General features: G+C 45.6%; 1 protein-coding gene and 2 non-coding genes across 3 annotated transcripts; 2 read left to right on the top strand and 1 right to left on the bottom strand.

Annotated features, from left to right (window-relative positions):
- The first annotated feature begins 1,104 nt into the window (after nt 1–1,104).
- LOC114815928 lies at nt 1,105–1,242 on the top strand. Its single transcript, XR_003763726.1, has one exon. It is a non-coding gene; the product is annotated as a small nucleolar RNA SNORA7 (small nucleolar RNA).
- A 35,852-nt stretch (nt 1,243–37,094) lies between these two features.
- Nucleotides 37,095–37,232, top strand: LOC114816943. The gene has a single exon (XR_003764757.1). It is a non-coding gene; the product is annotated as a small nucleolar RNA SNORA7 (small nucleolar RNA).
- A 28,735-nt stretch (nt 37,233–65,967) lies between these two features.
- C1H14orf132 (chromosome 1 C14orf132 homolog) lies at nt 65,968–120,105 on the bottom strand. The gene is made up of 2 exons (XM_029069171.1): nt 120,048–120,105; nt 65,968–66,697 (listed from the first exon to the last, which is right to left on the bottom strand). Exons 1-2 carry the CDS (start codon nt 120,072–120,074, stop codon nt 66,473–66,475), a joined length of 252 nt encoding a protein of 83 aa, XP_028925004.1. The 5' UTR covers nt 120,075–120,105; the 3' UTR covers nt 65,968–66,472.
- Nucleotides 120,106–144,179: the final 24,074 nt, after the last annotated feature.

Below are 144,179 nucleotides of genomic sequence, written 5' to 3'. Positions count from 1 at the left end.
TGAATTGTACCTTCCAAGCACTTAGTGCAGTGCTCTGCACTCAGTAAGCACTCAATAAATACGATTGAATGAATGAATGAAATAGAAACTCCTTACTGTCAGTTCTAAAACACTCTATCATCTTGCCCCCTCCTACCTTACTTTCTGATTCCTATCTCAACCTAGCCCGTACACTTCACTCCTATAGTGCCAACCTATTCAATGTACCTCGATCTCATCTATCTCACCGCCAACCACTTTCCCATGTCCTGCCTCTGGCCTGAAACACCCTCCCTCTTCAAATCTGACAGACGATCACTCTACCCACCTCCAAAACTTTCATGAAAGCCCATCTCCTCCAAGTGGCCTTCCCTGACTAAGCCCTCATTTCCTCTTCTTCCACTCCCTTCTGTGTCTCCCTTGCGCTTGGATCTGCACGCTTTATTCACCCTCCCACCCCAGGCCTACAAGTACTTTTGCACAAGTTCTAATTTAATTTATATTAATATCTGTCTCCCCCTCTAAAGTATAAGCTCACTGTGAACAGGGAACATGTCTAGCAACTCTATTATATTGTACTCTCCCAAGCACTATGCTCTACACATAGTAAGTGCTCAATAAATACAGTTGATTAACTGATTATAGTGTATCTACTCCAATGCTTAACTTGGCACCTAGTACACATACCTCAGTCGTTATTATTACACTTCAAACAATTAGACAATCACACCGCTTAATTCTGTAGACTGTTTTGAGGGTGCTGGACAAATAAAGAGAATGCCACAGGACCAGTGAATATGTTGTCATAGTAACATTTCCTCTGTTTCCTCTCGCTCCTGAATTGTTGATTATTTGCCAGCAAGAGCTCTGTGAAGATATTTCCCATTACTTGTGTAACTTGTTTTTCCCCAGGGACAAGGAAACACCAGCTGAGCACTAGTGGTTTTATCCGAATGAGCATCATTAAAGAAGAAAGCCTCACGCTGATGGGATTTCAAACTGAAAACACCTCTGTAGGGGTTAACTCCAGAGTCCAAGAGCATCCAGGAAGAAAAGGGTCAACTCTCTGGGAATTTGAAGAGAAGTTTCAGTTTTGCAAAATATTTTTACATCTATCTTTGCACTTCCCTCTCAGGGTTGCACCTGGAAGGTTTCCAGTATTCTACCAGTCTCAGCTATGGGAGGGAGGGTCAAGCAGAGGCATAGCCATTCCATTCCTAGTTTGGGCAGAGGCTAGCGAGTGGAAGGCAATCTGCTAAAGTCAAAACTGACTACGCAGCAGCGGCATGGGAGAGAGTAGTGGGGGGAGACTCAAATTTACTGTATGGAAGGAGGTAATGGTAAACCACTTCCCTATTTTTTACCAAGAAAACTCTACGGATACGCTACCAGAAGGATTGCAGATGGAGAGGGAAGCGTTCTGGGAGAGATGTGTCCGTGGTGTCGCTATGGGTCGGAAATGACTCGACGGCATAAGACGAGACTTTGCACTCGGTTCTTTCGAAACAGAGGGAAACACATGTCACTATCCCCATTTTCCAAATGAGGGATTTGAGGCTCAGAGAGGTTAGGGGACTTACCCAGTCCCCGAATTAGGATTAGAACTCTGGTCTCTTGATGCCTAGAATTATTCTTTCCAGTAAGCCACACTTGCTGTGTAGATTAGTGGTTTAGTAGAGAACCACGGTTTCCTACTACAATCCAGCTCACAAGCTTTGCTCCTCTAATGCCAACCTGCTCACTGTACCTCGATCTCATCTATCTTGTCACTGACCTCTCACCCACATCCTGCCTCTGGCCTGGAATATCCTCCCTCGTTTTTTTTATTTTAATGGTATTTAAGTGCTTTCTGTGCCAGGCACTGTACTAAGTGCTGGGGTAGATGTGAGAAGCAGCTTGGCATAGTGGATCATGGTCCTGGAATTCGGAAGGTGTTCTAATCTTGGCTCCACTACTTGTCTGCTGTGTGACTGAGGTCAAGTCACTTCACTTCTCTGTGCCTCAGTTACCTCATCTGTAAAGAATGGAGATAAAGAATGTGAGCCCACTGTGGGACAGGGACTGACTCCAACTCAATTTGCTTGTATCTACCCCAACGCTTAGTACAGGGTCTGGCACATAGTAAGTGCTTAACAAATACCAACATTATTATTATAATAATTATAAAAAATATAGTAATTATAATAATAATGTTGGTATTTGTTAAGCACTTACTATGTGCAGAGCACTGTTCTAAGCGCTGGGGTAGACACAGGGAAATCAGGTTGTCCCACGTGGGGCTCACAGTCTTAATCCCCATTTTACAGATGAGGGAACTGAGGCACAGAGAAGTTAAGTGACTTGCCCACAGTCACACAGCTGACAAGTGGCAGAGCTGGGATTCGAACTCATGACCCCTCACTCCAAAGCCCGTGCTCTTTTCCACTGAGCCACGCTGCTTCTCTATTCTATTCTACTCTATTCTATTCTCTATTCTACTATTATATAAGTGAAAATGCCCCACAAGGGGCTCACAGTCTTAATCTCCATTTTACAGATGAGGCAACTGAGTTCCAAATAAGTTAAATGACTTGCCCAAGATCAGACAGTAAACAAGTGGTGGAGCTAAAATTTGAACTCGGGTCTTTCTAACTTCCAAGACTGTGTTCTATCCGCTAGGCCATGCTACTTCATATCTGACAGACGATCACTCTCCCCACCTTCAAAGCCTTATTTAAAAGAAAATCTCCATCGGAAGGCCTTCCCTGATGAGGCCCTAATTTCCACTTCTCCCACTCCCTTGTGCGTTACCCTTGTACTTGGATTTACACCCTTTATTCTCACCTCCCTCAGCCCCACAGCCCTTATGTAGATGTTTCATAATTTATTTATTTAATTGTATTAATGCCTGTTTTCCCCTCTAGATGGTAAGCACATTCTGGGCAGGGAAAATGTCTATCAACTCTATTATAGTGTACTCTCCCAGTTGCTTTGTTCGGTGCTCTGCACACAGTAAGTGCTCAATAAATACTATTGATTCTGGTTGAAGGGCTCAGCAGGACAAACTCCCAGGTCTTGAATTCCTCTTCAGTCCTAGAAAAGAAAGCAGCTATCTAGAGGACAATTGATGGGCTGTTCTCGGTCCTGCTGCTGGGCCTCTGGTTTGAACTTGGAAATAGGGCCATAGTGACAGCTGTAGAACACACGTCCAGACCTGCAGTTAATCAAATTCCATAGCGCAGATCCAGTGAAAGTAGGCCCGCAGAAAATTTCAGAGCACTAGGAAGTGACTGCAATTCAGTATCCTCAGTTCCCTCCTCCTCCGTCCTCCCACAGTCCTCTTACCTCCTCCTTCTCCTCTTCCTCCTTCCCCTCCCACCCCTCCTTCCTCCTCTCCTTTCTTATCTCTTTCCTCCTTCCCCCTACCCCCTCCTCATTCCTCTCCCTCCTCCTCTCCCCCCCAACCCTTTCCTGCTCTCCCTCCCCCTCCCCTTCTCCTCCTCCACCTTCTTCCCATCACCCCTTCCTCCCTCTGGCCATGCTGCTGTCAACATCACTGAGGATGAAATGCCCTCTCCCACCATCCCGGCACGAAGTGGGACTGTACCCAATCTCACCAGAAACCATTTAATGGCAGTTCCAAAACCTCCCCGTGACCACCCCAGATTGGGATTGTGTGACCTAAAGTGGAAACCCTAACCCCCACCAGATGTGGCTTCTGAGTCGTGATGGTCTGGTGGACCTGGGGACTGGAGTTGCGTCAGTCCTGTGGTGAAGAAGAGGAGGAAGGCATAAACAGACCTCCTAGGCCAGCCAAGAACTGTGGTCCAGCAGGCGAACCGGTATATCCCAAAATCTAATGAGAGGGGATGGAACGGAGTAGCGGAGGCTTCTCTGGGAACATCTGTGCTTTTGCAGTACAGGAAATACAGCAAACCTTCACTAGGAACCAGGCGGGGGGATTTCCAGTCTGAAGGCCCTTTTTTCCAGCACAGTCCATGAGTCCTGAGGCTAAAACTGACTCATAAGGTCTAGGATGGAGTCATCCTTTTAATAATGATAACAACAACAACATTTGTTAAGCACTTACTGTGTACCAAACACTGTAAGAAGTGTGAAGCAGATACAAGACAATCAGGTCCCACATGGGACTCACAGTCTAAAGGAGAGGGAGCACAGCTAGTGAATCTCCATTTTGCCGATTAGAAAACAGAGGAACGGAGAAGTTAAGTGACTTGCCCAAGGTCATACAGTAGACAAGTAGTGGAGCCAGGATTAGAACCCATATCCTCTGACTCCCAGGCCCGTGCTCTTTCCACTAGGCCACGCTGCTTTCCTTTCTCTCACAAAACCACTTAATTCTGCTGTGTGAGCTTTTGCAAGGCACAAAATTCCTAATCGGCAAAATGCGCATTAAATACCTGTTCTCTTTCCTCCTTACAATATGAACCCCATTTTTGAAAATTATTATTTATAGCTTTGGTTAACCCCTTACAATGTACCAAACACTGTACTAAGTACTGGGATAGATAAGAGCCAATCAGATTGGACAGAGTTCCTGTCCCACAGGGGGTTCACAGTTTTAATCAACCATTTTAAAGAAAAGGTAACTGAGGCGCAGAGAAGTTAAGTAGTTTGCCCAAGGCCACACACAGCAGATAAGTGATTCTGCCTCCCAGGCCCGTGCTCTTACCCACTAGGCCACACTGCTTCCCTGCCTCCATAAAGAGGAACAGGGACTGTATCTGATGCTCATATTGTATCTACTTAATGCAATGCTTAGAACATAGTAAGCACTTAACAAATATCATTTTTTTTTAAAAAAAAAAAGTCTTTCCCAGTATACTCTGTCCATGTTCAAATCTTAACTAAAATCTCATTTTATCCAACAAGTCTTCCCCAATTAACTCTCAATACTCTTAGGCATAGCAATCCAATAGCCATTTCTAGCACTTATATTTATTTATACCCTGCCTCATCACTTTTGAATGTATGTACAGGAAATCATTCTGATTACTACTTTTGTAAGTAGTTTCTGGTTTCCTTCCCCCCACCTGCCCAACCTCCCCCACCACCTCCCCTACCTCCAGTCCCTAGATGGTTAGCTTCTGGGGGGCAGGGAACATATCTGAGGCTCCTGTGTTACTTTCCCAAGTGCTCAGTAATTCATTCAATCATATTTATTGAGTGCTTACTATGTGCAGGGTACTGTACTAAGCACTTAACACTGTACTAAGCGCTTGCACCCATTAGGAACTCGATAAATGTCATCACTATGACAAGTCAACAACAATAACTACTGCCACTATTCATTTATTCATTCAGTCTTATTTATTGTCAGCTGTGTGACTGTGGGCAAGTCACTTAACTTCTCTATGCCTCAGTTCCTTCATCTGTAAAATGGGGATGAAGACTGTGAGCCTCATGTGGGACAACGTGATTACCCTGTATCTACCCCAGTGCTTAGAACAGTGCTCGGCACATAGAAAGCACTTAACAAATACCAACATTATTAGTAGTAGTAGTATTGAGTCCTTACTGTGTGCAGAGCACTGTACTAAACGTTTGGGAGAATACGCTATAACAATAAGCAAATTCCCTGCCCACAAGGAATTACTTGAAGTCAAGAAGTTACTTCTATTAATACTAAGAAATGATGATGCCAGGTTAAATCCAATCCTTAGTCGTGCCTTGCTGTCAAATTCGGAAGGCAGCACAGACCTTGCGAGAGTGTTCAGATGGATTTAGATTTTTATTGTAAACGTGGATTGGCATCGTGTCTCGAAAAGTATCGAAAAGCCGAGCACAAAACGGTACAAATGAACACGCCCGTCTCTGTTTTCATGTTGAATGTCATTCTCTGGAAACCGTGCTTGGCACTGACCAAAGTGTCATGATGTCATTTTATCCCTGCTAAGTTTCTCAATTTTTCTCATGCAAGCTGCAGCAAAGACCACCTTTTCACAAGGATCTGGCAACTCAAGACTAATGTACTAAATTTCAGCAACTTGCGTCATCCTTGACCCATGAGGAGGATTATAATATTTTAAATCAAACTGATCTTCCCCTAGCTGAAGAGAGCTTCATTAAAGCGAACGGGAACACTTTTCCCTAGCACTTATCTTGTTCATGTACTGCCATCTGCCTCTCCCTGGAAGCAGTTTGGAGTTAAATTGGAGGAAAATGTTTCTGCTCTTCCTAAAATTCCTAGGAATCAGTCACTGTCTACACAAGCCGGGTGACTGAGGCGTTGATAATTCCCTGGGAAATTCTGGAAACAAAAAGTAGGGAAAACTGAGGAGTCGATTCCCTAAGAATTTCTGGGGGAAAAAAAAAGTAGGGAAGACTAGAGAGAAGGCCCCTGAATGATTTAGATTAGCCAACTGTGGGTAGAAACATATCTATCAGGTCTTTCCTGATTAATCACCCATCTCCCCCCTCTAGATTGTAAGTTCGTTGTGGGCAGGGGACGTGTCTACCAACTCTGTGGTGTTGTACTCTCCTAAATGCTTAGTACAGTGCTCTGCACAGTCAGTGCTCAAAAATTTCCAGTGATTGATTTTCGGTCACTCTCATCTTCCTCCACAGAGTTTCCACAATCCTTAGAGGGGGTGTGTGTGTAGGTGGGTGGTGTGTGTGCTTATTTGTGTTTGTTTGTGTTTGTGTATGTGCGTGTCTACCATATGAGTCATTTATGCCACTGCACAGAACCACCCTCTTAATTACAGCACAATTCCCTCTTTATGGAGGCAGAGATCACGGAAGTCGCTTGGGGCTAATCTGACCCAACTGTGGTTGAGATGGCTCAGATGGAAAAGCAGGGAGTTACCAAATTTGCTTGTGGGTTCTGAGTGGTCAGGGTGAAAAAAGAGAACTGTACGTAGAACATGGACCTGGGAATCAGAAAGACCTGGAATCTAATCCCAGCTGTGCTATTTTTCTGGGTGTCCTTAGGCAAGTCACTTCACTTTTCTAGGTCTCAGTTGACTCAACTGTAAAATGGGATTTAAGACTGTGAGCCCCATGTGGAGCATGAACTGCATCCAATCTGATTGGCTTGATCTTCCCCAGCACTTAGTACAGCAGCTGGCATATAATAAGCACTTAACAAATGCCATTTTAAAAAACAAAACTGTGATCGGGGTTGTTACCAAGCTGCACATTTTACCAGTAATTGAGTAAAATCAATCTATCAATTCATGGCATTTACTGAGTGCTTGCCTCAATGAACTACACTAAGTTTAAGACTGGGAAATCACTGATACACGAAGGTATTTTCTTTCCGAATCTTGGATCTGAAAGCATGAAGTTTCAAGGAGGACTATGTTAGAATTGAAATGTTTTTTTCCCACCCAGATGTTTTCATTATTTCAGACCAGCTGGTCTCTAAAATGTTCATTCAAAATACTTGTTTCCCCTACTCCCTTCTGTGTCACTCTTGCAGTTGGATTTCTACTCTTTATCCACCCTACCCTCAGCTTGCAGCACTTATGTACATATCCGTCATTTATTTTAATGTCTGTCTCCTCCTCTAGACTCTAAGCTCCTTGTGGGCAGAAAACATATCTACCAAATCTTTTTATATTGTACTCTTCCAAGTGCTTAGTACAGTGCTCTGCACACAGTAAGAGCTCAATAAATACAATTGATGGATTGACTGTAGGTAGGTCTGCCTGCCCCTTACCACTTTGCTAGTGGCAAACTCATAACAGCCCCTCTTCCAGAATTATTCATTTCTATTAATGCCTACCTCCCCCTCTAGACTGTAAGTTCTCTGTGGGCCGGGAACTTGTCTACCCAACTCTGTTACATTGTACTTTTCCAAGTACTTAGTACAGTGCTCTGCACATAGTAAGAGCTCAATAAATACCACTGATTACTTGCTCTTAGTAGGCAGGGAATGTGTCTGTTTATTGTTATGTGGTACTCTCCCAAGTACTTAGTACAGTATTTTGCACACAATAAGTGTTCAAGAAATACAAGTGAATGAACTGATTGATTGTTTTTTCTGCCTCACAGTTCCAGTCCTTTCGGGAAACTGCTGTATTAGCTTCTGGACTCGATTCTTGCAAATAGAAAATTAAAGAATTCTTGGTGGTCTGGCAGCCTGGCCTCTTTTGGTGTACAACCTGAAATGAACTTTTGTATTTCCCCCTATTCAGCACAAGGCTTAGCACCTAGAAATGTCTTAACGATTACCACTCAGCTTTTCTTATAAACATAAGAGTAACATCTATATTAAATTTCAGTTTCCCCTCTAATTGCTATATTTGTTACTATATATCATGCATGGGGTAAAGCTCTAGGGTAGACACAATGCAATCCAAGTTCCTATCCCATTTTACAGAGGAAACTGAGGCCCAGAGATGTCAAGTGATTTGCCGAAAGTCACTCAGCAGGGAAATGGCAGAATCCAGGTCTTCTGACTTCCTCCTTAGTAAGCTAGTGGCTAGAGCATGGGCTTGGGAGTCTGAAGGACATGGGTTCTAATTCTGGCTCCCCAACTTCTCAGCTGTGTGACCTTGGGCAAGTCACTTCTTTGTGCCTCAGTTACCTCATCTGTAAAATAGGGATTAAGATTGTGAGCCCTCTGTGAGACAGGGACTGTGTCCAACTGACTTGCTTGTATCCAACCCAACACTTGGTACAGTGCCTGATAAATCGTAAGCACTTAACAAATTCCACAATTATTATTTTCAGTAGAGTCCCATCCTTTTTTATGGTACTTGTTAAATACTATTGTGCCAAGCACTGTACTAGATGCTGGGGTAGAGATACAAGATAATCAGTGGGACCCAGTCCCTGTCCCACATGGGATTCACAGTCTAAGTGGGAGGGAGAACAGGTATTGAATCCCCATTTTACAGATGAAGAAACTGAGGCACGGAGAAGTTAAGTGAATTACAGTCCTCTATACATAGGAAGTGCTCAGTGAATACCACTGATGACTTACCCAAGGTCACACAGTTGACAAGTGGAGGAGCCAGGTTTAGAACCCAGGAACTCTAAATCCCAGGTTTGGGCTCTTTCTGGTAGGTGAAGTCCTCCCATAACTATAGCCTTCCCCACCTTCCTCCCCCCTCTCCCCCTCCGCCCCATTCCCCCTTCCGGAAAACCTCCCATCAGTAAGCAGAACCCCGCTCTAGATCACTGTAACCCTTCCTGTTCGGATGTAGAAATTGCCTCTGCATCACTGACGATCTGAAAATGACAAGAGAGGGAAAAGTCCGTCCACTAAAGTATCATGATGAAAGTCATTAAAACATGTGGGAAGTTACGGAAGTATTGGGAAACCATCAGATGGATGAATCCTACCCCCTGCCATCGCTGCCAAAAACCCTTGGCCGGGAAGAGACAGAGATCCAGAGGAAAGCCAGGAGAGACTGGAATAACATGGCAGGGGGCAGGGGGGGAGGGGGGCAGAAGGGCATAGGGGACAGTGGGGAGACGGAGAAGGGGGAAGATGGTGCAGCAAGAGTGAAGGGGGAGACACCAGCAGAGAGCAGTCAGGCTTATTTGGCAGTTGTTCAGGCTCTTCCTGGATCTCCTTGGATGGACGGAGCTCTGAAAGTTTGAGAACGTATTCACGTTTTGGGGCTCGCTCAATAATCTTAATTGAGCACTCACTTTGTGTGGAGGGCTGTACTGAGCACTTGGGAGAGAACAATAGAGTAAGTAGATATGATTCCTATCCTCAAGGAGCTTAGAGTCTGGCAGGGGAGACTGGCACTAAGATGAATTACAGGGAGTGAGGGGAAGAGACAGAGTTTAGAGATACGTAACTAAGTACTACTAGGGAAAGGGGCCCAAGGTTAAGGGGTAAGGTTAGGGAAGGATGAGTATCACAGTGTTTAGAGAATGAGGACTGAAGTGGCTGTTATGCAGTAGCAGATGGGGATAATCATCATCATCAATGGTATTTACTGAATGCTTACTGTGTGCAGAGCATTGTACTAAGCATACGGGAAAGTACAACACAACAGAGTTGGTAGACACGTCCCTTGCCCACAACGAACTTACAATCTAGAGGGGGAGATGGGCGATTAATCAGGAAGGACCTCCAGTTGGAAATATGATTTCATGAGGACTTTGAAGATAGGCAAGAACAGTGGCCTGCCGTATTCATTCATTCATTCAATAGTATTTATCGAGCGCTTACTATGTGCAGGGCACTGTTCTAAGCGCTTGCCGTATGTGAAGGAGTAGAGAGTCCCAGGCAGGAGGAAGGACCCGAGGAAAACATTAGTTCTGAGAGAGGTGAGATGGAGGCACCGATTTTTCGTAAGCCTTTTGAGATGATTGGATTTCGATTGGCTTTATGTTCAACGACTCGCTCCAGATCCCTCGAAAAGAGGCCGGCTTGAAAGGGGGAGGGAATATGGGTGACTGAAAATGGGAGGGGGTGCTCTGGCCCATTTTCCCAAGTCGGTCACAGTGGCAGAGCCATGAATTCCTGGGTCCAGGAAGCTGCCCGATTAAAACTGCCCTCTTCTGGAACTTGTGAGACCAACTAGTAAGCTCACTGTGGGCAGGGACTATGTCTATTCATTGTTGTACTCTCCCAAGCACTTAGTACAGTGCTTTGCACAGAGTTAGCGCTCAATAAATAAGATTGAATGAATGAACAAAAATGGTTTACTGGGGACTTTGTGCCAATGACCCCACACAGCCTGGTGTCTGAGTCAGTTTTCTTTGTTAGAGCCAACTTAGTCTTGTTTACACGTTCAAAGCCAACGAATCCCATCACTAATATTTACAGGGAGCTCAGTGGGTCTGATGCTCCATATGGAAACAGACCTAGAAAATTTATTGACAATCAGAACCTTTCTGACTCCTCGCCGACCTCGGTTTCAAAACTTCACTGAATCCTACCCAAAGTGTTTAGAGAAGAAGAGGTATTAAAGCCATTTTGGGTCAGGGTTTTATAGCCTCTGAGCCACTGTGTTTAAAAGACAGCAAAGGGGTTAGAGGAGGGAATTATTAAGGGACGGGGTTATTTATTAACTTGTTTCTCCGTGGAAGGATCGGAGAGGAGGCAGCTGTTGGTAATCACGATTATCATCAGTATACATGGACTGCTTACGCTGAGCAGGGCACTGTAATAAATGGTTGGGAGTATTCAACGGAACTGGAAGATGCCATCTACGTCCTTATGAAGAAGGGGTCGGGAGCTTCCACTGGGTGCCCCCTCCCCGATTCTGCTCCTGGTATTTTAGGGGTGGCGGGGTTGCCTGAAACACAGCACCCTCACCCCCAATCGCCTTTCCCAGCCAACAGGGTGCTAGATATCTCTGATTAAAAATAATAATAATAACGGTATTTAAGCGCTTACTATGTGTCAGGCATTGTTCTAAGCCCTGGGGTAGATTCAAGCTAATCAGGTCAGTCCCGGTCCCACATGGGGATTGCAGTCTTAATCCCCGTAACTGAGGCCCAGAGAAGTGAAGTGAATTGCCTAAGGGCACATAGCAGACAAGGCAGGGAGCCGGGATTAGAACCCGGCTCCTTCTGACTCCCAGGTCTATGCTCCATCCATTAGGCCAGGCCGCTTCACAGGGCCACTCCACGGAACCGTGTGTAGTGGCTGTTGGGGAGTTTCAACAGCAGGGTGGAGGCTACGGTGTCAGTGGCAAGAGGACTAGCAGCTTGTAGCAGAGCCCACCTCTGGCCGGTTACCCTTGGGGGTGAATAAGTGAGGCGCCTGTACATGGTAAGTGGCAGCAATCGGAATGGGATATTGGTGACCTTACAGGGGGCACCTTCCACGTGTGGGGCCGGGGCTCGGTAATTTTTCCCATCAGCCCAGGAAACCTTGGTTTCAGAGGAGCTGCATGTCCTAGTGGGAAGAGCACAGCTCCGGGAGTCAGAGAACCTGGATTCTAATTCCACTATACCACTTGCCTGCTGGATGACCTTGGGCAAGGCACTTAACTTCTCTGGCCCTCAGTTTCCTCACCTGTAAAATGAGAATTAAATACCAGTTCTTCCCTCTCCCAAAGAGTGGAGGCCCCATGTGGGACAGGGACTGTGTCTGACATGATTTTCTTGTTTTCCATAGTACAGTCCTTGGCACCCAGTAAGCACTTTACAAATACCACAATTATCGGTAGTGCCAAGAAACATCTTGCCTTCTGGGTTTTATATTTATCTCAATTTTAAGCTAATTCCTACCCACTTTCTTCATTTAGTTACAGCATTCATTAAGTTCTTACTATATTTCAAACACTGCAGGGAGAACATTTCCTGTCCACAGTGAGCTTACAGCCTAGAGAGGGAGACAGACATTAATATAAATAAATAAAATTACAGATACGTACATAAGTATTGTGGGGATAGGAGAGGGGATGAATAAAGAGAGCAAATCAGAGTGATGCAGAAGGGAGTGGAAGAAGAGGAAAAGAGGGCTTAGTTAGGGAGGACTTCTTGGAGGAGATGCATCTTCAATAAGGTTTTGAATGAGGGGAGAGTAATTGACTGTGGGATAGGAAGAGGGAGGGCATTCTAGGACGGAGGCAGGACATGGATGAGAGGTAGGCGGTGAGAAAGACAATGGAGCTCAGTCTTCTCAAGCTGTTTGCCTCCAGTGAGGAATCCCTTTCCTGACTTCCACAACCCAGGATGATCACTCTGCTTCTGTTATCTTCCAACCCTCCGCAACCCTCCTGCCTGCTTGGAGACTGAGCTCCTTAATAATGTTGGTATTTGTTAAGCGCTTACTATGTGCAGAGCCCTGCTCTAAGCGCTGGAGTAGATACAGGGTGATCAGGTTGTCCCAAGGGGGGCTCACAGTTTGAATCCCCATTTTACAGATGAGGGAACTGAGGCTCAGAGAAGTTAAGTGACTTGCCCACAGTCACACAGCTGACAAGTGACAGAGCCGGGATTCGAACCCCTGACCTCTGACTTCCAAGCCCGGGCTCTTTCCACTGAGCCACACTGGGCCCGGATCACGGCTAACAACTCTATTGTACTGTACTTTTCCAAGCTCTTCGTACAGTGCTCTGCACACAGTAAGCGCTCAGTTAATATAATCGGTTGATTGCTAAATTGTGTTCTGCTCTCTCTGCTTAAGTTGCTCCCTCTCAGCTGGCCACGTGACCTCACCGAGTCACTTGTGGTACAACAATTCTCTCACTGCTGCTTTCAGTCTTATAGACTTAAATTTTAAGTGTTCCTTTCTTATTTCCCTTATTTAAAACCCCATTTTTCAATGGGTCTTTCCTGGAGAGAGCCTTTCCTGAAGACTCACTTCTCACAGGCCCCATTCGATCTTAAACCCTCCTTGAATCCCTTCGGACTTTAGACTGTGAACCCGTCTTTGCGCAGGGATTTTCTCTATCTGTTGCCAAATTGTACGTTCCAAGCGCTTAGTACAGTGGTCTGCACATACTAAGCGCTCAATAAATACTATTGAATGAATGAATGGCAGTTCTGAGTCGCTCACCACTTTCTGAACACGATGCCTACCTCCCCGGGCTCTTGTGATCCATCCCTCATCTGAACTAAGCCAGGAGGTTCTTAGGAACACAGACTTCTTTCACCCTAAATCTATTTCTACTCCTTCAACCCCATCCTTTCCTGGAACTTACGCCTTATTTTTCAAAATCAATCAAAGGAATTTATTAAACGCTTACTGTATGCAGAGCACTGTGCTAAGTGCTTGGGAGATTGCAGTCCAATAGAGTTGGTAGACACATTCCTGACTATGAGAAGCTTAGAGTCTAGAGGGGGAGACAGACAATCAAATAAATTATGGATAAGTACATGAATGTTGTGGGGCTGAGTGGGGTGAATATCAAATGCTTCAAAACTCCAGGGATTTTTCTCTGCTTCAATCCCTAAAATTCTCTTCCCAAGATTTTGCTTCCACAACCCTCCAATTACCGGCTTTCAGGGACTGTGTAGAGAACTCTGCATTTCCATCTGTCCCCTGACTCTGGGAGCACAGAGGAACAGATCTTTAAACTCAGATGCTGCCCCTACCAGTAATTTATTTTAATGTCTGTCTCCCCTGCTGGATTGTCAACTCCTTCAGGGCAGGAGTTGTGTCTATTGGCCCTATTGTACTCTCCCACAGGGTAGTACGGTGCTCTCCAATAAATGGAATTGATTGATTCTGAGCGGGTATTTGGTGGGATGGATGGTCGGCATCCAGAGTAGGGGATGATTTAGGAAAACTTGGTCTCTCTTTTACTTAGCTGCTACCTGCATTGTGAGATGTACGGTCTTGGTCCTCTTCCACCTCGCTCAGTCTACGTGCGACTACATTAGGGTGGCCCCTGAAGAGGCGTGTGATATAATAATAATAATAGTATTTAAGTGCTTACTATGTGCCAGGCACTGTACTAAGTGCTGGGATAGATACAGAGTAACTGGGTTGGACACAATCCCTGTCCCAAATGAGGTTCAAAGTCTTGATCCCCATTTTACAGATGAGGTAACTAAGGCACAGAGAAGTGAAAACTACTTGCCCAAGGTCACACAGCAGACATGTGTCAGAACTAGGACTAGAACCCAGTTCCTTCCCACTCTCAGGCCCATGCTCTATCCAATAGGCCCCAGTGCTTCTCTGTGATATCATACAGGATATTGTGTGATGCATGATATCACACGCATCAACTCAGAGCAAGCAGCCTGGGGCTTCCGGCTAAAGGGGGCAGAGTAAATATAGGAGGGTGGGGGCGGAGGTAACCCAAACCTTCCTCCCTTTCCTTCTCTCCCCATCTGCTGGCTCCATCCGCTTTTTCTGACACTGCCTCTCCCCTTTGACCTTATCCCCATCCCTGTGACACTGCCTCTCCCCTTTGACCTTATCCCCATCTCTGTGACACTGCCTCTCCCCTTTGACCTTATCCCCATCCCTGTCCTCTGAGAACTGCTTCTCCCGCTGTTGTAATTCTAGGCAGTGATGGATTTTAAAACAACAGAAACAGGGCCCAGGGATTTGAAAGGCAAGAAATAATTATGTGAATTTTGTTTTGACTTGAAGTGATTATCTACCTCAATTTTGGGTTTGGTTTTTTTTGCGGCCTCTCATAATCTAATGGGACTGCACTAATGGAATTTTGACTCTTTCTTACCTGTAATGCACATGGTTGATTTTATTAGCAATTCAGTAACTTGGAAACATTCGATTAGGCCAAAGACTGTTCTTATATGATGTAGGAATATACTTAGGCTGGGAAGATAGTTTTGCATGTGAAAAGATGTAATTTTTCTCCTTGACACCACGTATACTAGAGCAGAGATTAATTTTTTTTGTGATTCGATGTCATTTATATTAATGGAGTTAATTTAGAAATTTTGGATGTAAGATCCTATCTTCAAAGTAGAAAGATGAATGGTTTCTAATTAAGACACCAAGACCACTCTTATCCAAGTATCTACCCAGCCAACAGAAACCTAGTTTTGAGTTGCAGTTTTTGGCAGCATGGCCTAGTAGATAGAGCACAGGTCTGGGAGTCAGAAGAACCTATGTTCTAATCCCAGTGCCACCACTTGTCTGCTTTGCGACCTTGGGCAAATCAATTCACTTCACTTCTTTGTAAAATGGAGATTAAGACTGTGAGCCCCAATTGACTTGTACCCACTCCAATGTTTAGTGCAATGCCTGTCACATAGTAAGCACTTAAAATGTTATTGTTATTATTATTGTTGTTATTACTATTTTGGAATGCTTTGGCACTACATTCCACCCAGATGAAGGAAATTCTCCATGCCGCTTCCTTCTCCGTGACCAAACTGATGATGCTTGATTCAACAGTGTACCTCCTCTTCCTTCTCCTCCTGCTCCTCCTCCTGCTTCTCTTTACCTTCTTCCCCCTCTTGCTCCTCTTTACCTTCCTTCTCCTCCTTCTCCTCCTTTGCCTCTTTCTCATCCTTTCTTCTCCTTCTCCTATTCCTCATCTCTCTCCTTCCCTCTCCCTCTCCCCTTCATTCTTGCCTTCCCCTTCCCCCCTCCTCCTTCATCTTTTCTTCCCCTCCACTCTTCCTTTCCTCCCCTCTTTCTCTTCCTCCTTCTCATCCTTCTCTCTTTCTTCCTCTTCCTTTCCTTTTTCCTCTTCCTCTTCTTCCCATTCCCCTTCTTCTTCTCCTTCTCCCCATCATCAACCTCACCTCCATCCACTTCACCATCCACTGGATTCATTCAGCACACATAGTGTGAAGAACCCAGAATTAAGTGCTTAGAGAATGTACAGAAGAAATGCCAGACATGCTGTAGCTTTTGGATTTACCTTCTAACAATAATAATAATTACACTTGTAGGGAAGCCAATAGATAAAATAATAGAGAATAGATGAAAATAACACACATGAATGAATAAATCAATCAATAATAAAACACTTTTGGAGGGCTGAGCTCATGCAATCCCGCCCCCAAAACAGAAAGCAATTAGGCGCACACAGAGAGCTACTCCTCAAACCCTGGGGATGTTAAGACAAGCCGTCTCCCTCCTTAGCCTACTAGCCCAAGAATCTGAGAGGCCACCGGGGCAGTCAGTCAATCAATCAAATGTATTTATTGGTGCTAACTGTGTGCAGAGCACTGTACTAAGCACTTGGGAGAGTACAGTACAACAATATAACAGACACGGACTGAGCTGATTGAATGAATGGGCATTCCCTGCCCATGACGAGCTTACAGTCTAGAGGGGGAGACAGACATTAATATGAATAAATATATTACAGATGTGTACATAAGTGCTGTGGGGCTGGGGTGGGGGATGAATAAAGGGAGCAAGTCAGGGTGACACAAAGGGGAGTGGGAGAAGAGGAAAGGAGGACTTAGTGAAGGCCTCTTGGAGGAGATGTGCCTTCAATAAAGTTTTGAAATGGGGAGAGTCACTGGGCATTTAACCGACTTTGGCATCATTCCAAGGAAATGGCCAAAATGAATTTGTTCGCCTATCAGCACAGACATTTCAAGCATCAATCAATCAAGGGTATTTGTCGAGCATGTGCTGGGTGAAGAGCATTGTACTAAGCATTTGGGAGAGTACATTTCAACAGAGTTGGCAGACACATTCCCTGACCAAAACAAGGTTGCCATCTGGAGATGAACTTATGATACAGAATCCCTGCATACAGGGTACATTTCTAATAGACTGTTGAGGAGCTATGAGTCAGAAACAATTAAAATTGTTTTCAGAGTATACACACATGTATTTATTCAAACATTAATTATATAAAGGCTGTAAAAGCATTTAACTATTTGGGAAGATGAAGACTTTTCAAAGACAAGGGTGATTGTTCTAATTTGTTAGGGGTTGTTTATGGTATTGTTAAGTGCTTTCCATATGCCTGGCGCTGTTGCAAGCACTGGGATAGATACAAGGTAATTAGGTTGGACAAGATCCATTCATTCATTCATTCAATCATATTTACTGAGCACTTAATGTGTGCAGAGCACTGTACTAAGTGCTTGGAAAGTACGATACAGCAATAAAAAGAGACAATCCCTGCCCACAACGGGCATACATGTCCCACATGGGGCTCACAGTCTTAATGTCCATTTTACAATTGAGGTAACTGAGACACAGAGAAGTGAAGTGGCATGCCCAAGGTCACCCAGCAGACAAATGGCAGATCTGAGATTAGAACCCAGGTCCTCCTGACTCCCAAGCCCATCCTCTGCTTTCCAAAATTAGTCTTGTGAACTTGAAAAATAGGAAGTTCCAAATGGTGTCCTTGGACACAAGCAAATGGCTTAATTGGATGGATTTCAGATCTCTGGATTCCTACTGAGACTGAAATGGTGAAATTCACCATTTCAGTGGATTTGCGGATGTCTGGGACATTAATCTTGAAGAAGATATGGTTTAGTATGAACTGAATGAGAGGAGGAATTTTCACAGTGTTCATTCTCAATATCATATTTCAAAACTCCAGTGGCCAGGAAATTGCATAGTAAAACTATTTATTTTTAATTAAGGAGGGTTTTTTTTTTCTCGAAAACCTATTCTCAAATTAACAATGACTTTTCTGAAAAAGGGATTCACAGGGAGCTATGTCCTAGGGGTCTGAAACTAAGTACTCCCCCCAAATATGAATCATGTCTCTGCTCTGCCCCAGAAAATGTCATGACAGTGGCCTTCTGGACATTGTTAACAAAGAAGTTTGCATAATGACACGAAGCTTCCAGGAACCCTCTGGACTGGTTTGGGAATGGCTGCTCTCTAAGTCCCCACTCTCTTAGGCTTACTGAATTACTAAATTACTGGATCCATAAGAGAGAAGAAAGAGGGAGGAGAGAGCAAGATACAGAGAAAGACAGAAAGACACAGGAGCTACTCGGAGAGAGATACATAGGGAGATTCTTAGAGATTCTCAGGGAGAGAGAAAGAGAGAGCGAGAGAGTCATAGAGAAAAGAGAGATATAAAGAGAAACAGATGCTCGGAGAGAGAATGGGAGAAGAGATGCATAAAGACAGAGGGGAGGAAAAAGTTCATTTCTGGGTCCCCTTCTGTTTTTCATCTCCAACTACTCCCTTGGAGAACTTATTTGCTCCCATGGCTTCAACTTCCATCTTTAAGTGGATGATACCCAAATCTCTATCTCTAGCCCTGTCCTCTCTCCATCTCTGCCATCTTGCATTTCCTCTTGCCTTCAAGGCATCTCTACTTGGATATCTTATCACCTCAAACTTAACATGTTCAAAACAGAATTCCTTATCTTCCCACCCAAACCCTGTCCTCTCCCTGACTTTCCTATCACTGTGGAGAGCACCACCATCATTTGTATCTCACAAGCCCATAACCTTGGCATTATCCTTGACTCCTCTCATTCAACCCACATATTTAGTCCATCACTAAATCCTGTCATTTCAACCTTCACAACATCGCTAAAATCCACCCTTTCCTCTCCATCCAAAATGCTACCACATTAATGCAATCACTTATCCTACCAGGGCTTGATTACTGTATCAGCCTCCTTGCTGCCCTCCCAACCTTCTGTCTCCACACTCCAGTCCATACTTCACTCTGCTGTCAGGATTACTACAGAAATTTTCGGGACCTGTTTCTCCACTCTTCAAGAAACTCCAGTGGTTGCCCACCCACCTCCGCATCAAACAAAAACTCCACGTCATTGACTTCGAAGTACTCAATTACCTGGCACCCTCCTATCTCATCTTGCTAATCTCCTACTACAACCCAACCCACATACTTCACTCTAACTAATGCTAACCTTCTTTCTCACTGTACTTTCTCGCCGCCAACCCCTCACCCACATCCTGCCTCTGGACTGGAACGCCTTCCCTACTCAAATATAACAGACAATTATTCTCCCCCTGTTCAAAGCCTTATTGAAGGTGCATCTCCTCCAAGAGGCCTTCCTTGACTAAGTCCTCTTTCCTCTTCTCCCACTCCCTTCTACGTCGCCCTTGCTCTCTTTATTCATCTCCCTTCTCAGCCCCACAGCACTGAAGTACATTCCTGAAATTTATTTATTTATATTAATGTCTGTCCCCCTATAGACTGAAAGCTCACCGTGGGCAGGGAATGTGTCTGTTTATTGTTACATTGTTCTCTACCAAACGTTTAGTACAGTGTTTAGTACAGCATTTATTCAATCAATAAATGCGATAGAATGAATGAATGAAGATAGGGGAAGAGAGAGTGAGAGAGAAAAACGGAAAGTCACAGAGAAAGAGAGATAAAGAGACAAAGAATTGTTCACAGAGAGAAAGGGAGGAGAGATGCACAGAGAGGCTGGGGGAGAGAGTGAGAAACGGAGATGTTCGAAGAGAGAGGGAGAATCAGAGTGTCTCAAGAGACACAGAGAGAGAAAGAGACACAGAGAGAGGGGGTGAGAGAGGAAAGAGAAGGAGATGGAGAATGAGATAGAGAGAAATATAAATACACAGAGAAAGCACCTGAGTAAGCACAAAAACACAGAGAAAGAGAGGAAGAGAGAGTGAGATGCGGAGAAATACGAACACAGAGAGAGTGTCAGAGAAATTATCAATGGAAAATGTTAAGCTTTGATGATTCATTACAAATTTATTTTCTGCCTGTTAGAAAATACTGTCAAAAATCAGGAAAGATAGAGGCCCCATGCATTAACAGATTTGGATTTGCCTAGTGCTTTGCTCTAATCCCCAATTCTGGAGTTGATGGTTACCCCTTTGGGAGGGTACTGAACGTTTAGGGTACACATACCATTCCCCAGGAGTCTGAACGAGACCCTTGCCAAGTCCCACACCTGTAACAGAGAGTGATTCCAGTCACAGACCACAGATCCCAGTTTAATCACATGTGAAATCAGAGGCTTGACAAGTTGCAAGACTGTGAGTGAAAAAGCAAGAACCTGGGAATCAGAGGACTTCAATCAGTGAATCGATCCATGGTATTTATTGAGTATTTACTGTGTACAGAGCACCATTTTAAGCACTTGTGAGAATACAATATAACAGATTTAGTAGACGTGTCCTCCTGTCACAAGAAGCTTATAGTCTAGAGGCAGAGGCGGACATTAAAATAAATTAAGGATATGCATGGAAGTTTGTAAGGTTGTGAGCTCCTTGTGGCACAGGGACTGTGTCCCCCCTGCTTATCTTGAATCCACACCAGTGTTTAGTTCATTGCTTGGCACAGAGTAAGCAGTTAACCAACACCATAATTATTAAGTAACAAGGTAACAATAGCAAGAACAAAACCTTTGAAAGGCCACTAGCTTGCTGTGCCATCTCAGGCAAACCACTTCACCTCTCTGTTTCTTCCATTTCTTCCCTGTCATAACTTAGTTCCCATCAAAGATAAGGGCACCGCAACTTTTCCTTCAGAGTTAAGGAAAGGAGACCTCATAAAAGCATGAATAGTAATTGTCCTATACATTTCTTTATGGTATTTCCTAAGTGTTTACTACATGCCAGGCACCATACTAAGCCCTGGAGTAGATACGAGATAATTAGGTTGGACACAGTCCATGTTCCACATGGGACTCACTGTCTTAATTCCAATTTTGCAGATGAGGTAAATGAGGCACAGAGAAGTGAAGTGACTTGCCCAAGGTCATACAGCAGACAAATGACAGAGCTAGGCTTAGAACCGAGATCCTCTCACTCGGAGGCACATGCTCTTTCCACTAGTTTACACCACTTCTCCATAAATGCTAAATGATAGCGAGTCAAGAAGTCTAAATAGGATAAAGTACGGGCAACAGAAGAGCAGTTGCATTTCTCCAGCTGTTAGTGCCTTGCTTTTGCCTTCTAGTTATGTATCAAAAAGGAGTGTGGCTTCCTCTCTTGCAATAGTGGTTAAAAATAATGGGATACCTTTGTTTTCTATGTACTATTCAATAGTATTTATTGAGCTTTTACTATGTGCAGAGCACTGTAAATATATGTGTTTTGTAATCTAAAACTAGACCTGCTCAATAACAGGAAAAGATGCTTGACAGGTTTGGAGCTTTTGTAGTAGTCCAGAAATTTCCCCACTTCCCCTTTCAAAGTCTTACTGAAGGCCCATCTCCTCCTAGAGGCCTTCCCGGACTAAGCCCTCCTTTCCTCTTCTCCCGCTCCCTTCTGCGTCACCCTGACTTGCTCCCTTTATTCATTCCCCCTCCCAGCCCCACAGCACTTATGCACACATCTCTTATTTATTTATTTCTATTAATGTGTGTCTCCCCCGCTCTAGACTGTAAGCTCATTGTAGGCAGGGAATGTGACCGTTTATTGTTATATTGTACTCTCCCTAACGCTGGATGCTTCTTGTCTCCAAAACATCCTGGAAGGTGGGATGGACAGGATATAGGGATGGATTGAATATGTAGGTTGAATGAGAGAGGAATCGGGGATCATGCACTTACTATGCTCCAGGCACTGTAGTAATGCCCTGAGCATAGTAAGCACTCACTAAATATGACTAACAGAAAGTGGCAAATTGAAACCTTTGCCCACATTTCCCTAGTACTACATTTACTAGCCACAAAGAGCATATTGGGCCTTCTTTAATTTCCTCCACCTTCCCACTCACTATACCCTTGGAAGACAGAGAATTCTGTTTTCTCTAGCTTCTGAAATTCCTCATTTCCAGCTGCCTACTGTACTGTTAATGTGACTTTGGTGCAGCCATGACCTGTTCAGAGCCAGTGGCCTCGATTGGCAGACCCAGGAGAAGGAAAATTAAGGTGATTCTGGCCCTTACCTGAACCTGGTTCTTCCTATATTGTGAAGCAGTGTAGCCTAGTGGAAAGAGCACTGGTCTGAGCATCAAAGGATCTGGCTCCCCCACTTTTTTTTTTAAATGGTATTTATTAAGCAATTACTATGTGCTAGGCATCATAGTTCCTATTCCACACAATCATATTTATTGAGCGCTTACTGTGTGCAGAGCACTGTACTAAGCATTTGGGAGAGTTCAGTATAACAGAATTAGCAGCGACATTCCCTGCCCACAGACGAGCTTACAGCCTAGAGCGGGAGACAGACACTAATATAAATAAATAAAATTACACATACGTACTCAAGTGCTAGGGAGTTGGGATGGGGGATGAGTAAAGAGAGCAAGTCAGGGTGATGCAGAAGGGAGAGGAAGACAGGGAATAGAGGGCTTAGTCAGGGTAGTGGGGGAGGGAGAACAGGTATGAATTCCCCATTTTACAGATGAGGAAACTGAAGCACAGAGAATTCAAGTGACTTGCCCAAGGTCACGCAATAGGCAAGTAATAATAATGTTGGTATTTGTTAAGCGCTTACTATGTGCCAAGCACTGTTCTAAGCGCTGGGGTACATACAAGGAAATCAGGGTGTCCCATGTAGGGCTCACAGTCTTCATCCCCCTTTTACAGATGAGGTAACTGAGGCACAGAAAAGTTCAGTGACTTGCCCAAGGTCACACAGCTGACAAGCAGCAGAGCCGGTATTAGAACACATGACCTCTGACTCCCAAGCCCGGGCTATTTCCACTGAGCCACACTGCAGCAGAGATTAGATTAGATTAGATCCCTGATCCTGTAACTCCTAAACCTGAGCTTTTTTCCACTCAGCCACATTGCTTCCTCGCTTGTCTGCTGTGTAACCTTGAGCAAGTCACTTAATTTCTCTGTGCCTCAGGTACGTCACCTATAAAATGGGAACCAAGATAGTGAGCACAGGTGGGACATGGACTGTGTCTAACCAGACTACCTTGTATCTGACCCAGGGAATAGCACAGTGCCCGACATAGGGTAAGTGCTTAATAAATACTATGGATAAAAAAACCCACCACATTGTATTGTCTCCGAATCAGCGAAAAGGTGGGAAGAAACAGCAGATCATCTTGGTTAGAGCCATCAGGAATCAGGTGTCTGGCTTAGAATAGGGTCTTGGGAGATCATAACACCAAAAGGCAAATGCATCAGTGCAGCCAAGGGCCACCTTTATAGGCACACACTGTCGAAGGAATTGTCAGTCTCCCATTGTGTCTTGCCAGGTGCACATGTATCTCCAGCTCTTCTTATACCACTTATAATAATAACAATAATAATAATAATAACAGTGATGGTATTTGTGAAGCATTTACTATGTGCCAAGCACTGCTTTAAGTTCTGGGGTAGATACAAGCTAATCAGGTTGGACACAGTCTCTGTCCCATATGAGGCTCGTAGTCTTAATCCCCATTTTACAGATGAGGTAACTGAGGCTCAGAGAAATGAAATGACTTGCCCAGGGTCACACAGCAGACAAGTAGGAGAGCCGGGATAAGGACCCAGGTCGTTTTGACTCCCAGGTCCATCTCTATACTCTAGGCCATGCTGCTCTTCTTTTAACACTCTTCCATGACTGTGCTTTTGAAGTTTAATGCTGCTCTTTCTTGCAGCATTCTTTCACTTTGAAATAATACTTCAGTCTGCCTTGATTCAAACACTTCCCTTCTCTCTCTGAAGTATTTTGACTGACTTGAATTATAGCCTATTTCAATATAGCATTCATGATAACTATTTAATAGAAATAATGACAATTTCTAGGATTTGAACACAAGACAACTTTTAGGCTGAAGAGACGAGAAAAATAACACTTTGAAAATTTAGTACTGCATTTATCTATAAGTGTCCTGCTTTCCTGTTCTGGCCTGTTAACTAAGCAGAAGAAAAATACAGGGTCTCTTTTGCTAGATATTTATGTTGCCACTGAGCTGGGAAGTAGTGGGAAAGGAGTGAGGATAAGTAGGGGGAGAGAACTGATTTGAGTGCCCCTAAACTGTTGGTGAGGAGTTTCTGCTTAATAATAATGTTGGTATTTGTTAAGCACTTACTATGTGCAGAGCACTGTTCTAAGCACTGGGGTAGATACAGGGTAATCAGGTTGTCCCACGTGAAGCTCACAGTCTTAATCCCCATTTTCCAGATGAGGTAACTGAGGCACCGAGAAGTGAAGTGACTGCAGAGACGGATGGGCAACCCCTGGAGTGCATCCTAATGGAAAAAAACATGGGCCTGGGTTCTAAACCTGGTTCTGCCACTTGTCTGCCGTGTGACCTTGGAGAAGTCACTTAACTTCTCTGTGCTTCTGTTACCTCATTTGTAAAGTGGAGATTAAGACTATAGGCCTTATATTGGACAAGGTCCGTGTCAGACCTGATTAGCTTGTCTGTACCGAAGTGCTTAGTACAATGTCTCACATAGTAAGCGCTTAACAAATATTATTTTTAAAATTTGGAGGTTTTTGAGGTGTACACACAATGATTTTTAAGAAAAATGATCCAGGCAATGGAGTGTAGTGTGAACTGGAGAGGGGAGAGGTTGGAAGGAGAGAGAGCAGGGAAGTCAGCGAGGGGGCTGATGCAGTAGTCAAGATGGGATGTGAAAAGTGCTTGGATCACCATGGTGATTGGTGGGGTGGACGATCTGTGGGCATATGAGGCTGAAATGGCCAAGTGGATCCCCCAATCCCAAACAAATTATATACACACACATCAAATGTGCCCATGGAGTGCTGCTGGGTTCGCTGTTTGCAATGATAGGTGCTGTTTTAACTTTTGCTTCTTTATCTCACTGTTAAATTAAACCTTCCCCTCAAAAACTGCTTCTCCTTTCTGGTTCATATACTCCAGAAAGGACTAGGTAGCTCATGCCATTTTTGTACTCATATGATTTCTGCTCCCTGACCCCTGCATTTGTGAAGCTGTGGTCACCCTGCCTGAAATTCCCGAGAAAGACCAGTTTGTGTCTTATCCTTCTTTGATGGTTCTCAGAGTGCCTTGATGGCTCAGTGGAAAGAGCACGGGCTTTGGAGTCAGAGGTCATGGGTCGAATCCCGGCTCTGCCACTTGTCAGCTGTGTGACTGTGGGCAAGTCACTTCACTTCTCTGTGCCTCAGTTACCTCATCTGTAAAATGGGGATTAAGACTGTGAGCCCCACGTGGGACAACCTGATTCCCCTGTGTCTACCCCAGCACTTAGAACAGTGCTCTGCACATAGTAAGCGCTTAACAAACGCCAACTGAGTGGCAGTTCAACAGATACAAAGGTGATGAAGCAACGGGGATTGATTTGCCTTTGGCCTATCAGAAATATAATTGAATCTGGTGCCACAATCTACAGCAGCTAAAATAACCCTTCCTCCAATTACATTATTGTGCTCATTGCTTACTTTGTCCTGTCTTCCTGTTCCCATGTGTTAATAATAATAATAATAATAATAACAATAACTGTGGTATTTGTTAAGCACTTACTATGTGTTGGGCACTGTACTAACTGTACAGTACTGTACTTGGGGTTCATACAAGCAAATAATAATAATAATAATGTTGGTATTTGTTAAGCGCTTACTATGGGCAGAGCACTGTTCTAAGCACTGGGGTAGATACAGGGTAATCAGGTAGTCTCACGTGAGGCTCACCGTCTTCATCCCCATTTTACAGATGAGGGAACTGAGGCACAGAGAAGTTAAGTGACTTGCCCAAGGTCACACAGCTGCCAAGTGACAGAGCCGGGATTCGAACCCATGACCTCTGACTCCCAAGCCCGGGCTCTTTCCACTGAGCCACGCTGCTTCCCTCAGGTTGCACACAGTCTCTGTCCCACCTGGAGCTCACAATCCCAATCCCCATTTTACAGGTGAGGTAAATGAGGCCAGAGAGGTGAAGTAACTTGCCCAAGTCACACAGAAGACAAGGTGGCAGAGTCAGGATTAGAACCCATGAGCTTTGGAAAAGGAAAAGTGTAGAGTTTTGTTCTTGATTTTTTTTTTCTTGTTTCCTAGAAGAACGTGGAATAGAGTCCTCAGAATCCTTACTAAGGAAATCAGCTTTGGAAATGGCTTAAAAAATGTATCTCAGTGTATCTCCCTTTTTATCCCTTAAAAAAGGGATCTCAGTGATGGCTGGGCTGCTGCAATTATAAAATTCAATGAATTAATGACTCAGTCAATCAGTGTATTCATTCATTCCTGCTTACTGTGTGCAGATCACTGTACTAAGCTTTTTGAGAGAGTATAATATAATTTCCCTGACCATGCCAACCTTACAGTCTAGAGCGGGAGACAAACATTAATATAAATGAATAAGTAACCTATCTTGTATAATTTAAAGATATGCACATATGTATAATTTAAAGATAAAGTGCTATGGGATTGGAGGTAGGGTGGATATCAAATGTCACTGGACAGATAGATTGATTTACTGGGCTAAAGATTTTATCTGGAGTTGCAGAACCATTTCCTCTCAGCAAGAACGAGTTGAAACAGGAATCTCAACATGACTCAGACTTGCAATTAAGAGTCCGTGTAGGCCAAGAGGGTCTTAAACTGAGCAAAATTCCCTCTCTCATCAATATTTTAAAACTTAATTGGGTGCTTGCATTTCAATTATGCTGGGAAGATAATACCAGTCGCAGTGTTCTAGGCTGGGAAATGACTTTGAAAGCGGTTCCAAGCTCCTCCTCTCTGCCCTCATAGGAAGAAAGATGAGAAGATGAGTTGGATGAATTAATTACTGCAGGAGGACTCTTAGCACTAACTAGAGGTGGCTTCCCATTCAAACTTCCAGACACTCTCCCTCTCAGTCAGGGCCATATTTGGGTCCCGATAGGCCCTGGGACAGTTGAAAAGAGATGGATTTCCACCCTCCGTTCCCCAAGACCCAGCGAAAAGTACACGCAATCCAATATTTTCTTCAGTACTCACCTACCCACTCTGATCTAGATTGGTGTTTTCCCCTCAAGATCTTCAGAATCGCTACCCTAAATGGCTCCTACATGATTGAGGGTGGTGCTGTGGGTGCCTGGGGGGTTCCTAAGGGTGCTTGCAATGACTGGGGGGTCACTGCCCCTTTATCCCTTATTGCCAAAGCCTACAGCCACTCAATGGAGGTTTCTGTTTCCTGCATTTCCTACATTCCTGTTTCCCCCACTTAGACTGTTAGCTCCTTGAGGATAGGGATCACGTCTTCCAACTCAGTCTCTCCCAAGGGCTTAGTACAGTGCTCTGCACACAATCAGCACTCAAAAGATACTATCGATTGATTGATTGATCACATTAGGAGGCTAAGCTACCTTTGACCCTCAAAATCTACACAGACCTTGAAGAGTTATTCAATCCAGCCCCCTTCCTCCTAGAAGAACTTTGCTCAAACCATCCCAGGCCCACGCTTGCCTTTCCTTATTCTTTAGCACACGCACATCTCTACGGATGTCCTACTGACACCTCAAACTTAACATATTCAAAATAGATGTGACAGAACTTCTCATCTTCCCACCCAAACCCAGTCCCTCTCTGATGTTTCTATCACTGTCGACAGCACCGCCCTCCTCCCGGTCTCACAAGCCCATATAAGCTTGGCGTTATCCTCAGCTCAACTGTCTTATTCAACCCACACATTCAATCTGTCCCCAAATCCTGTTGGTTCTCTAAAATCTTGCCTGCTCCTCTCCAACTTAACTGCTACCATATAGAATGAAGCACTCCTCATTTCCTGCCTTGACTACTCTATCAGCCTCCTTGCTGATCTCCCTGCCTTCAGTCCCCTCTTCCCTCTCTGTTGCCCAGATCGTTTCATTTTTCTGAAAAACTGATCAGTCCATGTTTCCTTACTCCTCACTAACCTCCAGTGGTTGCCCATCCACCTCTGCATCAAACAGAAACTCTTTACCATCAGCTTTAAGACACTGGATCAGCTCTCTTCCTCTTACCTAACCTGATGGAGCTACAGTCTGTACCTGGATCTTATCTATCCTAACACTAACCTCATGCCCACAATCTCACTCTGGCCTGAAACTCTCTCCCCCTTCATATCCAACATTCTCCTCACCTTCAAAACCCGGTTATATTGTACTCTCCCAAGTGTTTAGTACAGTGCTCTGCACGCAGTAAGCAGTCAGTAAATATGATTGATTGATTGATTGATTGACTGATTGATAAAAATGATGAAAATTGGGTGGCCCTCAAGCCTATTAGCTCTTCGACTGAAAAATCAAAAAGTCCACGCTGCCTTTTGACCCTCACACTTCCAATTTTAAGGTAGTGTTTATGACAGTTTAGTTCTAAGGTAGGTTTCAGGTTATCAATCAGTCAATCAGTTAATGGTGTTCACTGATCACTTACTGTGTGCAAAGCCCTTACTAAATGCTTGGGAAAGTACAATACAGTAGAATTGGTAGGAACAAAATCCCCGCCCACAAGGAGCTAACAGTCTAGAGCAGGAGACAGACATGAAAATAAATTATGGACAGGGGAGAGGGAGAAAATAAGGATAGGTACATAGTTGCCATGGGAATTAGGGCAGAGTTCAAGTGCTTGTAAAAGGTGTTTCCTCTTTGTTTCCTAATCCTTAGATATTTTGTTTTGTTTTTCACGTTCCACAAAATTAGCTTCTACCCTGGCAAGAGAAAAATCTCCTTATTGTCCAGATAGATGAGAAGAGGTATTGTGATCAGACCAGCGGAAGAAAAGTCACAGTTCTTTATCCTTCTACTCCAGAAAAACAGAAGTCAAATATAGTGTAATGTTGAACGTTGATTTATTAGAGTGATTAGTGCCTAAAGCTGTTTACTCCCAAGCAACTGTCTGCAACTAAAAAGACTAGAAAACTAAATGGTGACTCCAGGCCCTAAAATTTGATTACAGAGAGGGTAAAACCTGGGACACTATTTGATTATGGTTAAGATTAAGGCTGATGTTAAACCTGAGGAGAAGGAGGAGAAAGGTTAGGTATTTTTCTGTGAGAGAGAACAGTGGGGTTCATTTGGCTTAAAGCAAAGTTTTAAAATCAGCTCCATAATCTCCTTATGATAGTAAGTAGTCATTCCCATATGAATGACTACCCTGGGCTCTGTATAAGGAAAATTAGAGCTTGTTCAGACTCCTGAGGATTGGCTTCCTTCCTTGCCCTCAGGCTCCAGGGAGCTGCCAATTTTCAGGGCTTTGATTATAATAAAAAGGATAATAATAATAATAATTATCATACCACATCGTATGCTTGAAAGCTTTCCTTCTAGATAGTGAAAGACACGTTCAGAAGTTTGGAAGCAGCATGCATTCAAATACCGTAATTACGGAGAAGCGTCGTAGCTTAGTGGATAGAGCGGGGGGCCTGGGAGTCAGAAGGTCATAGGTTCTAATCCTGGATTCAACACACGTCTGCTGTGTGACCTAGGGCAAGTCACTTCACTGCTCTGGGCCTCAGTTACTTCATCTGGAAAATGGACATTAAGATTCTGAGCCTCTGTTGGATAGATACTGTGTTCAATCTAACTACCTTGTACCTATCTCACTGCTTAGAAAAGTGCTGGGAATATAGTAAGCACTTAGCAAGTACAATAATAATAGTCACTTGTCTGCTGCGCGACCTTGGATAAGTCACTTAACTTCTCTGTGCTTCAGTTACCTCATCTGGGAAATCTCCCACTTTACATCCCCCAACTCTCTCCTTCTCTTCTCTTTCGAAAGAGATTCTGCTTCTCTTTTGGATACTGTTCTGAAGAGTGAAGTCATCTGGGAAATACCTGCATCCCAGTGGGTCTTCAGACCAAAATGGAGATATAGATATCTTCTCCTATATATATTTCCTATATCCTATACATGTTGCTTCGTTTATAGGATGAGGGTAAACTATATATATAGGAAAAGACCAGAGGAGAACACAAAGGCCATTATACTGTTTTCACAGCCCTTTCCAAAGACATCCTCTAGACTGTAAGTTCACTGTAGGCAGGAAACGCCGTCTACCAACTCGTATTGTATTCTCCCAAGTGGTTAGTACAGTGCTTTGCATATAGTAAGTGCTCAGTAAGTACCATTGATTGATTAATTGATTGATTTGACACCATCGAAACCAGGGTTTCTTGGCTATCCTGAGAAATTCAACTAGATCTGTAGGCTGACAATCCTACATCCACGTCTCTGCATGTAGGACTGTTCTTTGTTCCAGTGTTGCCTTGGTTATTCACAGTGCTTGGCTCCTCTTTGTTTCTCAGCTGGAGGAAGAAATAAAGACAAGTACTAAGTACTACAGGGAATTTCCGGTACTTAAGTGCTTAGGTGGTGTGAACATGCTGATGTGGGGAGTTGGGGGATGTAAAGTGGGGTGATTGGAAATTAATGAGGAGATGGATTTCAGAAGGGCTCTGAAGATGGTGAGAGCAGGCCTCTGCTGTGTATCAAGTAGGAGGGAGTTTCAGGCGTGGCTGAGCAAGAGGCTGGTGGTAGGAGAGAGAGAGATGAGAATAGGTGTAGCTTGAGAGGAGCAAGCTGAGGTGAAGTGGGAAAAGCGAGTGGATAGAAAAGAATGGATAAAGGAGAAAGGGATAATAATAATAATAACTGTGGTATTTAAGTGCTTACTATGTGTCAGGCACTGTACTAAGCGCTGGGGTGGATACAAGCAAATCAATTCATTGCCCTTTTATTTTGTTAATGAAATGTACATCGCCTTGATTCTATTTAGTGGCCATTGTTTTTAGGAGATGTTCTTCCCCTCGACTCTATTTATTGCCATCGTTCTTGTCTGTCCGTCTCCCCCGATTAGACTGTGAGCCCGTCAAACGGCAGGGACTGTCTCTATCTGTTGCCGACTTGTTCATTCCAAGCGCTTAGTACAGTGCTCTGCACATAGTAAGCGCTCAATAAATACTATTGAATGAATGAATGAATTTGTACACAGTTCCTGTCCCATGTGGGGCTCATATTCTCAATCCCCATTTTACAGATGAGATAACTGAGGCACAGAGAAATAAAGTGATTTGCCTGAGGTCACACAGCAGACAAGTGGCAGGGTCAGGATTAGAACCCAGGTCCTTCTGACTCCTAGGCTTGTGGTCTATCCACTAGGCCAAGCTGCTTCTCAAATGATTAATACGGTTGTATGGCTAAATGTAAAAGCTTAAGTCACCATCCAAAAAGTGACCCAAACTCCAAAGGGTCAATGTCTGCGTCGCAGAACTCATGACCAGGTCGGCAAGAGAGGTAGAGATAGAAAAGACTAAATTGAATGCAATCTGCTGCGGGATGAGAAAAACAAAAGGAAAGTCACTAAATGCATGCAAGGCAGCAGGAGGTACCTAAGGAATAATAACGACTGTGGTATTTGTTAATATTTGTTAAGTGCTGGGGTAACAATTTATAAGCAGCGTGCCTCCGTGGAAAGAGCACCGGCTTGGGAGTCAGAGGTCATGGGTTGATAATCCTGGCTTTGCCACTTGTCAGCTGTGTGACTTTGGGCAAATCTCTTAACTTCTCTGTGCCTCAGTTACCTCATCTGTAAAATGGGGATTAAGACTGTAAACCCCACGTGGGACAAGCTGATCACCTCTTATCCCCCCTCAGCTCGTAGAACAGTGCTTCGCACATAGTAAGTGCTTAACAAATGCCATCCATGGTTATCATTGTTATAATAATGGTATTTGTTCTGTGGTTAATGTGTGCCAAGCACTGTACTAAGCACTGGGGTAGAAGCAAGATAATCAGGTCCCACATGGGGCTCACAGTCTAAGTAGGAGGGAGAACAGGGATTGTGTCCCCATTTTGCAGATGAGGGAACTGAGGCACAGAAAAGTTAAGTGACTCGCCCAAGATTGAACAGCAGGTACATGGTGGTGCCGGGGTTAGAACCCAGGTCCTCTATACTCCCAGACCCGTGCTCTTTTTACTAGGCCATGCAGATTCTGGGCCATATTGGAGTGGATACAGTAAAATCAGCAAGACACAGTTCCTGTCCCACAAGGAACCTTGAGAAGGAAATGAATGCCAAAACAAGTAATTCATGATAGGTTGGCCACTATTCTTCAATATGAGGCTTTTGTTATCTGAATGCTGACAGTGAAGACGGGGCTTTTTAACCCCCTGGAGAACAAACAGCAGTGAGCTTTATATCTGTAATTTATTTTAATGTCCGTCACCCCATTGAGAATGAAAACCTGTGGGCAGGGGACAGTTCTACTAACTCTATTGTATTGTACTCTCCCAAGCACTTAGTGTACTGCTCTGCACAGAGTAAGCACTCAATAAATGATTGATCGATCGATTGATTGATGTCTGAGAAGGGTCTCCACTCTGTTTCATTCTCATCTTAGTTTCTTTCACCAGTAGGCTTGCCGTGGCTGAGACTAGAGTGAGCCTTCAGAGAGGAGACCACATATCTTTTCTGGTCCAACACCCCCAGCAAGAAATCGGACCCCTCCCCCTACCAACCTCACGAGGAGCTAGCTGGAGAGAAAGCCTCTAGACATTTTCTTTATAGTATTTCATTCAATAGTATTTATTAATAATAATAATAATGTTGGTATTTGTTAAGCGCTTACTATGTGCCGAGCACTGTTCTAAGCGCTGGGGTAGACATAGGGGAATCAGGTTGTCCCACGTGGGGCTCACAGTCTTCATCCCCATTTTACAGATGAGGGAACTGAGGCACAGAGAAGTTAAGTGACTTGCCCACAGTCACACAGCCAACAAGTGGCAGAGCTGGGATTTGAACTCATGAGCCCTGATTCCAAAGCTCATGCTCTTTCCACTGAGCGCTTATTATGTGCAGGGCACTGTACTAAGCTCTTGGAATGTACAAATCGGCAACAGATAGAGACCATCCCTGCCCATTGACGGGCTTACGGTCTAATCGGGGGAGACAGACAAAAACAATAGCAATAAATAGAATCAAGGGGAAATAAATAGAATCAAGGGGAAATTGTTAACTGTTCTAAGAGCTGGGGTAGGTACAAGCTAATTAGGTCAGAAGGAGTCTCTGCCTCACATGGATCTCACAGTCTACGTAAGAGAGAGAACGGGTATTTAATCCCCGTTTTACCGTTGAGGAAACTGAGGCACAGAGAAGTTAAGTGGCTTCTCCAAGGTCACACAAAAAGTGATTAACAGAACTGGGATTAGAACTCAGATCCTGGGACTCCCAGGCCCGTGCTCTTTTCGCTAGGCCACACTGCTTCTCAATAGTATCACTGTAATAGTATAATAAGTAGTTTTGAGTGAAGAGCGATTATTTCAACTGACTGTGTGCTTTGTGTTTGACATTACTTAAATAGAACTGTCAAAGCCTGGTCCTCAACATCCAGAATTCATTCCACCCTTGGTTGTGTAGAAAGCAATCTAATCTACCAACATTCATTGTCTGCGGGAAGGGCATCGGGGCTAATTTAGTTTTCAATCTCTAATTTTTTATGATATTTATTAAGCACTTTCTATGTGCCTCGTGCTGTACTAAGCACTGATCCAAGTTAATCAGGTTTGACACAGTCCTTCTCCCACATAAGGTTCACAGTATTAATTCCCATTTTACAGATGAGATAATTTAGGCACATAGAAGTTAAGTAACTAGCCCAAGGTCATATAGCCAAAAAGTGACAGAGTCCTTCCCACTCTGAAGCCTCTGCTGTATCTACTAGGACACCCTGCTTCTTAAATTGGAAATAACATATCCTATTTAATCTCTTCGCTCTTTCACCCGCTTGGAAGGGAAGATCTAATTGAATTCCAGACCTTTGGGGGTATAAACTACACTGTGGGCTGGTAAAATTGTCCCAATTCCAAGATGAAAACCTGCAATGACCAAATCTGCACCGAGCAAAACTGACTGGAAATTGAAAACACACTCAGTGGTGGCAACTTCGTTCGAAATCAGTGAAAAGGAGATTTTGCAACTAGCTTTTTAGGCTGCAAGGAACCATACCCTGATAATAATGTTGGTATTTGTTAAGCGCTTACTACGTGCAGAGCACTGTTCTAAGCGCTGGGAGAGATACAGGGTCATCAGGTTGATCCCCGTGAGGCTCACAGTCTTCATCTCCATTTTACAGATGAGGGAACTGAGGCACAGAGAAGTGAAGTGACTCGCCCACAGTCACACAGCTGACAAGGGGCAGAGTGGCATTCGAACCCATGACCTCTGACTCCCAAGCCCAGGCTCTTTCCACTGAGCCACGCTGTTTCTCTATGAAACAAACTCCACTGTCTTCCACCCTCAAAGCATTGTGGCCTAATGGAAGGAGCAGCGGCCTGGAAGCTTGTTCTAATCGTAGCTCCGCCACTTGTCTGCTGTGTACCTTTGGGCATGTCACTTGACCTTTCTGTTCCTCAGTCTCCTCATCTGTGAAATGGGGGTTCAATATCTGTTCTTCCTCCCTCTTAGACTGTAAGCCTCATCTGGGGGCAGGACTGACCCGTTTATCTTGTAAGGATAAACAAGTACTTGGTACTTAGTAGAGTACTTGGCATATAAGAAGCCTTTGACAGAGTCCGCTACTGTTTATTATTGCTGCAGGGCTTTTTCAGTCAGACTGTGCTCTCAAGTGTGGCTTCTGACTGAGCTTGGAGTCTGACTGAGGGTTACTCTCAACTCTGTCAACTCCGAAAGCTGAAAAATCTTCAATAAATGCCATTAATTGATTTATTTATTATTGGCATTCCCCTCACCTCCTACACCATTGGAAAATGACCTCATTTAATCCGATTCATTCATTCAACTGTATTTATGGCATGCTTACTGGGTGCAGAGCACTATGCTAAGTGCTTAGGAGAGTACCATATAACAATAAACAGACACGTTCCCTGCCCGACTTGTTTGCAGTGTTTTTCCATATTCAGAGGGAACTGTTTTGGCGCTCTGAGACTCTAAATCCAAAATCTTTCAGAATCTGTTGTTAAAACTAGGATAATCGGTATCAGACTGAGCACCGGGGCTGGCCGGTCCTTAGGAAAAAAGGAAAGTGCTCTGCCTCCAATTTGTCTTTTGCTCCTGTCTGGTAAGAATTTGTCAAGAGTAAATGCATTCCCCGAGGGCCTCTGCGGGACCTCCAGTGAGAACAGGAGGAGGGAGAGAGCCTTGATTTGTTAGAAGGTTTAGGGGTTTAATGAGTACACAGTCTGCTATTTTTTTCTGCTGGGAGCAATTTCTCCTCCCTGCTGTTTCGCCATTTAGCTCCTGCAGTGTTGGTCCTTTCACATTCTTCCTGACCCTTCATGGCGCCTGGCTGAGTGACTACTGACCTTTTCTTCCTCTCCAAATCTTCAGTTTCTCTCCAGTTTCACTATCAGCTTTACTTTCTTTCCATCCCTCTCTTTTCCTCCCTCCCTTTTTTTCTCTCCCTCCCTAAATCTTCCTTTCCTCCTTCCCTATCTTTCCCTTTCTTCCTCCTTCCCTCTCTCTCTCTCTCCCTCCCCATCTCTTTCTTCCTCTCTCTCTCTCTTCATTTCTCTCCTACACCTCTCTGCCTTCCAGAGCTCAGGGCAGAAGCTGGATTGGTGCAAGGAAAAGGTCCAAGGGGAAGGAAGCCCCATCCAAGTCAGTACTGTCAGACTAGGCACTTACATGAAATCCACTGTCAGACTCGGCAAGTGAGCCCGTCTTCTAGACTGTGAGCCCCTTGTTGGGTAGGGATTGTCTCTATCTGTTGTCGAATTGTACTTTCCAAGCGCTTAGTACAGTCCTCTGCACACAGTAAGCGCTCAGTAAATGTGATTGAATGAAAGAAATCCAAAAGACAGGCAAGGAAACTGACCCTAGGTGAGTGCAAACTCCTCAGATAGCAGACTATATATAGTGCCACCCAAATGAAGAGGAAAGCTCTCAGTGCAAAAGTCCTCTAGACTGTAAGCTCACTGTGGGCAGGGAATGTGTCTGTTAATATTGCTACATTGTATTCTCCCAAGCACTTAGTACAGTGCTTTGTACACAGTAAGCACTCAATAAATATGATTGACTAAGGTGATGCCAAGGAGCTGAGCTGCTACATCTCAGGGAGGATGAGGCCTGGGGAAAAGGAAAGTTAGTGATAAAAAGCCTCCTGCACTAGGTGGGATTTCAGAAGGGTTTTAAAGAGAAGGGAGAACTCTGGATCAGCTGACTTGAAGGGGGAGGAAACTTTAAGTAGGAGGTAGGGATTGACACAGGGGTTGGAAGGTTCCCGGCTGGGCTTAAGTGCCACTTTTCTAGTAAATATCCCTGTTATGAATAGCAATAAGCAACTCTGAAATTTCCAACCAGCCTTTAATGGGTGGACAAAGTGGTCCTGCTTTAAAAGAACAGTCTACTAATTCCATGGGAGTTTTGGACCCAGTGTGTGTGTTTGTATGCGCATTTGCATTCTCAGGCAGGCTCCAAGATAGGTTCCTCAAAAGCGAGAACGAAAGGTGAGGTACTTTTTCCCATTATCTTACATATGGGATCCATTCCAGAACCTCTGGAAAAATATGAAATTCATGATAAAATACTACTACTAATAATGATAGTTTTTTGCCATGTGCTTACTCTGTCTCTCCTATGAATCGACACCTTATCATGGCAGGAGGGTTTGCGTACACTGATGAAGTTTAGAGTTATGCCAAATAGAGTTACCCATATTGGAAAGGTCTAAGCCAAAGCGTCAAAGTCAATTCACCTGTGTTGAGCAGCAGCGGCATGGGAAAGAGTCATAGGTGGATGATCGAGTGATCAAAATTGTTGACCAAAGACAGTGGCATAGACTCCAGTTTTTACTGCTAAAAACTACCAAGAACTACCAAGAAAAGTCTATGGGTCCACATACCCAGAACGACCTCATGACAGAAGATGGGACATTCTGAAGAAGGTGTGTCCGTGAAGTCGCTATAGGTTGGAAACAACCTGATGGCATTTGAAGGGGAAGAAGCTTACTCTGTGCCAAGATCTGGACTAAGTGCTGGGGTAGATACAAGATCATCAGGTCCCCAGTGGAACTTACAGTCTAAGTAGGAAGGCGGACCCCTCTCAGAGTCGCACCTGGAGAGCTTCCAGTACTCTACCAGTCTCGGTTACGGGAGGGAGAGTCGAGCAGAGGCATACTCATTCCATTCCTAGCTTGGCCAGTGGCTAGCGAGCGGAAGGCAATCTGCTACAAGGCAAAACTCACCCACGCTGGGCAGCAGCGGCATGGGAGAGAGTCGAGGGTGGAGACTCGAGTTTACTGCGCAGGAGGAGGCAATGGCGAAGCACTTCCTTATTTTTACCAAGAAAACTCTATGGGTACACTTCCAGAACTATTGCAGTTGGAGAGTGGGGCGTTCTGGAAGAGATAATAATAATAATAATTATGGTATTTGTTAAGGGCTTACTATGTGCGGAGCACTGTTCTAAGCACTGGGGTAGATTCAGGGTAGTCAGACTGTCCCATGTGGGGCTCACACTTTTTTATCCCCATTTTTACAGATGAGGTAACTGAGGCACAGAGAAGTCAAGTAACTTGCCCAAGGTCACACAGCAGACAAATGGCGGAGCCGGGATTAGAACCCAAGACTTCTGACTCCCGAGTCCAGGCTCTTTCCACTTAGCCACGCTGCTTTTCTCACAAGGGAGAGATGTGTCCATGGTGTCGCTATGGGTTGGAAATGACTTGACAGCATGAGACAAGACAAAGAGGGAAGACAATATTGAATCTCCATTGTGCAGATGAAGGATCTAAGGCAGAGAGAAGTAAAATAACTTGCCCAGGGTCATACAGCAGGCAAGTGGCATGGTCAGGATTAGAACCCATTTCCATGCTCTTTCCACTACCCCATGCTGTTTCTCTCACTTGCAATACTCTAACATTAAGCATCATTAAACTATATTTTATTACCTATTCAAGTAATTAAGAGCATAGCATCACAACATTAAACTGGAGTTTTAATGTGATTATCAATCTTTGCAGGAGACTAGAGAAGTAAAAGCTTGATCTGGTGACATGGGAGTGAATTTCAACTTTTGTCAAAAATTGGAACAATTTAAGTTAAAGAACAGCTCTCTTTTCTTCATGAAGCACCTTGTAGAAGGCTAAATCCTTCTGAATATCTCCGCCCACCTTTGAGCTCAATCAAATGTATTTGAGTATCTCTTCTATTTGTTGAACATCTAGGTTCTAATCCCCATGCTACCATTTGCCTACTGCGTGACCTTGAGAACCATGACCTAATGAAAAAGCACAGTCCTGGAAGTCAGAGGAACTAGGTTTAATCCCAGTTTGGCCACTTGCAATTATGAATTGTTATTACTGTGTGCAGAACTCTGAACTAAGTACTTGGTTAGACTGTAAACTTGTCTCTGGACTGTAAGCTCATGTGGGCAGGGAATGTGTCCATTACATTTATAGTAAGTGCTCAATAAATATGATCGAATGAATGAATTGGGAAAGGACAAAATTAGTCGATACATCCCTGTCTCCCCCGATTAGACTGTAAGCCCATCAATGGGCAGGGACTGTCTCTGTTGCCGATTTGTACATCCCAAGTGCTTTAGTGCAGTGCTCTGCACATAGTAAGCGCTCAATAAATACTATTGAATGAATTAATTTTACAAGATAGTTTTATCATGGCAGTCATCTTTTAAAGTTCAGCTGCCTTTTTGAAAAGGAATGCAGGCCATTTTAATCCAACAATCTCAGCTGGTGGTTGAGCTAAGATTCTAGACAGCCGCAGCCATGGCAACTTCCTCCTCTTCCACCTGGATCCAGAAAGAGGGTTTTGCTGCTTCAACCCAAAGCAGCACAGAATCAGAGGGAAGAAGAGGGGCAGAAGTTTTAAGCAGAATTAGTCAACTTCTTCTACCTCATCGTTCATTCTGGGCTGTTTTTGGCAAAGCAGTGAAACTGGTTTCCAGATTTCTTGAGGGGAAGAAGGCAGCGGTTGGGAGAGTGGTTGAATGAGAGCTAGTACAGTGCTCTGTACACACGAGGCACTCAATAAATACCATGGGTTGATTGAATAGTAATAATTATGGTATTTTTTAAGTGCTTACTATGTGCCAAGCACTGTTCTAAGCACTTGGGTAGATACCGGGTAATCAGGTTGTCCCTTGTGGGGGCTTACTCTTTTAATCTCCATTTTACAGATGAGGTAACTGAGGCACAGAGAAGTTAAGTGACTTGTCCACAGTCACACAGCAGACAGGTTGGGCAGCTGGGTTTAGAACCAATGTCCTCTGACTCCCAAGCCCGGGCTCTTTCCAGTACACCATGCTGCTTCTCTACTGAATAACAGATTCTCTAAGATACTTTCAGTTTAAGTGAAGAAGGTGATATCATTACTTTGTTCTAGGAGGGGCAGTCAAGTGGCTTAATGAGAGTTTCTCTGTTTCAGCTGGAAACAGCAGAGAACCAGGGCAGGAGAGCCGGGCTGGACTAATTCTTCCTAAACTCTCTGCCCCTGGGATGAACCCCAGCTAAACTAGAGAAATTGAGCTTCCTGTCTGTGTTCGGGATGCGCAGGGGAGGATGAGCTTGGAGTGGGGGTGGAAAGGGGCAAGGAGAAATAGTGTAGCCTGATGATTAGACTATGGACCTGGTAGTCAGAGGAGTCAGTTGCTTGCAATGTGAATTTGGATGAGTTATTTGACTTCCCTGGCCCTTAGTTTCCTCATCTGTAAAATGGGGATGCAAAATCTGGGGATTCCATACTGAGTCTGTGAGCCCCATTAGGACAGGAACTGTGTAAGACCTAATTATCCTATAGCTGTTATGGTGCTCGGAACAATCCTTAGTACATAGCAAGCACTTTAAAAATACCCACAAGTATCATAATTATTAGTGAGGGATTCAAATTCCCACTAGTGAATGGTCATAATATTGGATTGGGTGATTGGTTGGGCTTCTCCAATAACTAGTAGATGGTGTATCTGTAGAGACCTCCTCAGACTGAGCTCCCCTTCTCCCTCTACCGTCCCCCTTCACCTCTCCGCATCTAAACCCTCTTTTCCCCCCATTTCCTCCTGCTCCTCCCCCTCTCCCTTCCCCTCCCCTCAGCACTGTCCTCGTCCGCTCAACTGTATATATTTTCATCACCCTATTTATTTTGTTAATGAAATGTACATCGCCTTGATTCTATTTATTTGCTATTGTTTTAATGAGATGTTCATCCCCTCGATTCTATTTATTGCTATTGTTCTTTGTCTGTCTGTCTCCCCCGATTAGACCGTGAGCCCGTCAAAGGGCAGGGACTGTCTCTATCGGATATCGATTTGTTCATTCCAAGTGCTTAGTACAGTGCTCTGCACATAGTAAGCGCTCAATAAATATTATTGAATTTGCCTATTGTGGGCTTTGGACATCCAGTATATGTCTGTAAAGAAATATCCAAGAGAAGCAGTGTGGTACAGTGGAAAGAGCGCGGGCTTGGGAGTCAGAGTTCATGGGTTTGAATCCCGGCTCTGCCACTTGCCAGCTGTGTGACTTTGGGCAAGTCACTTAACTTCTCTGTGCCTCAGTTACCCCATCTGTAAAATGGGGATTAAAACTGTGAGCCCCACGTGGGACAACCTGATTACCTTGTATCCCCCAGCGCTTAGAACAGTGCTTGGCACATAGTAAGCGCTTAACAAATACCACCATTTTTTATTAGAGAAGCAACATTGCCTAGAGGATAGAGCAGGGGCCTGGGAGTCAGAAAGTCCTGCGTTTTAATCCCGGCTCCCCCACTTGTCTACTGTGTGTCCCTGGGTACGTCACTTGGCTTCTCTGTGCCTCAGTTGCTTCGTTTGTAGAAAGGGGGTGAAGACTGCGAGCCCCAGCTGAAACATGGACTGTGTCCAATCTGATTCTTTTGTATCTACCCCAGCGCTTAGTACATTGTTAGTGCTTAACATATACCAGCGTGGCGCAGTGGAAAGAGCATGGGCTTTGGAGTCAGGGCTCATGAGTTCAAATCCCAGCTCTGCCACTTGTCGGCTGTGTGACTGTGGGCAAGTCACTTCACTTCTCTGGGCCTCAGTTCCCTCATCTGTAAAATGGGGATTAAGTGTGAGCCCCACGTGGGACAACCTGATTCCCCTGTGTTTACCCCAGCGCTTAGAACAGTGCTCGGCACATAGTAAGCGCTTAACAAATACCAACATTATTAAATACCATTAAAAAAAGGGAAATGTTTGCATGAGTGTTTTGCTGCCACCTAGTGTCTGCACTGACTCCTCACCAGAAGTTCATTTTGCACCTGAGTGTCCATCACAGCCACCTAATTTGCATGTTAGACTTGAGTTGGGTTTTTTGTGGGGATTTATGAATAATAATGATGTTGGTATTTGTTTAGCGCTTACTATGTGCAGGGCACTGTTCTAAGCGCTGGGATAGACACAGGGGAATCAGGTTGTCCCACGTGGGGCTCACAGTGTTCATCCCCATTTTACAGATGAGGGAACTGAGGCACAGAGAAGTTAAGTAATAATGTTGGTATTTGTTAAGCGCTTACTATGTGCAGAGCACTGTTCTAAGCGCTGGGGTAGACGGGGAAGCAGCGTGGCTGGGGAAGCAGCGTGGCTCACTGGAAAGAGCCTGGGCTTCGGAGTAAGAGGTCATGAGTTTGACTCCCGGCTCTGCCACTTCTCAGCTGTGTGACTGTGGGCAAGTCACTTAACTTCTCTGTGCCTCAGTTACCTCATCTGTAAAATGGGGATTAACTGTGAGCCTCATGTGGGACAACCTGATGACCCTGTATCTACCCCAGCGCTTAGAACAGTGCTCTGTACATAGTAAGCGCTTAACAAATACCAACATTATTATTATTATTACTGGGTAATCAGGTTGTCCCACGTGAGGCTCACAGTCTTCATCCCCATTTTACAGATGAGGTAACTGAGGCACCGAGGAGTTAAGTGACTTGCCCACAGTCACACAACTGACAAGTGGCAGAGCTGAGATTCAAACCCATGACTTCTGACTCCCAAGCCCGGGCTCTTGCCACTGAGCCACGCTGCTTCTCTAAGCACCTACTATATGCCAGGCACTGTACTAAACCCCGGGGTAGATACAAGCTAATCAGGTTGGACACAGTCCAGGTCCCACATGGGGTTCAGACTTAATCTCCATTTTACAGATGAGGTAACTGAGGCACAGAGAAGTGAAGTGACTTTACCAGAGTCGTACAGAAGGCAGGTGGCAGGGTCAGGATTAGAACTCGGTCCTTCTGACCCCAGGCCTGTGCTCCAGCCACTAGGCAACACTGTTCCTCTTTTTTTATGGTATCTGTTCAGCGTTTATGATGTGCCAGGCACGGTACGAAGCACTAGGGAATATACAAGGTAATGGGTTGGACACAGGCCCTTTCCCACACAGGACTCGCAGTCTTAACCACCCTTTTATGAGATAACTCAGACCCAAAGAAGTGAAGTGACTTGCCCAAGATCTCACAGCAGACAAGTGGCAGAGTTGGAATTAGAGCCCAGTTCATTCTGACTTCTGGGCCCAATTATTGTGAGCTCACTGTGGGGAGGGAATGTGTCTGTTGTTATAGCGTACTCTCCCAAGTGCTTGTTACAGTGCTTTGCACACAGCAAGCGCTCAATAAATACGACTGAATGAATTGGAGGCCCAGCCAAGTAAAAACACATCCACCGAATCTGCACGCTAGACTTGCGTCACGCAGCAGAAGCGGTATTAGAAGCCAGGTCCTTTTGGGGGCCAGTAATTCTCGGTGGAAGCCCAGCCAGGTAAAAACCACTCCAAAAATTGTCCCCCAGATTTACAGAAAGTGAAGGAGACGCCTATAGTGCGGGAGGAAAAAAAAATGAGCCGGTCACTATAAACTGACAGGTGCTTGGCCATTACCCAGGAGGTGGGTGTGGTTTCTTTGGGTAGCCCATGTTTTGGAGCTTGCAGGTGTGTTCAATTTGGGGGAGAAACAGTGATTAACTCACACCACCTGTGGTGTGTTCTGATGGCATTTCTTTGGGGAGTTAGGGCAAGTCCACCTTTCTGGCTGGAGGTGATTTCTTCAGTTGGGATCCAGGGCCTTGAGGAAAGCTGCGCTTCAACTACTCCTCTCCCGAAGGTAAGTGAAACCCTTAGTTGTTTGGGTAAATTGTTTGAAGAACCAGGGTGGTTGTATGAATATTCTTATAATAACCTCCTCTCAGAGTTGTAATCTGATGTGTCTGTTGGGGATTTTCAACTAGCCCCTGAATCCCAGGATTCTCAGTGGGGGTGAAAACCAAGTGGAAGGAGAATGGGAAGTAAGGTGGTGTAGTGGATAAATGATAATAATGATGTTGGTATTTGTTAAGTGCTTACTATGTGCAGAACACCGTTCTAAGCACTGGGATATACAGGGTAATCCGGTTGTCCCACGTGAGACTCACAGTCTTAATCCCCATTTTACAGAGGAGGGAACTGAGGCACAGAGAAGTGAAGTGACTTGCCCACAGTCACCCAGCTGACAAGTGGCAGAGCCGGGATTTGAGCCCACGACCTCTGACTCCTAAGCCCGGGCTCTTTCCACTGAGCCACGCTGCTCCTCGACGATGGTATTTGTTAAGCGCTTACTATGTGCCAAGCACTGTTCTAAACTCTAGAAGCACAGGGAGTCTGGGGACCTGCGTTCTAATCCTGACTCTGCCACTTGCCTGCTCTGTAACCTTGGGCAAATCACGTAACTTCTCTGTGCCTCTGTTTCCTCATCTACAAAATGGTGTTTCAACGCCTGGTCTCTCTCCTACTTGACTGTGAGCCCCATGATAGAGGACTGAATCTGGCACGATTAACTTGTCTACTCCAGAGCTTAGGACAGTGTTTGACACATAAGAAGCATTTAACAAATACTATAAAAAATTTCCCAGTCTAGGCCTTTCCTGTCGAGAGGGTAATGACCCACCTGTGTCATATTCAACACCCTTTTGTTTCCTAAGCTAAGACTTCACTCTCTTTAGGGTCATCTGTGAATGGAGTTGAAAATGGAGTTGAAGCTTAAGTAGTGATATTTTCTGAGAGAGTTCATTGCTGGCTGGTGAATTTACCACCTTGAGGCCTGTCTCTGTTTTTTGAGACTGTTTCTTAAGTGTTCGGGGTCTCCATAAAATCTCAATGAGCAGTCCCTCTCCCAGTTGCTGATATGTCTCCTGAAGGGTCGCCCAAGAGTTCACCGCTTTGTCCCACTGGTGTTGTGGTATTTGTTATTTGCTTACTATGTGCCAGGCACTCTACTAAGCGCTAGGGTAGATACAAGATAATCAGGTTGATTACGGTCCCTGTTCCGTGTAGGGCTTACAGTCGTAATCTCCATTTTACAGATGAGGAAACTGAGGCACAGAGAAGTTAAGTGATTTGCCCAAGGTCACAAATGGTTGACTGTTTCAGTGGGTATTTCAGTTGTTCATTCTGCCCTCCTGTTTGTGGGTGCCCTCTTTCAGTTCATATTATAGCTTCCACTAGAACAGCCAGACCCCGTTCACGGGTCCCACTCAATCAAACTGTGTTGCTGTGCACTCTGCTTCACTGCTAATGTAAGAACTGTGTCACAGGATTTTGTTATTGATGGATTTATGGTATTAAGCTCTTACTATGTTCCAGGCACTGTACTGAGCTTTTGGGTAGATACAAGATAATCAGATTGGACACAGTCTATGTCTCAAGTTGGAGTTAAAAACTGGGCCCTCTTTTTTTTACAGATGAGGGAACTGAGGCACAGTGAAGTGACTTAACCAAGGTCACACAAGGCGTGTGGCACAGCCCACATTAGAACCCAAGTCCTCTGACTCCCAGGCCTGTGCTTCTCCCACTAGGCCACGCTGTTTTTCAAGGCCTTGTCTTGCTATTCGATGTTGAATGGGATTGTAGGTGACACGGTAAAACGGCTCAGGAGGCAGCTTGGTGTCCTAAAACTGGTGCAATTAATTGTTGTTGGTATTTAAGCGCTTACTATGTGCCGAGCACTGTTCTAAACGCTGGGGTAGACATAGGGGAATCGGGTTGTCCCACGTGGGGCTCACAGTCTTAATCCCCATTTTACAGATGAGGGAACTGAGGCGCAGAGAAGTGAAGTGACTTGCCCACAGTCACACAGCCGACAAGTGGCAGAGCTGGGATTCGAACTCATGAGCACTGACTCCAAAGCCCGTGCTCTTTCCACTGAGCCACGCTGCTTCTCCAGCCACGCTGCTTCTCCTCACAGGCTTAGAGAAGGTTGGTCATTCCAGCTTTACAGCCTTTTAGGTCGGCAAGGAGTTTACCACCCTGATGTCACTCCTGCCAAATATCTTTTTTTTCTTCTTTATCTGGCAGCATTGTATGGTCAAGACAGCAGTTTCTCAGCTCAGTGATATCAGTAAAAATCACTGGGCTATGTGATGGGTAAGTCTGGTACAGGCAGGTACATAAGCCTCACTTTTCCTTAGGCTTATTGCCTGACCGTATCACTGTGTGGAAAGTGATTCATAATTTCCTTTTTTCAATTGCACTTACTATGTGTCAAGCACAGTTCTAAGTGCTGGGGTTCATCCAGTACATCTGTGTCCCCCTTTCTAGACTGTGAGCCCATTGTGGGCAGGGATTGTCTCTCTTTGTTGCCGAATTGTACTTCCCAAGCACTTAGTACAGTGCTCTGCACCCAGTAAGTGCTCAGTAAGTATGATTGAATGAATTAATGTCTCAGTGGGACTCACAGTCCAGTAGAAGGGAGAACAGATATTGAAACTCCATTTTCAGTTGAGGAAACTGAGGCAGAGAGAGGTTAAGTGACTTGCCCGAGGTCATACAGAAGGCAAGTGATGGATCTGGGATTAGAACTATGATTCTTTGGATTTCCGGTCCCTTGTTTTTATCTACTAGGAACACTGCTTCCCTGTATATGAACCTCAAGAGCATGAAGCAGAGCCTGAGCCACCACCTCAAAGATACTTTTAAAAGTGGCCATAGCTGGTTGAGTTGGAAGAGTTCCAATCAGTTGTATTTATTTAGCACTTCCAGAGTGCTTGGGAGAGTATAACAGAACAATATAACAGACCCACTCCCTGCCCACAACAAGTTTACAGTCTGGAGGGGGAGACATACATTAATATGAATTGAATTATATGTACATAAGTGCTGAGGGAGAGGTGATTAGAAGTTGCAAATTCAGGGTCAACACAGAAGGGAGTGGGAGGGAAAGGAAATTAGGGCTTAATCAGGGAAACCTTCTTGGAGGAGATGTGTTTTTAATAAGGTTTTGAAGTTGGGGAGAGTGATTGCTGTAGGGTATGAAGAAGGGAGTTCCAGGACATGGGCAAGAGGTCAGTGGTGGGATGGATGAAATCAAGATAGTGAATAGGTTGGCTTTAGAGAAGTGAAGTGTGTTGGCTGGTTTGTGGTGGTAAGGTGACTGAGTGCTTTAAAACCCATGGTAAGGGGTTTCTCTTTGGTGTGGAGATTTTCTTTTCCCAAATCTTTCCTTTTTTTAAGTTTGAATGCGTAGGATGAGCCCAACCTCAGAGCTTTCCTTCCACAGCTCTGAAAAATCATTTCTTTAGGCAAATAAGCAGGGCATCTTTATTCCCCTCCTTGGCTTGTCACCTAGTTCTTGTGCCCCTGTATGTTCCCAATAAGTGAATTTTTCCTATCAAAAGACCCAAGCAGAACCTAATTTGAAACCTCAGAAGGGATCTCTGAGACTCACAACAGGAAGGACATTCACTTCCATACCCAGCCCTTAGGACCCTCGGGACCTGATTTTCTGCACCTTTTGGGCATTGTGTGTCCCCTGTTTTTGTTTTATTACATTTAGAGACTAATACCAACAAAGAAACACTAATATTATTCTTAGACTTTAGTCAGAATTATTGAGGCAGAAGTCAAATTTAATTGAGCTTAGCCAACCATGGCTTCTTAGGCTGTCACTAGTTCTTGTTAATTAGCGATAACGCATCACTGAAATGCCCAGAAGCAAGAGTATTAAGGCTTTCCTCCATTTGTCCATCGAAGGTAGGAGTAGCGATCATCACTGAATGATTTTAGCCAAGTTATATCAAGCCTCGCACCTTCCTCTCCCCCACCACACCATATGGTCTCAATTTCCACTTCTGTAAAATGAGATAAGTCTACTTTTTACCTCTTTTTTTTTTTTAATGGTATTTAAGTGCTTACTATGTGCCAGGCACTGTACTAAGATCTGGGGTAGATACAAGAATCAGAATGGACACAGTCTCTGCCTCCTATGCCCCAGTCCTACATAGGGCTTACAGTCTTAATCCCCAGTTTACAGATGCGGTAACTGAGGCACAGGGAAGGGAAGTAACTTTCCAAAGGTGTCACAGCAGACAAGTGGTGCAGCAGGGATTAAAACCCAAGTCCTCTGACTCTCAGGCTGGTGCTCTTTTCACTAGGCCATGCTGCTGCTTTTAGGTTGTGAGCCCTGAGTGGGATAGGGAATGAGAAGCACTGTTGCTTAGTGGATAAAGCATGGGCTTGAGAGTCAGAGGGTCATGGATTCTAATCCCACCTCCACCAGTTGTCTGCTCTGTGGCTTGGGCAATTCACTTCACTTCTCTGGGCCTCAGTTACCTCACCTGTAAAATGGGGATTAAGACTGTGACCCCTTATGCGGGGCAGAGACTGAGTCCATCCTGATTAGTTTGTATCCACCCTAGTGCTTAGTACAGTGCCTGGCACATAGTAAGTTCATTCATTCAATCGTATTTAATGAGTGCTTACTGTGTGCAGAGCACTGTACTAAGCACTTGGAAAATACAATTCAGCAACAGAGACAATCCCTGCCCCAAAACGGGCTCACGGTCTAAAAGCGGGTTTGAGTTTTTAACAAATACCGTAATTATTATTATAGGGATTGTGTCTGATCTGATTATCTTGAATCTCTATAAGCGCTTAGCATAATGCTTGAACACAGTAAGTGCTAGGGGAACATTTTAACTAACTCCTAATTGGAAATGAGCTTAAGAGCAGGTCTGGTTACTGTGTCTGTGGTGCTGTTCTAGAGAACTTTAGGGTGGCAAAGAGACAAGTGGAACTTTGGGGGCTTAAGGATGGTGTTTATTTGGCACTTGCTATGTGCTGAGAGTTCTTGTAAATAGAATATAGTTAGGTCAGATGGTCCTTGTCTCTCTCACAAGGCTCACGGTCTTAGCTGGACAGATCGAGGCAAAGAATAAATCAATCATTCATACCTGAGTGCTTACTATGAGCAGAGCACTGTACCAAGCGCTTTTTAAAAAAATGGCAATAATCGTTCAATCGTATTTATTGAGCGCTTATATAATCGATTATGACCCACAGTAAGGAACAAACTGCAAAACAAACTAATGTTAAGGAAGTAAAAGAATAGTTACTGGGGGAAGCGGGTGGGATGGGGGTGGGGTGTCTTCACACAATCAGTCCTTAACTACAGAGCACTACAGCTTCTTCAGCCTTCTAAAAGTTGTGAAGGATGAAAGGGGGCTGCTTCTGGTCTATCAATCGCTCTTATCCCCAATCCATTGTGGATGGAGCCTGCCAAGAGCAGAGACCCTCGTTGGAGGGTGGGAAAATTGCAGTCACTATGGATGAGGAAACTGAGGCACAGTGAAGCTAAACAACTTGACCAAGGTCACACAGCAGGCGATTAGACTGTAAGCACGTCAATGGGCAGGGATTGTCTCTGTTACCGGATTGTACATTCTAAGAGCTTAGTACAGTGCTCTGCACATAGTAAGCGCTCAATAAATACTACTGAATGAAAGAGGAGCAGCAGCGTGGCTCAGTGGAAAGAGCACGGGCTTTGGAGTCAGGGCTCATGAGTTCGAATCCCAGCTCTGCCACTTGTCGGCTGTGTGACTGTGGGCAGGTCACTTAACTTCTCTGTGCCTCAGTTCCCTCATCTGTAAAATGGGGATTAAGACTGTGAGCCCCACGTGGGACAACCTGATACCCCTATGTCTACCCCAGCGCTTAGAACAGTGCTCGGCACATAGTGAGCGCTTAACAAATACCAACATTATTATTATTATTATTATTAAGAGGAGGATCAAGTCCTAGAACCCAGGTCCTCCGACTCCCAGATCCGTGCTCTTTCCGCTAGACCATGCTGCTTGTCTTTTTTCTCACCTATTTTGCTCAGAGAAAGAATTGCCTTAGGAAGGTTAATCCCTTTTTCCCCCCTTCCTCTGTATCTTGGGTGCTATAGTCACCTCAGGCTTGGAGTGGGAAAGAAATTTATTTGAGAAGTCCCAAGGATTGGGTTATTCCCCATTGCTGTCTCTGATAAGTCAAGAAAAACAGTTGGTGCATCTTCTCCAGTTCAGTGTGGAAAAATGGTACCAAGGACTGTAAATGCTTTGTTCATGCACACAAAACTTGGCTGAATTCCTCTCTCGGTTGAAATACTATCCAGTAAGCCCACAGCCTAACTTCGCTGGTGGGAAACCTATACTTTAATAATGATAATTACGATACTTAAGTGTTTACTATGTACCAGGCACTGTACCAAGTGCTGGGGTGGATACAAGCAATTGGGTTGGACACAGTCCCTGTCCCACATGGCACTCACAATCCCAAACCCCATTTTACAGATGAGGGAACTGAGGTCCAGACAAGTGAAGTGACTTGCCCAGGGTCTCACAGTTGTAGATAGTTCCTGTCCCATATAAAGCTGACAACCTGAGAAGGATGGAGTAGACGTTAATCCCCATTTTACAAATGAGGAAATTGAGGCAAAGAAGCTAAATGACTTGCTGAAGTTCTGCCCATAGCAGGCTTGTGGTAAAGCTCACATTAGAACCCAGGACCTCTGACTTTCAGGCCCGTGCTCATTCCATTAGGCTGTGCTATTAATAGAAGATGAGGGGAAAAAATCTGCATGTTCAGGGACAATATTAGAGACCCTCCATCTCCCCCCTTCCCACTCCCCGACACACACACACCCCACCATCAATCCAAGCTTGGCGTTGGGTCAGGCAGAGCAGCACTGCACACTAAAATAGAGAAAAAAACCAGAAGACTGAAAGACAACAGTAGCCCCTGTCCGAGCACCTGATGGCCTCCCTTTCCAAATTCGCACTGTACCATTTCCTTTTTACTAACCTGAAAAACCACGGTGAAGAAACTTCTTAAGCACAAGGAGTCATCCTCCTGTCCCTACTAGTAAAACCTTTACCTCCTCTACTGCTCTTCCCCACCCCAGGGCTCACTGGTAAGTCCTCTTTAAGAAGACTGCCTAGACCTGAAGTAGGCAGCAAAGGGGGAAGAACTCAGGCCTGGAAATAACAATAATATTAATGTTGGTATTTGTTAAGCGCTTACTATGTGCAGAGCACTGTTCTAAGCGCTGGGGTAGATGCAAGGTCATCAGCTCGTCCCACGTGAGGCTCACAGTCTTCATCCCCATTTTGCAGATGAGGTCACTGAGGCACAGAGAAGGGAAGTGACTTGCCCACAGTCACCCAGCTGACAAGCGGCAGAGCTGGGATTCGAACCCATGACCTCTGACTCCCAAGTCCGGGCCCTTTTTCCACTGAGCCACGCTGTGACCTGGGCTCTAATTCTTTGTCACTGAGGGGTAACCTTGGGCAAATCACTTTACTGCTCTTTGCCTCAGTTTTCCAGATGTCAGAAAGGGGATAACTGTTGTTCCTCCCCGTTAAACTGTGAGCCCTGTTTCGTATTTACCCCAGGGCTTAGAACAGTGTCTAGCGCATAATCGATGGCATTTATTGAGCACTTAGTGTGTAGAGCACTGTACTAAGCGCTTGGAAGAGTACAGTACAACAGGGTTGGTAGACATTCCTTGTTATGGTAGATGCCTAGGAAGTGTTTGACAAATGCCACTATTATTGTGTGCCTACTGCACAAGGACTAAGGGAATTTTAATGAAATTGTACACTCTGTAGACCCCCACCCTCCAGAAGCTTAGTGTTTAAGGAATTAGGACACAAATACCCATGGTGAAACTCAACTTTCAAGAGGAGAAATCACAGATGTGCAGTGAGAAGGGCAGCAGAAGATCCAGGATTTGATATCCCTGGCATAAACAAAGTCCCCCTCCTTAACAGATTTCAGTCATTCAGTCACTGAGAAACAACGTGGCCTAGTGAATAGAACCCGGGCCTGGGAGTCAGAAAGATGTGGGTTCTAATTCTGGCTCCACCACGTCTCTGCTGTGGGACCTTGGGCAAGTCCCTTCTCTGGACCTCAGTTACCTCGTCTGTAAAATAGGGATTAAGACTGTAAACCCCGCGTGGGACGTGAACTTGTCGAACATAATGATGGTATTAGGCGCTTACTATGTGTCAAGCACCGTTCTAAACATTGGGTAGATAAATGCTAATCGAAGTCGACCTTCTTCTGAGCCCCACAAGACACTCACCTCTCTCCCAGGATTCACACATTCTGCTTGGTTGTTTTGGGGGTTTTTTGATGGTATTAAGCATTTACTATATGCCAGGCACTGTACTAAGTGCTGGGATAGATATAATCTAATCAGGTTGGACACAGTCCATATAATAATAATAATTACAGTATCTGTTAAGCACTTACTATGTGCCAAACACTGTTTTAAGGGCTGGAGTAGATACAACGTAATTCGGTTGTCCCACGTTGGGGCTCTCAGTCTTTATCTCCAGTGAGTTAACTGAGGCAGAGAGAAGTTAAATGACTTGCCCGAGGTCACACAGCAGACACATGGCAGTCTCTGCCTTGTGCTCATTCTAGTTGCACCTTTCCGTCTTAATCCCCTTTGCTCACTTTCAGAAAACACATCACTGATCTACTGTAGTCTGACCGTAAACACTCACCTCTCTTTAAAATGAGCCTTATAAACAAAAACCAGTTCACGTGGACACAGTCTACCCTGATATCACCAAACATCTTGCACAGTTGAGATGTTTGGGAATCCCAGAATACTGTGTGGAGAAGCACATTTGTTACGTTAGAGAGAAACCGTGAGGGAAGGCAATCTGCTTCTGGCCTGGAATGACTCTCCCCCCCTCCCACCCCCACCCACCCCCGCCAAAGCCTCACTGAAGGTGTATCTCCATGGGGCCTTCCCTGACTCAGCCCTCATTTCCTTTTCTCCCACTCCCTTCAGCATCACCCTGATTTGCTCCCTTTATTCACTTCCCTTCCCTCAGCTCCACAGATTTACATACCTATAATTTATTTATATTAATGTCTGTCTCTCCTTCGAGACTGCAAATTCATTTTGGGCAGGGAATGTATCTGTTATCTTGGTATATTGTACTCTCCCAGATGCTTAGTACAGTGCTCTGCGCACAGAAAGCACTCAAATATGATTGGATTAAAAGCAAAGAGAATATTTGCAGAGGCAATGGTGCTGCCATTCTGCACAGTTGGAAGCAAAAGAACTGTTTCTGTGAAATCTGTTTACCCAGACTCTAATTGTCCTTCCTGTTGACAGAGAAACAGTAGAATCTGGTATCCCAGATATCCAATATGAAGCCAGTGGGTGCTTGATAAATATTAATTATTGGTAATGAAAGGGAGTAGGGAATGGGCTTTTCAGCCCTCCTAAAGCAATTGCAGTAATGCGAAGCAATTACTATAATGCGGCCTGCTTTGAGCAAGATGGAAAAACACCCAGTGCTGGTTTCAGAGACAGTATGACCGATGGCATACTGTTGGGAGGTTACATCACGCTGTTTTCGTGTTCTTAGACGAAGCTACCGATGATGTGATTTTTTTATCTGTATGTGCAGGAGGAGGCAAGAAATAAGGACAGTGTCTTGTCTGTTGGGTAAAAATACAGTTTGTCTTTTGCAGTGCTCTTGTGTTTGCTATTGGCTGTGTCTGCCTTTTTTATGATATTTAAGTGTTTACTATGTGCCAGGAACTGGAGTGGATTCAAGCAAAGTGGGTTGGACCCAGTACCTGTCCTACCTGGGGCTCACGGTCTTAATCCTGATTTTGCAGACGAGGTAACTGAAGGCACAGAGAAGCAACACGACTTGCCTAAGGTCACACAGCAGGCAAATGGCAGAGCCAGGATTAGAACCTAGGTCCTTTTTATTCCTAGGCCCATTCTTTATCCACTGGGTCATGTTGGTTCCTTGGTCTCTTTGTTTTCAAAATCTTCCTCAAATCCCTGCTCTATTACACAGACCTAAAACTCCATTTCCAGTTGCCCCCTGCCAAAGTAACCCATCTGGCACTAATGTCTCTTCAAATTCCACGATTAGTCCACTGTTTTGTTGCGCCATTTAAGGTTGTGGATCTGTGGACCTTTAAAGGGTGGCTTTGTACCCCTTATTTATAATAATTCATTCATTCAATAGTATTTATTGAGCGCTTACTATGTGCAGAGCACTGTACTAAGCGCTTGGGATGAACAAGTCGGCAACAGATAGAGACAGTCCCTGCCGTTTGACGGGCTTACAGTCTAATCGGGGGAGACGGACAGACGAGAACAATGGCACTAAACAGCGTCAAGGGGAAGAACATCTCGTAAAAACCGATGGCAACTAAATAGAATCAAGGCGATGTACAATTCATTAACAAGATAAATAGGGTAACAAAAATATATACAGTTGAGCGGACGGGTACAGTGCTGTGGGGATGGGAAGGGAGAGGTGGAGGAGCAGAGGGAAAAGGGGAAAATGAGGCTTTAGCTGCGGAGAGGTAAAGGGGGGATGGCAGAGGGAGTAGAGGGGGAAGAGGAGCTCAGTCTGGGAAGGCCTCTTGGAGGAGGTGATTTTTAAGTAAGGTTTTGAAGAGGGAAAGAGAATCAGTTTGGCGGAGGTGAGGAGGGAGGGCGTTCCGGGACCGCGGGAGGACGTGACCCGGGGGTCGACGGCGGGATAGGCGAGACCGAGGGACGGCGAGGAGGTGGGCGGCGGAGGAGCGGAGCGTGCGGGGTGGGCGGTAGAAAGAGAGAAGGGAGGAGAGGTAGGAAGGGGCAAGGTGATGGAGAGCCTTGAAGCCTAGAGTGAGGAGTTTTTGTTTGGAGCGGAGGTCGATAGGCAACCACTGGAGTTGTTTAAGAAGGGGAGTGACATGCCCAGATCGTTTCTGCGGGAAGATGAGCCGGGCAGCGGAGTGAAGAATAGACCGGAGCGGGGCGAGAGAGGAGGAAGAGAGGTCAGAGAGAAGGCTGACACAGTAGTCTAGCCGGGATATAACGAGAGCCCGTAAGTGCTTACTATGTGCCAGGCACCCTCCTAAGCACTGGGGTGGATACAAGCAAAATGGGTTGGACACAGTCCCTATTCCACTAGGCGCTCACAGTCTCCCCATTTGACAGATGAGGTAACTGAGGCTCAGTGAAGTGACTTGCTCAAGGTTACACAGTGGACAAGTGGCAAAGCTGGGATTAGAACCCATGACCTTCTGACTCCCAGGCCCGTCTTCTATCCACTACGCCATGATCTCTTTATATCAGCCAAACGTCCAGCTTCTGCTTGGTTACTGAAGCAATCGTCCTTTCTTTTCTCGTGTCCCTTGCAAAGTTATAGTGAATATAGCCTTAACTTGGGATGCTGACTATGCCCAGGCCCTGGTTATCGGAGATCCCAGCGTGGCTCAGTGGAAAGAGCACGGGCTTTGGAGTCAGAGGTCATGAGTTCAAATCCCAGCTCTGCCACTTGTCAGCTGTGTGACTGTGGGTAAGTCACTTAACTTCTCTGTGCCTCAGTTACCTCATCTGTCAAGTGGGGATTAATAATAATGTTGGTATTTGTTAAGCGCTTACTATGTGCCGAGCACTGTTCTAAGCGCTGGGGTAGACACAGGAGAATCAGGTTGTCCCACGTGGGGCTCACAGTCTTAATCCCCATTTTACAGATGAGGGAACTGAGGCACAGAGAAGTTAAGTGACTTGCCCACAGTCACACAGCCGACAAGTGGCAGAGCTGGGATTCGAACTCATGAGCCCTGACTCCAAAGCCCGTGCTCTTTCCACTGAGCCACGCTGCTGCTCCTCTTTCATTCAGTAGTATTTATTGAGCGCTTACTATGTGCAGAGCACTGTACTAAGCTCTTAGAATGTACAATCCGGCAACAGAGACAATCCCTGCCCATTGACGTGCTTACAGTCTAATCGCCTGCTGTGTGACCTTGGTCAAGTTGTTTAGCTTCACTGTGCCTCAGTTTCCTCATCCATAGTGACTGCAATTTTCCCACCCTCCAACGAGGGTCTCTGCTCTTGGCAGGCTCCATCCACAATGGATTGGGGATAAGAGCGATTGATAGACCAGAAGCAGCCCCCTTTCATCCTTCACAACTTTTAGAAGGCTGAAGAAGCTGTAGTGCTCTGTAGTTAAGGACTGATTGTGTGAAGACACCCCACCCCCATCCCACCCGCTTCCCCCAGTAACTATTCTTTTACTTACCTTAACATTAGTTTGTTTTGCAGTTTGTTCCTTACTGTGGGTCATAATCGATTATATAAGCGCTCAATAAATACGATTGAACGATTATTGCCATTTTTTTAAAAAGCGCTTGGTACAGTGCTCTGCTCATAGTAAGCACTCAGGTATGAATGATTGATTTATTCTTTGCCTCGATCTGTCCAGCTAAGACCGTGAGCCTTGTGAGAGAGACAAGGACCATCTGACCTAACTATATTCTATTTACAAGAGCTCTCAGCACATAGCAAGTGCCAAATAAACACCATCCTTAAGCCCCCAAAGTTCCACTTGTCTCTTTGCCACCCTAAAGTTCTCTAGAACAGCACCACAGACACAGTAACCAGACCTGCTCTTAAGCTCATTTCCAATTAGGAGTTAGTTAAAATGTTCCCCTAGCACTTACTGTGTTCAAGCATTATGCTAAGCGCTTATAGAGATTCAAGATAATCAGATCAGACACAATCCCTATAATAATAATTACGGTATTTGTTAAAAACTCAAACCCGCTTTTAGACCGTGAGCCCGTTTTGGGGCAGGGATTGTCTCTGTTGCTGAATTGTATTTTCCAAGTGCTTAGTACAGTGCTCTGCACACAGTAAGCACTCATTAAATACGATTGAATGAATGAACTTACTATGTGCCAGGCACTGTACTAAGCACTAGGGTGGATACAAACTAATCAGGATGGACTCAGTCTCTGCCCCGCATAAGGGGTCACAGTCTTAATCCCCATTTTACAGGTGAGGTAACTGAGGCCCAGAGAAGTGAAGTGAATTGCCCAAGCCACAGAGCAGACAACTGGTGGAGGTGGGATTAGAATCCATGACCCTCTGACTCTCAAGCCCATGCTTTATCCACTAAGCAACAGTGCTTCTCATTCCCTAACCCACTCAGGGCTCACAACCTAAAAGCAGCAGCATGGCCTAGTGAAAAGAGCACCAGCCTGAGAGTCAGAGGACTTGGGTTTTAATCCCTGCTGCACCACTTGTCTGCTGTGACACCTTTGGAAAGTTACTTCCCTTCCCTGTGCCTCAGTTACCGCATCTGTAAACTGGGGATTAAGACTGTAAGCCCTATGTAGGACTGGGGCATAGGAGGCAGAGACTGTGTCCATTCTGATTCTTGTATCTACCCCAGAGCTTAGTACAGTGCCTGGCACATAGTAAGCACTTAAATACCATTAAAAAAAAAAGAGGTAAAAAGTAGACATCTCATTTTACAGAAGTGGAAATTGAGACCATATGGTGTGGTGGGGGAGAGGAAGGTGCGAGGCTTGATATAACTTGGCTAAAATCATTCAGTGATGATCGCTACTCCTACCTTCGATGGACAAATGGAGGAAAGCCTTAATACTCTTGCTTCTGGGCATTTCAGTGATGCGTTATCGCTAATTAACAAGAACTGGTGACAGCCTAAGAAGCCATGGTTGGCTAAGCTCAATTAAAATTTGACTTCTGCCTCAATAATTCTGACTAAAGTCTAAGAATAATATTAGTGCTGCTTCTCTTAAGACTTCACGGATTAAGACTGTGAGCCCCACGTGGGACAACCTGATTCCCCTGTGTCTACCCCAGCGCTTAGAACAGTGCTCTGCACATAGTAAGCGCTTAACAAATACTAACATTATTATCCCGTTGGGGCATTCAGTACATACAGCACCACAGTTGCCTCTTGTAATGGTGTCACCCCTCATCCGGGGCCAGGTTCCAGACGAGAGAGAGGCCAGGATCAAGGGCTGAACCGTACAAAATTTATTCCATGTGGTGAACTGAACTTCCCTTTTGAGGACAGATATAATTATTTAATTATTTTGGAGGCGGCAAATTGAACTTCCTTTTGGAGAGGAATGTGATTATTTGGATTGGGAGATTTGAACTTCCCCTTCTGGAGGAATACGATTGTGCATTTATTTAGACTAGTTAGACTGAACTTCCCCTTCAGAAGGAATATGATTAATTATATCAGGGCTTCCCTATCAGGAGGAATATACTTATGCGTTGCTCACACGTGGGGAAGCACGTAACTCCCACCCAGGAGGAATTGATTTAAGCATTGCCCACCCATAGTGAAGCACCAAGCTCCCGCCCACGAACGCTTCCCCCTCTGGAAGAATTCACTTATGTGTCACCGGCACCTAGTTCCCACCCATGAACGCTCAGCGAGACACTCACTCGTCCCATGGTCCCTCACTTAGTGCGGAGTGGGCATACCACGCTCTGGGCAGGGATGATGTGTGAGTGGCTGCTGCAAGGCCTGGTCCACCGCCCCGAAGGTCAGAGGTGGTAGGTATTTATTACCTGAGCTCTCAGGCCCTTCCAGCTTCTGGCCTCCGCTTGTCCAATCCCCGCCCCCACATCCCATACCTTATTTGAATGGCAGAGAGGCCATTTCTGTTTTCCATGCCTGGAATGTCTATCTAGCCATATAAATTGCAGGGGCGGTGTCTCATCTGTGCTTCTGAATTCCACTTTGGGCCGTCACCAGAGAGGATTTAACCTTGAGACTGTGGGTGCCCCGGTTGACCTCGGGACAGATGGGACCTGGTCTGGCCACCAAACAATAATAATTATCATTACGGTACTTGTTAAGCTGTAATTTAGATGGTGAAGTCCAGATATTTTAAGCTTGAACGGGTGGGGGTTAGTGGAATGTAGGAAAGCCATTTTAATCAGAAATGGCCGGCGATTTAATTAATTTTGGTATCTGTTAAGCACTTATTATGTGCCAAGCACTGTTCGAAGCGCTGGGGTCGATACAGGGTAATCAGGTTGTCCCATTTGGGGCTCACAGTCTTGATCCCCATTTTACAGATGAGGTAACAGGCACAGAGAAATTTAAGGGACAAAGTCACAGCTGACAAGTGGCGGAGCGGGGATTAGAACCCACGACCTCTGACTCCCAAGCCCAGGCTCTTTCCACTAAGCCACGCTGCTTCTCTATGATTTTCTACTCCAACACAGTCCAGTTTCACTCCTCTAATGCCAACTTTCTGGCTGTCCCTAGATCTCTACTATTTTAGTGCTGATCTCTCGCACACTTTCTGCCTCTGTCCTGGAATGTCCTACCTCTTCATATCTGACAGTCACTCTCCCCACCTTCAAAGTCTTACCAATAACACATCCTTGAGTAAGTCCTCATTTCCTCTTCTCCCACTCCCTTCTACATTGCCCTTGCACTTGGATTTGCAGCCTTTATTCACCCCTCCTGCACCTGTTATTTATATTAATGTCTGTTTACCCCTCTAGACTCTAAACTCACTGTGGGCAAGGAACACGTCTGTCAATTCTGTCGTACTCCCCGAAGCACTTAATACAGTGCTCTACCCACAGTAAGGGCTCAAAAATGACTGGTTTTTATATGTTTTTCTAATATTGTGCAGCTAGCCTACAAAAATCCTGGGTGGACCCAGTTAAAGCAGGCCAGCTTATCTGTAGGATATTTTTACAAGTTGCCAAAGGAAATGTAGAGGTTGTGGTCAAAGCCTAAATCTTTCCCCTGGACTACTCACGTAAACCTTGAGAAATGGGTTCCCAAGGAGATTCCCACCAAAAATGATTTTAATTTCTTACCACTCTCTTGCCCACGAGGACCTTTATCCTATCAGCAGCAAGTCTTGGGATGGGTTGATTGGTTTTTTTTTTTTTCTATAGAGCTGGAGCCTGCAGACACTTTCATGTTGTGATTATTAGCCCAGTATATCGTTTTCATCCTTTCAAAAAACATGTGATACTGAGATTATTAAAAAGCAGTCTGTAATCCCAACAGGATTTCTTCTCTATAATGTGATTGGTAGAAAACAAAAAGTTGGGGGAGGGGAAGATGGAGAATGGAGAGAGAGAGAGAGAGAGAGAGAGAAGCACTGTGGCCTAGAGGAAAGAGTGTGGGCTTAGGAGTCAGAGGACCTGGGTTCTAATCCTAGATCCGCCACTTGTCTGCAGTGACCCTGGGCGAGTCACTTCATTTCTCTATGCCTCTGTTTCCTCATCTGTTTCCTCAAATGGGGATAAAGACTGGAAGCACCTTGTGGGGGCTGATTCCAATCTGATTATATTGTATCTGCCCTAGTGCTTAGCATAGTGCCTGGCATTAAATGCCATTAAGAAGAAAAAAGAGATGGGAAAATCAAAGAGCTTCTTGACCACAGTTTTCAAGGTCTTTGCCAGGCTTCTGTTGTAATAAAAATGAGTGGAATTACCTATTCCCCGAGAGAGGTCTAGGTGGATGCTCAAGCGATTTCCCTTGTTAAACCAGTTCACCCTCTGGTAAAGCATTAAGGGGTACACCTCCCTCCCCCTCAGCAATCCGTTCCCCCACTCTTTGTGACTGGATTTGAGGTGTCACACCCTTTCCTTGTGAGGGATTGTGGATCTAAATGTACCCAGGGCCATCTGTGGGCAAAGTTGGGGATAGGTTGGCTCGGGGGTTAGTGCAGCCGTCGCTGCTCTGCTCCCCTGGGACGGCTCAAGTCTTCTTGGCCACTCCTGTGGGGAGGGAAACGAAGAGCTAATGTCACGGTAGAGTTCCTTGTGTGGTCAGGGAGAGAGAGGGGAAGGAGAGTAGTTGCTTGAGGCAGCAAACTGCTGGCTGCAAATGGAGAGCAAAGACCCGGGGAGGCTGTCCCATCTACGACCGCAGAGGGAGGGCTGATAAGGTCTCCCCAGGAGCACTGAAGATGAGCACGAGGGAAATGTGCAGGAACCTGGGGAAGATGGAACTTGACCTCCACAGAGCAGACCAAAGTTGGAATGACCCGACCACGGACAAGGATGATGTCACAGTAGCCTGTGGTATCAGGGGATGGAAGCCCGGGTACTACCAGACTTCTGGCTGATTTTGGGGTCAAGGGTGTGGGTAAGGCAGTGGGGGAGACAAACCTGTTGAATTTGCTCCATCCAGAATGAGCTGACGGTCAGGCTAGAGCAATTCAAGAGCAATCAATCAGTGGTATTTGAGTGCTTACTACTGAGCACTGTTCTCAGCACTTGGCGAGTACAATTCAACATGACTCTCTGGGAATAATTACCGCCGGTAAGATTCCCCCACCCCGGCTTACGGTGTAAAAATGGAAAAGTCTGCCTAGGCGTGGTTTCCCCAGTTTGACCCCACTGCCTGGTTGAAGTACGAGGCACATTCCAGCATTCGGTATGTAAGAGTTAGAGGATTTATTCTAATAGAAAATGATACTAACAGTTACAGTAATAATAAACAGTTCATACTATGCCAAGTAAACAGACAAATGTCTAGATTTCTCCTTGAGACCTTTATACAAAAAGCACATTTTAATCCTACATTAACAAACATTGAAGTTCTCTCTACCATATTAAAAGAAAGAGGCAGTTATTCCATACACAGTGAAGCCAGTTAGTTACTAGGAAAGGAGTACAAGAATAGTTAAAATACGTTTTCAGCTAGTCAACTAGCAAGGCATACAGGAAGTTATGAAAACCCTACACGCTGAAATTTTGAAATTTCTCTGCACATATATAATCCACATCTCAAGAACAGTTTATTACAAGAATAAAGTTTTGTAAAACAGGCCTTACTATATAAACAGTATAATGAAATCTTGTCTAAGCAAGAACAGGACTGGGGGAGTTGAAACGGAATACTTCCTTAATTTTTCAAAGTGGGTAATAGAAAATTGTTTACCTTTTAAAGGTCACTTGTGAAAGCAAGTGCCTAAATGCAGTTTAGAATGAGTGCAAAACCCTCCCAAACGCTGACATTCGAGTATTAGCGTGAATAACATTGGTCTGAATTTTTTTTTGACAAAAATCCGTGTTGTGATTTTCATAAAAAGTTAAGAATTTTCAAAAAGTAAAACACACTAAGGGCCACAGTCGTATATATAACTGTCCTTTGGGGATCAAAGATGGTAGATATAATGGTGAGATTTCATTCACATCACACACACTACTATTCGAGTAATCATTCTACTAATCTTATCAACTGACAGACATTTAATGCTTTTGATGGTGTCTCATTTTTTTTAATACTTCAAACACTGAGGCAAATCACTCTCTTAAAGAACCGGTGATCTCTAGAGGATGCTATCACCCCCTGAACATTTTCCCTATCTACAGGGAAAGTTAGGGCTGCAATTGGCGTCATACTGAACATTAAGATCATTTTCAGGAGGGCAACCTGGGCCTTCCAATGATCCTTTTGACATTTTAGTCGTGTCTACCGGCTCTATTGTATCATTCTCTCCCTAGACCATAGAGCAGTACTTCTCACACAACCAGCACTCAGTAAATACCACTGGTTACCTAATTGATGTTGGAGATCAAATACTAGGCTGGATGGGCTACTGACCCAATAATGACATTGCTTACTATCTTCAGTTTTACTGTTTGGTTTAGATGTCCTGTTATTGTCTAACAACAACAAAAAAGATTCTTCTGGTTTCTGATGACGAATACCTTGGCATTTTCAGAAAGTATGCATTTCCCCAAATGAACGTCTTTCTCCCCTTATGAAACTGCCTTTTTATGGTACTTTAATGATGATTTAAAAGACTATTTTAATTAGAAATGTTCAGGATCTATTTGTTCCTCTGATCATTTATTTTATCCTCAGTGCCTGATCCAGGAACACCTGTGTGCCTTAAAACTGAAAGTGTTCAGATATATATCCACTAGACTGTAAATCCCTGAGGACAGAAATTGTCTACTTGTTCCATTGTACTCACCCTAGTGCCTAATAGAGATTTCTGCACACAGTAACCACTCAAATACCACTGAAAGATGTGTAGACAAAATCATCATGATTTGGAAATGGCTAAGCTTTAGGATTACAGGGAAAACATAGATGCAACTCTTTATGTTAACCCAAACCATACCTTTCCAAAGATCACAATTCAGCATTCTCAAATGGAACATTTTAGAGAGAGATGCTAATGACCAGTTAAAAAAATGATCCGTGAGATTAGAAGGGAACTAACATCTGGAGAAATCCATTAAGTTCATTACAGTTCTAGCAAAAAGCAGCAAAGTATAAAATTAACAGATAAAATGAAAATATTCCTGAACAACTTCCTAGGGAAGAAAACAGATTGTAGTGGATATAAAGAAAGGGAGGGGAAAATGTCATTAGTCCCAGCATTCCCTATTTCTTCCTAGTGGGAACTGCTTAGCTAGTTAGCAAACATCAAGTCTCTTGGATGAAAGCCTTTGGCCATTGTTGGCATTCATTTTGGCATTTCCATTCTGGTCCCCATCTTTCAGATTTTGATCCCATCCTGCTGTCCCCCCTTTCTGGAGCCCTGCCTGTGGGAGCACAACTGGACATTGGTGTTGGGGAGGGAGCTTAGGGCAGGATGGAGGCAGATATGGCATGACCTAGTTCCACTTAGATCAATCATCTGTCTTCAAGTTCACTTACTAATTTATCCCGGGCCCTCACCTAAAGATTTTTGAAATATATGAGCGGGCCAGTAAGCCTGCCTTGAAGAAGTGCTCTAGCACCGACCTCTCTGTAGCCTCATTTTAGGAAAACCTGTAGAATTGCCATCCAGAAATGTCCACCCCTTGGCTTCCTTAAAGTAGAGGTGTGGTATTAATAATAACTGTAATATTTATTAAGCGCTTACTGTGTGCCAGGCAGTGTACTAAGTGCTGGGGTGGTTACAGGCAAATTGGGTTGGAAACAGTCCCTGTCCCACCTGGGGCTCACAGTCTCGATCCCCATTTTACAGATGAGGTAACTGAGGCACAGAGAAGTGAAGTGACTTGGCCAAAGTCACACAGCTGACAAGTGGCAGAGCCGGGAACTGAGGAGACATCTATAGGAGGAGCTAGGTGGCAAAAAAAATGATGATGTGCGGATGAATCTTAGTAACCCTCCCTGGGGGTGGATCTACACATGTTGGATCTGGTAGCATCAATCAATCAATGGCATTTATTGAGTGCCGACTGTGTGCAGGGTACTGTACTAAGCGCTTGGGAGAGTATAATATAACAGAGTTGGTTCCCTGACCACAACAAACTGTGAACAGTCACTCAGCCAAGCAGTGTCAGTGGTCCTCCTCTTCTGGACAGTCCCTAAAGGGAATTGAAAATACATAAATACCATTAACTTCCACCATGCAAATTCAGGTACAATAAAGCCTAAGAGGCTGAGTGCTAATAAGGGGCAAAAATAGGTTTGGATGATGAGGATGAGTGCTGTGTGACGCCAACTCAGACTCCCCTGAGGAGAAAGGGGCTATCACATGAGATGACTCCCCTTCCCCATAACAGGAGATTCTGAGACAGTGGTTATCACCAGTGGCCAACTTACCCAACTGAAAGTTCAAGGTCATAGTACCCATTTGTACTTGAACTTGGATTTGCACCCTCGATTCACCCTCTCTCAGCCCCACAAAACTTATGTACGTATCCATAGTTCATATTAAATATAAATAGACTCTAAGCTTGTGGGCAGGGAACATATCCACGACTCTGTTGTAGTGCACCCTCATGCACTTAGTACACAGCTCTGCACATAATAAGCAATCAAATACGATTGATCCGCCAACATTTAGGTTGCACCTAAACAGCTGTGTGCCTAGACAGTTTGTCATCAAAATTTGACTGTCTCTGGTCTCCTGGGGACTTCAGTTCCTAGGATCCGTGCCCCTAACAGGAAACATCTCTTCCCTTCCTCTCTTTCTCTCTGTCTTTCCACGATAGAAAGCGACCAGGCACAGGAATCGTTTTCTCACTGGGATCTGTTCATTGATACTGTCCCATTTAGACGGGTGACCTTGCAGGATGTAACAGACATATATGGCGCTTCTCCCCAAACCCTGTGATCAGTTTCATCCACAGTCACTGTCCACCATAACAGAATTTGAGGAAAGAAACGGAATTCCCTAAATCAGATTTTGACTCAAATGTTTTCCAAAAGTGACTTGTTACTTGTCTACACTACTCCTCCCCACTATCCTTCAACCCCACCCTCCTTGTGTCAGTAAGTTTCAGGACCAGGTGGGTCACACAAAGTCTGTCCCTTTTGGAGCTGCCATACGGTCATAGTTTAGAGATTTCACTTCCAAGTCAGTGACACCTACAGCCAGAAAACACCTTGGCGAGGGCCATCATAAACACTTGAGTTCTCTTAAAGGTTCTGAACCCACAGCTTCCCTTCTCTCCAGAAACTCCAACATTGAGCCTGATGGAGATAGAGGAAACCCACTTTGGAAGTGAGCCCGCCTTTAAAGTGCCACGATATCCAAGTAAACCCTATGTGGAGATTTTAAGCTGGAGAAAACAGTTAAAGTAGACTTTATCCCCCTGTCCTTTGAGACTGACCTTGCTGTTTTAAAGGAGGCTTTTCGGTTTCTACCTTACCCATGAGAACACTTGGTGTCCTTTGGTTAGCTTCCATGGCCTAGCAGAACCTACCTCACTGAGGAGACAAATCGGGATTGTTTACAAAAGGATTCCACCCTGAACTGTAAAGCACAAACAGCTATATGAAATTCATGTCTCGATTTCTCCTCCCCCTAATCCCCCCTTCAAGATTATTTTTTGGCTGTAAAAACAACACAAACATTTAGTCCATTACATGATTTTCAAGCTCTTAGAGATTCTCATTTGCAGTCATTGCGCTCCAACTCCCTCTTACTCCCAACTGCAGGGAACAGATGTAGTCAGGGCCACCCAAGAGCTAATCTGCAATGCACAGTCTGAAGTTCTGCTTGAAAAATCTCATCACAGTTTTCTCTAAACAATCCATTAGTGAGTAATTGTATCGCTCTCTGCACATTAAAATGTGTCTTGCTTGCAGTCAGAAGACCACTAGAGTGGAGAAGTGACCCTGGGGCCATTTATTGAGCCGAAGAACACGGTGGTCGCCACTGCCTTGGTTAAAACTTTGCGAGGGTGAAGCGACGTCAACTAGGTACCTGGAACTAGAGGAGGAAAAAACGCCTACCATCTCTGTACCGTAAATTGATTACGGGCAGGGAACGTTTCTGCTAATTCTGTTATACTCTCCCAAGCACTTAAAAGAGTGCTGTGCACATAGTGTTCAATAAATACCATTATTTGATTGATTTCTACTTTGAAGTAATTGCCAGAAGTGCATCCTGCACGAGCCAATCTTTAACTTATTTTGCTATTTCATCTTAATTATACGTCAACTCCATTTACATATTTGTGTACAAGACTGTTAGCAAAACGAAGCATGCATTAGGGGAACAATACCTATATTTTTAATAATACTGGCTGGATTATTTACATTTTTTAAAATGTGGTGTTACTGAAGAATTCCCCGAATCAGCAAATGATTGGCTCGCGTTTTTCATCCTGTGCAGTTTGAAACCTTGATTTGCTTTTCACAGGGAGTTCAAGTTCTTAATAATAATAATTGTGTGATATTTAAGTGCTTATTATGTGCCAGGCATTATTCTAAGTACTGGGGAAGATAGAAGATAATCAGGTTGGTCACAGTCCCTGTCACACATGGAGCTCACAGTCTTAATCCCCATTTTGCAAATGAGGTAACTGAGGCCCCAAGAATTGCAGTGACTTGCCCAAAGCCACATAGGTGGAGGAGCCGGGATTAGAACCCAGGTCCTTCTGTCTTCCAAGTCTGGACTCTATTCACTAGGCCATGCTACAGTGCTCTGCACATAGTAAGCACTCAATAAATATGATTGATCGATTGAAGGCAGATGATCTTTTAATATCAAAATAACTTTAGGAGGCCTTTTTAAAAGATGGAAAACAATTGAAATAGAAAATCAACCAATTTAAAAGTAACCATTAACTAGGTACAATAAAATCCCTTTATTTCTTGGGACGCAATATATCGACTCCAGTCTTGGAACTGAGATTCTGACTCTTCAGAGATTAGGTAAATTTTGTAATAACCAAGCATTGTTAGGGGGTCGTCTTTGATTTCTCTGTGAGAATGGTACAAGGCCTTGGGCCACCCACATGGGAGTTTGAAAACTGAATCAGACGTTTCTAGATTGGGCAGTAACTAACTAATGCATAGCTATACGTCTATCTGGATTTGTGTATATTTCTGTACATGCCAGCAAGAAAAGGTTACAAGCACATCTTTGCAATCCAGCGGTAGTTATGTCTCCAATCTTCTTAGAACGTAAAGGCATACACCACTCCCACAACCACAATGTTTCCGATGGTGGCTATAATGGCAATCCATAACAAGATGGCATCATTTGATGACCGAGGTGGCTCTTCCAGCTGGTTTGGCCCGGAAGCGGCCGCATGGACGTTGGCCGATGAGTTAAACAAGGAGTATTCGGCCCCAAAGTCCTCGTTTGGTGAGTCCATGAAGGCTCCTCCCATCACAGGAAGCTGTGGAGAAAGATTAGAGAGCATGAACCCTAAAATAATATTCGAGTTCAGAGCAAACCACTTCTTGACTGAGAGGATGTTTCTATAATCCGAGAGGTAGAGGTCTGATTTCATTGTTCACGGAGTTTGGTGTTGCATTTTTGAGAGGATGGGCAAGGAATGTACCTGTTCTTTTGTTAATACTGTGCTCTCCCAGGATCTTAGTGTTCTACACACAGTAAGCACTCAATAAAGCCATTGACTGACTAGTAGAGTCAGGGAAGGCTCTCAACCTCTCGAGCCTGCCAGTTTGGTTGGCTCTGTTTTCTTGGGAAAGTCACCGGGCAGTTGGGAAGAGATTGGAAGAAGATTTTAGAGCACTTTTATGTTCTTAATGCATCATATTTAACTTAAAGAAACGCGACGACAGGCAAGAATGCTCGGCTCACCCACGCAAAAAGATAAAGCACAAAATTCCACAGAGTTAGGCCAGCCCCTACAGTCAAGACTCTCCCGTATGCGACCCTTTGCTCATGCTGTCCCATCAACTTAGAACTCCATTCCTGCCCCACATATCTACCGGCTTTATTTCTGCTCTTCCTCAAAACCGTCTTAAAAACCCGTTGTCCTCCAGGTAGTCTTTCCCAATTAATGGACTGCACCCCAAGTGTCCACCCAACAGTCACGCTTAGCACATCTGCATTCTATCCCCACCCTCAGTACCTACCTATGGTTATCTGTAGATGATAGTTTTTTGTGTGCAACTTATAATATAGTCCAGGAGTTCATTCTGATGTATTTGTACATCTTGCTCTGTCACTGTCCTTGCATGCTCAAATGTCCTCCAAGAGGCCTTCCCTCACTAGGCCCTCATTTCTTCTTCTCCCATTCCTTTCTGTGTCCCCCTTATTCTAGGATTTGCACCCTTTATTTACTTCTCAGCCCCACAACACCTCAGCACATACCTTTAATTTTTTTAATTTATATTAATGTCTGTCTTCACCTCTACACTATAAGCTTACTGTGGGCAGGGAACCTGTCTACCAGTTTTGTTACATTGTATTCTCCCCAAAACTTAGCAGATTACTCTGCACATAGTAAAGGCTTAATAAAAATGATTGCTGATTTGTACACCATGTTTGTCTGCCTTTCTTCATTAGTTTGAAATGTCCCTGAGGGTAGGAATTGTGTCTTGCTTCGACTGGCCTCCCCAAGTGTTCAGTATGGTGCTAGGCACTCAATTCTATTGATTAACAGACCACTGGGTATTGAACAAACCAGCTTGCTCGGATCCAGTAATCGTATTGAATTGGATCTCACGTTTACATCTCTTTTTTACAGATAGGGAAACTAAGGAATGGAGGGACACTTAGTGACTTCCCTGAGGCCACGAGAAAGTTGGTCGAGTGGGAAAAAAACAGGTAGCCCAGAACCACTGGGGTGACTCTCTCTATCAAGGGATATTGCTTCAGGCAGAGGCAGCCATGGCCACAGACTCTGGAGGAGGAGGGCCAGTGAAACGTTTTTTCTCCCTTGGACCTGTGGGCAAGTACTTTTCCAGGCCTGAAGGGAAATGCCAAGGAGACTGTCCTGAGACTCCTGTTTAGCTCATGGCTTCTATTTTTCTAAAGTATTTTTTTTTTAATTTTTAATGGTATTTAAGTGGTATTTGTGGTGTTAACCACTTCCTGGAAACTGTCCTCTGAAGGGTCACCATGATCTCCTTCTCACCAAATTCAATGGTCTCTACTACATCCTAATCCTCCTTGACCTCTCAGCTGCCTTCGACACTGTGGACCACCTCCTCCTCCTGAAAACTTTGTCTAACCTTGGCCTCGTTGACTCTGTCCTCTCCTGGTTCTCCTCATCCCTCTCTGGCCATTCTTTGTCAGTCTCCTTAGCGGGATCCTCTTCTGCCTCCCACCCCCTACTTCTAGGTGTCCCTCAAGGTTCAATTCTGGGTGCCCTTCCCTTCTCCACCTACACTCACTCCCTTCGAGAACTCATTTGCTCCCAAGGCTTCGACTACGACCTCTATGCAGATGATACCCAAATCTTCCCACCCAAACCCTGTCATCCCTGTGACGTTCCCATCACCGTAGAAGGCACCATCATCCTTCCTGTCTCATAAGCCTGTAACCTTGGCATTTATCCTTGATTCCTCTCTCATTCTCTCTCTCATTCAATATGATTGAATGAATTAATTCATCTGCCAGCCACTGTTCTAAGCACTGGGGTAGAAATGAGATGATCAGGTTGGACATAGTCCTGTCCCACAAAGGGCTCACAGTCTAATCCCCATTTTACAGAATAAGGACCTGAGGCACAGAGAAGTTGTTACTTGTCCCAGATCATATAGCAGACAAGTGATGGATCCTGATTAGAGCTGGGGGTTTTCTGACGCCCAGGCCTGTGCTCTATCCATGAGACCATGCTGCTTACTGCTTAATATGTGTTAAACACTGTTCTAAGTGCTGGGGTAGGTACAAGTTAATTAAGTTGGGCACAGGCCCTGTCTCGCATGAGGCTCACAGTCTAAATAGGAGTGAGAACAGGAGAACTGAGGTATGGAGAAGTTAAGTGTCACAAGGTCACATAGCAAGAAATTGGCAGAGCTGGGATTAGAACCCAGGTCCTCTGATTCCCAGGCTCGTGTTCTTTTCACTAAGCTATGCTGCTTGGGATATCTATCAATCAATCATTGGCACTGATTGAATGCTTACTGTGTGCAGAGCACTGTATTACGCACTTGGGAGAATATACCACCACACAGTTGGTGGACACGTTCCCTGCCCACGACAAGCTTACAGCTAGAGAATGTTCCAAGCATCTTTTAAACCAAGAGGTTTAAGCATCTCTTACATCAAGATTGTGACTTATGAGTGCACAGTCTTCTTTTAAACCAGAGCTGCTTTCCTTTAAGACGTTAAAGCAGAATGCAAATGAATGAGCCAGGCTGTCCTTTCATGTAAGAAAGTTCAGTGCTTGGATTGAGGAAATAATAATAAATGGGGTAGTTAAGTGCTTACTATGACCCAAGCACCGTGCTTAGTGCTGGAAAATACACTACAGTCAGACGTAGCAGCGTGGCTCAGTGGAAAGAGCCCGGGCTTGGGAGTCAGAGGTCACAGGTTCGAATCCTGGCTCTGCCACTTGTCAGCTGTGTGACTGTGGGCAAGTCACTTCACTTCTCTGGGCCTCAGTGACCTCCTCTGTAAAATGGGGATGAAGACTGTGAGCCTCACGTGGGACCACCTGATATACTCTGTATCTGCCCCAGCGCTTAGAACAGTGCTCTGCACATAGTAAGCGCTTAACAAATACCAACGTGACATAGCCTCTGTCCCACATGAGGCTCACAGTCTGAGGGAGGGAGATAAGGTATTTCATCCCCATTTTACAGATGAAGACACTGAGGCATAGAGAAGTGAAATGACTGACCCAAGGTGACATAGCAGGCAAGTGATGAAGCTATGATTAGAGCTCGGGTCCTCTGACTCACAGTTCTGAGCTCTTTCCTCTAGGCCATGATACCTTACCTCTTTTAGGCCAGGAGGATAGCAAAACAGAAAATAAGCATTATTTTGGAGCAGATGTGTGTGTGTGGATATACAGAGGACATATTTTCCATCTATAAAAAAGCATCACAAAAGGAGACACATTGTATTCATCATTTAGTAACTTAGAGGCATTTGAAGCTTTGTCTCCAGACAAGGCAGTTTGACATTACACTGTTTTACTCTCTCCCCAGACAGAAAGATCTGCTCTGGAACTCTCTACCACTTTTGACCTAATAAAAATATCTCCAAGGCAAGCCTTAAAAAAAAAAAAAAATACATTGTAGACTTATTTCAGAAGGCTGTGGAATCAGCGCCAGCTACGAGATACTCGAACTTTCAGTTCATTGTTGCCTTGTCAAAACTAATCCTGGTTTATAATAGCCCGGCTCTTCACATTAAATCAATTCCTCTCTAAAGAATTAAAAAATTAAATAATTGTGCTGCTCTGCCTCGAGAGAGGCAGTTTTGGCTCCTAGAAGCGTGTATTTTGGGAAGTGCCAATTGCAGAATTATGGGAGATTTGACTTGACCATGTTCGTTCTTCTGTTCCTCTGGGTGGTGAGTTTTGTGGTCAGTTAAACACTCTTGGATTTAGAACATTAAGGGGCCATTTAGCACCTTGATTCCCGGCCCACTCAACCAACCACCCAACCTTTATCACCTGGCCCCAGCCGCTGTGGGAACCGGTCAGTGGATTTTATTTATTGAGTGCTTTCTCTGTGCGGAGCGCTGTACTCAGCATTTGGGAGAGTACAACACTACAACGGACACATTCCCCTGCTCACGACAAGTTTACAGTCTAGAGCGGGAGACAGATATTAATATAAATGACAGCATCTACATAATTGCTAGATATGTGGATGAATAAAGGGAGAAAGTGAGGGTGAGCAGAAGGAAGTTGAAGAAAAGAGGGCTTGGGGAAGGAAACGAGGGCTTGGGGAAGCTTTCTTGGAGGCGATGTGCCTTCAATAATAATAATGTTGGTATTTGTTAAGCGCTTACTATATGCAGAGCACTGGGGTAGATACAGGGTAATCAGGTTGTCCCACGTGAGGCTCACAGTTAATCCCCATTTTACAGATGAGGTCACTGAGGCACAGAGAAGTGAAGTGACTTGCCCACAGTCACACAAGGCAGTGAAGGGGGCCGGTGGGCCAGTAATTGTCAGATGTGAAGAAGGAGGGCGTTCCAGGGCAGAGGCAGGATAGATGAGATCAAGGTACGATGAAGAGGTTAGCATTAGAGGAACGAATTTTGTGGGCTGAGTCTGGAGAAGAATAGTGAGGTGAGGTAGAAGGGGGCAAGGTTTGAAGCCAATGGTGAGAAGTTTGATGTGGAAAGGAGATAGAACAGGTTTAAACATGATATAATCCCAAATTCAAGCTCCCTAATCTCTCTTCCACAGAGAAGGCAGAAAGGGGAAAAAATATCACCGCAAGACCTTAAGCCTGATGCGAGGCAAAGCGGACATGGGAGCAGTTACAGTATTTAAGTGCACAGTAAATACCACTGCTTGATTGGTTAAGCAGTTACTTAAGTGCCTTATCCATTTTCCAGTGAAATGCAGAAACCAGCCACCAGGCAAACGTTTTCTTGCTGCCATTTCCAACTATCTCTGCCTCTTGTGTCATTCATTAATTCGGAGCCTCGGGTTTGCTCTCAACAGATGGCATCTTTCCTCCAGCTTGGGTTAAGGCGGATTGCTGCGAGAGGTTCCAGGGCAGGTCAGCACATCTATCCAATTTGTCTACTTGAGTAGGTTTATAAAAAATAATACTAATTCGGAGTTTCTGAAATTGCTTTCCATATGGAAATATAACCCTGAAACAATAATAATGTTGGGATTTGTTAAGCGCTTATTATGTGCCAAGCACTGTTCTAAGCACTAGGGTAGATACAGGGTAATCAGGTTGTCCCACGTGAGGATTACAGTCTTCATCCCCATTTTTTTACAGTTGAGGTAACTGAGGCACAGAGAAATTAAGTGACTTGCCCAAAGTCACATAGCTGACAAGCAGTGGAGCTGGGATTTGAACCCATGACCTCTGACTCCCCAGCCTTTGATCTTTCCACTGAGCCACGCTGCTTCTCTTAAACCATTTAATACTTTTAAAGAGCCATAAAAACTTGTGAAATGGGGGGCGGGGGAGGGAAGAAGACACATTTACAAAATAATGCCTGCTTCTTCCCAATCTATTAGTAGTATTTATTGAGAACCTTGTGTGCAGAGCACTGTTCTAAGTGCTTGGGAGAGTATAATAGACATGAGGAGCAGCATGGCCTAGTGGAAAGACCATGGACCTGGGAATCAGAGGACCTGGTTTCTAATCCTGGCTTTTCCGGGTGCCTGCTATAGGACCTTGGGCAAGTCACTTAATTTCTCGGGGCCCCAGTTATTCGTCCTCCTACTTAGACTGTGGGCCCCATGTGGGACAGGGACTGTGTCCAACCTGATTAACTGATATCTACCCCAGAACGCAGACTAGTGCTTGATACATAGTAAGTGCTTAACAAACAATAATAATAATGATCCCTGACCTGAAGTAGCTAACAATCTTCTTCTTGAACCTCATCTTCTCTCAGGATTCTTCCTCTTGAACCTCATCCTGTCTCAGAATTCTTCCTCCATTTACAACTTCAGATTCTGTTATGTATCTCTCTCAGTGAAATTAAACCAACGCATCTGGAAGCTCTCAGCTCCTGGCCCTTTTTTTCAGTGTACCAGTCACTATACTAAGGGCTGGGGAAGATGCAAGCTAATCTGGTTGGACCCAGTTCATGTCCCACATGGGGCTCACAGTCTTAATCTCCATTTTACAGATGAGGTAACTGAAGCGCAGAGAAGTGAAGTGGCTTTCCCAAATTCACACAGCCAATAAGTGGCAGAGCTGGGATTAGAAGACAGGTCCTTCTGACTCCCAGGCCTGTGCTCTAGCCAGTAGGCCACCCTGCTTCTCGTTAGGCCACGCTACTTCTCAGCTTTTAGACACTGAATGAGAGCTCTTCTAGAGGTGCGTCCATGATTTTTGCCTTGTCTTTGAAGTGCCGAACAGGCTCCGAAAAATTAAACATCTTTCATCCATCAGACATGAATTCGAGCTGGCAACCTCTGTGCTCTCCACAGGCAATTCTGTGCACCAGAAACTAACAATCGCTGGCATCTTTGACACTTGCCCTGAAAAATAACTGAGATTTTGAATGTGGCAACCCTAAAAACCTGAGGGGTTGTTTTGGGGTTTTTTTAGCTGCTAAAGAAGAAGCAGTTTTATATTGTATTCTCACAACTGCTTGGTACGGATTAGGCACTCATTAAATTCCATTGATTGGTTGATTAATTGAGTGACTAATAATTGCCCTCTAGGAATTCAGAGAGAGACTTCCTGAGTTTAAGATCCTGAAATGAATTATGCAGATTAAAAATCTCAATGATAAGAGTTACTGCATCGTCAGTCCTCCTTTCTCCCTTCCTGCCTGTCAAGTAGATAGATTCCAAATGAGTAATTTTAGGAAATCAATGGTATTTTCTGACCACTTCCTACAGGCAGAGCACTGTACTAAGTGCTTGCAAGAGAACAATATAACAGGCGTGGTAGACACATTCCTTGCCCATTAGGAGCTTACAGTTTAGAGGGGACATCACATTTCACAGGGAAGGGTTTACACTTGCTTTAGGCCGTGGCTAAGGGTGAGAGATTCTTGGGAATTGATTTAAAAGTCCCAAAGCCTTCAAGGTGCTAATCTCAGCTCTGCCACTTGTCTGCTATGTGTCTGCTATGTGATTGTGTCGTTGTCTGTGCCTCAGTTACCTCATCTGGAAAATGGGGATTAAGACTATGAGCTCCATGAAGGATACGGACTATATCCAACCCTAGTAACTCTATCCACCCCAGCACTTAGTACAGAGCCTGGCACATAGTAAATGTTTAACAAACACCACAAAAAAAAAAAAGAAAACATGCCATTAAATTGGGAATTTTAAAATCCATGACGCAGTTGTGAGCATGTTTCCCCTGTTACTACAAAGATTGGTAAATGGAAGATATTGTTGCTAGTGATGCAATGGTCAGTGTATCAGGAGCATTTACTGAGTGCTCACTGTGTGCAAAGCACTGTTCTGAACACCTGGGAGTGTAAAAGAGTTGGCAGACACGATCCCTGCCTTCAAGAAGAATACAATAAAGTGGGGGAGACACACGTTACAAGAAATTACAGTGTATAAGGATATAATACTAATGTTGGTATTTGTTAAGCGCTTACTATGTGCAGAGCACTGTTCTAAGCACTGGGGAAGATACAGGGTAATGAGGTTGTCCCACGTGAGGCTCACAGATAATCCCCATTTTACAGACGAGGTAACCGAGGCACAGAGAAGTTAAGTGACTTGCCCACAGTCACACAGCTGACAAGTGGCCGAGCCGGGAGTCGAACCCATGACCTCTGACTACGAAGCCCAGGCTCTTTCCACTGAGCCACGCTACCTAAGTGCTGTGCAGGTTGGAGTGAGTGCTAGGGTACACACCTAAGTACAGAGGCAACTGAGAAGGGAGGGATAATCAGGTGGAGTGATAAGAGGTTATTCAGGAAAGACTACTTGAAGGATATGATTTTAGTAGTGCTTTGAATCAATCAATGTTATTTATTAAGGGCTTCCTGTGAGCTGAGCACTAAATGCTTGGGAGAGAACAATGTAGTAAGGTTAATAAATAATTATGGTATTAAGCGCTTATTAAACTGTGTGCTGAGCACTAAATGCTTGGAAGAGAACACTGTAGTAGAGTTAATAATAAATAATTACAGTATTTATTAAGCCAAGCACTGGTCTAAGAGCTGGGGTAGGTACAAGGTAATTAGGTTGGACACAGTCCCTATCCCACTTGGGGCTCCCAGTCTTAATCCCCATTTTACAGATGACGTAACTGAAGCACAGGGAAGTTACATGACTTGCCAAGGTCACACAGCAGACAAGCAGAGCCAGAACTAGAACCCATGACCTCTGACACCCACGGCTGTGCTCTTGCCACTAGGCCATGCTGCTTCACAAGTTGGTAGAGTTGGTAGATATGTTCCCTGCCCACAAGGATCTTACAATCTAGAGGGACAGACATTAATATTAATAAATTGTGGATATGTATGTAAGTGTTGTGGAGCCGAGGGTTGGGGGAATATCAAGTGCTTAATGGATACAGAGCCAAGTGCAGAGCCACACAGAAGGGAAAGGGAGTAGGAGAGATGAGGACTTAATAGGGAAAGGCCTCTTGGAGGAGGTGTCATTTTAGTGGGCAGGGGAGAGTGATAATCTATGAAGGGAGAGCGAGTTCTAGACGAGCAGAAGCAGCAGCATGGCCTAGTGGAAGGAGCACGGTCCTGGGGTCAGAGGGCCTGGGCTTTCATACTGGTTCTACCAACTGCTTGCTGTCACCTTATTCATTCATTCAAATGTTTTATTGAACACATATTGTGTTCAGAACACTGTACTAAGCACTTGGGAAAGTTCAATACAACAGTAAAGAGGGACAGTCTCTGCCCACAATGAACTCACAGTCTAGAGGAGGGGAAATGGACATCAATGGAAATAAGCAGATGACAATATAAATAAATAAAATTGGCAGATACATGCATAAGTGCTGTAGGGCAGGGAGAGGGGGGAAGAGCAAAGGGAGCAAGTCAGGGCGATGCAGAAGGGAGTGGGAAATGAAGAAAATGGGGCTTAGTCTGGGAAGGCCTCCCTGAGGAGTTGTGCCTTCAGTAAGGCTTTGAAGGAGGGGAGAGTAATTGTCTGGTGGATTTGAGGAGAGAGGGCGTTCCAATAATAATAATAATGTTGGTATTTGTTAAGCGCTTACTATGTGCAGAGCACTGTTCTAAGCGCTGGGGGAGATACAGGGCGATCAGGTTGTCCCACTTGGGGCTCACAGTTTTAATCCCCATTTTACCGATGAGATAACTGAGGCACAGAGAAGTTAAGTGACTTGCCCAAAGTCACACAGCTGACTGTGGGCCAGGGGTCAGTGATGTGACAGGCGAGATCGGGGCACAGTGAGAAAGTTAGCACCAGAGGAGGAAAGTGTGAGGGTTGGGTTGTAGAAGGAGAGAATTGAGGTGAGGTAGGAGGGGGCAGGGTGAGGAGTGTATATTTGATTCAGAAGTGGACAGGCAACCACTGGAGGCTTTTGAGGAGTGGGGTGACGTGTCCCGCACTTTTCTGTCGAAAGATGATCTGGGCAGTAAAGTATGGACTGGAGTAGGGAGAGGCAGGAGGTTGGGTGATCTGAAAGGAGGCCGATGCGGTAATCTTGGTGGGATAGGAGGGGTGACTGTATTAATGCGGTAGCAGTTTGAATGGAGAGGATTGGGCGGATTTTAGCTGTTGTCAAGGTGAGACCGACAGGATTTGGTGACAGACTGAATGCGTGGGTTGAGTGAGAGAGCGGAGTCAAGGATAATGCCAAGGTCAGTCAAGTCACTTAACTTCTCTATGCCTCGGTTTCCTCAACTGTAAAATGGAGATGAACTCCTACTCCTTCCTGTTTAGACTGTGAGCTCCATGAGGGACGGGGACTGGGTCCGACCTGGTAAAACTTGTATGTTCCCAGCACATAGAACAGTGCTCAGAGTAAGCACTTAAATACCTTTTTTAAAAAAAAAAAAATGAGGGAGGGAGTGAGAAAGTGGTCAGTGGTGAGAAATATGAGAACAAGGCACAATCTGTAGGTTGGTGGGATGAGAGGTTATTCCGGAAATGCTACTTGGAGGAGATATTTTAGTAGTGCTTTGAATCTATCAATCAATTAATGCTACTTGCTGAAGGATTGCTGTTTGTGTGTGGAGCACTAAGCGCTTGTGAAAGTACGATATAACCGAGTTGGTAGATGTCTTCCCTGCCCACAAGGCGCTTACAATCTAGAGGGGGGAACAGATTTGAATGTGAACTAATACACTGTGGCTATGTACACAAGTGAGAAGCAGCGTGGCTCAGTGGCAAGAGCACGGGCTTTGGAGTCAGAGGTCTGAATCCCAGCTCTGCCACTTGTCAGCTGTGTGACTGTGGGAGAGTCACTTCACTTCTCTGTGCCTCAGTTCCCTCATCTGTAAAATGGGGATTAAGACTGTGAGCCCCACGTGGGACAACCTGATTCCCCTATGTCTACGCCAGTGCTTAGAACAGTGCTCTGCACACAGTAAGCGCTTAACAAATACCAACATTATCATTAAGTGTGGAGTGGATGGGTTGAGCTGTGGGAGAGAAGCGAGGAAGGGAGAACAGCCTGAGCACCTTAAAGCCAATGGCGAGGAGTTTCTGTGTATATGTTTATTTCTCTGTTTTAGAATCAGCACGGTCTAATGGATAGAGCATGGGCCTGGGGGTCAAAAGGATGTGGGTTCTAACCCTGGCCCTGCCATTTCTCTGTGTAACCTTGGGCAAATCACTTCACTTCATACCTCAGTTATCTCTTCTGTTAAATGGGGATTAAGACTGTGAGCCCCATATAGGGGCTGTATCCAACCTAATTAGCTTGTATCTACCCCAGCGCTTAGTACTATGCCTGGCATAGAGTAGACACTTTAACAAATACCGTTAAAAAGTGTGCTTCACCCCACTGAAGCCATCATTTATCCTTTGAGGCTAAGCCTCGCCTCGGTAGATATTTATGGATTCGCCGACACAGTGCGGACCCCTGTACTAAGGATGGGAGAAAGTACAATAAAAGCAAAAGGCTCAGTCCGTGCCCTCGAGGAGGTTGAAATCAAAGGGGAGACAAGCATAAGAAGATATGCTTGATAGCTATAATGATAGATCTGTGGATGAGTAAGTGCTTAAAGAAACCGTGTTTCTAAATTGATACGAACAGCAATGCTCTGGGAAGGGTATGAGCACAAAAGTGCAGAGGTAGCATGGTAATGCTGAGGGGATGGTTGGGAAGATATAATATGAGGCGAATCAACCAATGGATTGATTGAGAAGTAGCATGACCCAGTGGATAGAGCATGGGCCTGCAAGTCAGAAGGACTTGAGTTCTAATCCCAGCTCTGCCTCTTGTCTGGTGTGCGACCTTGAGCGAGTCACTTTACTTCTTTACTCCTCAGTTACCTCATCTGTAAAATGGATTAAGACTGTGAGCCCCATGTGCGACATGGGCTGTGTCCAACCTGATCAGGCTGTATTTACCCCAGCCCTTTGTTCAGTGCTTAGTACGTAGGAGGCACTTAACAGGTACCATAAAAAAAAAAAAACAACATTAATGGAGGAAATTCTCCTGAAGCAGGTCAGATTTCAGAAGGGCTTTGAAGATGGGGAGAGTTGTGGTATGATGGGTTTGAAGGGGGAGGGGTTTGTTTTGCTGTCTCCCCCTTTTAGACTGTGAGCCCGTTGTTGGGCAGGGATTGTCTCTGTCTGTTGCCGAATTGTACATTCCAAGCGCTTAGTACAGTGCTCTGCACACAGTAAGCGCTCAATAAATATGATTGAATGAATGAATGAATGAGTTCCAGAGAGTAAGCAGGGATTGGGGATGAGGTAGGTGAATTTGAGAGGAAGGAAGAGTGGAAGCTGGCACCTAGTCGAAGCTGGCACCTGGTAAGAGAGAAGGAGAGAACCGATGGAGGGCCTGAAATCCAGCGGTCAGGAGTTTCTATATGCTACAGAGGAGAGGAGGAGTGGGGAGGTGTGGAGAGGATGGGGAGATGTGTGCAGACTGACATTTTAGAACAAAAATCTGGGCGGCAGAATGAAACACGCATGGAAAGGGAGTAGGGACGGACTGCAGGCAGGAGAAGATCCTTCTATCCATCAAAATGTGGGCCAGGTAAACTCCATTACAGCATCTGCTTAGCAAGGGAGTAATGTTATCCAAGCAACACAACCATGGAAACAGGCACTAATCACACTGAGTCCCTCTGAGAGAGCCATCTGGATGCTTCACTGTCTTATCCCATCTAGCCATGCTGCTAAAACTCCTCCTTCAAAATGATATCTAAAACCACCCGAAGCACGGTGTCTCTCCTGGAATAAGGAATACAAATAATTTTCAAAAGGAATAAAAGATTGGGTCATAAGAAGCACATTTTACTTAATAGATCCCTTGCCCCGATCCTTAGATTTGTCCCCCGGGGAGAAAATGAACTTTATATGTTTGAGGCATTTTAAAGTAATGGATGCTGTTTTCCTTCTTCGCTCATCAGCCTTCTCCCCGTCTACTATTTCTGCTCTGCATTACGTTTTTCGAAAAGAAGGAAAATTTTATTTACCATCAATACCCCTGTCCTCAGAAATACCAAGTTAGTTTTATTTCTCCTCTAAGTATTTATTGTACTTTGAGATGTGACTCCACATTTAGAGAGTGTCTATTGAAATGTTCACTAGTGTTTGAGATATTAAGATACTACTAGGAACCATCATAACATGTGTTTCCCCCAACAACTGACTTTCTAGATGCCCCTATAGGGGATTTCTTCAGAGTCTCATTCAACTTGATTAGTCACAGGGATTGTACAATCAGCCTTCGTTTTATGCACATTTCCCCACCTCCCACTGCACACACCCAACTAGAAAGACAATTAAATGCTGGGTCAGATTACAGAGGGACATTGTGTTTTTATTTCTTCTTCACCCTCCCTTCTCCCCCTCCCTGCTCCGAATGGCAGGACAAGAATCACCTTTTAATTGGGGTGGCATTTATTTAACAGCATGTTAGCCCACTGTGAGACAGGGACTGATTACCTTGTACCCACCCCAGCGCTTGACTCGTACGTGCTTAACAAATACCATCGTTATTTTTACCATCATTATTTCCTGAGTTTCCATCGTGTGTAGATCCTTATGCTAAGATGCCGTACAATAAAAGTAACATGCTCTCTGCTGTCATGAGGTTTACAGTCTAGTAGGGGAGGCAGGGAGGCACATTGTTGAGGCGAATCTGGTAATGGGAGGGATATGGAAAGGTGAAATATAAGGACTTAGTTTTCCTGGGGGCCTTGACTTGCTCTGTATCTTTGGACAGGGCCAGATTCATTCATTCATTCAATACTATTTATTGAGCGCTTACTATGTGCAGAGCACTGTACTAAGCGCTTGGAATGTACAAATTGGTAACAGAGACAGTCCCTGCCCTTTGACGGGCTTACAGTCTAATCGGGGGAGACAGACAGACAAGAACAATGGCAATAAACTGAATCAAGGGGAAGAACATCTCAAAACAATAGCAAAAAAATAGAATCAAGATTCATGCAGGGGCTCACAGGGCTGAAGGCCAGGGACCCCCAAGCTGAAGAAGACCCTAAGTATTGTGCAAGGCTGCCTTCCACCACCATCACCACTTCAGGCCCCCCGAAAGCCATCCTCAAGAGGGGCGTAATGGAGCATGTCCTTTCTTCTGCCTCCCCCATCCCTGCTCCTCAACTCCCAATCACTCTCATCTCCAGCGCCTGCACTCCTGCCCCACCACCCACAACTCTGGTCATTTTTGTTGTTGTTGTTTTTAATGGTACTTGTTAGGTGCTTATTTTGTGGGATAGAATCAATATAATCAGGTTGGACACAATCCCTATCCCACATGGGGCTCATAGTCTTAATCCTCATTTTACAGATGAGATAACTGAGGCCCAAAGAAGTGAAGTGACTGGCCCAAAGTCACACAGTGGATAAAGGGCCGAGCTGGGATTAAAATCTAGGTCTTTCTGACTCCCAGGTCCTTACTCTTTCTACTAGGTCAAGCAGCTTCCTGTCTTGGAATTCCCTCCCTCCCCAAATGCCCTACTATAATCCCTATTGAATTCCGGGCACCTTAAACCATATAAACCCATCAGCTATCTCTAGCACTTATGATTTGTTTCGGGCCATCCTCAGCCACTTTGTATATACATCATTCAACTGTTTATTCAATTACTTATTTTGATTACTCTATTTTTATGTCTGTCTTTCCCATTACAGTATAAGACCATATGGGCAGGGAATGTGTTAGTTTTTTGTTTTGTTCTTCCCAAAAGCTTGGTACAGCTCACTGAAGCCAGTGGCAGTCAATAAATATTATTCCTAATACTACTATGTAGTCAGGAACCTTATCAACTGGTAGAAAGCAGGTTTCATCAAACATCGCCAGACTGTACAAGCAAAACAAATCACATGCCTCCCCTGCCACGAACCATCAGAATTGAATGATCGGGAAGCGGTGTAGTCTAGTGGATAGAGCACAGGCTTGGGAGTCAGAAGACCTGGGTTCTAATCCCACCTCCGTCACATCCCCGCTGTGTGACCTTGGCCAAGTCACTTTACCTCTTCGTGCCTCAGTTACCTCATCTTAAAATGGGGATTAAGACTGTGAGCCCCATGTGGGTCAGGGACTGTGTCCAACCTGATTAGCCTGCATCTACCCCAGCACTTAGTACAATGTCTGGCACTTAGTAAGAATTTAACAAATGCCATTAAAAAATAAAATTCCAACTCATCAAAGTTCTATGTATATATCAGTAAATGAAAGAAAAAATCCCTAAACTCAGGGACTATGCTTCGGGGTAAAGTCATGCATAAAATCACAGCTTGCAAACTCAAATTTTTTTTTTAGTGTAACCCTTTAGCAACTTGAAGGCCTCAAGTCAGTAGCCTAATTTAGGAATTTTAGGAATAAATCCCCAATTCAGGTAGTAATGTTTAAGCATCTGCCATTAGTGCCTGCCATTAGCAATGAGAGTAAAATTTGGGCTTAAGATGGATACTTCTCCCTAGAAGTTCAAGGTAACTTTACTGCAAACTCCCATTGACCTCCAGAACAGCTCTATGAACTAGAGAAGTGCAGGTATTATCATCCATTCCAAGTGCTTAGTACAGTGCTCTGCACATAGTAAGCGCTCAATAGATACTATTGAATAAATCCCCATTTTAGAGAGGAGGACCCCAAAGCCCTGAGGAGATGTCACTTGCCTATGAGTAGGGCCATGTTAATGTGTCCCTTCGCCTGTGGGCCCAGGGTTAATATCTTCTCTGAGGCCCGCACATGATGTGTGATGTCACTGGGGTCACTGCGGCTCATGGTGGTGACTCTGATTTGTGCCCAGATGAACCCCTCACCCCATAATGATAATAATGTTGGTATTTGTTAAGCGCTTACTATGTGCAGAGCACTGTTCTAAGCGCTGGGGTAAATACAGGGTAATTAGGTTGTCCCACTTGGGGCTCACAGTCTTAATCCCCATTTTACAGATGAGGTAACTGAGGCACAGAGAAGTGGAGTGACTTACCCACAGTCACACAGCTGACAGGTGACAGAGCTGGGATTCGTACCCATGACCTCTGACTCCCAAGCCCAGGCTCTCTCCACTGAGCCACGCTGCTTCTCTAATCTCCACACTAACACCCCCATACCACTCTCCCAGCCCAGCAGGGACCGAGGGACGCCTATTAACATTAACTATTAACTAATCAATTCTAATGGTTGAGGCAATTAACTAGTCCTAATGCATAGGGTATTGTACCTGGGACCAGCTGGGGCTTTCAGAACTGGCAAGGAGGTGACCCAGCCATACCAGCTGAGGGCTTTGCAGGAAGAAAGGACTTGGTAGCAAGGTTGGACCTTTACCCTGACTTCTCACTCTCCCCTTCCAGACTTACCAAAACTGAGCCCAGGGTCATCTCAACTAAACTGGCCTCGGAGTCAGAGGACCTGGGTTCTAATTCTGCTCTGTCACTTGTCTGCTCTGTGACCTGGGGCAAGTTCTCCCTGACTTAGTTACCTCATCTGTAAAATGTCCAAATCTCCCTCCTACTTAGGCTGTGAACCCCATGAGGGACAGGGATTGTGTTCAACCTGATTATCTTGAATCTATCCCAGTACTTAATAATACATTGGTGTGAAGTAAGCACTTAACAAGTATCATAAAAACAATAAAACAAGAACAAAAATGGCCAGAGGTGCACGTTTGGGAGGGAGTTCTGGTGCTGGAGATGAGAGTGATTGGGGGTGTAGGAGCAGGGATTGGGAGCAGAAGAGGGACCATTCATTCAGTCATATTTGAGTGCTTAACTGTGTGCATGAGGGAACAGAGGCGGGAGAATTGAGGGGCGGGGTGGGGGGAGTACAATTAGACCATTACTTGGAGATGAACAAAGAGAGCGAGTTGGGTGAATAGAACGGATAATTAAGATGGAGGAAGATGACCGGAAGCCTTGAAACTGATCAAGAGGCGTTTTTATTTCATGTGAAGAGACACAGAGAGCCAGCGGAGAGTTGTGAGGAGAGATGCGGGTCAAGTGTCGCTCGCTCAAAGTTGATGAACCGTGCAGCGGAGGGTGGAGTGGAATGGAATGGGGAGAGGCCGAAGGCATGGAGTTTAGTGAAGTTGCAAAGATCTATCTGTGAGAAGAGTTTGTGCCAGGGTAGTAGCTGTTTGGGTGGAGGGGATGGGGGGAATCATGAGCTGTGTGTAGGAAGAATCAGCAGAATGTGAGATTTGAAAGGCAGTTGGGAGTTGAGGGGGGGCCACCAAGGTTGCAGTTTTCTGGAACAGGGTGGTGGTGGTTATATTTGTTAGGGGCTTACTATGTGCCAAGCATTGTTCTAAGCAGTGGGATAGATGCAAGCTGGAGGCCAGTAGTTTGAAGCCAAACCTCCTGAACCAACCCTCTTCTAAATCTTCTTTTGCTGCTTCATTAGACATGTTCACTGGATTAAAGAAGGACTGTTTTCAGAGAGATATCCGGTTTCTCGTCATCCCCTGCTGATGCCCACGGGTGTAGATGGCGGATGACAATGGAGAAATTCTGCTGATGTGCCCAAGTTATTAGAGGAAAAACATGTGGATGGGGGATTGCTTTGAGGGTCTTCCCTAGTGTGGCCGAGCATAGGGCAACAGAATGACAGCATTTTGCTCTACTCAGTCCCCCCCGCCGCCCCACCGGCCTTTTGGCACAGCCTGAAGGAAATGCTCACAAAAGCAGATTAAAAAAAATATATTTTTCTTTAATGAGATGTCTCTGACCCAGCATCTGCCGCAGGCAGTTTAGATTCTTCTTGATTAAATTGAAAACACATGAAGACAGGGCAGTGTGCCTGGCTGAAGTTTTTCCAAAATAAGACCGGTTTTATCCTTGCTTTAATTAAAATGGAACACTCGATGAGATGATTCATGAGGAAACCGTGAGAAACGAAGGAGCTGAGAAGCATCCCAAAAAGAGAATTTCAAGTGCAGGGCAGAATTTTAAATTTCATCTATCCTGGCACAAAAGTACCTAAGAGGTATTTCCTACAATCTTTAAATTCTAGTGATGGAAGAAGAGGAAGCCCGATGGAAAGAGATCCTTTCTTCCTCTCCTTCACCCCCTTCATCAATCAATCAAAGGAATTTGAGTACGCGCTTGTGTGCAGAGCACTGTAATAAATGCTTGAGATAGGTGGAAAGGGTCCTGGCCAAGTTTCCACCCCCCCCACACCCATACACAAATTTCAGGATGTGGCTTCAGGCAGGGGACAAGGAGCTGAGGCTGCATCGCTGTACCTGCCTCTCTCCATAGCGTTATGTTTTCCCTTCGACACGCTCAAGCTCAAATATAATAATGTTGGTATTTGTTAAGCGCTTACTATGTGCAGAGCACTGTTCTAAGCGCTGGGGTAGACACAGGGGAATCACGTTGTCCCACGTGGGGCTCACAGTCTTCATCCCCATTTTACAGATGAGGTAACTGAGGCACAGAGAAGTGAAGTGACTTGCCCATAGTCACACAGCTGACAAGTGGCAGAGCCGGGATTCGAACCCATGACCTCTGACTCGAAAGCCTGGGCTCTTTCCACTGAGCCACGCTGCTTCTCAATATCTAAACTATTGAAAAGCCATACTTGCTGGGGGCTTTGCCATGTAGCTGGGGTGCCTCACGAGATTCTGTTTGGGGGGTTAGAGAAGCTTGGGTCCCCACAAGCCACCGAAGGGGTCCAAATAGAAGCCTTTAATTGTGAGCCTCCTGAGGGACAGGGCTATGTCTACTTTCCCACCTCTGTACTCTCTCCCAACACTTACTACAGCATGTTGTAGTGGATCGGGCAAGGGCCTGGGAATCAGAAGGTCTTGGGTTCTCATCCCAGCTCTGCCACTTGTCTGCTATGTGACCTTGGGCAAGTCAGTTCCCTTCTCTGGACCTCATCTGTTAAATGGGGATTGCGACTGTGAGCCCCCGTGGGATGCGGTTTGGGATCTGATTTACTTGTATCCACCCCAGTGCTTAGTGCCTGGCACATAGTAAGCGCTTAAATACCACAATTATTATTATAGGACTCTACCATTACTACTTCTACTCACCCCTCTGTGTTCTTGGGGAAAGCAACATTCTGGCTCCGTCTCCTCCTCTGTCCTGTTCTCTCTGCTACCCGGCAGCTCCCTGAAAGCGGCTCTCCCTGCTGCCTGGAATTCGGGGAGAAAGTGGCCTCCACTGGGCCTCACTTCAGTCATTCCTACAGTAGCCACTGACGACTCACGTGGACACGAGTCAAGGAGATGTCCGGGATACACGTCGCGGCTCGCAGCACTATGTGATGGCCCAGAGGATACTGCACGGGCCTAGGAGTCGGAAAGACCTTGATTCTAATCTCAGCTCCTCCACTTGTCTGCTCTGTGACTTTGGGCAAGTTGCTTCACTTCTCTGTGCCTCATTCATCTATAAAATGGGGATTAAGACTGGGAACCCCATGTGGGACATGGACTGTGTCCAACCTGATCAGCTTGGATCTATGCCAGCGCTTAGTACAGTGCCTAGAACATAGTAAAGTGCTTAACAAGTACCATAAATAAATAATTATATGTGCCATTCTAGGAAGTATGCCCAGGGCCACCCAAACCTAGAGTGTTTCCCTATCCTCTTCTCACTTGCTTCAGACCCCTGCTTTATGGCAGAATATAGATGCTATTTCTATACCAGGGAACTCGATGTCAGGAACTGGACAAAGCAAGGCTAGATGCTTTAAAGTGAAATGCCTGATCTAGCCATGCAAGTGCTTTAGCCATTCTGGCCGGGGGTCGGGTCAGCTAAAAGTTCAAAAGTCCAGTATAAAACCCCATGATGGGTCATTCTATTCATTCATACATTCAAATTTACTTAATGTGCTAGATATTTAGACTGTAAATTCATTTGTGCAGGGAGTATATCTGTTTATTGTTATAGTGAACTCTTCCAAGCACTTTGTACAGTGCTCTGCACACAGTAAGTGCTAAATAACTCCACTACGACAGCCTTTTTACATTTTAGCCCTCTGCTGAACACACTTCAACAGGGAAATTGTTCTAAACAAGCAAAGCGTTAAGAAAATTGTTCAGTAAATTCGCATTATGACTTTGTATAACTAGAGGAGGGGTTTTATTGGGTTGTTTTTTAATGGCTGTGTTAAGTGCTTACTGTGTGCCAGGCACTGTGTTAAGTGCTACGGTGGATAAAAGCTAATCAGGTTGGACACAGTCCCTGTTCCACATAGGGCTCAATTCCCATTTTGCAAATGAGGCAACTGAGGGGCCAAGAAGTGAAGCGACTTGTCCAAGGTCACACAGTGAACATGTGGTGGAGTTAGGATTAGAACCCAGGTCCTTCTGACTCCCAGGCCCATGCTCTATCCACTAGGCCATGCTGCTTTTCTCAGGCAATAGGTCTGAATTAGCTGAGACATGGACCCAGTTCTCCACTTGCTTCTCTTGTGTAGACCAGGCCCATGCAGTGAGACGGAAATCAGTGCTGCATCTTACCCTCAGAGCTGTTACCTTCTGTGGTTTCCCCCTAAATGCGGAATCCGGTTAGAAGGCCGTGCAGGGGAGACCAGCCCAATGGCAAAGAGATTGCAGGTAGTGTGTGAAAGTTTTTTTAGAGGCAACTCAGCGCTCTCATTCCCCGTATGTAGAATTTTGGGGTCCTAGAGAGGCTGTTGGCCTTCAGCAGAATAGAGAAGCAGCAGAGTTTAGTGGAAAGAGTTTGGGCCTTGGGGTCAGAGGACCTGGGTTCTAATCCCAGCTCTGTCAATTGCTTGCTGAATGACCATGGGAAAATCACTTTTCTTCTCTGTGCCTCAGTTTCCTCAATTGTAAAATGGGCATTAATATCTGTTCTCCTTCGTACTCAGACTATGAGCCCCATCCAGGACAGGGACTGTGTCTGACCAAATTAATTTGTACCTACCCCAGCAGTTGCAGGTTGACAGAAGACAGGGCGTTCTGAGGAAAGTATATCCAAAGACCCGCCATTAATCAGAAACGACTCGATGGCGTTCGATAGCACCAGCATTTAGAACAGTGTCTGACATGTAGTAAGCACCTAACAAATGCCATTAAAAGAAGGATTAAATACAACTGGGTAATGAGAAGCAGTGTGGTCTAGTGGTAGGAGCTCGGACCTAAGAGTCAGAGGATCTGGGCTCTAATCCCAGCTCAACCAATTGTTTTCTGTGTCACCTTGGTTGAGTAATTTAACTTCTCTGTGCCTCAGTTTTCTCTACTGTAAAATGAGGATTCAGTACTTCTTCAACTTCTTAGTTGGACTGTGAACCCCATGTGGGTCAGGGACTGTGACCAACCTGACTAACTTGTATCTACCCCAGCTCTTAGAACAGTGCTAGACACATAGAAAGCACCTAACAAATACCATAAAAAGTGACTGCCTTGAAAAGGTGCTGTTTTTTAACGGTTTTTGTTCTGCACTGGCTGTTTGTCCAGCACCGATCTGTACTTCCCTCTGAAACACTGAGAACTTTTGCCACACCTAAGAAAGGGAAAGCCTGTCAGTGGCAGGCTTAATGAACTTCCATCACCCTCTGGTTCACACCGCTAGACTTCATAAAGCTGCAGTTAAAGAGATCACCCATCAGCCGTGGGAAAGGGCTGGAAACACAAATCGAAAGATAAATCGTGAATGCTGATGGAGGTGCTCAAGTCTAGGCATGCTTTGGTATTTAAACTGAAATCTAATAAAATTTCCTTTTCCCTTTAAATCATGTTTCTTATGGCAAAAGCTGTCAATGGTTAACAGTGCTCATCTAAAGCCATCGTAACTTTTTACAGTATTTGTAAGAGGGAGGAGGCTCCTGACCTCTCTTGCTTCCTGGAAACGGTTGCAAACTAGATCTCTGCTTCCCTGGGGATGACAATCCCTCCCCACCACGATCTCATTAAGGTGATGGATGAGACCAGAATGAGGTTTCAGTTAAAGACCAGGCAGGCACAAGGCCAGAAGCCCTCTCGGGGTAAGGTATTGCTCTCCCCCTGCCGTTCTGAACCAAGAGCTTGCTTTTTGTTTTAACAATGCCGAACAAAGGAGAGAGGCAAGGACAGTCTGGGGACCCTAATCAATACCCTGCCTGGCCCTAAATGATAATACCTGTGGTATCTGTTAAGCACTTCCTATGTGCCGGGCACAGTACTAAGCACTGGGGTGGATACAACCAAATTAGGCTGGACATAATCCCTGTACCATGTGGGGCTCAAAGTCTCAATCCCCATTCTACAGATGAGATAACTGAGATACAGACAAGTGAAATGACTTGCTGAAGGCCACACAGCAGACAAGTGGCAGAGCCGGGATTAGAACCCATGACTTTCGGAATCCCAGGCCTGTGCTCTATCCATTACACCGTGCTGCTTCCCAGACGGCCCCTCCACAGTGTAACCTCTTTGAACAAAGCATCTCTCAACCTCCCAGCAAAGTGGCTTGAAGCCACATCCCGTTCCTTGGATTATGTGAAAAAGTTAATTTGAGTTCCCTAACCTAGTACCAGTAATAATAATTGTGGTTAAGTGCTCATTATGTACCAAGCCCTGAACTAAGTATGGGAGTAGATACAAGATAATCAGATCCCACATGGGGCTCAAAGTCTAATTAGGAAGGAGAACAGTTATTGAATCTCCATTTTGTAGATGAGGCACGGAGAAGTCAAATGATTTGCCCAAGGTCACACAGCAGGTAAGGGGCAGGGCTGGGATCAGAACCCAGATCCTCTGACTCCCAATTCTGTGCTCTTTACCCTAGGCCACGCTGCTCCTGGTGGGCGCTTAACCCTTTGGGCTACGGCCCTGAACCGTAAGCTCTGTGAGGGCAGGGGCTGCATTTTTGCTCTGTCGTGCTTTCCTAGGGAACCTTACCCAGTGCCAGCCTGAGCTGGTGGGCTGGTAGATGTTCACTGGCCTAGTGGCCCTGCTGATGTTGAGACGGGGCTAAGGGGGGAAAAGCCCCAGGGGTCGGTGCATGCTTAGTCACGGCTAAGGGTGGTGGCCCCCGAAAGCTGCTCCTGGGGGCTGAGGAAGAGGACACCTGACGGAAGGCCAGGACTGAACTCTCTGCTGCCCGCCCGCCACTCTGCTCCCAAACTCCCACATGCTGGAGCTTCAGCCCTTCAGCTTTTCCTCTTGTCTCTAGAACATCCCCACTAGGGCATCCTATTGGTACCCCAAACTGAAAATGTCTAAAACAGAATTACTTCCAAACCCACTCCTCCCCTTAACTTTCCTCAGTCAATATCATCACTGCCCTTCCCGTCCTTCCAGCTCTTCCACTTGTCTGCTGGATCACCTCGGCAAGTCACGTCCCTTCTCTGGGCCTCGGTTACCTCATCTGTAAAATGGGGGTTGAGACTGGGAGCCCTACATGGGACAGGGACTGTGTCCAATCTGATTTGCTTGTATCTACCCCAGCGCTTTGTACAGTACCTGGCATAGAGTTCATTCAATAGTATTTATTGAGCGCTTACTATGTGCAGAGCGCTGTACTAAGCGCTTGGAATGTACAAACCGGTAACAGACAGTCCCTGCCCTCTGACGGGCTTACAGTCTAATCGGGGGGAGACGGACAGACAAGAACAATAGCAATAACCATATAGTAAGCGCTTAACAAATACCGCAATTAATATTATTCTTGACACCTTACTGCTTTTACTGAGAAACACTGCCAGCCCTTTCTACACATTTCCTATATCCTCCCATTCCTCTCCACCATGACTGCTCCCACCTTGGCCCAAGCCCTCGTCATACTGTGGCTACTCTATTGTATCTATTGAGAAGCAACAAAGCCTCATGAAAAGAGCATGGCCGGGGGAGTCGGGGAAAATGGGTTCTAATCCTGGCTCTGTGACTTGCCTGCTGTGTGACCCTTGGACAAGTCAACTTCTCTGGGCCTCAGTTTTCTCTCCTGTAAAATGGGAAATCATTACCTGTTCTCCCTTCCACTTAGACTATGAGCCCAATGGGGGACAGGGCACGTGTCCAGCTGGATTCTATTGTATCTACTCCAGCACCTAGTACAGGGCTTGGCTTACCATTATTATCATTATCCGCCTCCCTGATGGTCTCCCTGCCTCCAGCCTTTCCCCACTGCAGTCTCTCCTGCATGCTACTGTACAGATCATCATAAGGTGTCACTCATCTCACAAGAACGTGTCTGTTATATTGTTATATACTGTTATATACTCTCCCAAGTGCTTAGTATAGTGTTCCACACACAGTAAGCGTTCAGTAAATCTGATCGATCTCCCCTCTCCTCAGAGTACTGCAATGACCTCACATCTCCCATTTCATGAAGCAAAAACTCCTCCAACTCAGCTTCCAGTCTCTTCAACAACTCTCCCCATCTTACATATCCACTCTCTACCACAACTCCCCAGCTGTCTCTCTTCCATCCTCCCAACCTCATATTCTAGCTGTATGTCTCCCTTCACTCTTCTGCCTCCATCCCCTCATTTACACAGATCCTCCTCACTCCGAGTTCATCAGATCATGGCACTCCCCACCTTCAAAATCCTCCCACAAGTCTTCCTTGAGTGATCCCCAACACCCCAAGTCGTGTCATCCCACCAGTCCCCTCTAGCACTTGGGATGATTTTCCCTCCTACCCTCCTTCGGTACTTAATGTGGGTATGAACAGTCGATTGTACATGAATATATTTACTTTGATTACCCTAACTGTAATTACCCTTCTTGTTGTCTGTTTCCCCTGTGAGCGTATTCCTTGTAAACAGGGAACATCTCCATGTTCTATTCTCCATCTACGCCCACTCCCTTGCAGAACTCATTAGCTCCCACGGCTTCAACAGCCATCTCTAGGTGGATGATTCCCAAATCTATGGCCTCTACCTCTCGCCTTTTCTGTAGTCTCACATTTCTTCCTACCGACAGATTTCTACTTGGACGTCTCACCGATACCTCAAACTGAACATGTCCAAAATGGAACTCCTTAACTTCCCACGCAATTCACATCACCTCTGCCCCGCCCCATATTTCCCATCACTATCCGCTATCCTCCCGATCTCACAGGCCCATAATCTTGGTATTTTCCTCAACTCATCTTTCTCATTCAACCCATATGTTCAATCTATCATCAGATCCTGTCGGTTCTACCTTCACAATGTCACTAAAGTCTGCCCTTTTCTCTCCAACCAAATTGATACTACACTGATCCTAACACTTATCCTACCCCTCCTTGACTACTGGAACTGCCTCCTCACTGACATCCATATCACTGATCTCTCCCCACTCCAGTGCATTCTTTACTCTGCTGCCCAGATCATTTTTCTAAAAAACAAAAAAACCCACAATTCAATCCTCAAGAACCTCCAGTGGTTGTCCTTCCACCTTCACATCAAACAGAAACTCCTTACTACCAGCTTTGAAGCAATCAGCTTTCTCCCTCCTGCCTTACCTCCCTGATTTCCTACCTCATTCCATCCCGCCTACCGTGCTCCCCTACCATCAGCTAGTTCACTGTACCTCGATCTCATCTATCTTGCCTCTGGCACTTTCCCACATTCTCCCCCTGGCCTAGAACTCCTTGCTTGCTATATACACCAGACCACAGGCCTGAGAGAAGGACGTGGGTTTTAATCCCAGCTCTACCACCTGCCTGCTTCTGTGACCTTGGACAAGTCAGTTATCTTCTCTGTGCCTCAGTAACCTCATCTGTTAAATGGGGATTAAGACTGAGAGCCCCATGTGGGTCACGGATTGTGTCTGGCCTGATGACCTTGTATCTACCCCAGCACTTAGTACAGTGTCTGGCACATAATAGGAGCTTAACAAATACTATTAAACAAACAAACCCCACCATTCTACCCACCTTAAGGTCTTATTAAGGTCACAACTCATCAATGAGGCCTTCCCCGATTAAGACCTCTTTTTCCCAACTCCCTCTCCCTTCCGCATCATCTATGCTCTTGGATCCGTAGCCTTGGAGCACTTGGTATTCACCCTGCCCTCGATCCCACAGCACTTACGTACATAGCTGTAAATTATTTATATTTATATCTGTCTCCCTATCTACACTGTAAGCTTGCTGTGGGCAGGGATCATGTCTACCAACTCTGTTGTATTCTCCCAAGTGCTTAGTACAGTGCTCTGCACACAGTAAGTGATAAAATATCATGGTAGATTTCATTAAATAATTGATTTCATTAAGTCAAGCAATGATATGTGAGTGCTTACAATGTGCAGGGCACTGTACTATGCTCTTGGAAGAGTACAGTACAGTCCCTGCCTGCAAGAGCTTATAGTCTAACCCATTGGGCGCTCAGTAAATACTTCTTTGCACGTATCCTGCTGCTGGGCAATGTGGGGACTCTGCCATTCTTTCAGTTGTGTAGTATTGAGTGCTTACTATATGCAGAGCACTGTACTAAACACTTTGGAGAGTACCATATAACAATAAAGAGTCACAGTCCCTTCCCACAATGAGATTACAGTCTAAAGGAGAGGAGACAGACATCAGTGCAAATATATAAAATGATAGAAATGTACGTAAGTGCTGTGGAGCTGGAAGAGGGGAAGAGCAAAGGGTCAGGGTGATGTAGAAGGGAGCAATCCCACCGTACTCCTGAGTAGTTCTACATCTCAGAGCACTCAATCATTGGTATTTATTGGGTGCTTTCTGTGTCCAGATATCTGAGAGCAAGTTCAGAGGCCACAGAGGAGGCAGTGCGGGGGGGGGGGGTGGATTCTCTCCCTCAATCAGGCTGCTGAGGGGACAGAGAGAGGGGCGCATAGGGAGAAAGGCCCCATTCTACCCACCTTAAGGCCTTATTAAGGTCACAGCTCATCGATGAGGCCTTCCCCGCTTAAGACCTCTTTTTCCCAACTCCCTCTCCCTTCCATGTCGTCTCTGCTCTTGGACCTGGAGCATAGGAATAGGGAGAAAGGCCCCATTAAGAATGGGGCCTTTCTTAAAGCGAGGGATGTGGAGAGAAACAAACCTAAGTTCAAGGCCCGCAACCCAGAAATTGTTCTGTCAAACAGAAGGGGACAAACAAAGCCCCATCTAGGGGTACTGCCAAGAGCTGGGCTCGAAAACAAAGAGCAGAGCAAAGCGTTGGTCAACCTCACCCTGGGATGCATGTGTTTTCTTTTTTTTTTTTTTTAAGGGTATTTGTTAAGTGCTTACTATGTGCCAGGCACTGTACTGAGAGCAGGGGAAAGATAGGTAATCAGGTTGGATACAGCCCATGACCCACATGGGGCTCACAGTCTTAATCCCCATTTTACAGATGAGGTAACTGAGGCACAGAGAAGTGAAGTGAGTTGCCCAAGGTCCCATAGCAGACAAGTGGCAAAGCGGAGATTAGAACTCAGGTCCTTCTGCCGCCCGGGCCCACAGTCTAACCACAAGACCGTGCTACTTCTCAGCTCCTGGATGAGGCACCTGGTCACAAGGGACTTTGGTTTCCCATCAGCTCATATCTTAAATGAGTAATGAAATCCACATAAGAGCTGCTCATCCAGCTACACAGCTCAACCTTCAGTGAGCGTTCCAGACCGTTTCATTTTGTTCCGACCGAAGTTCCAAATTGAGCAACATTTCTCTTCTGGCAGAAAAATCATCTGATGAGAAAATGGATGATAATGTAGTGTACATAATGCAGCAATCCTGAGGGAGAATAGCCTGGGGGGAAAGGCCCTACTGAGAGCAGAACAGAAACTGGAAACTCCCTTTCAGCAGCAGCAAGGGATGGTTGCCCTTGATCATTCTGAAAAATAATTATGTTCTTTGGCTCAGTGTAGGAAGGGAATGTGTCTGTTACATCGGACTCTCCCAAGCACTTAATACAGTGCTCTGCACACAGTAAGCGCTCGATAAATACAAATGATGGATTTGTTTGCTCAAGGATCTCTCTCCAGACTCCTCTTCCTCTTTCAGACTGGGCTATGTTTGGACAATTATCCTCGTATCTTTCCCCAGGATTTAGTACAGCGCTGTCAAAAATAATAAGAGTAATGTGCGTTGAGTTTTGTTTTAATCCTGCTGGGAGGGCACCAGAAACCCCTCTGGGACCGTCACAGATCAGCTATTGCCTTCCTGATCACCACCACCATATGGGGGAAAATTGAATTGCCACAGCCTGAAAATTTCTCTTCAAAACACAAACTCTCAAAGCCATTTATCTTCTGACTGTATCTGATTCCAAGTATCGGCGATGGGACTGAGAGGAGAACCTGGGACTGTGACTCTTCCTTTTCTAGGCACCCGTCAACTTTAGGGTATTTTAGAAATGAACAAAATCCTCCCAAGTCAAAAAAAGTTTACTGCTCCCAGTGGATCACTAACATCGAGCACCTACTGAGTGATAAGCACTGTACTAAGCATCTGGGAGAGTACGATAGCAGTGAGACAGTATTCTCTGCCTTCAAACTTATAGTCTCATGGGGGAAGGCCTACAAAAACAATTCACAGTGTCAAAGCCATAGGAAGAATGAGTGTCAAGCAGAAAGACACTCATTCTAATAATACTAATATTATTACTACTATTAATACTATTATTATTATTACTATTACTAGTAATACTAGTGATAGAAAAGCAGCGTGGCTCAGTGGAAAGATCCTGGCCTTGGGAGTCAGAGGTCATGGGTTCGAATTCTGGCTCTGCCACTTGTCAGCTGTGTGACTGTGGGCAAGTCACTTAACTTCTCTGTGACTCAGTTCCCTCATCTGTAAAATGGGGATTAACTGGAAGCCTCACGTGGGACAACCTGATTAACCTGTATCTACCCCAGTGCTTAGAACAGTGCTCCGCACATAGTAAACGCTTAACAAATACCAACGTTATTATTATATCTGTTGAGCACTTACTACGTGCCAGGAACCTTATTAAGCTCCAAGTAAATTGGGTTGGAGACTGTTCCTGTCCCACATATGGTTCATTTTCTTAATCCCCATTTTACAGATGAGATAACTGCAGCCCAGAGAAGTGAAGTGATTTGCCCAAGGTCACCCAGCAGACAAGTGGCAGAGTAGGGATTAGAACCCAGGCCCTTTCGACTCCCAGGCCTGTGCTCTATCCATTGTGCCACGTTGCTTCTGTGCATTTCAGAATGAAACGGCTGAACATACACTTGAATAAACAGATACAAGTGCTGAGGATATGATCTGAGTACATAAGTGCAAAGGGGAGGGTTTGGTCTGGTGCAACTTGGGCAATTTACTGGGAGCGTGTCTACCAGCTCTGTTACACTATAATCTCCCAACCGCTTATTACAGTGTTCTGCACACAATAAATAAAATCAGCTGATTGCCTGAGAGACTTCCTGGAGCTTGTGGGATTTTAGGAGAGCTTTAAAAAGGGGGAGAACCGTTGTTTGGTGGCTATGCAGGGGAAGAGAGTTCCAGGCTGGGAGAACAGCCTAAGCTAGGGGTTGGAGGTGGGATTGCTGAAAGCGAGGGAGAGTTCGATGAGGAACTCAGGAGAGCAAGGAGTGCAAGAATGCTGAGTAGCAGGTGAAGAGCACCAATCTGCGAAAGGGAGGGAACTAAAGCAGGGTCTTGGGGTCGACGATAAGAAATTTCTGCCTAACGTGGAGAGATCGGTTACCCCTGGTGGTTTTTGTTGAGTGATTTTAAATCGGTGGTATTTGCTGAGTGTTCACTATAGGTAGCGCCCACATCCTGCCTCTGTCCTGGAATTTGCTCCCTTCTCATATCTGACAGATGATCACTCTCCCCACCTTCAAAGCATTACTAAAAGCATATCTCCTCCAAGAGGCATTCCACTACTAAATGTTTTTCCCTCTTCTCCCACTCCCTTTTGTGTCACTCTTGCCCTTGGATTTTTACCCTTTGAGAACTGAATAGTCACCGTATCCTCAGCTCCACAGCGATTCTGTACATATCTGTAATTCATTTATTGAAACTGATGTCTGTCTCCCCCTCTAGATGGTAAATTGTTTGTGAGCAAGGAATGTGTCAATCAATTCTGTTATATTGTACTCTCCTGAGTGCTTAATACAGTGCTCTGCACACAGTGAACACTCAATAAGTACTATTGATTGATTGAATGATTGGACTAAGCCCTTGGGAGCATATAATACTGTTGCTAGAGACGATCCCTGCTATTCATTCATTCAGTAGTATTTATTGAGCGCTTACTATATGCAGAGCACTGTAATAAGTGCTTGGAATGAACAATTCGGCAACAGATAGAGACAATCCCTGCCCAGTGACGGGCTCACAGTCTAAAGGTCTTTATACCCATCCTTGGCAGAGAAGCAAGAGTGCAGGCTTGGGAGTCAGAAGAGGTCATGGGTTCTAATCCCACCTCCACCACTTAATAATAATAATAATGATGGTATTTGTTAGGTGCTTACACCGTGCCAAGCACTGTTCTAAGCACTGGAGGAGCTACAAGCTAATCAGGTTGTACCACGGGGGGCTCACAGTCTTTAATTCCCATTTTACAGATGAGGTGAGTGAGGCCCAGAGAAGTGAAGTAACTTGCCCAAAGTCACGCAGTTGACAAGTGGTGGAGCTGGGATTAGAACCCATGACCTCTGACTCCTAAACCCATGCTCTTTCCACTGAGCCACGCTGCTTCTTGTCAGCTGTGAGACTTTGGGCAAGTCATTTCACTTCTCGTGCCTCAGTTGCCTCATCTGGAAAATGGGGATTAAAGACTGTGAGCCCCACCTGGTAATCCTCATCTCCCCTAGCACTTAGAAAAGTGCTTGGCACATAGTAAGCACTTAACAAATACCATTATTATTATTATTATTATTACTTGTGTACATCTGTACAATCGTGGTCAATTATTCATTGTGATTTCTCTATTTATAAATATTTTAGGCCTATCTCCCCTCAATCATTTATTGACCACTTACTGCGTGTAGAACACTGCACTAAACGTTGGGAGAGTCACACATGATCCTCAAAAGCCCTTCTGAAATCACAAACCCTTCAGGAGGTTTTCCTGCACTTAACAGCGTGGCCAAGTAGATAGAGCATGGGTTTGGGAGTCAGAAGGACCTGGATTCTAATTCGGACTCCGCCGCTTGTCTTCTGTGTGACCAGTCACTTAACTGCTCTGTGCCTCAGTTAAAAATGGGGATTAAGACTGTGGGCCCTCTGTGGGACAGGGACTATGTCCATCCCTATGTTCCCTGGCCACAAAGAGTTTACAGTCTAGAGGGGGAGGCTGTGAAGTTTAAGCTCCTTGAGGGCAGCGTATGCCCTTATCAACTGCATTCGAATTGTACTCCCCAAGCGTTTAGTACAGTGCTCTACACACAGTAAGTGCTCAATAAATACAATTGAATGAATGAATGAACTGTATTATCTCCTAAGAGCTTAGCAGTGTGCTTTGCACAAAGTAAGCAATCAATAAACACCTCTCATTGCTTGATAAAGTGCATTGCATCCAGTCTCAGTGAATAGGTATGAGGCATACAGAAGTTAATGGACTCTCCCAAAGTCAACCAGCAAGCTCATGGCAGAGCTGGGATTAGAACCCAGATCCTCCGAATGGTAGAGATTCGATAGAGATGCAGGAGATGGGATCAGGAGATCCCTTCAATACTCTTTCAGCTCCCTTATCCGAAAGCAATCCAAACTTTCCTTGGAAAGTGACAGGAAATGACCCCAAAACCACACCACCCATTGACTTAAAGCACTAAACGAAAGCTGAAAAGTCAGCCCAACTTGCTGCAACGATCAAAGGCCCAGAGGATCGTGAGCTCCCTTCGGAAGCCTCTGTTCGGAAAAGTCTGGGCTGCCCAGTTATTTTGGCTCTCCGGACCCAGCTGTGTGTGGGGGTGGAATGAGGTGAGGGTGGGAGTTTGGGAAGGAGGGGACGGGGGGGGGGGTCCCGTTGCTCTCTGTTCCCAGCAGGGCTTTGACGGAAAGGGCAGGCTCTCTGCTGATTCCAGCAATGAAGGGAAGAGCGGCCACAGATATGGAAACAAAAGGCCACGTGAGGCCTCGCTGTGATTCAGAATGATCCGAAGTGGAGAAATTCTAAGTCTCTGAGCCCTCCAGCCTTTATGTCTAGATCAGAATGGTCTCTTTTAGGAGATTGTGTCCAGTTTTCCTCTTCCCTCTCTGAGGGAGCTTGAGAGGAAAGGCAAGAGTCGCACAGATGAGAGAGGAAACAGAAATAGGGCCATTAGAAAAGGCTAGAGGAATCTGGGTTGCCCATTCCTTAAAAGCTTCTCATGGTGGTCCTTCCTCTCTCTGTCAAGCAGAAACACTTTATCATTGGCTTTAAGGTGCCTCATCGGTCTCTCTCTCCTACTTATCCACTCTCCTCTCCCACTATGGTCCAGCTCAAACACTTCATTACTGGCTGTGCCTCCTTTTCATCCCTCTCGTGGCAAACGTCTCGCGCCCACCCTCCCTCCTACCTAGAACTCCGGACTCCTTCACATCCGGAAGATCCCCGCTCTCTCCACATGATCCTCAAAAGCCCTTCTGAAATCACAAACCCTTCAGGAGGTTTTCCTGCACTTAACAGCATGGCCAAGTAGAAACTTGTCTTTTGTGTGACCATTCATTCATTCATTCATTCAATAGTATTTATTGAGCACTTACTATGTGCAGAGCACTGTACTAAGCACTTGGAATATACAAATCGGTAACAGATAGAGACAGTCCCTGCCCTTTGACGGACTTACAGTCTAAACAGGGGAGACGGACAGATAGGAACAATAGCAATAAATAAATAGAATCAAATGGAATCAAGACCAGTCACTTAACTGCTCTGTGCCTCAGTTAAAAATGGGGATTAAGACTGTAAGCCCTCTGTGGGACAGGGACTGTGTCCATCCCAATTACCTTGTATCTACTACAGCACTTAGTGCCAGGCACATAATAAGCGCTTAACCAATACCGCAGTTATTAACTACCACTTCCACTTTGGCATTGTGGCTCCAGCAGAACATTTAAATATAACCCCCACTACCTCTCCTCCCCCCGCAAATCAGTAGCATTTATGTACATATATTTATGCTCTCTTACTTCCTCCTAGCTGTAGTTTATTTTAGCTTCTCTTCTCCATCCTCCCTGTTGACTGTATGATTCTTGAAAGCAGAGATTGTCTAGTAATTCTTTTGTACTCTCCTGTGGCTTGGCACAGAACTGCTATTGATTAATCGATAGGTACTCTGATTAGAAAAGAAGGTTCAGAATGAGAATTCATTCAAATACAAGAACAAGATGTTATAAAGAGGGAATTCTTTATATCTCAGGAAGATGGATACCAAGATGTCTCGTGTGTGACCTTGGACAAGTCACTTAACTTTCCTATGCCTCAGTTACCTCATCTGTCAAATGGGGATTAAGACTGTGAGCCTATGTGAGAAAGGGACTGTGTCCAGACCAAAAAACTTGTACCTCCTCCAGTGCTTAGCATAGTGCCTGGCACATAGTACGCACTTAACAAATATTTTAAAAATCTTACTGTGCACAGTACACTGTGCTAAGCACATGGCAGAGTTCGGTACAACAGAGTTTAGACACATTTCCCGCCCACAGTGAGCTTACAGTCTGGTTATAATAATAAATAATTTATGATTATATAGATGCTTTGGGACTGAGGGTGGGGTGAGTCCAAATCCAAATGCTGAACAGGCATGGATAAAAATACATAGACAACACAGAAGGGAGAGTGAGCCAGGGAAAAGAAGTGATGTAGATGGCAAAACGGGTAATACTAGGGCCCCAGTTCCTCTGGTCCAGAGAAGCGTGTTGTTCGTTTTTTTCAGCCAAAGGATGCAATCTCCACCAAAGATAATTTGATAGGAGGGATTTTCTATGTAGGCGCTGCCTGCCTACAATGATTTTAGAACAGTTTGTGACCTCCAATAGCCTGGGGAGACACCAAGACAAATTGCAAATCACATCAAGAAAACCATCATGACTAATTCCTCGAAATGGAAGGGACCTTATGAATCCCAAAGGGACAGACCCCTGCCTTCAGGCCAGTGACTTACTGGATTGGATCATTCAGTACAGAGAGGGATCTATTTTCCTAAAGGTCTATGAGGACTCCACAGTCTTCCAGAGTAAAGATCTATTGGGGCTAGAACTTGCCAAGTGAAGAACCTATTTCTTGGGTAAAATCAACCATTGGGGAAGTACAGTTTAGAGATGCACTAGTAGATAGAGCACTCTCCTGGAAGTCAGACGGACCCAGGTTCTAATCTCGACTCTGCCACTTGTGTGCTGTGTGACCTTGGCCAAGTCACTTCACTTCTCTGTGCTTCAGGTACCTCATTTGTAAAATGGGGACTAAGGCTATGAGCCCCATGGGAGACAGGAACTGTGTTCAACCTGATTAGCTTATATCTACCTCAGTGCTTAGTACAATGCCTGGGATATAGTAAGTACTTAAATGCCAAAAAACAAAAAACCATGCTGTACACCTTTCAAGTTAAGTCACTTGTCATTGAGGACTGAGTTCAATAGGAGACATGCTCTTACCTTTAAGGAGCTCTAAAGTAAAATGACTCCAGCCTTTTTCTCAAAAAAAAAAAAATCCGTTAGCATCACCACCTGCCATTCTTTTTCACCATTCCTCATTTCTTATTCTGTAACATGAGCAGGGTAAGCCAAGGCTGAACAAATTTCCTTTCAGAAGAGAAACTCATTAAACTCATTTACTTATTCTCGGGGTTGAATTAGAATTTCCTACGTGTCCGCTTCTGACCTTACAGCCCAAGAGATAATGAGCCGCTCTTCCTCAGACCCGAGGAGTCAGCTACTAACTCAGCTCAGACTGTTCTGCTCAGGATCGCCGACTCATAATCCTTTCCAGTTTAAGTACATCCAGTCCCCTCCTTTCTAAAGAGCGTAATAAGGAGTCCACTGTGAACATGCCTGGTTTAATGCCAGAGCAAAGGACCTGCTACTTTGTCCCTGGCATCTCCAGAGCCCTTGAGGGCAGTTGCTTACTTGGGCCAGTGAGATGTAGGAGAAACTGAGCGATTAGTAACACTCACCCATTAACTCCAAAAACCCACTAACGGTGTTAGCATTCACCTATATTTTCTCTGGGGGTTCCCCCAGCTGGGCTCTCTGGTTCAGCTGCTGCAGCTCTGGACTACCTTTCTTGAGCGCCCAAGCCACTCTATGCTCTTCTCAGTCCCCTCCTTCTGGTCACCCCACTCCTGCCCCTCTCGCCCACCTTACCCTCCCAGCTCACTGCCACCCAGCCCTTCCACTCTTTCCCTGTTCCCCCCGCATCCCATCCATGTCCTCCTTTCCCAATGTCCCTCTTCATCCCTCTCCCCCTGTGTTGGCCCCCCATCAGCTCACTCCTATCCAATCCTTTACACCAATCCTTCGGCCCACATCCCCTTCTCTCCCACCAAATGTAGCCTGTGGAACCCCCACGCCAACATTGGAAAGCTTCCCTTCATGCTTGAACTGTCCCTGACCCAGGCACTGCTCCTTAATAGTAACAATAATAATAATAATAATTGTGGTAATTGCTAAGCACTTACTATGTGCCAGGCACTCTACTAATTGCTGGAGTAGATACAAGGTAATCGGGTTGGACATTGTTCCTGTCCCACACAGGGCTCACAGTCTTAATCCCCATTTTAAAGATGAGGTAATTAAGGTATAGATAAGTTAAGTGACTTGCCCAAGGTGTCCCAGCAGACAAGTGGCAGAGTTGGGATTAGAATCCAGGTCCTTCTGACTCCCAGGCCCCTGCTTTATCCACTATGCCACATTCCTCCTTAAATTCTACCCTTCAACCTATGCTTCTGACCCAATCCTTTCATGCTTCATCAAAGCAATTGCCCCATCACCTCTTCATTCCCTGACCATCTTCAACCACTCACTTCCCAATGGGTCCCCACTGCTTTCAAGCATGCTCATCAATCAATTAGTGGTATTTATTGAGCATTTGCTTTGTGCAACACACTGTAGTAAGCTCTTGGGAGAGTACAACCCCATTTATCATGCTCGTGTCTCCCCTATCCTAAAAAAAACCACCCAAAGAACCCTCCCTTGACTCCATGGATCCGTAGAGGCCCAACTTCCTCCTATCATTCCTCACCAAATTCCTTGAGTGAGTTGTTACACCCACTGTCTTAAATTCTTCTCCTCTAACTCTCTCCTTGACCCCCTGCCATCAGGGCCTGCCCCCTTCACTCCACAGAAATGGCTCTCTTTAAGGTCACCAGTGACTTCTTTCTTGCCAAATCCAGTGAGCTCTACTACAGTGAATCAGATGTCTTAAACGCTCTGGACCACCTCATTCTTGAAACACTATCCAGCCTTGGCTTCACAGACATTGTCCTCTCCTTGTTCTTCCCGTTTCTCTGACTGCTCCTTCTCAGTCTTTTTCTCAGGCTCTTCCTGCACCTCTCATCTTCTGTTTTCCCTTCTTTTCTCCATCTACATTCCCTCCCCTGGAGAAGTCATTTAGTTCCCATGGCTTCAGCTACCATCTTTACTTGGATGATTCCTAAATCTACCTCTCCAGCCCCGATCTCTCTCTCCGCTGTAGTCTCGCATTTCGTCTTGCCTTCGGAGCATCTCTACTTGGATGTCCCGCCAACACCTCAAACACAACATGTCCAAAACAGAACTCCTCATCTTCCCAAACCCTGTTCTCCCCATGACTTTCCTATTACCGTACCCAGCACTACCATTCTACCTACCTCACAAGCTCCTAAACTTGGCATGGCCTAGTGGAAAGAACATGAGCCTGGTAGTCAAAGGCCTTGAGTTTTAATACTGATTCCACCACGTGTCTACTGTATGACCTTGGGCAAAAGTGACCTCTTTGTAAAATGGGGATTAAGGCTGTGAGCCCCATGTGGGACATGGACTGTGTCCAACCTGATAAACGTATATCTACCCAGTGCTTAGTAGAGTGCCTGGCACATAGTAAGCGATAGATGAATACCACTGTTTTTTAAAAAGCATTATCCTTGACTCATCTCTTTGATTCAACCCACATATTCAATCTGTCACCTAATCCTGACAGTTCTACCTTCACAATATCAATGAAATCTGCCTTTTCCTCTCCATCCAAACAGCTAGTATGCTGCTCCAGCTCATATTCTATCCCCCCTTGACTATGGCACAGCTCCCTACTGACTTGCGTGCATCCTTCCCATCCTGTCCTTAATTCACTCTGCTGCCTGGATCATTTTTCTGAATTAAAAAAAAAAAAAGGAAAACAAACATAAAAAAATGCAGTCCATGTCTCCCGTTCCTCAGAAACCTACAATGGTTGCCCATCCATCTCCGTGACTAAGAGAAATGCTTCACCACTGGGTTAATGGCATTCCCTAAGCTCTTTCTCTACTACATAACCTCTCGGATTTCCTACTTCATCCCAGCCTGGACACTCAATTCCTCTAAAATCAACCTACTTGCTGTACCTCGATCTCCTCTACCCCACCACCAAACCCTTGCCCACACTATCCCCCTGGCTGGGGGCTCCCTCCCTCTTTTCATTAATAATGTTGGTGCTTGTTAAGCTCTTACTAGGTGCAGAGCACTGTTCTAAGCGCTGGGGGAGATAGAGGGCAATCAGGTTGTCCCACGTGAGGCTCACAGTTAATCTCCATTTTACAGATGAGGTAACTGAGGCACAGAGAAGTTAAGTGACTTGCCCACAGTCACACAGCTGACAAGTGGCAGAGCCGGGATTCGAACCCATGACCTCTGACTCCCAAGCCCGGGCTCCTTCCACTGAGCCACGCTGAATCCACCACTCTCTCCACCTTCAAAACTCTTTTAAAATCACATTTCCAAGAGGCTTTCCCAGACTAGGCCCTCACTTTCCCTTAACTGCCCTCCCCTCGGGTTGATTATGAACTTGACTTTGTACCCCTTAAGCACTTTAATACTCACCCCAGTGCCACAATCCTTATGTAAGTATTCTTATATCCTATTATTTTCCCTATCTCTAATCTATTTTAATAACTATCTCTGTTAGTATTTAAGTGTTTACTGTGTGTCATGCACTGTACTAAGTGCTGGGGTAGATACAAGATAACTGGATTGAACACCATCCCTGGCCCAAAGGGGGCTCACAGTCTTAAGCCCCATTTTAGAGATGAGGGAACTGAAGCACAGAGAAGTTAAGCAATTTGCCCAAGGTCACACAGCAGAATAGTCCTTCTGACTCCCAATCCCACGCTCTTTCCACTAGGATATGCTCCTTCTCTAAGTGGTAGAACAAATGTCAGCATTGGCTAATGAAGGAGAAAGTCTGAGGGCAAAGAAAGATTAAAGACAGAACGCTTTTGTATTCTTTTGTAGCTTTCTTGCCACAAATTTTAGTTGTTTCAACTAACACCCTGGGGATGCATGGCTCATTGAGAATGTGGAATCCTCCTAGCCCTTCCTCCCAGGTGGCTGTATTCACCGTTTCAATCAATCAGTAGTATTGAGTGCTTACTAAATGCAGAGCACTATACTAAGCGCTTGGGAGAGTACAATATACCAGAGTTGGTTGGCATGTTCCCTGCCCACAAGAGCTTACAACCTAGAGGGGGACGTCTTGTCTATCAAGATATCCGAACTCCAGTTCACAAGAGCAATTCAAACGCTCTACTGCAAATTAGACTTGAAGGAACTTTTCAATTATAAAGAGTATTTTAAAAATCCAATCCAGGTAGAGGCATTATCTCCATTTTCCTTTGGAATTGTCTTGGGAAGAGGAACCCAAAATGGATTCCCCATTTTCCCTCCCCTGTCCAGTTATCATCATCCACTTTCATCGAAGATGGGTGTAACTGTTTCTCATGGGTATATAAAGGTTAATGCGGGCCTTAGTAGGCGAGAACCACTGCTGACAAATCCGGTGTCTGGTAAGAGGAACAGTCCATTTTTCCGCAGCATGATGGGACCCTAAATAGGGCCTCCAGAGAGCAGAAGGAGGTTGGACTTTACAACTTTGAGCCTGCGGACTCAGCTTAGCTTCAGACCTCTGCCTTCCTCGTTATAGAAATAGGAACCGGGAGAAGGATGGTCCTCTTCTGATATTTTTCTTAAAGCAGTTTGTGAGATTTGCCCATCCCAGTTGCTAGTTACTTAGGCTCCAGCTGCTTTTCAGGCTCTATGACATCACCCTGTTAATGATCAGAAAGTGCAGAAATTCCAGACAGAGACCATTGTCTTGAGGAACATCTAAAACGTTGGCCCTCAACCCTGAACGAACGGTGATTCCAAGTCTGTCTGGAACAGAAATAGCTATTGGGACTGACACTCCAATAGATTCCTCATAAGAAAACAGGCAGACACAAAGAAGTGCAGGGGAGGAATCTAAGCTTCAGGGTAATACAAAACACGGATGATGATCCTTATCTGAAAGCAGAGAAGCAGCATGGCCTAGGGGAGGGAGCATGGGCCTGGGAGTCAGAGGACCTGGATTCTAACCCCAGATCTGCCAATTGCTTGCTATGATGCCTTGGGCAAGTCACTATGTCTCAGTTCCCTCATCTGTAAAATGGGACCATTTTAAGTGTCATTTTAAGTGTCATGCTTATCAGGTTGGACACAGTCTCTATTCCACATGGGGATCATAATCTAAATCTCCACCCTCCAATTTAGGTTATGATCCCCATGTGGAATAGAGACTGTGTCCAACCTGATAAGCATGTATCTACCCCAGTGCTTAGAACAGGGTTAAACACATAGTAAGAGCTTCACAAATGTTATACAAAGCCAAAAAGCATTCAGAACAAATGGATACAAAATCCAGGCTTGTCCTGAAGGAGGTGATGGATTCTTCACAATTCATCGCACAGTGCTTATATCTTTGCCAACCAGTTCACTGCTGCAAGGGTTCATTCATTCAATAGTATTTATCGAGCGCTTACTATGTGCAGAGCACCGTTCTAAGCGCTTGGAATGTGCAGTTCGGCAACAGATAGAGACAGGATTGGCTGTGAGAGGATGGCTGCTTCCCCAGTTAATATTCCCAGCCCTCTGATGTCCCGAAACACAAACACCACGCGTACCTGGAGACTGTTTTCTGCCACGCTAAAACTTCTGTTCGGGTATTTTTCGACAAGCCATTAACCATGACTGTTTCTTGAGAAAAATCATTCTGAATTGAATCTGTGGACTTACCATCATTATCAACAGCTCCTCTAGGCGAAAACTCATTATGGGCAGAAAGTTTGTCTGTTTTGTTGAATTGTACTCTCCCAAATGCTTAGTACAGTGTTCTGCACACAGTAAGGGCTCAATAAATACGACTGAATGAATGAATAGCTCAACCTGCTGATATCAGTGGTGATGTTGATTGTATTATTAGAAATCAGAGTTGCTGCTGTTCTAGAACCAAAATGTCATTTCTTCAAAGTAACCAACAATTCAGAAACAACCTCCAGCATCTTGTTGAACAGCTTAAGTTCACTGCTGACTCTGCCCATTATAAACCAAGCTTTCTTTACCATTAACTTTTTTTCCTATGGCACGCTGTAACCTGGGAGGCAGAAAAAAATAAGTTATGTTTGTCTATATCTATCCATTAGGAGGGTCTGTCAGAATCAGATTGGGCTGGATAGACCACTGGTCTGATCCAGTAATGGACTGACTTATGTTCTGTTGTTTATCTTCTTGAGGACCTCTATATTCGTACACCTGCGTCTGAATGCCTCCTGTCTCTCAGGCTTAAAATCCATTTCCTGCAGTGTCTTTACTGTATGTTCAACATTCTGTACCCCACAAAAATGCTGTTTCTCAGAAGAGTGACTAAGACTAGCATATTGTGGTTGCATTCCATCTTTTTGATTAAAGGAAGATTTCTCCTTAAAGTGAAACCCTAAATTTCAAAATATTGAGTAGTGTGGTACTTGCAATTTGAGTTCATGTGAATGTTGGGAAATGGAAAAAAAAGAACACCCCAATTTAACTTGATTGAAAATTGGATAAATGTTCATTCACTTCAACTGCCTCATTAATTTGTACCGAAGTAATTAAACCAATCTTATTAGTTATGTTTGACTATGTAATACTATCACTATTATTTATATTCTCAATTTTAATGGTACTTTTGGCAGTTGAGAATGACCTGTGCTAAGTGACATGTTTTCAGCTTCTAATTTTGAAAGAAAGGGTGAGATTTTCCTTTCTGCATTAACCTATAGTATTTTGATAAGTGCTTACTCTGTGTACAGTACTATACTAAGCACTTGGATGAGTACAGTAGAGTAAGTTGACATGTTCCCTGCCTACAAGGAGCTTAAAATCTAGTGGGGGAGAGGAAGGCTAATATCATTTACAACTAGGGGGAAGTCACAGAGTTTAAAGATAGGAACCTAATTGCTACCAGTGGGAGGGATGGTGGGTGACCAAGAAGCGCTGAAAAGGCAAGTGCAGGAATGTAGGGTGGGAATATGAGAGATGAATTTGGGAAGGCTTCCTGGAAGAGATGTGATTTCAGAAAGGGTTTGAATATCTGCCAGATGTGAAGAGGGAGGGAGTTCCAGGCAGGGACGAGGGTTGAATAAGAAGTTGGCAGTGAGAGGGATGAGAATGGGGCACAGTGAGTAGGCTTGAGAGGAGCAAAGTGTGTGAGCTTGGTTGTAGTAGGAGGAGAGTGAGGATAAGTAAGAGAGAGAAAGTTGATTGAGAACCTTAAGGCTGATACTGCGGAGAATGAGCAACTGTTTGGAAGTTTGTGAGGAATGGGGAGACTTGTGCAAAATGATATTTTAGGATAAGGATCCGGAGAGCTGAAGGGGAAAATCAATCAAGGCAGGGAGGTCTCTAAGGAGACTGATGCAGTAGTCAAGTTGGGATATGACAAATGGGTGGATGACAGTGGTGGCCAAACAGATGGAGAGGGAAAGGGCAGGGACCAGGCCTCTCATTCTTTTGCTTTCCCTGGCATTTAGTTAAGTGCTCTCTATAGAGTAAGTGCTCAATAAATGTCATTGCTTGACTGATTAGATTCACAGGGGAAAAACAGGATTTGGTGAAGGATGGAATATGGGGATCGAAAGGGAGAGAGGGAGTTGTCAAGGATAAGGCCAAGCTTATCAACTTGAGAGGCAAGGGAAGACAGTGGTGATGATCAGTGTGATGGGAAAGTTAGATGGAGGTGAGGATTTGGGAGCTTAAGAGGACGATTTCAACTTTGGACATGAGGTATGAGAGGAACAACCATGTTGAGATGTCCTGGAGACAGGTGGTGCAAGACTGCCGAGGAAGAGGAGAGAGTTTGAGGTTATCGAGGTAGATTTAGGAGTCATCCGTGGTAGTTGAAGCTGGGCTGGCCTCGGTCCTCCCTTCCCCTGCTACTGAACCCGGTCTCCCTGAGTCAGCTCTGGATCCAGTCAGTAGTCCTCAACTAGCCCTGCACTGCTGCTGCCTGGCTCCCTGTTCCCACCTTAGCCTCCTCCTTTTCCCCAAACCCACTACAGTCTCCCGTCGGCTGTGGTCCTCTGACTCCCAGGCCCGTGCTCTTTCCACTAGGCCAGGCTGCTTCTCTAAGTGATGAATCCTCATCTCCCTTTCAGGGAACCATAGCCCCATGAGATGTTAATTATTGATTTTCAAGATGCCCTAGATCTGACTGTCATTCTTTTCCAAGGTTAAAGGTAGCCAACAGCTATATAATATTCAGTTTGATCTGTTGTGTTGTGAATAATACAGGCCATTAATCTCTTAGTGCTAATTTTTCCCCATTAATAATGAATGTGATTCTGATCCCTAGTATAAAATGAATCCTCCAGAAAATACCTGGTTGTGGGTTTAAAGATATTGTCAAATATCCTTTTTTATATTTAAATCTTTTAGCTTTTGCGATCTAACACTGAGAACAATGGTTAAGATGATAGCTATTTCTATATCACGGCTTCCGCTACGGAATGGGAACTCTATAAATCTAAAATACTAACATTATTACAAATAGGCTCAACTTTGGTCCATTGGAAAGAGTGCTGTCCTGGGAATCAGGAGGCCAGAATTTTCAGGCAATCGATGGTATTTATGAAGCATATACCCTGTGCAGAACACTGTACTAAATGCCTGAATTTTAGAACTTTAGTCCAGTCTCTGCACTAAATGCTTTAGTTTTAGAATTTTAGTCCAGGTTCTGCCAGCTGGGCCTACCCCACCAGTGGTGAAGTTTCTATCTGAAGAACCACTTAAGGCACTTATTCATTCATTCACTTGTATTAATTGAGTGCTTACTCTGTGCAGAGCACTGTACTAAACACTTGAAAGAGTACAGTACAACAAACAGCCATGTTCCCTGTCCACAATGAGCTTACAGTCTTGAGGGAGGGTGGGTGAGACAGACATTAAATAAAATACAGATATGTACATAAGTGTTGTGGGTTTGGGAGGGGTGATGAACAAAGGGAGCATGTGAGGCAGATGCAGAAGGGAGTGGGAGAAGAGGAAATGGGGGCTTAGGGAAGGCCTCTTGGAAGAGATGTGTCCTCAATAAGCTTTTGAAATCGGGGAGAGTAATTGTCTGTCAGATTTGAGGAAGAAGGGCATCCAGGCTGGAGACAGAATGCCGGTATGGGTCCACAAGTGCAGTGAGATAGGCAAAATTGAGGCACAGTGAGAAGGTTAGTATTAGATGAGGGAGGGATGCCTGAAGAGGGACTGACATTCCGCAAGGTGGCTAGGACCAGTAGGAATCCCGAAAAATTGCAGGCCAACGAGGGCGGCTGAGACCACAGCAGCTACCAGGACAACTGTCTGCTGAGTCACACTGGCCACAAATAGGTCTTGCAAATGTGTACCCTTTGTGCTGTCCTGTATCCCTGCCCATCTACCTACTTGTTGTACTTTGTGCTGCAGTGAGAACATGACTGGCAGGGAAGAGAAAGCGAGGGGCATTGTGCAAACCATCTAACCCTCCCCTGACCCCATGGAACCCTCGAGGAACTGCCTCATCTCCCTTCTGCTTTTTCTTTCTGAACTCCTTGAGTGAGTTATCTACACCCACTGACTCCACTTCTTTTCCTCCAACTGTCTCCTTGTTCCCCTGCAGTCTGGCTTCTGCTCCCTTCACTCCATGAAAAGGGGTATCGAAAGTCACCAATGACCACCTTCTTGCCAAATCCAATGGCGTCTACCTCACCCTAACCCTCCTCAACTTGTCGGGTGCCTTCGACGCTGTGGACTACCCCCTTATCCTTGAAACATGATCCTTAACTTGGCTTCACTGACACTGTCCTCTTCTGGTTCTCCTCCTATTCCTCTGGTTGCTCCTTCTCAATCTCTTTTGTGGATTCCTCATCTGCCTCCCACTTCTAACTGTGGGAGTCCCTCAGGGGTCAATTCTGGATCCTCTTCTGGTCTCCATATCCACCCACTCCCTTAAAGAACACATTGATTTCCATGGCTTCAACAACAGTCCTTATGAGGGTATCTCCCAGATCTTCTTCTTCAGCCCCCAACCTCTCCTCTGCAGCCTCCCATTTCTTCCTGCTTACAGCCTTCTACTTGGACAGTGCTCTGCACACAGTAAGTGCTCAGTAAATATGATGGAATGAATGTCCCACTTGCACCGTGACTTACAAGTCCAAAACAGAACTCCTTATCCTCCCACTCAAACTCTCTCCTCCCCAGTCTTTTGCATCACTGTAGACAAAAATACCACCCCCATTTCTTGCAAGCCCATAACAACAATAATAACAATAACAATTGTATTTCTTAAACACTTACTATGTGCCAGACACTGGACTGAGTGCTAGACTAGATACAAGCTAATCAGGTCGGTTACATTCCGTGTCTCACATGGGGCTCACAGTTTTACTCCCCATTTCAAAGATGAGGCAACTGAGGCACAGAGAACCGAACCGACTTTCCCAAAGTCACCCAGGATACAAGTGGCGGAGCCAGGATTAGACTCCAGGTCCTTCTCACTCCCAGAGTGAGAGTGAGCTCTATCCACTGGACAGGCTGCTTCTCTAACCTTATCATCCTTGATTCATTTCTCTCATGCATCCCGTACATTCACTGTCATCAAATCCTGTCAGTTCTACCTTTACAGTGTCTCCACAAACCACCCCTTCCTCTCTATCAAAATTTTACCATGTTGATGCAGTAGTCAAAGCGCAATTTGATATGTGCTGAGTCCCCTGCCTCCTGTCTCATCCTGCTGCCCACCAGAACCTTATTCTTAAAAACAAAAAACAAAACAAAAAGAACCCAGTCCACGTCTCTCCTCCAATGGTTGCCCATCCATCTGCACATCAAACAGAAACTCCTGACCTTTGACTCCCCCTCCCACATTTGTTCAGTCATCTCCTACTCCAACCCACCTCACCCACTTTGCCCCTCTAATGACTTTATGGGGCAGTCATCATGATGTGTCCTTCTAATGCCAAATTTCATATTTATTTACATTTACGGTCCAGTTGCCGTGTTGCAACTGGTTCTAAAATGGGATCTAACATTTGCTGTCAGTACAGTTCAGCTATTCATGATACAGCCACGCGTTCAAGGAATACATACCCGATTAACATGGGGTACACATGTGGTGCACGATCATAGTCCTCCAATTCATGACACCCTTTTTTGTATGGGGTGGGTTTCGATCATTTTCATTCTCTTTTCTTTCTTATGTCATTACAGTACACCTAGGGAGGCTTAGCCGTTTGGGGTGTCGGGAGGGAGGCTAGGTAGCCTCTCCAACTCGGCCTGGGGCACCCAGGAATCCAGCTGGGGGCTCCCTGCTTTCTCAGGCCCCTCAGCACCCCTCCACCTAAAAAAATCACCACCACTGAGATTCTCTCTTGGTATACAAGACTGGCAGGGTAGAGAAATCCAGAGCTTGACACTGATTCCATCGAACAGCTGTAACTCTTAAAGTGGTGCGGTTTGGTGGATAGAGCACAGGCCTGGGAGTCAAAGGGACTTGGGTTCTAACCCTTGCTCTGCACTTGTCCACTGTGGGACCTTAGGCAAGTCACTTCACTTCTCTGAGCCTCAGTTATCGCATCTGTAAAATGGGGACTACGACTGGGAGCCCCATGTAGGACCTGGACAGTGTTCAATCTGATTAGTCTGCATCTACCCCAACACTTAGTACGGTACCTGGAACATAGTAAGCCCTTAAATACCATTTAAAAAAAAGTTCTTTCATGAGACTCCTCTTGAGGGGATACACTAAGACACTTTGGATGGGTTTCTGAAGGAGATAAAGTTGGTTAGGGTTTTTGAATGGAGAACAAGAGAAATTTGGAGTCTCAGTGAAAGTGAAAGACTGATTAAGACATTAAATTCAAATTTGTCTCAGATAATGCCCACTTTCAGAATCTACCCAATTCCACTGTCAGGTTATATCTTTCCACCATCTGGGGAGCAGTGAACTGTGGGGTCATACTCCTCGGAAGCCAGAACAATAACCTCCCAAGCAATAGACGAACACTGCATGGCAAGTTTCAACTGTTTGACACATCCAACTATTTATTTAATGGTATCTGTAAGGGCTTACTATATGCCAGGAACTGTACTAAGCTCTGGGGTAGATACAAGCTAATCAGGTTGGACATAGTCCATGTCCCACATGGGGTTCACAGTCTTCATCCCCATTTTTACTGAAGTAACTGAGGCACAGAGAGGCTAAGTGACTTACCCAAAGTCACACAGCAGAAAGCTGTAGTACTGCGTTCTCCCAAACACTTAGTACAGTGCTCTGTACATAGTAAGCAATCAATAAATATCACTGATGAAATGGTGAAGATGGCCTCAGAATCCAGGTCCTCTGACTCCTAGAGTCCATGCTTTTTCCACTAGATCAGGTTGCTTTCTATCTTTCTGTGCCTTTCTTTCTCCTCCTTTCTCCCTTTTTCCCACTCCCTACCTCCTTCTTCAGAGGTTTAGTGGGGAAGGCGAAAGGGTATGTTTTCTGAAGGGACCCCTATCCCATTGTTACTCCCCTTTCTAAAGCAACCAAACTGAGTTCACATTTTGGCCACCCTGAGATACTGCTGAAGTGCTTTCCGGGCTCCCACTTTTGGTCAGAATGTGACATCCTGGGGCCCATGTCTTAACTCCTTTTTGAGCTGCTAGTGTCACTATCATCCCACATGACAATCAGACAGTGCAGATGGGTGTCGTGGAGGGCTATATTACCTGGTTCCTTGAAGAAATTTTGGATGCCATTGCTGGAGACAGAACACAGGACTAGAGAAACCACTGTTATGGCCCAGTAATGCTCTGGTTTATGGCCCTAAAGTTGAAAGAGGATCTACTGGCCATAAAAATAGCGCATCCTCATTCACCTCTGGCAAGGAAGAATGCACGTTCTAGAAATCTATTCTGCTTTAATCCATTTTATTACCAGGTACTTTCATGGGAGAAGGCAGGCTGGTGATCAGTCTGTGCAGGCTGCTTCACTGTACAACAGCTGGTCATTATAAACAGAAGGTGACACGCTCGTAATCCCTACGTAATTTTAGGAGCCGGTTATTTCAGTGTCGCTGTAGTAATGCTATCTTCCTCTTTTCTTTCTCAGGGCTGTCACTGCCCTCAGAAATGTAATGGTTCTGTGCACACATTCACCATCCTTTCGCATCTAGGAGAGTTCAGGGGATGCATTCACTCATAAATATGACTGAATGAATGAATCACATGTTTGTTTAAAGGTTGATCAGCAAGGACCAATCATCTCTACTTTCCTATGGTCTTCAATTAAATCCAACACAAACATCAGTCATTGACACCTAATCCTTTATGCATTCAATCGTAATTATTAAGCGCTTGGTGTGTGCCGAGCACCGTACTAAGCGCTTGAGAAAGTACAGTACAGCAATGAAGAGTCACGATCCCTGCCCACCACAAGCTCACGGTCTAGGTGGGGGTGAGGCAGATATCAATACAAATAAACAGACATCAATAGAAATAAATAAAATTAAAGACAATCCCAACACTAACCTATACCCTAATTCAATTGTAGCTCCTCTCCTAATGGAGTTTGAGGATAATTGAAGTGTAAATGGTTGATTTTAATTTTTGGAAATTTGGGCATTTGCTTTTAGGTGATTTGTCATCCTTCCAAGCTGTAGGTTCATTTTGTTGGAATTCCTTACCGGGTTACATTAAGACTCTCCTAGAAGCAGAGCTAAATTAGAACCATTATTTCAGGAGTCAGGTTTTTCCTCTAATTTCATCTGCCTGCAAAGTTAACCCCTCAAATATCCTGCACTAAACAAAAAGAAGAATGGGTAGTAATGAGTACTTACAACAAAATCTCAGTTTCGTTCAATATTATGATGGCCCAGTTGGAATATAAATACATTCAGTGGTGGTGTTACTTTTGTTATTCTAACTAGGTGTCGTATTGATCAGTGGCATTTATTGAGCATTTACTGTGAAAAGAACATTGTACTACGCACTTGGGAGGGCACCATACAGAAGAGTTGGAAGACACATTCCAGCGTGGCTCAGTGGAAAGAGCATGGGCTTTGGAGGCAGAGGTCATGGGTTCGAATCCCGGCTCGGCCACTTGGCAGCTGTGTGACTGTGGGCAAGTCACTTAACTTCTCTGTGCCTCATCTGTAAAATGGGGATTAAGACTGTGAGCCCCACGTGGGACAACCTGATTCCCCTGTGTCTACCCCAGCGCTTAGAACAGTGGTCTGCACATAGTAAGCGCTTAACAAATACCACCATTATTGCCCAAGGCTATCCAATCGTATTTATTGAGCACTTACCATGTGCAGAGCAACGTGTTAAGCGCTTGGGAGAGTACAGTGCAACAGAATTAGCAGACACATTACCTGCCCACAGTTAGTTTACAGTCTAGAGCAGGAGACAGATATTGAAATAAATTACATATAGGCACAAAGGTGCTGTGTGGCTGAGGATAGGGTGACTGTCAAGTGCCTAAAGAGGACAGATCAAAGTACTTGGGTTCCTCAGAAGGGAGAGAGAGTAGGTGAAATGAGAGTTTAATTGGGAAGTGCCTCAGGGAGGAGACGTGATTTTAGTAGGGCTTTGAAAGTGGAGAATGGTAGCTTGTCCTATGTGAAGGAAATAGGAGTTCCGGGGAGGAGGGCGAACGTGGGTAAGGGGTTGGCAGAGAAACAGGCTAAACCAACTTTGACAGTAGTCAGCTAGCATGTATTTACCTGAAAATAGGGGAGTATATTTTCTCAAGCAACTCTAGTTATCCACGCCTCTGGCCCTAAGAAACCTCATCACTTCTGCCTCACAGAAATCTCCAATTTTTGTCCCAGTCACTGGCGCTCTTCCACCCTCCTATGTCCCTGAATTTTGGTATTATGCTAGATTGGGGCTTGCCAGCAGATGGTTGGGCTATTAAATAATCTTTTTTTAAAAAAAAAAAAATTCAGGTGCGGTCTACATCAAACTAATGGGCAAAACTTCAGTTGGTACTGTACCCTCTTAGGTGGCAATACTGTCAGAAGTTGTGGTTTCCAGTGCAAGCCCCAAAATCGAATCAATCTATCAACGGTGTTTATTATGCAGAGCACTGTTTTAAGCTCTTAGGAGGGTACAGCACAAAAAAGTTGGCAGACACACTCTCTGTCCACAGGGAGCACACAGGCTAGAGGGGGTGGCAGACATTAATATAAATAAATGAATTGCAGATATTCATTCAGTTGTATTTATTGAGTGCTTTGTACCTAAGTGTAGTGGAGCTGAGGATGCGATAAATACCAAGTACAAAGATTTTCCGATTCTTAATTTATGTAGAACCCTAGCATAGCAGATCAAAGCCAAAATTGCATTTCATAAATTATATACAATCATTTCTTAAAATATCATCTTAGGTCATTGTATAATTCATTTAAGTGGCTTTTCTGAAGTTGAGTGGAAATGAGAAACTCCAAGCCAACCATGAGAGGCAGCGTGGTCTAGTGGATAGAGCACAGGCCTGGGATCTAATTCTGGCTCTGCCACTTGTCTGCTGGGTGGCCTTGAGCACATCACTTCATTTCTCTGTGCCTCAGTTACCTCATCCATAAAATGGGGATTCAGATTGTGAGCCCCATGTGGGACAGGGACCGCATCCAACCTAATAACCTTGTCTCTATCCCAGAGCTTAGAACCGCTCTTGACACACAGTAAGCGCTTAACAAATATTCATTCGTTCATTCAATCGTATTTATTGAGCGCTTACTATGTGCAGAGCACTGTACTAAGTGCTTGGAATGGACAAATCGGTAACAGAGTCTCTGTCCTTTGATGGGCTTACAGTTCATTCATTCATTCAATAGTATTTATTGAGCGCTTACTAGGTGCAGAGCACGGTACTAAGCGCTTGGAATGAACAAGTCGGCAACAGATAGAGACGGTCCCTGCCGTTTGATGGGCTCACGGTCTAATCGGGGGAGACGGACAGACGAGAACAATGGCAATAAATAGAGTCGAGGGGAAGAACATCTCGTAAAAACCGATGGCAACTAAATAGAATCGAGGCGATGTACATTTCATTAACAAAATAAATAGGGTAATGAAAATATATACAGTTGAGCAGACGAGTACAGTCTAATCGGGGGAGACAGTCAAAACAATAGCAGTAAATAGAATCAAGGGGATGAACATCTCATTAAAATAATAGCAAATAAACAGAATCAAGGTGATGTACATCTCATTACAGTTGAGCAGACGAGTACAGTGCTGAGGGGAGGGGAAGGGAGCGGGGGAGGAGCAGAGGGAAAGGGGGGAAGAGAGGGTTTAGCTGAGGAGAGGTGAAGGTGGGGTAGAGGGGGGGGCAGAGGGAAAAAGGGAGCTCAGTCTGGGAAGGCCTCTCGGAGGAGGTGAGCTGTAAGTAGGGTTTTGAAGAGGGGAAGAGAATGAGTTTGGCGGAGGTGAGGAGGGAGGGCGTTCCGGGACCGCGGGAGGACGGGGCCCGGGGGGTCGACGGCGGGAGAGGTGAGAACGGGGGACGGTGAGGAGGTGGGCGGCAGAGGAGCGGAGCGTGCAGGGTGGGCAGTAGAAAGAGAGAAGGGAGGAGAGGTAGGAGGGGGCGAGATGATGGAGAGGTAAGAGGGGGCAAGGTGATGGAGAGCCTTGAAGCCTAGAGTGAGAAGTTGCTGTTTCATGCGGAGGTTGATAGGCAGCCACTGGAGGTTTTTAAGAAGGGGAGTGATATGCCCAGAGCGTTTCTGCAGGACGATGAGCCGGGCAGCGGAGTGAAGAATAGACTGGGGCGGGGAGAGAGAGGAGGAAGGGAGATCAGAGAGAAGGCTGACACGGTAATCCAGCCGGGATATTACGAGAGCCTGTAACAGTAAGTTAGCCATTTGGGTGGAGAGGAAAGGGAGGATCTTGGCGATATCATAAAGGTGAGACCGGCAGGTTTGGGTGACGGATGTGTGGGGTGAACGAGAGAGCCGAGTCAAAGATGACACCGAGGTTGCGGGCCTGAGAGACGGGAAGGATGGTCGTACCATTATTCTCCGCGCCTCAGCTACCTCGTCTGTAAAGTGGGGATTAAGGCTGTGAGCCCCACGTGAGACATGGACTGTGTGCAACCTGAGTAAGGTGTTTCTACCCCAGTGCTTAGAACAGCGCTTGGCTCATAGTAAGCGCTTAACAAATACCATCATCATCAACAGTGCCTGGCGTATAGTAAGCGCATAAATGCAACTGGAAAAAAAACCAAAAACAAAAGCATGTCACATATAAGTGTTCTAAAAGGCAGCAAGTTTATAATGTAAAGTTGCCATAGCAACTAGACAGGCTTTGGACCTCGGGGCAATTAGTCCTATTGCCAAGGAAACAGCTGTTTATGACTTGAGAGGGGCAGGGTTTTCATTATAATCCAGGAGAAAAGCTTCTTCGTTATAATGTGGATATTTCTTTCGGAGAGAGGAAATCTGACTTACCTGGAGTGAGACTGGAAATGGGCTTGAAATCGGTGCCTTGTGTTCCCTAAGTGTCATTATTTCTCCAAATAATTAGAGATCTCGAATAAGATGGTCCTGGAGCCAGAGACACCAAGGGGATTTCTGGGCTTTGAGGGGATCGGTGAACTCTAGGGCCCTTAAATCCATTCAGAACTTTGGGAATAATTGAGCAGATCTGCCTAATTTAATTTAGTCTCTTTTGCATCCCTGAACCAAGGCTCACAAGCCACTGCTCAGAGAAAAATACGCGTTAGAAGAGGTGAACTATTATCCTCCTCCTGATTCACTGGCACAAATGGCACTTGGAAAACACGAAAGACAGAAATGGATGAAATTTTCCCCGTCCCAGCCTCTTCCTCCATATCCCCGGATACGGTGAAATTCAATCAAGCCACCTGACCTGCATGGCTAATGTAAACCAGTCTCTTGGGAATAAAGTGTGATCGATCTCGGGACAAAAATTCGGTTTCTACTTAAGATCTCACCCCACCTCCCATGTTTTCATAAAATGGCGAGTTCATCCCAGACCACCTATTTGCGCTTTTCAACCGAATGATGGGTACACAGAGAAGCAAGGCCAACGATAATCTAGCAAACCGTGACGTTGCCTTTATTTTCTAGGATCCTTGTGGGTTCTTTCTGTCGCAGACAATAGGGTTGGGGTGTGGGAACCAACAGGTTGGATCTGTTGACAATCCGGCTCTTTATCAATCTTCTCCTCCCGGTCCACCGGGATGAGAACAATGTGCAGGACACCTGATGACTCCCTGACTTTTCCAAGGGAGGATGGGGTAGAATTCCCGGCCCCAGGGGGAAGGAGAAGAGGACAGAGGGAGAGCCGCCGGTCCTCGGCCCTGTGCCCCGGCTGCTTTTCATCGATTGCCCCCTGAGTTTCTGAGCAGGGGGTTGTTTCCGGGGGTCCTTGGGGACTCCCGGGACTTAGAACGGTGCTTGGCACATAGCGCTTAACAAATATTATTATTATTGCATTATTGTATTATTATTACAGTGCTCTGAACACAGTAAGCTCTCAATGAATACGACTGAATTATTATTCTTATAATATCCCCAGGGCGGGGGGAAGGTCCGGGCTTAGGGGGATGGGGGTGGCCCTGCCCTGTCCGTCCTGGAGGGGGGATGGAGGGAGGGAAGGGGGCTTCTTTGTCCCTGCCTTGGGGTTTAGGGCTGGGGGGGCTTGGAGGAGGAGGAGGAGAAAGGACAGCTCTGGTCAGGTCCGGGGATCAATCCTTCCCCTCCCCCAGGGGTCCCTGGGCAGATCCTGGGATCAGTCCTTCCCCACCCAAGGCTCCCCGGTCATAGTCCTGGGAGCAATCCTTCCCCTCCCCCGGGGGTCCCTGGGCAGATCCCGGGATCAATCCTTCCCCTCCCCCAGGGGTCCCTGGGCAGATCCCGGGATCAATCTTTCCCCACCCAAGGCTCCCTGGTGAGGTCCTGGGATCATCCTTCCCCTCCTCCGGGGCTCCCTGGGCAGGTCCCGGGATCAACCCTTTCCTCCCCAGGGCTCCCTTGGTCAGGTCCTGGGATCAACCCTTCCACCCCATGACCCCCGACCCCCACGACACTGTCCGGGATCCCGGCATGGGGTTGGGGGGCGGGGGGAAGGAGGGGAGCCCGGACGAGGGGAGCCCGGCCCCTCCCCTGGGGTGAGCGGACACACGATGCATCCCGACCCCCTTGGGCTTCCTGGTGGCGGTGGGGGGGGGGGCTTTGGGAGGTGGAGAGGATTAGGGAGGGGGAGGGAAAAAGACAAAAAGGCCCGTCCCGGGGTGACCCACCTGAGCGGCCATGAAGGAGAGGTCCATGGTGCTGCTGCTGCCGCTGTCCACCCTGCGGCCGGGGGGGGGGGGGGGGGCCAGGGGCCCCTCGCCCCCAGCCCCGGCCTGCCCCTTGCAAGCCCGGAGGGCGCCTCGGCGGCGGCCTCCACCCGGAGGCGGTGCAGTCCTGGAGGGCGCCTCGGCGGAGGGGGTGGGGGGGGAGGGAGGGGGCGGGGCAGCCTCCTCCTCTCTCTCCTCTCGGGGGGGTCCCGGCTTCGTCCTCCTTTCCCCGTCCCGGCGGCGCAGTCCCGGAGGGCTTCCCGGAGGGGGCGGGGGGATCTCGGCTCAACACACACACACACACAAAGACTCACACTGACCACGTGAGCTCTGCTGCTCCTCCCCCCCCCCCCCCCCACCCCTTGGGGAGAGGAGAAAAGCCGAGGGGGAGTGCGCTTAGTACAGTGCTCCGCACCCAGTCGGCGCTCAATAAAGAATGGATGAGTGGCCGTCTCGCAGGTTTAGGAGACGGCGGCTCCGATGGGTTCGCCCAGGGTTGGCAGCGAGAGGTTGCCCGGGGTTTACACGGGGTTTGTACCGAGAGTTTGCCCAGGGTTTGCACTGAAAGGTTGCCCCGGGTTTGCAGCGAGAGGTTGCCCAGGTTTTGCCCCGAGAGGTTGCCCAGGATTTGCCCAGGGTTTGCCCCGAGAGGTTGCCCAGGATTTGCCCAGGGTTTGCCCCGAGAGGTTTCACAGGTTTTGCCCAGGGTTTGCCCCGAGAGGTTGCCCAGGGTTTGCCCCGAGAGGTTGCCCAGGGTTTGCCCCGAGAGGTTTCACAGATTTTGCCCAGGGTTTGCCCCGAGAGGTTGCCCAGGGTTTGCACCGAGAGGTTTCACAGATTTTGCCCAGGGTTTGCCCCGAGAGGTTGCCCAGGGTTTGCTCCGAGAGGTTGCACAGGATTTGCCCAGGGTTTGCCCCGAGAGGTTGCCCAGGGTTTGCTCCGAGAGGTTGCACAGGATTTGCCCAGGGTTTGCCCCGAGAGGTTGCCCAGGGTTTGCACCGAGAGGTTGCCCAGGGTTTGCCCCGAGAGGTTGCCCGGGGTTTGCACCGAGAGGTTTCACAGGTTTTGCCCAGGGTTTGCACCGAGAGGTTGCACAAGAGTGGGGGTTTAATAATAATACTAATATTGGTATTTGTTAAGCGCTTTCTATGTGCAGAGCACTGTTCTAAGCGGTGGGGTGGATAGAGGGTAATCAGGTTGTCCCATGTGAGGCTCACAGTCTTAATCCCCGTTTTACAGATGAGGTAACTGAGGCACGGAGAAGTGAAGCGACTTGCCCACGGTCACACAGCTGCCAAGTGGCAGAGCCGGGATTCGAACCCACGACTCTGACTCCCAAGCCTGTGCTCTTTCCAGCGAGCCACGCTGTAGACTGTAGCAAGAGGGAGGGTGTGGGGGAGGCGCCGGGTCAAACCTCCTGAAGGGTGATAGCCACTCCTTCGAGCAGACTGAGTGACCCCCTGACTGGGTGCGGAACCTTAATCGTCTCTCTCTGGTGCTGAAGTGTACTCTCCCAAGCGCTTAGTACAGTGCTCCGCACACAGTCAGTGCTCAACAAATACGATTGAATGAATTCCTTCCATCATATTCACTGAGCGCCGCATGCGGGCCCAGCGTTTCATTCCTTCCATCTCATTGAGCGCTGACTGCACGCGGAGCACCGTACTGAGCGCTTGGAAAGTACATTTCGGCAACGGAGACGATCCCTACCCAACAACGGACTCACGGTCTAGAAGGGGGAGACAGACAAAAGACAAAACAAGTAGCTAGGTATCAGTGCGATCAAAATAGATAGATAGAATCATAGATATATACGCATCGTCGACAGAATAGAGTAATAAATATGTACAGATATACACAAGTGCTGTGGGGAAAAGGGGGTAGAGCAGAGGGAGGGAGTAGGGGCAATCTGAGAAGGCCTCTTGGAGGAGGTGAGCTCTCAGTATGCCTTTGGAGAGGGGAAGAGAGTTTGGAGGATGTGAGGAGGGAGGGCTCTCCAGGTCAGTGGTGGGACGTGGGCCAGGGGTCACCGGCGGGACAGGTGGGAACAAGGCCCAGGGAGGACGTTAGCGGCGGAGGAGCGGAGCGTGCGTGCTGGGCTGTAGAAGGAGAGAAGGGAGGTGAGGTAGGAGGGGGCCAGGTGATGGACAGCTTTGAAGCCAAGAGTGAGGCTTCTCCTGTTTTTGCTTCATGCAAAGGTTGATAGGCAACCACTGGACATTTTTGAGGAAGACAGTGACATGCCCAGAGCATTTCTGCAGAAAGATAATCCGGGCAACAGAGTGAAGTATAGACTGAAGTGGGAGAGACAGGACAATGGGAGATCAGAGAGGAGGCCGACGGAATAATCCAGTCGGGATATTATGAGAGATTGTACCAGCAAGGTAGCCGTTTGGACGGAGAGGAGAGGGTGGATCTTGACGATGTCGTAAAGCTGAGACTGGCGGGTGTTGGTGACGGATTGGATGTGCGGGGTGAACGAGAGAGCGGAGTCAAGGATGACACTGAGGTTACAGGTCTGTGAGACGGGAAGAATGGTCGTGCCGTCCACAGTGACGGGAAAGTCGGGGGGAGGACAGGGTTTGGGAGGGGAGATAAGGAGCTCAGTCTTGGACATGCTGAGTTTTAGGCGGCGGGCAGACATCCAGGTGGAGACGTCCTGAAGGCAGGAGGAGATAGGAGCCCGGAGAGAGGGGGAGAAAACAGGGGAGATGTAGATTCGGGTGTCATCTGCATAGAGATGATAGTTGAAGCCATGGGAGCGAATGAGTTCACCAAGGGAGTGAGTATAGATGGAGAACAGAAGAGGGCCAAGAACTGACCTTGAGGAATTCCTACAGTTAGTGGATGGGAAGGGGAGGAGGAGCCCGCGAAGGAGACCGAGAATGAATGGCCAGACAGATGAGGAGAACCAGGAGAGGATGGAGTCCGTGAAGTCAAGGTTGGATAGTGTGTTGAGGAGAAGGGGATGGTTGACGGTGTCAGAGGCAGTTGAGAGATCGAGGAGGATTAGGATAGAGTAGGAGCCATTGGATTTAGCAAGAAAGAGGTCATTGGTGACCTTTGAGAGGGCTTGGTATTTACTGAGCTCTGACTGTGCAGAGTGTTTCTTTCCTCGTATTTATTGAGCACCTACTGTGTGAGGAGCATTTCATTCCTTCAGTCGTATTTATCGAGTGCTGACTGTGTGCCGAGCATTAGTGTATTTGTTGCTGAATTGTATTTCCCAAGCTCTTAGTACAGTGCTTTGCCCAAAGTAAGTGCTCAATAAATACGACTGAATGAATGAATTCTTTCAATTACATTTAGTGAGCGCTGACCGTGTGCGGAGCATTTCATTCCTTCAATCGTATTTATTGAGCGCTGACTGTGTGAGGAGCGTTTCATTCCTTCAATCGTATTTATTGAGCGCTGACTGTGTGAGGAGCGTTTCATTCCTTCAGTCGTATTTATTGGCGTTTACTGTGTGCAAAGCATTTCGCTCCTTCGAACGAACTGAGCGCTTACTGTGTGCAGAACCCTTATTAACCACTTGGAAAGGACAATATAGCAGTAAAAAGAGATGATCCCTGCCTGCAATGGGCTTACAGTCCAGAGAGGGAGGCAGACGTCAATAAAACTAAATTACAGATATTCATTCGTATTTATTGAGCTTTTACTGTGTGCAGAACCCTGTATTAAGAGCTTGAGAGGAATCAATGCATCGGCCGTCGGTCAATCGTATTTAATGAGCATTTACTGAGAGCGGAGCCCTGATCTAAGCGCTTGGTAGAAGACACTGCATCAGTCGGTCAGTCAATCGTATTTATTGAGTGCTCGTTGTGGGCAGAGCCCTGTACGAAGCGCCTGGGAGAAAGCACTACATCACTCTGTCAGTCGTAATGGTGTCTGCTGTTCATCTGAGGAAGATGACACTTTGGATCAATCCATCGGTGGTATTTATTGAGTCTTTGCTCTGTGCAGAACACTCTTCTAAGTGCTTGGGAGAGTATATTACAACAGAATTTGGGTGGAGATTTTACCCACCTTCATGGGTGAGGTTGAGCGGGTCAGCAGATGGTCACTTCAGAGTGGAACACTTCATACAACACACCCAAAAAGTGGGCCTTCATTCAACAGTGGTATTTGCAGTCTGAACTGACTGGTGCTTTTCCATCTCCTCTGGTGCTGATGCTGTTTTCTCCCAGTTTATTTGGATGTATAACTTTCCCATGGTCTTTCCAAAGATACATTCCAGAGAAGTAGCTAGTGGATAAAACATAGGCCTGGGAGTGAGAACATCCTGGGTTTTAAACCTGGCTCCGCCACTTGTCTGCTGTGTGACCTTGGAAAAGTAACTACACTTCTTTGTGCTTCTGTTACCCCATCTGCAAAATGAGCACTTGCAGTCCGAACCCCTTTTGGGACATGGAGTGTGTCCAACCTGATTTGCTTAAAACTCCCCCTGTGCTGAGTACAGTGCCTGACACATAGTAAACACTTAAATAATATAAAAAACAAAGTATAAACAAAAAGTACCTTTCCAATGAGGAGTACTTTATTACCCCTTCCTCCAAGAGGCCTTCCCAGACTGAGCTCCCCTTTTCCCTCTGCTCCCTCTCCCCCCCCCCCCTTCACCTCTCCGCAGCTAAACCCTCTTCTCCCCGCTTTCCCTCTGCTCCTCCCCCTCTCCCGTCCCATCCCCTCAGCACTGTAGTCCGCTCAACTGTATGTATCTTCATTACCCTATTTATTTTGTTAATGAGATGTACATCACCTTGATTCTATTTATTTGCTATTGTTTTCATGAGATGTTCTTCCCCTTGATTCTATTTACTGCCATTGTTCTTGTCTGTCCGTCTCCCCCGATTAGACTGTAAGCCTGTCAAAGGGCGGGGACTGTCTCCATCTCTTACCGATTGGTACATTCCAAGCGCTTAGTACAGTGCTCTGCACATAGTAAGCGTTCAATAAATAGTATTGATTAAATACTATTGAATTGCTGGTAGGATTCTCCCCGTGTGCCCTCCTGGACGCCAATTCTAATGCACTGCCTTTCAGCCAGTTTTCCACCTCCTTCCTTTCCTTGCTGATTTACACGGCACTCCATACCTCAGTATCTTCTATCTCACCACTGAGCCCTTGGCCACATCCTCCCTCTAGCCTGGAACTCCCTCCTGCTTCAAATATGACAGACACCTGTCTGTCCTGTGTGATTACCTTAATAATAAGCCTTATTAAAATCACATTTCCTCCAAGTGACCTTCCCTAAGCCCTCATTTCCCCTGTTCCCTCTCCCTCTGCATCGCCTATGAACTTGGATCTGTGCCCTTTAAGCACTTGATATTTGCCCTGCCCTCAGCCCCAGACCACTTAGGGTCATAACCATACTATAATTTAATGTCTGTCTCCCCCTCTAAACTAAAGGCTCAGCTGGGGCAGGGAACATTTCTACCAACTCTGTACTATTGTTGTCCCAACTGCTTAATAGAGTGCACAGTAAGCACCCAATCCATACCACTGATTGATCATTCCTAACTTTACCCTTTACAATCCTGACTTTTCCTTTAGTGATCTCTTGTTTCGTAATTTATTTCAGCCCTCTTTAACCAACAAGTACAATTTTCTGAAGTAATAAATCCCATATGCTTACCACTTTCAGCGACTTGTTCATTTCTGAACCATTCTCCTTCAAGTTTCGATGGATGCTTCTCGTCTCGGTGTGGTGCTCACTGGGGAACAGCGATTCCATGCTAACTCTGTCCCTTCATGAAGTTGTTGACTTCAGTGGCATCCCCTTTCATTCAATCAGTAGTATTTATTGAGCACTTACTTTGTGTGCTCTATTTATTTTTCAGATTTTCTCTTTCCAAGCTGATGGAATCTGCTGAATTAACCCACCTCCAACCCATTATTCCATCCTGTCCCCCACCTACGGATTTCACCTATCTTCTTATCTGATCTATCTCCAGTGCAGCTCCATCAGCTAAATACATGCAATGTTCTAAGTGTAATGAAGCAGCAGAACCATGTCCTTTGTTTTGTTTTACATGTGGTCTTTGTAGCTGCGTCCCCCATTTAATCAGTGACTTCTACCGGGTCAGTTGATGTTCTGAGATGACAATCGCTCGGTGGTATTTGAGTGTTCACTGTATGCAGAGCACAGTTCTAAATACTAGGGATAGCACAGTACAGCAGAGTCGGTAGACACAAGTCCTGCCTTCAAAGGAGCTGCAAGAAACTGCTCAATCAATGGTATTTTTTGAGCACTTACTGTGTGCAGAGCACTATAGTAAATGCTTGGGAGACTACACTATAACAATATAACCTACATATTCCCTGACCCCAACGAGCTTACAGTCTAGAGGGGGAGACAAGCATTAATATAAGTAAATTATGGTTATAAACATAAGTGCTATAGGGCTAGGGGGGTAAGTAAAAGGAGCAAGTCAGGGCAATGTAGAAGGGAGTGGGAAAAGAGGAAACGAGGAACGAGTCAGGGAAGGCCTCTTGGAGGAGATGTTCCTTCAATAAGACTTTTAAGTGACAGGGAGAGTAATTGTCTGACAGATATGAAGAAGCCAGGCATTCCAGGCCAATGGCAGGACGTGGGTGAGAGGTTGGCAGCAAAATAGACGAGCTCGAGGTACAGAGGGAAGGGGTTAGCATTAGAGGTATGAAATGTGCGGGCTGGATTGCAATAGGAGAGCAGTGAGGTGAAGTAGGAGCGGGCAAGGTGATCGAGTGCTTTAAAGCCGATGGTCAAGAGATTCTGTTGGGTGTGGAGTTGGATGGGCAACCACTGGAGATTCTTGAGGAATAGGGAGAGATGGATGGAATGTTTTTGTAGAAAAATGATCTGGGCAGCAGAGTCAAGAATGGATTATTCAGGAGGTGACTTGTAGTAAGTTCAGTTTTTCACGGCCAAATGGAGCTGTTTATATTCACTTCTGAATGAAGCTAGACACCTGTCCAGCTTCCAAAGGATACGGTGACTTTCTTGATTCATCTAATGATTCTCGGCCTCTCGTTACAGAGTCGAACCATGTTTCCTAAAGAATTGGGCAGCAGGTTTTACCTGTCTTCCCCTGCTGAAAATCTTAGCTGAAAACTGGGGGATGTCTAGTTGTGGATTAGGATGTTACCTCTTTTTGTTTTCAAGTGCTTACTATGTACCAAGCATTGTTCTAAGCACCAGGGTAGCTACAAAGTAATCAGCTCAGACACAGTCCATGTCCAACATAGGGCTCACAATCTTAATACCCATTTTACGGATGAGGTAACTGAGGCATAGAGAAGTTCATTCATTCTTACTGTGTGCAGAGCACTGTATTAAGTGCTTGGAAAGTTCACTTCAGCAATAGAGAGAGTCCCTGTCCATACCAGGCTTAAAGTCTAGAAGGGGAGAGACTAACATCAAAACAAGTAAATAGGCATGAATATAAATAAATAGAATTATAGATATACACATATCAAAACAAGTAAACTGGCATCAATATAAATAAATACAATTATAGATATGTTTGTGTGTGTGTGTATATATATATATATATATATATATACACGTGCTGTGGGGCGGGGAGAGGGGGTAGAGCAAAAGGAGTGATTCAGGGTGACGCGGAGGGCAGGGGGAACTGTGAAAAAGGAAGGCTTAGTCTAGGAGTCTGAAGCGACTTGCCCTGGGTCACAAAGCAGACAAGTGGAGGAGTTGGAATTCGAATCCAGGTCCTACTGACTTGGAGGCTCGTGCTCTAAGCACTAGGCTATGCTGCTACCTGGGTCTTCTTCAGGCTGATTAGTCATCAGAGTGCTTTCCTGAATCTATGAAGGGGTCATCTTATGATGTGCTGGCAGAGGATCATTATCATAAAGCACCTTCTGTAAGCCTGATTCAAGGGCTTTCGAGGATGCTTGGAGCTTGTGGAGTTGAAGGAATTTCCTGGAGGAATAGCACTGCATTCTAGCACAATCTTAAAGGCACCTTATTGTGTGTGCAAGAAGAGTTACCTAAACTAGGTTGAAAAAGGCAAAGAGTACTTGGCAACCCTGATTTACTCATTTTGATGCAGGGAAAAGATTCAAACAAGGGGTCTTCAACTCTGACCAGACTGGCCAGATCCTTGCAGAGTTGCCTGAAAATCCTGATAAATTTCTCATGGCAGCAAGACCTGCTTTGTGGTTACCTATAGATCAATCAATCAGTCACATTTTCAAGCCCTTACTGAGGGCAGAGCACTGTACTAAGTGCTTGGGAGAGCTCAGTGCAACAGCACTGGTAGACCTGCTCCCTGCCCACAGTGAGCTTGCGGTCTAGTGGGAGAAACAGATATTAATATAAATAAATGCATTACATTACCAAACCCTGCTTAATAATAATAATAATAATGGAATTTTTCAAGCACTTACTAGGTGCCAAGCACTCTTCTTAACACTGGGGGAAATACAGGGTTATCAGGACGCCACACGTGGGCTCAGCACTGGGGTACCTGCAAGGTAATCAGGTTGCCCCACGTGGGGCTCATAGTCTTAATCCCCATTTTACAGATGAGGTAACTGAGGCACAGAGAAGTGAAGTGACTCGCCCAAAGTCACACAACTGAGAAGTGGCAGAGTGGGGATTAAAGCCCACGACCTTTGACTCCCAAACCTGTGCTCTTGCCTCTGAGCCACGCTGCTTCTCTGCTTAGACTGGGAGGACCATGTGGGTACTTTGAGATACTTATATTTTATCTACCCCTATGCTTATTACAGCATTTGGCAGGTGGTGAACACTTGAATATTATGAAGAGAAGTCCCAGGTTTTTCATGTGCAGAGCATGCTCATATGACACCCTGCACGCAGAGAGATCAGGGATGGACTCTTTTTGTCTTTTTCATTCAATAGTATTTATTGAGCGCTTACTATGTGCAGAGCACTGTACTAAGTGCTTGGGATGAACAGGTCGGCAACAGATAGAGACGGTCCCTGCCGTTTGACGGGCTCACGGTCTAATCGGGGGAGACGGACGGACGAGAACGATGGCGATAAATAGAGTCGAGGGGAAGAACATCTCGTAAAAACCGATGGCGACTAAATAGAATCGAGGCGATGTACAATTCATTAACAAAATAAATAGGGTAACGAAAATATATACAGTCGAGCGGACGAGTACGGTGCTGTGGGGATGGGAAGGGAGAGGGGGAGGAGCAGAGGGAAAAGGGGAAAAAGAGGGTTTAGCTGCGGAGAGGTAAAGGGGGGATGGCAGAGGGAGTAGAGGGAGAAGAAGAGCTCAGTCTGGGAACGCCTCTTGGAGGAGGTGAGTTTTAAGTAGGGTTTTGAAGAGGGAAAGAGAATCAGTTTGGCGGAGGTGAGGAGGGAGGGCGTTCCGGGACCGCGGGAGGACGTGACCCGGGGGCCGACGGCGGGACGGGCGAGACCGAGGGACGGCGAGGAGGTGGGCGGCGGAGGAGCGGAGCGTGCGGGGTGGGTGGTAGAAAGAGAGAAGGGAGGAGAGGTAGGAAGGGGCAAGGTGATGGAGAGCCTTGAAGCCTAGAGTGAGGAGTTTTTGTTTGGAGCGGAGGTCGATAGGCAACCACTGGAGTTGTTTAAGAAGGGGAGTGACATGCCCAGATCGTTTCTGCGGGAAGACGAGCCGGGCAGCGGAGTGAAGAATAGACCGGAGCGGGGCGAGAGAGGAGGAAGGGAGGTCAGAGAGAAGGCTGACACGGTAGTCTAGCCGGGATATAACGAGAGCCCGTAACGGTAAAGTAGCCGTCTGGGTGGAGAGGAGAGGGCGGATCTTGGCGATATTGTAGAGGTGAAACCGGCAGGTCTCGGTAACGGATAGGATGCGCGGGGTGAACGAGAGAGACGAGTCAAGGATGACACCGAGATTGCGGGCCCGAGAGACGGGAAGGATGGTCGTGCCATCGACGGTGATAGAGAAGTCTGGGAGAGGACCGGGTTTGGGAGGGAAGATGAGGAGCTCAGTCTCGCTCACGTTGAGTTTTAGGTGGCGGGCCGACATCCAGGTGGAGACGTCCCGGAGGCGGGAGGAGATGCGAGCCTGAAAGGAGGGGGAGAGGACAGGGGCGGAGATGTAGATCTGCGTGTCATCTGCGTAGAGATGGTAATCAAAGTCTTTCCAACATCATATTCAGTAGTTCTGCCATTGGGAGATCTCAGGCCCTTGCCAAGCTCTCTGGGTCACAGCATGATGCCGGGAAATGAGCTTTACTTACAAAACATGCAAATGTTTGAAGTAAACCTAGGTGAAGGGGCTGGTCCAGGGACAGCTTCAGGGGTGAGAATTGTATGCTCTGAAGTGGGAGTTCAAAGTGCCACCCCTATTGTCCTTGTCTGTCCGTCTCCCCCCATTAGACTGTAAACCCGTCAAAGGGCAGAAACTGTCTCTCTCTGTTACCGATTTGTCCATTCCAAGCGCTTAGTACAGTGCTCTGCACATAGTAAGCGCTCAATAAATACTATTGAATGAATGAATGACATGGCATGTGGCTGTATGACATCATCAAAATGAGTTTTCTCACTGTGTGGCAAAAGAGGCCTTCCCTGACTAACCCACTATTTCTTTTCTTCCATTCCTTTCTGCATTGTCCTGACTTGCTCCCTTTATTCATCCTTCCTCCCAGCCCCACAGCACTCATATATGTTGGTATTTGTTAAGCGCTTACTATGTGCAGGACACTGTTCTAAGTGCTGGGGTAGATACAGGGGAATCAGGTTGTCCCATATGAGGCTCACAGTTGCCTCATCTGTAAAATGGGGATTAACTGAGGCACAGAGAAGTGAAGTAACTTGCCCACAGTCACCCAGCTGACAAGCGGCAGAGCCGGGAGTCGAACTCATGACCTCTGACTCCCGAGCCCGGGCTCTTTCCACTGAGCCACTCATGTACATATCTATAATTTATTTATATTAATATCTGTCTCCCCTTTAGACTGTAAATTCATTGAGGGCGGGGATTATGTCTGTTTATCATTATATTGTACTCTCCCAAGCACTTAGTATAGTGTTCTGCAATCCCGCCTCTGCCACTTGTCAGCTGTGTGACTGTGGGCAAGTCACTTCACTTCTCGGTGCCTCAGTTACCCCATCTGTAAAATGGGGATTAACTGTGAGCCTCACGTGGGACAACCTGATGACCCTGTATCTCCCCCAGTGCTTAGAACAGTGCTCTGCACATAGTAAGCGCTTAACCAATACCAACATTATTAATAAATACAATGAACTGACTGACAACTGCTACTGCCGCCTCCCTGTTTTAGCACATCTGTGTCTTGAGAAGATTGGTTCTTCCCACTCAGCTTTTGTCATCCCCCTTCCACTGCTTGGGTAACCCGCCGTGGTCCATTCCTCTCACAAGTACAGCTGAGATGGTTGACACATCCTGCCATCTCAACAAAGACAACCGACTCAACCAAAGCAGGTTGTCTTTATTTTAAACACACCGGGGAAGTAGCTTGGCTTAGTGGAAGGAGCACAGGCCGGGGAATCTGAGGATCTAGATCCTAATCCCGGCCCTTATCGACTGCTTGCCGTGTGACCTGAAGCAAGTCACTTAACTTCTTTAATTTAATTTAATGTTGGTATTTGTTAAGCGCTTACTATGTGCAGAGCGCTGTTCTAAGCGCTGGGGTAGATACCGGGTGATCAGGTTGTCCCACGTGGGGCTCACAGTTTTATTCCCCATTTTACAGATGAGGTAACTGAGGCACGGAGAAGTGGAGTGACTTGCCCACAGTCACACAGCTGACAAGTGGCAGAGCCGGGATACGAACCCATGACTTCTGACTCCCAAACCCGAGCTCTTTCCAGTGAGCCATGCTTCTTTGTGCCTCAGTTTCCATAACTGTAAAATGAGGATTAAATACCTGTTCTCCTTCCTACTTAGACTGTGAGCCCCATGCGGTACAGGGACTATGTGCGATCTAATTAACTTGCACCTACCCCAGTGCTTACAACAGTGTTTCACACACAGTAAATACTTAACAAAGACCATAAAAATAAAGTGGATGAGCACAGGTTGTAAATTGCCCAGCATCAAGCACGAGCAAAGTTGTTTAATAATAACTACAACAATAATATTTATGCTTACTATGTGCCAAACATTGGAGTATACACAATGCAATCAGATAATCATATTAATAGTATTTCAATGCTTACTATGTGCCAAGCATTGTACTAAGTACTGGGGAAATACAAGATAATCAGGCCCCATCTAGAACTCACAGTTTGAGTAGGAGGAAGAACAGGTAATGAGTCCCCATTTTACAGATGAGGTAACAGAGGCACAGATAAATTAAGTGAGTTGGCCAAGGTCACAGAGCAGACAAGTTTTGGAGCTGGGATTGGAACCCAGGTCCTCTGACTTCCAGACCCCCCTAGACCAAGCTACTGCTTCTATCACATCAGGTATAGACTGTGAACCCCATGTTGGTCAGGGACTAAGGGGGAGGGAAGAACAGAAATTGAATCCCTATTGTAAAGGGGGAGGCAACTGAGGCACAGTGAAGTGATTTACCCGAGGTAATGAGGCAAGCGACAGAGATAGGATGAGAACCCAGGTCTTCAGACCCCCCCCCCACCCCAGCCCCATCCTCTCTCCAGGATGCCATGCAGAGGACATTAAGCAGATTCCAATAATTCCTTAATGTGCTTTCATTGTTTCTCTGAGGGCAGCTCTGTCTCAGGGTAGTGGAACAGACATCAATTAGAGAGTCGTCGGGCTGGCCAGATTTCTTAGGGGAAAATAGGAAATCCACTGTTGCTCTAGTTGTAATGTTATAGGTCTGACTAAAGTAGACATCTGAACCTTGTTACTGGGGTTGACTGGAGAGAAATTCAGTTTTCTATGCGTGTGTGTGGACTTTCTGTCTGAAGGATTGTTCACTTAGGACTTACTCGGGAGGGCTTATGGTTTCTGATGGATTTTTGCGGTCTGTCGATTGGATTTGATTCCCCTCTCGTTTCTCCCTGTTTGCAGCAAGAAGGACTATCTGGACTGTATATTTCTCCCGGCAGAGGCACTAACTGTCCATTGTTCAACCAAGGCCTGTTAGTATAGCACTCCATCATCAAGTAAGGACATTTCCAACACGGAGTCAAATGAGGCCAAGTGCCCTCAGAGGGTTGGGATCCTCAAGAAAATGGCCTGGGTTGGCAGGAATAACTGTGGTATTTGTTAAGAGCTTATTAGGTGCTAGACACTCTTCTAAGCGCCAGGGAAGACACAAGTTAATCGTGTTGGACACAGTCCCCGTCCTGAGTGGGACTCAGTCTTAATCCCCATTTTACACATGAGGCGATTGAAACCCAGAGAAGTCAAGTGATTTTCCCTAGGTCACACAGCAGACAAGTGGCAGAGCCAAGAGTAGCTTCTCCAGCCCAATCCTGATTGTGTGTGAGAAATTGCTCTTTCAGGTTCACTCTGTCTACCGCAGGAATTCTGGAAACACTCTCTTCACCTTTCTTTTTTTTTTATGATATTTGTTAAGCAAGCTAATCAGTCTTAATCCCCATTTGAATTGATGAAGTAACTGAATCACAGAGACGTGAAATGCCTTGCCCAATATAACCCAGCAGATAAATGTATCTGTATAGCTTTAATTTATACTAGTGCCCGTCACCCCGGCTCTACTGCAAACTCATCGTGGGCAGGGAACATATCCATTTATTGTTATATTCTCTCCCAAGTGCTTAGTACAGTGCTCTGAACACAGTAAGCGCTCAGTGAATATGACTGTAAATGTCAGAGTTGGGATTTGAACCCAAGTCCTCTAACTCCCAGGCCTATCCTCTTTTCACTAGGGCACGCTGCTTCTCACAGAGCTGTAGCAACCTGCTCCATAAGAGCTGAATCTCCAGCTTCAACGAAGGTTAAATTCTTTCATTTTAGCCTGATCACAGCAGGCAGGTACTTCAGAACCTCCCCCAACTTGATCTCTTCTTTAGTGTTTCCTCAGTCCCCATGGGATCCGCCACTGAGTGGAATCCAGAAGCACCACAGAGAATAGTTGCCATTGTTTTTACGAGATGTTCTTCCCCTTGACGCTGTTTAGTGCCATTGTTCTTGTCTGTCCGTCTCCCCCGATTAGACTGTAAGCCCGTCAAACGGCAGGGACTGTCTCTATCTGTTGCCGACTTGTTCATCCCAAGCGCTTAGTACAGTGCTCTGCACATAGTCAGCGCTCAATAAATACTATTGAATGAATGAAAACCTTTCAGGAATTTTTAATGAGGTCTCCCCTGTAGAGGTCTCGTAAGAGAGTTTCTTTCCCAGGGCCCTAGGACACTTCCTGAGATGGCATTCTAATTTCCTGCTGGATTCCCTTCCTGGCATTTGGTACCTGGGCAATCTTCTGGCAGGGACCGTTTGTGTCGGCACACTGGATTTTCGGTTCATCCTGAGGTGCCTAGAGCTTAGGGCGGTGTTTTCATTCATTCATTCGTTCAATCGTATTTACTGAGCGCTTACTGTGTGCAGAGCACTGTACCAAGCGCTCGGAAAGTACAATTCAGTACAATTCAGTTCCCTTTTGCACACAGTAAGTGTTAAAGAAATACTGTCACTACTCTGCACACAGTGTATGCTCAATATTTATTATTTCATGAACCAATGAACAAAGAAGTCAGGGTATGGAGAGAAAAATACCGATAAACAATCTCAAGCCAAGTGATGATCCTAAGAAGGGTAACCGAACTTGTTCGGGGCTGCAGAGTTGAGGGGAAGATTTTCACCACACATCTGTGCCCAGATAAAGCCATGGGGGAGACATATATGCATCTCGAGATTAAGATAATAATAATAATAATAATGATGTTGGTATTTGTTAAGCGCTTACTATGTGCAGAGCACTGTTCTAAGCGCTGGAGGAGATACAGGGTAATCAGGTTGTCGCACGTGAGGCTCACAGTTAATCTCCATTTTCCAGATGAGGTAACTGAGGCACAGAGAAGTGAAGTGACTTGCCCACAGTCACCCAGCTGACAAGTGGCAGAGCCGGGAGTCGAACTCATGACCTCTGACTCCGACGCCCAGGCTCTTTCCACTGAGCCACGCTGACACATGTTCAAAAGAGAGACAAGGGCATGAAAGAGCATTTTCCTTCACCACCTCCATTTTCCAAGTGATTTTCCAAGGGAGGGTTGAACCTCTATACTAGTTTTGAGTGTCAGTTCAGTAGAAATGCAGTGGAATGTTTTATGTTTCTTTTATTTCCTAAAACTCTTGCCCTGAGTAATATATACACTTCAATATAAATATCGAATTGGATGAGCAACTAGGGATTTTCAAGTTAGTTGGACTACAGTGAGAATGCCCTGCTCCAAAATGACATTTTATATGGTATTTGTTAAAGGCTTCCTATGGGCCAGATCCTGTACTAAACACTACTAGATGCAAGATAATCAGATTGGAAAAAGTCCCCATCCCACATGGGGCTCACAGTCTTAATTTCTATTTTTTAGATGAGGTCACTGAGGCAGAGAGAAGTGAAATGACTTGCAAGGACAGTGAGGAGGCCAGTACAGTAATCATAAGCACTTAGTACAGTGAATCTGCACACAGTAAGCACTCAGTAAATATGACTGAATGATTGAGGGAGGGATAAGATAAGTGCTTGGGTATTAGCAGTTTGGATGGAGAGGAAGGGGTGGATTCTTTAGATTCTACAGGTGAACTGACAGGATTTGGTGACAGAATGAATGTGAGAGATGAGAGACTGAATGAGAGAGAATAATTGAAGATGACATTAAGGCTTGTGAGACAGAGAAGATGGTGTCTTCATTCAATCGTATTGAGCACTAACTGTCTGCAGAACATTGTACTAATGGGAAAGTCTAGGAGAGGGCAGGGTTTCAGTGGGAAGAAGAGGAATTGAACAGTTATAGCTGCATGCTGTCACAGTGGCATTATTTTCGAGAATCATGGAAGAAAGGGGAGGTCTCTGACAACTGGAAAAAGGCAATGTTCCTTTTAAAAAAGGAGACGAAATGACCCTGGTGATAGCAGATGGAGGCCATTAGAACAAATCACTGGACAATCAATGTGCAACCACTTAGCCTAGCTAAAAGTAATCATCTGCTTGGCCTTGGGAATGAAAAGATAGTACCGGAATTATTTTCTGTGAAGTAGCATCCATTAGACAAAGGAGAAATAATAGTTGTAAAGCAGCTGCACTTCATTCAGGTCTCTGATTCTGCCCCCTATAAAATTCTCATTGACGTCAGGAAAATACCTTCTTGATCGAACAACTGCTAGGTGAATTCACAGATTTTTTTTTTAAGGTATTTGTTAAGCACTTTCATTCATTCAATAGTATTTATTGAGCGCTTACTATGTGCAGAGCACTGTACTAAGCGCTTGGAATGAACAAGTCGGCAACAGATAGAGACGGTCCCTGCCGTCTGACGGGCTTACGGTCTAATCGGGGGAGACGGACAGACGAGAACGATGGCGATAAATAGAGTCGAGGGGAAGAACGTCTCGTAAAAACGATGGCGACCAAATAGAATCGAGGCGATGTACATTTCATTAACAAAATAAATAGGGTAACGAAAATATATACAGTCGAGAGGACGAGTACGGTGCCGAGGGGAGGGGAAGGGAGAGGGGGAGGAGCAGAGGGAAAGGGGAAAAGAGTTTAGCTGCGGAGAGGTGAAGGGGGGGTGGTAGAGGGAGAAAGGGAGCTCAGTCTGGGAAGGCCTCTTGGAGGAGGTGAGTTTTAAGTAGGGTTTTGAAGAGGGGAAGAGAATTAGATTGTCTGAGGTGAGGAGGGAGGGCGTTCCGGGACCGCGGGAGGACGTGGCCCAGGGGTCGATGGCGGAATAGGTGAGACCGAGGGACGGTGAGGAGGTGGGCGGCAGAGGAGCGGAGCGTGCGGGGTGGGCGGTAGAAAGAGAGAAGGGAGGAGAGGTAGGAGGGGGCGAGGTGATGGAGAGCCTTGAAGCCTAGAGTGAGGAGTTTTTGTTTGGAGCGGAGGTCGATAGGCAACCACTGGAGTTGTTTAAGAAGGGGAGTGACAGGCCCAGATCGTTTCTGCGGGAAGATGAGTCAGGCAGCGGAGTGAAGAGTAGACCGGAGCGGGGCGAGAGAGGAGGAAGGGAGGTCAGAGAGAAGGCTGACGCAGTAGTCTAGCAGGGATATAACGAGAGCCCGTAGCAGTAAGGTAGCCGTTTGGGCACTTACTATGTGCCAGTCACTGTAACAGCAATATTGGTATTTAAGTGCTTACTATGTGCAGAGCACTGTTCTAAGTGCTGGGGTAGATACAGGGTCATCAGGTTGTCCCACGTGAGGCTCACAGTCTAAACGCCCATTTTACACTTGCCCACAGTCACACAGCTGACAAGTGGCAGAGGCGGGATACGAACCCATGACCTCTGACTCCCAAGCCTGTGCTCTTTCTACGGAGCCACACTGTACTAAGTACTGGGGTAAATACAAGCTAATCGGGTTGGGCACAGTTCATGCCCCACAAGGGGCTCACAGTATTAATCTCCATTTTACAGATGAGGTAACCGAGGCACAGAGAAGTTAAGTGACTTGCCTAAGGTCCCACAGCAGACAAGGAGTGGAGCCGGAATTAGGACACAGGTTCTTCGGACTCCCAGGCCTGTACTCTGTCCACTAAGCACACCGCTTCTCATTCTTTTTGAGTCTCCTCTTGGTAACTTTTTACAGCTCCTCATGATTAAATCCCTTTCTATATCCATGATCCAGCAGAAATGGGTGAACCTCAAAAGGATAGTTTTTGTCGTTCCAGGATGTAAATTGATATGGGGCCTCGAAGCATGGTTCATATATCCTCCTCTCTGGGAGCCACATCTGCTTTTCATAATAATGATAACAATAATACGTATTATTACTAAGTGGCAAGTGTTGAACTAAACACTAGAGTAGATAGAAATTGAGATGGGGCCTGGAAGCATGGTTCATATTTCCTCCTCTCTAGGAGCCACATCTGCTTTTTATAATAATAATACTTAATATTACTAAGTGGCAAATGTCGCACTAAGCACTGGAGTAGATGTAAAATAAACAGGTCAAACACCTTACAAATCCAGCCAAGGGCTCTCAGTCTAAGGTGGGGAGGGAGAGCAGTTACTTAATCCCCATTTCACAGATGAAATAACTGAGAGGCAGATCGCACAGCAAGTATTGTGGTCACACAGCAAATAGCATGGCCTAGTGGAAAGAACAGGGTCCTGGGAGTCAGAGGAGCTGGATTCTACTTCAGGCTCTGCCACTTGGCTGCTGTGATCTTGAGCAAGTCACTTGGCTTCCCTGTGCCTCAATTACCTCATCTGTAAAATGGGGATTAAGACTGTGAGCCCTGTGTGGCATGGGAATTGTGTACAACCCAATTATCTAGTATCTACTCCAGTGCTTAGTACAGTGCCCGGCACATAGTAAGTGCTTAACAAATGACATTAGAAAGGAGTCGATCTGGGATTTAGATCCAATCCCCCGTTGTCCAGACCTGTGCTCTTTCCACTAGACCACGCTGTTTTCTCACTTCTTACCTCTGGGAGTGGGTTGCCTCCAAACTCTCCAAGACTGAACTCCAGGTTGAAATGATGGCTCTCTGATTTAAGATGGAGACCTAATGTTAATCTACTGAACCAATTAGCCTCTGCTTCTAATCACTTCCTTTCAAATCTGAATAGAGACTTTCTCTGGGCCATCTGTTCCTTCATTTTCTTCCTCAATGAACAAAATTAACGAAGATGGTTTCAAAATATGGCGTCTTTGTTTTTTCAGTTAATGTATTTTTTTTTTTGTCCTTGAAGTGAGTTTTCTTTCAAATAGAGTTTTGTGCTCTATTTCAAAGAATGTGAAGGAGGATTAATTAACACATCATGTATTTTCCTTAGCATAGCTCTGAAAACCCTTGAAATGCTCCTGGAATTAGTCAGTGGTATTTATTGAGTGCTTCCTGTGTACAGAACATTGTACTTCAGTGCTAGAGAGAGTACATTACAACGGAGTTGGCTTACAAGTTCTCTGCCCACTGTAAGACCGTAGATCTTACAGTCTACAGGGAGAGCCAGGCATTAATATAGATAAATAATTCATAGATACGCACATAAGTGCTATGGGGTTGAGGGTGGTGCAAATATCAACTGTCCAAAGGTCACAGATTCAAGTACATAGATGATGCAGAAGGGAGAGGTAGCTAGGGAAAAGAGGGCTTAATCAGGGATGGCCTTTTGGAGGAGATTTGATCTCAATGAATCTGGAATCAATCTGTCAGACTCAGAGGTCTATTTTCGGGCCTTGTCTGGCCAAGGGTGCAGGTAGAAAACCAAAGGGAAACTGCACTCAACAAATACGATTGACTGATTGGTTCAATGAAAGGAAATCTGCCTAAAGGACCATTTGCTGGAAGTCTTTGATTTGAAAATTATGCATGGAGAAATCCATCGATTGCAAGAGCAATATAAGCACCATTGCCTGGCTTCAGATGGATTTTCATCAGCAACCGGACACAACAGAGCAACATCCCAAACGGTGAGACAGAGCAAGGGAAGATGAGAAGCAGCAGGGCCTAGTGGAAAGAGCATGGACCAGGGAGTCAAAGGACCTGGGTTCTAATTTCACATCTGCCAATTACTTGCAGACCTTGGGCAAGTCACTTAACTTCTCTGTGCCTCAGTTCTCCTGTTCTCTACTTAGACTGCGAGCCTCAGGTGGGACAGACACTGTATCCGATCTGATTAACCTGTACCTACCCCAGCACTTAGAACTGTGTTTGATACATAGTAAGCACTTAAATACTATAAAAAAAACCGATGAGGAGTTGGTCGCCAGCCTCATGACACAGCATTTGGTTCTGGTTGACCTTTTAAGAAATGTACAATAGATGATGATGCCAAAAGGAGAAAGTTAAGGAACTTTAATGTCAATTAATGGTATTTATTGAGCAGTTACTATGTGCAAAGCACTGTACAAAGTGCTTGGGAGAGTACAGTGCAATAGTTTGGCTAGACACATTCCCTGCTCTCGATGAGTGAATGCGATAATAATAACGATAATAATAATGAGGGTACGTGTTAAGTGCTTATTATGTGCCAAGCACTGTTCTAAAGCTGGGGTAGGTACAAGTTAATCAGGTTGGACTCAGTCCCTTTCTCACAGGGGACTCACACTCTTAATCCCCATTTTACAATTGAGGTATAATGGAGGCCCAGAGAAGTTAAAGGACTTGCCCAAGGTCCCACTGCAGACAAGTGGTGGAGCCAGGATTAGAACCGAGGTTCTTCTTACCTCCAGGCCCGTGCTCTATACACTAAGCCGTGCTGCTTCTCTAATACCACAGAGGGTAAACTTTACTGGAAAAGAGGTGGGAAGGAGAGATTGGTCCTGCATCACTAATAATAATAATAACAATAATTGTGGTATTTAAGTGCTTACTATATGCCAGGCACTGTACTAAACACTGGGGTGGATACACGCAAACCAGAGACACAGTCCCTCTCCCACATGGGGCTCATGGTCTTAATCTCCAATTTACAGATGAGGAAACTGAGGCACTGGGGAGGGAAGTGACTCACCTGAGGTCACGCAGCAGACAAGAAATGGTGCAGCCAGGATTAGAACCCAGGTCCCTCTGACTCCCAGGCCCATGCTCTATCCACTAGGCCCCAAACCGATCTTGCACTAGAATTACAGGCTTTGTCCTTCTCTTCCTCTATGTTACTCTATCCATCATCATCAGTATTTATTGAGGAACCTCTGCATGCAAAGCCTAGGTGCTCGGCAACCTAATGTAGAAGTAAATAAGTCAATAAGTGGTATATATTGAGCACTTACTATGTACTAAGCACTCTGGCCACCACCCTTAAAGAGTGTAAAGCCTAACTGAACTACAGCCTGCCACCCATGTTGCCTGATTGTTGTGGCGTGTACCCTGCAGCATCTGACATGGAAACATCAGAATCTTATTTACTACAACCCTTGGTATTTCCAATTTTAAGCCATTTCACAGGCTTAAAACCTCGCTTCTTTAGCTAGTGAGGTGGAGAACAAGGAACAAGGTACAGAGAGGAGGTCGGTGTTAGAAGAGAGGAGTGGGTGGGTTGAGTCGTAGTAGGAGATCATCATGATTAGGTAGGAAGGAGAGAAGGTCCCTTAAAGCCTGTGGTAAGGAATTCGTTTGATGTGGAGGTGGATGGCAAACCGTTGCAGGTTTTCGAGAAGCGTATTAAATAGAGTACAATAAAATAGACATCATAGTTGGTGGACATGATCCCTACCCTCAAGAATCTTATAGTCTAGTAAGGTCACACAGCAGAGAGGTGCAGAGCTGTGATTAAACCCAGGTCCTCTGATTCCCAGGACCATTTTCTTTCTACTAGACAACGTCTGCTTCTCAACTCCAATATCGGTCAACACCTCTATCTGTTCCCCACGAACCTAGAGCAGTGGACTCCATCCAGTTGGTGCTCAACCAATCAATCACTCAGTAGTATTTACTGAGAACTTCCTATGCACAGAGCACTGGGCTAATTGTTGGCAGTAAACAATATAAGAGAATTAGCAGACACATTCCCTGCCCATAATGAGCTTACATTCTAGAAGGGGAGACAGGCATCAGTATGAATAAATTAGTAATTTAAAATATATAATTTAAAGATATATATATATATATATAAGTGCTGTGGGGTTGGGATGGGGAGAATAGCAAATGTCCAAAGGTCATAGATCCAAGTGCACAGACAAGGGAGAAGGAGCTGGGTGAAAGAGGGATTAATTGGGAAGGCCTCTTGGAGATGTGACCTAATAATGGTTTAAAGGTGGGGTGAGTGGTGGTCTGGCTTATATGGAGGGGGAGGGAGTTTCTATCGAGGGGGAGGATGCAGAAAAAGCGTCAGAGTTGAGGTAGATGAGATTGGAGCACAGTGAGGAAACTGGCATTAGAGGAACGGAGTGTGCGGGCTGGGCTTTAATAATAATGTTGGTATTTGTTAAGCGCTTACTATGTGCCGAGCACTGTTCTAAGCGCTGGGTAGACATAGGGGAAGCAGGTTGTCCCACGTGGGGCTCACAGTCTTAATCCCCATTTTACAGATGAGGGAACTGAGGCACAGAGAAGTTAAGTGACTTGCCCACAGTCACACAGCCGACAAGTGGCAGAGCTGGGATTCGAACTCATGAGTCCTGATTCCAGGGCCCGTGCTCTTTCCACTGAGCCACGCTGCTTCTCTGAGCCACGCTGCTTTAGTAGGACATTAGCGAGGTGAGGTGGGAGGGGGCAAGCTGATTGTGTGCTTTAAAGCCAGAAGTGGAGAGTTTCTGTTTGACATGGAGGTGGATGGTCAATACTGTTGATGATTCATTTAATAGTATTTATTGAGCGCTTACTATGTGCAGAGCACTGTACTAAGCACTTGGAATGTACAAATCGGTAACAGATACACTCCCTGCCCTTGGACGGCCTTACAGTGTAATCGGGGGAGACAGACAAGAACAATGGCAATAAATAGAATCAAGGGGAAGAACATCTCATGAAAACAATAGCAAATAAATAGAATCAAGGTGATGTACATCTCATTAACAAAATAAATAGGGTAATGAAGATATATACAGTTGAGCCGAGGGGTGCAGTGCTGAGGGGATGGGACGGGAGAGGGCGAGGAGCAGAGGGAAAGGGGGGAGAAGAGGGTTTAGCTGCGGAGAGGTGAAGGGAGGGGTAGAGGGAGCAGAGGGAAAAAAGGGGGGAGCGCAGTCTGGGAAGGCCTCTCGGAGGAGGTGAGCTTTAAGTAGGGATTTGAAGAGGGAAAGAGAATTAGATTGTCGGAGGTGAGGAGGGAGGGCGTTCCGGGACCGCGGGAGGACGTGGCCCGGGGGTCGACGGCGGGATGGGCGAGGTCGAGGGACGGCGAGGAGGTGGGCGGCGGAGGAGCGGAGCGTGCGGGGTGGGCGGTAGAAAGAGAGAAGGGAGGAGAGGTAGGAAGGGCAAGGTGATGGACAGCCTTGAAGCCTAGAGTGAGAAGTTTTTGTCTGGTGCGGAGGTTGATAGGCAACCACTGGAGGTTTTTAAGAAGGGGAGTGACAGGCCCAGAGCGTTTCTGCACGATGATGATGATGGGCAGACAGTGTGAGCATAACTACAGTCTGCTGGGTATTTGGCATCCAGAGACAGATGCCAGGGTTGCTTTGCTCACCCAAACCCCCATCCCATTTCTGTTCCTACTCCACGCTCATGTTCTCTTTGTCTAGTTCCAAGCATCAGATGGATCCCATCCTTCCCAGCATCTGTTTTGTTCCTCTTCTCTGTTAGTGGTGGCTTTGAATGGCCTGACGGATTGATTTTAATCAGATCCCTGCTTGGATTGGGGGCAGTGGTGGAGAATTGCCGGCTCTCTCTTCCGGGATGGCTTTACAGCCAGGGATACCGGAGGCAAGCTATATTTTTGTAGGCTTGCATCCTCGGCTTGCCTGTTGGCAGCTCTCCCCCGGCATTTCCCCATCAGTCAGAAATGTGGGACAGCTAAGCACCGGGCCACTCCGGAACGCTCACAGCCCAGGGCAGAATTTGTACTTGGGTTGCATATATTCAGTTCATCGCTAAATTCTGTCAGTGCAACCTTCGCGACGTCGCCAAAATCCGCCCTTTCCTCTCTATCCAAACTGCTTCCACATTAATGCAAGCACTTATCCTATCCCTCCTTGATGACCATATCAGCCTACTTGCTGACTTCCCTGCCTCCTGTCTCTCCCACTCCACTTCCATATTACACCCTACTGCCTAGATCATTTTTCCACAGAAATGTTCAGTCCACATTTCCCCAAGATCCAGTGATTGCCCATCCACCTTCACATCAAATAGAAACTCCTTACCATCGATTTTAAAGCACTCCATCACCTTTCCCCTTCCTACCTCATCTCATTTCCTCTCCTACTACAACCCAGCCTGCACACTTCATCTTTCTAAAACCAACCTTCTCACTGTACTCCTATCACTTCATGCCGCCTACCTCTCACCTATGTCATTCGTTCATTCGTTCAGTCCTTTATTGAGCACTTACTATGTGGAAAGCACTGTACTAAGCACTTGGGAGAGGACAATGCGACAATAAATGGACACAGTCCCTGCCCTAGAGTCTAGAGG

Source organism: Ornithorhynchus anatinus, chromosome 1 (assembly GCF_004115215.2).
Source record: "Ornithorhynchus anatinus isolate Pmale09 chromosome 1, mOrnAna1.pri.v4, whole genome shotgun sequence".
NCBI lineage: Eukaryota > Metazoa > Chordata > Mammalia > Monotremata > Ornithorhynchidae > Ornithorhynchus > Ornithorhynchus anatinus.
Note: the sequence above shows the minus strand (reverse complement) of the source record. Positions and strands in the feature narration are given on the sequence as shown.

Excerpts from the sequence above, each read along its gene's own strand:
- C1H14orf132 (XM_029069171.1), bottom strand. The coding sequence starts at position 120,074 with ATGGACCTCTCCTTCATGGCCGCTCAG. Across the intron at positions 66,698-120,047 it reads TCTCCTTCATGGCCGCTCAG|CTTCCTGTGATGGGAGGAGC; the intron begins GTGGGTCACCCC and ends CTTTCTCCACAG.